General features: G+C 38.0%; 1 protein-coding gene across 1 annotated transcript; it reads left to right on the forward strand.

Moving 5' to 3' along the window:
- The first annotated feature begins 840 nt into the window (after positions 1-840).
- Positions 841-117,214, forward strand: RAB2A (RAB2A, member RAS oncogene family). Its single transcript, XM_075549702.1, has 8 exons — positions 841-1,104; positions 40,597-40,668; positions 47,637-47,704; positions 51,521-51,603; positions 52,016-52,108; positions 59,808-59,919; positions 113,474-113,542; positions 115,910-117,214. Exons 1-8 carry the CDS (start codon positions 1,059-1,061, stop codon positions 116,003-116,005), a joined length of 639 nt encoding a protein of 212 aa, XP_075405817.1. The 5' UTR covers positions 841-1,058; the 3' UTR covers positions 116,006-117,214.
- The last annotated feature ends 4,854 nt before the right edge of the window (positions 117,215-122,068 follow it).

The raw sequence follows: 122,068 nt of genomic DNA on the forward strand, positions 1-122,068 counted from the left end.
TGTAAAAATGTATCAAGCTGCACACACAAATTTTCAGTGATATGTGGGTCTTTTCTTCAATCCCATCTTGTCTGGAGACTGTGCATTAATGTATTCTTTTTTTCGAGAGAAAGGGCTATCTTATTCTGTAAAGAGTTACAGTATCAGAAACGGATAGGGGCAGGTCTACCCTGCTCTATCGAGTAGCTCGCTGTACATTTGTTTTTTCAAACCTTGGAAAAAACTTTGTGCAAATATTATATCTTGCTTCCATTTGGCAAACTTCATTTTAAAACATTAAGGGCAATCCAGCATTTTATAGCGCCATGATTTAGGGCTTTCGATGGATAAATATTTCCATTTTCACTGTCAACACGTCTCCAAACACCGAGGCTACCATTTCCCGCCCCCTCATCGTGCGGCGCTCCTCATTTTCAAGCACTCTGCTCCAGTCCAGGAAGGGCCTTGCCCGAACGCGCCCTCTACCTCCCCACCGCGAGCCGGGCGCCCCCTCGGTTCGGTGCCAGGACGCAGCGCCCACGCGCGTGGAATCCACGGACCCGGAGGCCTCTCGGCTCCCCCAGCGTCTCCTGGCTGTCTGGGTCACCCGGTCAAACGTGCTGGGACGACCGCCCACAGGCCCAGGCTGGCTAGGGGAAGGGCAGGGCGCACGCTGCGCGGCGGCGGCGGCGGCGGCGGCGGGGCCCGGCGGCCCAGGGGTGGGGCCGGACGCCGGGCAAGGGCGCTGGACGTTTCCGTGGGGCCGGCGTGCCGGGCGTGCGCGGCTGGCGTGCGGAGCTCCGCCCCTTTCCGTCGGCGTCACCGGTGCTCGCAGCACTTCCGGGTCGGCGCGGAGGCGGGGCAGTGGTGCCGCGGCGGCTGTTATTGTTCGGCTGGGTTCGGCCGGGCGCTGTCTGTCTTCGACCCGTCTGGTGTCAGTTTGTTCTGCTTCCTTTCGGCTCCTTACAGTCGGCGGCTGACGGCGGCGGCGGGCGGGGCCTGGCGTTTCGAGGGTCAGCGGCGCGGCGTGAGGGGTGCGGAGGAGGAGCCGTGTGCCCTGGCACCGAGCGGCCGCGGCCATGGCGTACGCCTATCTCTTCAAGTACATCATCATCGGCGACACAGGTGAGAGCCCACGGCGCGGGCCGGCCGCTGTCAGCGGCCGCCGGTTTCGGGCTGAGGGGGAAGCCGGGTCTGGCGGCGGGCCGCCGCCCGGCGCCGCCCTTCTCCCTCTGCCTTGGGAGCAGCGCCGCTCCATTTCCGCAGTGCTGGAGCTGGTGACGTGGGCACTGCGAGCCGCCGCGGCCTGCCCGGACCGGGTTCGCTGGCCCCGGCCGCAGCCGCAACCTCAGGTGCGGCGCCGCCCGTAGCCCCGCAGTTGGGAGATGAGGCAGCCGTTTGTGAATCTCGATCAGGGCAGGTTATGACAGGTAGGGCACAGACCCGGGCCATCGAGGCCCAACCCAGATGGCTGTGCCCCTACAGCAGGACACTTCTCCTTGGGGTCTCAGCGCTGTCCCCGAGAAAGAGGATGGCAGTAGAAAGTGGGGACAGATTTAGTATTTCTTCCCCACGTCCACCTTCACTGACCTACGAGAATCACCCAAGATCTGGGCAGGGCACACCAAGCAGTGTGCACAGCCAGCTGAAAAGGAAACCTTTTTATTTATGTTTTAACACCCCCAACTCCCTCAAAATTGAGCAGGTCACACTTTACTACTTAATGAGTTGGAGAATCCGTTTTGGGTTCATTAAAATATAAAAGAGTTCTGTCGACTTTTGCCACGTGTAAACTGAAATGATTTAATAATGCAAGGCCTTTCAGTAATCTCTGTTTTGTTTTTTATGTTGTTGTGGGGTTTTTTTGGTGTGTGGGTGTGTTTTTGTTTTTTAAAGTTCTGACCAGCTTATTGTTTTCTGGGGCTACTGTGGGTTTGGGGCTTTGTTTGTTTTACATAAGTAGAGTCCAGGATCGCAACTACTCTAATTTTCAGATAATTAAAAACAGTAAGAAAATCAGTTCTTCTCACTTACATTAATATTCTAGGCTGTATTTCACAGACAAGGGATGGAAGGCGTCCTTCTGTGCTTCTCAGACCCTCTACTAACACTGTAAGCAGCATTTTGTTGTTGTTAGGAAGGGTTTTGATTTTTGTCAGAGATGTAAATGAAAAGATTAATTTTCAGAGGTTCTTAATTGGGGTAGGTACTCCAGAGGGGAAACTTGCTATTTAAGGTTGGTGTAGTCACCCTGTCCAATTGACTTGGGCCTGGAAGGAAAGGGACGATGTGTCTGGGTCTCTGTGTCAGAATCCCTACAGAGCAGTTAATTCTACTCTCTCCTGTCCGGTTAAGCTATGAGTTAGAATGCACTTCACAGCAGTGGAATGGGAGGGATTTTACATCTTTACTGCTCAGGAGACAGTGACGTGTGCTAGGAATTTTTGAAATATTAACATATTCCAAGAGTTCATTTTTGAAGTTAATGAGGTTGTGCAAAGAAGCAAAATGTTCATAACATGAACATACTTTTTAATAAGTTATAATTTTAACAGTTTCTTCCTGTGCCTTTTGCCATATTTATCCCCACTCTGCTTTGGCATAGAACTTGCTGACAACAGTATAGTTTGAATTAATTGGAAAATACATATTCTGATCCAAATGCAAACATTCGTTTATTTAAGAGATTTTGGAGCATTGACTTAGACCACTGACAAATGCGGATCTGACAGAATTGTATTCCTGTAATGAAGTAGATATTGTTCTCTGACCTACAAGAATCGTCCAAGACCTGAGCAAAGGGCACCCTCTCCTTGTCAGCTAGCAAGCTGAGAAGGAAATCCTTTTGAGTATGGACATGATGGTGGGGAGCACTTATGTTTATGAGACCATATAGCGGGAAAAGTAATTAGCAATGGAAATTAGTAATGAAGAATCAAAGAGGAAAAGAGAACTAGGACAGTGTTATGGAATCCAGCAGAAGCAGATTCCAGAGAGGGAATGACCAATATCATATGGCAGCACAAGTCAGGAGGTAGTTAAAATGGTATTAATACTTGTGTTGGATTGAGAGGTGTGTGAGAAAGTTATTTACACAGTACTGTGTTGTGTACAGTTTCATTTCTATAAAAAAGGCAAAACAAAACAACAATGCATAGATCTTTGTGTGAACTATGTAAATGCATAAAGGAGAAGTCTAGAGAGAAGATTAAAATTGTGTGTTTGTGTACAGAATGGGTGCTGGTGAAGTAGGGTTTTTTTTTATGTTGTAGGGTTTCCTCCATTTCTTTTTAACTTATTACAAGATCTCCTAATGTTGGTACTTTAAAAAAGGATCTGGTTGGTGCATTGATATGCATGTCTTAAAATGAGAGAACTTGACATTGAAATGTTGGACTTGTGTAAGGAAGAGGAGGATAAAAATTCCAGAGGACTTGGGGAAGAATGGGATCTAGACCATTAGAACTTTTAGAACTTTTAAGAGGAGGAAGACCTCTTCCTGTGATAGACTAAAACTTGAGTTTCTATAGACTAATAACTTGAGTAGAGTGTTTTAAATAAAGTTTCAGTGATCCAAACTCCAGAAATTTTGATTCACTTAATCTCAAGTAGAGTTCCTTGTTGCACAACCAATGGCCAGAAACACTAAACTCTTTATTATATAAGCAAGTTAATTTCAGACTATTTTCAGGAAACAAATAGGGAAGTTCAGATATAGAAAAATCAATGGAAATTTTCTATGAAGTTGATGGGGTACCCAAAAAAACCTGGAATTGTGTTGGGCAGAGAGGAGCTTTCGTAGTATGCATTTTTCCCCACTAGGTGAGCATTGAACAACTCGCTCTGAGTTAGCGCACCAGTGATGTCGCTGGGAAAGGTTCTCTCTGGCTCAAACCTCGTTTTTTGTGATGATTGATTTAAGAGTACAGTGTGTGGCTGTGAAATATTATTCCTTTTTGTGGAAAAATGCCCCAGAAACTGTTGTGATTTTGCACACACCGTAAAAGGATGGTGCTGTGGGAAAAACTCAAGTGTATGAGTGGTTTTCTCGTTTCAAAAAAGGCGAAATGTCAATTGATGACAAACCTTGTTATGGACGTCTGTCAACTTCCTGAACTGGCTGAAAATGTTGACTAGTACCATTCCACCAGGTCAGACTGTTAATCAAACTATTTAGAAGTTCTGAAAAGATAGCTTAACGGTGTGCAACAAAAAAGGTCTGATTTGTGGCAGACGGGGGACTGGTTTTGTCACCAAGACAATGCACCTGCTCACGCAGCCATCTCAGTGCACCAATTTTTGGCAGAAAACAGCTTGCCTCTCTTGCCCCACTCATCTTACTCACCTGACCTCATTCCATGTGACTTCTTTTTGTTTTTGCAAATGAAGAGGGCCATGAAATGATAGCGATTTGATGACATAGAAGAGGTGAAGAAAAAACAAGAGGTGCTGTCAGCCTTCCAAACAGATGAGTTTGAAAATGTTTCCAAGAATGAAACTGCAGATTTGACAAATGAATTAAGTGTAATGGAGAGTACTTTTTATGTTAGAAGGTTGTTTTGTAAAAAAAAAATTAAATACATAGTTTTGAAAAAGAACTCTGTATTTTTGGATACCCCCTCATATCTCACCTGTAAAGTCATCTATGTACTTGTATGTATATAATATTTCTGTGTAAGGTAGTAGTTTTACAGAATAAGTTAGACACTTACACCAAAGAAATAAACATCTGTATTACATCTCTCTCGCTTGCTTAGACGTTTTCTCCTAATTGCAATTTATGTAAATTCTTTCCATGCTTTTCTTCATAGTTTTATCACTCTGTATTCCCAAATTATGCTTACTTTGTCTTTAAGATGTCCTTAGTTTTTTCATTGATAAACTGAGTGAGTTAAAACCTTTCTGAAATATCACTTAAACCATCTAGAATTTATGATACGGTCCCGTTACGCTTATGTTTTTGCTTTATCCATGTTTTTTACATATTGAGTTATTCAAAATTCTGACTGCTCCTTTTCTATGTATCTTTTAGTTCTTTTTCTTGTATCTTTAATGCTAACCCAGTTTCTTCCATCCCCCATATTTCTATTTGTCCCGAGGTTTTACACTGAATCATAGAGAGGTTGTTAGCCACCTGTGCTCATTTTTGCCTTTCGTCATCAGATGGTGAACCTACCTTCTTCTCTCAGGTGTTGCTCCTGTTCCCTTCTGAGTGCTCTTTTCCTTTTGTGTGTGCTCTAATCCTGTCCTTACTCCAATAGGAAAATCATCTTGTCTCTCTCCTCCAGTCCTGCCACCCTTATTTTAGCTCAGATTCCCCCTCCTGCAGTTTGGAATGCTGTTTTCGCTGAACAGACCCTAATTTTGCCAACTCAGCATTTCCCCCACTTTCCTTAACCAGTTAAACTCACTTCATTTTATTTCTCTCTGTTAATTCTCCATCTGTAAGGTTGTCCTTTTCTACAAACACTGAAACCTGTGAAAGTTCCATAACTTGGTTGGACTGCCATGTTTTCGTGGGTCTCACAAGTTTTTGTCTTTTTATAAAAATAAAACACATTTTATTGAGGGCTCTTACCGCTCTTGTAACAATCCGTACATCAATCCATGTATCAAGCATATTTGTACATATGTTGCCATCATTATTTTCTAGACGTTTACTTTCTATTTGAGCCGTTGGTGTCAGCTCCTCTTAAGTTTTTGGCCTTTGACAGGACACAGTCTTATTACTTTTCTGTTGCTCGTTTTAATGGAAAATATTTGAGTTTTCCTTCTCTGACAGATTTCTGCTTTACACAGGTCTTAAATGTGTACAGGTACCTCTGCCTCCCCCCCCCTTTAACAAAGTGTCTATTACATAAAACTGTCATTTTATTTCTTTACCCTCATTAATTTATAATTTTTAAATTAGTCCATGTTTTAGCTAACAATTTTTCTTATAAATAAAGGGTGCATGACAAAAAGATAACAGTTCTCTGCTATCATATATAGTAACATCTTTTTAAAACACTGCTATCTTTCATAACTCAAACTGCTTATTCATGGAGATTGTTTTTAGTAGTTATACTGTGGGTCCTGGACTTCAGTATTTTAAAAAGTTATTATTTTCATGATAATGCTTTAATATTCTTCTGCCCTTTCGCCTGCTATTTTTCTAGAATTTTTTTCCTCATTGTCAACTTTTTTTCTTTCTGGCATTTTATCGAGTACTTTCTAAGATGTTACTACATCAGAGTGAATTTATGTGGAGTCATTGTAGTAACTTTTACTACTGTTTCTACTTAGTAGATTCTCTTGCACAGTTTTTTAGCTTGTATACAGTATCAAATATTTTTAATCTTTTACTTTTTTCCCCCAACAAGTATACAAAGCTACCATTTTATAGATGAAGAGATGAGCTAAGCCATTTATGGTTAGTTATTTTCATATGTGTAGAACTAAGATCCAGGGTCAGCCATTTTCCCTTTTGACTTATGTTTCTTTTTCATGGCTATGAGGTAGCTTATTAGGTTTCTTCCAGTTCTCTCTTCAAAATGTTCCCATTTTCAGCTATAGCTGAGAGTTAACGTGTTTCTGGCCAAATCTGGGTGAAAGGAAGATTGCAAATACTGATCTATGCAAGCAGCTACAACACACTCTTTGGAGACAGCTTGTGCCAAGTTTGTGCTTCAGTGAAGGAGGACTGTGTCTTAGGCTACAAGCTGGTTAGGTTACGTGGATTAACCTATTTCTTAAAAACTGACCTTTTGAAAAAGATTGAAGGAAACAGATAAAAGCTTTTAGGATTTTTTAAAAAGTGAATGAAAAAAGGAGAGTGTGTTTCTTTTCTAATGCTGTCATGGTATTACAAAACTTAAAGGCTTTAACAACACAAATTTATTATCTAGCAGTCTATATAGTCCAGAACTCTGACATGGTCTCACCGGGGAAAATCAAGGTTTCAGCAGGGCTGCGTTCCTTTTTGGCTGCTTCCCAGTTGTAAGGCTAGGGCTCCATTTTCGTTTCTAGAGCCCATGCATAGACCTTCAACATCACTCAGCTTCTATGAGTCAGGGCCATACTGAAACCTTGGCTTCTGGTCCCACTCTTCTGTTTCAGAGCCAGCAATGAGTTGAGTCCTTCTCATGTTGTAAATCGGTGGCTGGTCATTTTGTTTCTCAGACTTTAAGCTGGGAAAGCTGCTTTGAAAGACTTCTGTAATTATATTGGATTCACTTGGACCCTCAAGATCAGCTATAATCTTAATCACTTCTATAAGGGCCTCTTTTGCATGTAACACTAGAGATTGAGGCTTAGATATCTTTGGGGGCACTATTTTACCTACCTCAGAGGAGAGGGGAAACGATAGAACAAGTAAGACGAGAAGCAACATTAATATTCCAAGTATATGGTAGATGTTGTGTGTACCTCTTTTAAGTCGGCATAGTATGTAGCACTAAGCAGTGCAAAGGGAAAAAAATGCTAATTTCCATGAGCTAAAATCTGTTGCTGGTGAGTTAATTCCCACTTATTGTACAACCATATGTTAAAGTAATGCTGCTTCATGGGGTTTTTACTTGGCTATAATCTTTACAGAAGCGGATCACTAAGCCTTTCTTTTAACTTACCATCAGTGGGTTTCCACGGCAGACCTTTAGATTGAATCCAAGGTCAGCCTTTGGCACATCCATCATTTTAATATCAAACTCATGCTTCATTTTACAGATGTAGAAAGGGGGAGACTAAATTTCCTGTTCTAGAGCTAGTAACTTCCATCGCTGAAATTGGCACCTTGGTCTTTATCCAAAGGCCTTGTTATCTCTCCTGTGTCATACACATTTCTGGAGTCTCTCAATCCATACCAAACCTCTTCTGTTGGCTGATTAACTGTTTGATTCAATGAGTTACTGTGTGTGCACCTAATTCCTTCACTTGAAGGATCCCTGGTAGCATAGTGGATTTTGCTTTGGAGTGAGTTGACCAGCTGCATGTACTGCAGAAGAAAGATTAGATTGTCTGCTCTGATCAAGATTCAGGGTCAGAAACCCAAATGGTCACTATAATCAGAATTGACTTGATGGCAGTTTATCCTAATTAAAATTTGGATAAGGTATTTTCTTTCCTACATAGCAACTGTGAAAGAGCCCTTGTGGTGTGGTAGATTATGTGTTGGACTACTAACTTCAAAGTCAGTAGTTCAAACCTACCAACTGTTCTGCATGAGAAAGATGAGACTTTCTGTCCTGTAAAAATTGACAGTCTTGGAAACCCCAAGCGGCAATTCTGTGTCCTATTGGATCAGAATTGATTAGATGACAGTTAAGTTTACCCACTTTTTGACTGTGGACACATTCTTTAATAACCTTGAGTCTTTGTGTCTTCTAAATAGAATGTGAATTATCCATTCATGAGATAATTATGTGAAATAATAATATGTGAAACAGTCACTTTAAAGGAAATGCTTAATATTACATCTTTATTTTTTTCTCCCTCTGGATGTTTTATAAATTTCCTTTATGTATTTGAAAATTAATTAACCCAAACTACACTAGTGTTTTTTTTTACACTAGTGTTTTATATTTGTGTAATGCTGATGGTAGCAAAAATAAATTCTTTTTTCTTTTGTGTGTTCTAATATGCTGACCTCCCACCTCATATTCGTGCTTAAAACTTGCTCATTTGTGGCCAGCAGATAGATACTTTGAGGAATATGCTGAACTTGACTCTTAATTGTTTCTTTTGCAGCCTGTGATGGCATTTTAGTGCTTTTTTTTCGTATGTGACGTGAGGGAGCATCAAATAGTTCCTGGAAAAGTGGAATGCAAGATATGGAGCCCTCCCTAGTGGCGTGGCTCTTTACACATTGCACTGCCAACCGTTAAGTCAACAGTGGAGCCCACTGGTTGCACATGGCAATGCACCCGCTCGATCTTTGAGGTTTGCAAGGACTGTCCTATGAAAATTTTATTAGGAAACCTTACCTCATCTACCCTACAGCCCTGATCTTAGTTCTTCAGACTTCTCCCTGCCCACCCCCCACACCCCCGCCCAACTCAAAGAACATTTAAAAGGAACAAGATTTGAGCCTCTCAAGAGGCTCCAAAATTCTCTTTTAGAAATGGTGTAAATTGAATTGTGCATAATTCTTCAGGAAATGGGCAGAGATAGAAATTCTGCTCTCAGAAGAGGGATAGTGCCAGATGGATGTAGTGCTAGAAACAATAGCCTACATTTTGATATTTTTGTTTAATGGACATTTTCTATGATTTTGTAAAAATACTTTTATATACTTACCGTGTACACTCATTTGTGACATCCTATACACTCAAGTTCTGAATTTTGAGCCTTCTTCGAAAGGTGCAGTTTATAGGTCTATAGAAGTCTTTACTATAAATGGCCCTGTTGATCAAAGGTTATCTTTTATCTCTTGGTATCAAGTACTGTTAGTACAATATTAATTATTTCAAAGGGCAAAGTAAAAATGCATATATGACCCAAATCACTATCTTCAAAACTCCGTTTAACTTGATTCTGTAGTTAGTACATAGGAAAATGAATTTACCAAGTGCACATTAAATCCATAAGTGATGTATACTTGGCATGTGAGTAGGCATACTAATTCATTAAGTAAAAGTATCTGTTATACTTTTTCAAGATAACTGGTTTGTCATAACTGAGATTGTCATGGTTAAATAGATTTTTAACTGATTAAGTAACTATATGCTTAAAAGACTTCACGCTGGAAGAACAAGCTGATACAGTTTTGTATTATTTATATTTAATGTTAGCAACAATTTGGATAAGGTCTAGTGAGATTAAAAGGACTAGTGTGTAGGTTATTAAAGATAGTATTTATAATCAATGTAATAAAATGATTAACAAAAATTAAATTTAGTAAAGGTAAAGCCCTATATTTGCTTTAGAAAGAATTATACCCAAATAAAAGATAGTTAACTAAACTTAAAGTTAGTTAAATAATAGCATATATCTAAAAACTTAGTTATATCTATCTTTTTGGTTAACCCCAACAATCCATTGCAATTGGATTCCGACCCATAGCACCTTGTAGGTCAGATTACAACTACTACGTGCAGTTTCCAAGGCTGTATCTTCATGCTCTATCTTTTTCTCCTGTAGGGGCTGGTGAGCTATAACTTCTGACCTGTCAGTTAGCAGCTGAGTGCTTAACCACTGTGTGACCAGGGCTCCTATTGGAGTGTAGGTATCATTGAGTTACTTCTGAACATAATGAACCAATGTACAACAGAGCGAAACACCACCCGATGCAATCCTCGCAGTGCTTCTTAAGTTGAGCTCATTGTTGCAATTGCTATGTCAATCCATCTTGTTTAGGGTCCTTTTCTTTTTTTGCATCAACTCTTTTACCAACCATGATGCCCTTCTCTAGGACTGGTCTCTCCTGGCAAAAATGTCTAAAGTCGGTGAGACAAGTAGCTCCATCTTTACGTTGAAGGAGCGCACTGACCTTACTTCTTCCAAGACATACTTTTTTGTTCTTTTAGTAGTACACAATACTTTCAACATTCTTCATCAGCGCCATAATACAAACTAATCGATTCTTCTTCACTCTTCCTTATTCAATGTCCAATTTTCACTTGCACACGAAGCAATGGAAAATACCACAGCTTGGGTGAGCCATACCTTATTCCTCAACATTTTAAGCACCTTTTAAATTCTTTTCTCCATTTATCATGATGTTACCCACTGATCCAGTTTTGAGGATTTTGGTCTTCTTTACATTGAGTTGTAAATCACAACGAAAAGGGCAATCGATCTTCATCAGGAAGTACTTCAAGTCCTTTTTACTTACAGCAAGCAAGGTTGTGTCATCTGCATGTCACAGGTTGGTCATAAGCCTTCCACCAATCCTGATGCCACATTTTTCATATAATCCAGCTTCTTTAATGATTTGCTCAGCATACAGGTAAGGATACAACCCTGATAAACACCTTTCCTAATTTAATTATTTCATTTTGGGGGACTTTTACAAATCTTATGTCAGTACATCATTCATTTGTATTAAGCACGCTTGTACATATGTTGCCATCAACATTTCCAAAACATTTTCTTTCTACATGAGCCCTGGTATCAGCTCTCTTCCCCCACCCCCCCTTCCTCCCTTACTCTCCCATCCTCATGAATCCATATTGTTGTTATTCTGTGTGTTGGTCTGGGTACATTAGATAAATCCACAGAAAATCATATGTATAAGAGAGAGTTTAGCTGATGCCAGGGGCTTAGGTGGAGAGCAAATGCTTTGAGAATGATGAGGACAATGAAAGTACAAAGGTGCTTTAAACAATTGATGTATGTGTGGATTGTGATAAGAGTTGTATGAGCCCCTAATAAAATGATTAAAAGGGGGTGGGGGAGAGAGAGTTTTACATAAAGTGTAAGTGCACATCAATAAAACATCCCAACCCAGTGCTGCCCAAGCCCACAAGTCCAACATCAGCCCATATGTCCGACACCCATCCACAAAGTCCTCCTCCATCTCACAGAACACACAATGACACTGACTGCAGGAGAAAAGCAGAATCAGTGAATGTGTAAGTTTCTCAGCGCTGGCAGGGGTCTCCACATGGCTTCTCCAGCACCCAGGGCTGCATTGGGGTAAGTCCATGTGGCTTCTCAGGGATGTCTTGCAGGAAGTGAGCTTTGCAAGCTGAAACAGGGAACTGGCTAAGGCAGCTGGCACCCTGGCCATCACAAAGCCAGAGACCCAAGAACTAGAAAGGTGAGGCTCACACAGCCATTTATCTATCCACCCTTCAATTAACTCCACATGTGTTTATTGGCCAGGTTGGCACAATAAACTTTAACTATCTCATTCCGTGTCTTAACACTTTCTGTTTTCTTCCTTCACCCACATTTCTGTTACTTATCTCCCTGGGGGATGGGTTGTATGTCCAACCTTGTGATGGGTTCCCCCTTTCTCCCTCTTATTCCCCCCTTCCAACCTCCCCCCGGTCCCACCTGCCCTCATGATATTGCTACTCCCACTACTCTTCATAAGGGTTTTATATGTTCTGAAGTCCATGCATCAAGAATTCTTATTTGTACCAATGTGTGTACTCCAGTCTAGTCAGATTTGTAAGGTAGAACTGGGTCATGGTAGTGGGATGAGGAAACATTCAGCAACTAGAAGAATGATGTGTGTTTCATTGGTGCTCTACTGCACCTTGGTTGAATTGTTCCTTCGTTGTAACCCTCTGTAAGGTTGAAGACAAACCCATTTGTCTTCAGATGGGCTTTGGGTCTCCACTCCAATCCCTCTCATTCACACTGATATAATTGTTTGTTTTGGATCTTTTGATACCTGATCTGTTGACACACCTCATGACCTCACAGGCTGGTGTGCTTCTTCCATGTGGGCTTATTTGCTTTCCTGCTAGATATCTGCTTGTTTAACTTCAAGCCTGTAAGACCCCAGATGATGTATCTTTTGATAGCTGGGCACCATCAGCTTTCTTCATCACATTTGCTTATGCACCCATTTTGTTTTCAGTGATCGTGTTGGGAATGTGAGTATCAAAGAGTGCCAGGTTGTTAGAACAAAGTGTTATTGTGTTTAGGGGTCCTAAGTAGAGGCCCAAAGTCCATCTGTTATCTTAATACTTAATATATTTATATGTACATTGACCTCTATCCCTTTCATTATACATGAATATATTTACATATATACATGCCTACAGCTATACCTCTATAAATAGCTTTTGCTTCATACTTCTTTCCTCTATTTCCTTTCACCTTCTCCTTTCCCACTATCATGCTTACCCTCCACTTGCGGCTATCAGTAATTCCTCTTGGATACATTGCACTTGATCAAATCCCTACAAGGTCTCCTTGCCATCCATTTTAGATCTCTTGTTGCTCCATCATCCCTGACTTTATTGGCTCCCCGCTACCCCCTCCACTCCCCTCACTGTCTTCTCCCATGTTCACCAGTCCTCCTGGTCCCGTTGCTTTCTCCTTGGGATTGTTTGTCCTGCCTATCTTATATAGATAGATACAGGGTGAAAGAAAACAAAAAGCCCAAAAAGCCAACCCCAAAACCAAAAACACCCCAAACGGATAGATACTTCCAGGTCTTTCTGCTGACCCTTGTGAGTGTTTTCCAGTCCCTTCTGATGAGGTGTCACCTGTCCCCCAGGTCAGAAGTCTATTTTCGGGATTCCTCAGGGACTTGATTACTTTGTTCCCTTCCACCCCCTTTGTGTTTCATCCACTGTGCATGGGGCAGACCAGGCACACTTTCTGCACAGTGTCTCCAGTGTTGTCCCTTATAATGGTATGGGTTAGTGAGGGAATGTTTCTTGTGGTGGGGCAGGCCCTACGGTCTGCTCTGTACATTGGCTGCTCCAAGCAAAGATGTTGCCCCTGGGGCATGGCAGGCTATAATGAGGTTTGTTCTGTCTCTCTCTCTCCTCTTCCCCCTCCCCTCTTCTTCTCCCCTTTTCTCCCTCTCCCTTTCTTCCTCTCACCCTTTTAGTTTTCAGTCCTGTGGTCTGGACAGACCCACCACTTTCTCCGGACTATATCTTCAGTGTTGTCCTCTGTATTACATTCTTCTGGGGAAGGGGTCAACATAGCTCAGCTTGGGCCCAGCCCTGATCCGTTCCTAATTTTAAACCATACAGTATTCCCTTGTTCTATTCACACCACTGTCTTCTTATTCAACTTCCCTAGGAGTACAATGAAGGGTTCTGGAATTCTCATTTTTCTCAAGGTTATCAGTAGTTATGATCCATACAGTTGAATGCCTTGGCATAGTCCATAAACTACAAGTAATCATCTTTCTGGTATTCTCGGCTGCTTTCAGCTAAGATCTGTCTGACATCAGCAATGATATCCCTTGTTTTCCCCTTCCTCTTCTGATCCAGCCTGAACTTCTGGGAATTTCTGGCAATATACTCCTGCAACTGTTGTTAGATGATCTTCATCAGAGTTTTACTGGCATGTGATAGCAATGATATTGTTCAATAGTTTGAACATTCTGTTGGGTCACCTCTCTTTGGAATGGAGACAAATGTGGATCTCTTCCAGTCAGTTGGCCAAGTATCTGTCTTACAAATTTCTTGGCATAGAAAAATGAGTGCTTCATCAGCCTGTTGAAACATTTCAATTGATACCTTATTCCTCAATTCCTAGAGCCTTGCTTTGGGCTAATGCTTTCAATGCAGCTTAGATTTTTCCTTCAGTACCGTTGTTTCTTGCTCATATTCTGTTTCCTGAAATAGTGGAAATTCAACTAGTTGTTTTTGGTACAATGACTTTGTGTATTTCCATCTTATTTTGATGCTTCCTGCATCATTCAGTGTTTTGCCCATAGAATGTTTGTGTATTGCAATTCGAGGCTTGAATTTTTCCTTGATTTCTTTCTGTTGAAGTAATAAGCTGGGTGTGCTTTCCTTCTGGCTTTCTAACTCTAGGTCTTTGCACATTTCCCTATATTATTTGATTTCATTATTTCTCCCATTAGGAGCCAATTTAGAGTGTCTTCTGACATCCACTTTGCTCTTTTCTTCCTCTTTGTCTTTTTAATGATCTTTGCTTCCTTCTTGATGTCCTCCCATAACTCATCAGGTCATCTGTCCTCAATGTTTAATGCATCAAATCTGATCTTGAGATGTTCTCAAAATTCTGGTGGGATGTGCTGCAGGTCATATTTTGACTCTCGTGGTGTTGCTTTAATTTTCTTCAACTTTAATCTGAATTTATTTACGAGTACTTGATGGCCAGCCCCTGTTTTGGTTTTAGCTGCTGATAGTTTTCTCTATGGTCTCATCCTCCAGATGTAGCCAAATGATTTCTGTATTCTACCTGGAAAAGTTCACTCAATATCGTCATTTGTATTGCTGAAATAAGGTATTTGAGATGAAGAAATTGTTGGTCTTGCAAAAATTCTATCATGAGATCTCCAGCTTCCTTTGTATCACCAATACCAGATTTTCCAACTACTTTTTCTCCATCTTTGTTTCCAACTTTTGTATTTCATTCACCAGTAATTATCAATGTATCTTTATTGCATATTTGTTTAATTCCAACTAAAGCCATTGGTAAATGTCTTAGGCAGGCTTCTCGAGAGAAACAAAATCAGAACACACACACATACATGTATATTTACACAGTGAGACGGAAAATAACAGCTAATTGGTCCACATAGCAGTACCAGGAGTTCAGTTCAACTCACTTTCTTGGAACATTTAATATTACCAGAAGTCCTTCAACTCACATCAGCTGCCAGCTCCAAGATAAAGGAAGCAGACAGCAGAGTCTTCTCTCAGGCAAGGCAGGCAGAGTCTGCCTGCAGGCAACAGACAGATAGCAGGGTAGAGGTCAACCAAAGTCAGTAGCTCAGGAGCTTGGTGAAGCAGGCCTGCCTGGGATCTCAAACTTAAGCACAGCGAAAGGATTCAGCAGCCTCAAGCTTAAGCAATTTATGCACCAACAGCGCGGTGAAACGTCTAGAAGGAGCCTTAAGCTCTAGTGACACACAATCCATGGTTGACTTGACCCACAGGTAGTGTAGCACACAAGTTAAGGCAGAGAACTAGCTAAAGCAGCAGCACACTGATTCCGATCACCAGGGAGCAAGAGAGATAGGATGCTAGCTGTCTTTATTTATTTTGGTTATCACCCAATCAAGCTTTGACTTGAATAAACTCCGCCCACATGTTTCTATTGGCTTGTTGGCACAAAAAACCTATTAGGGTAGAATTCTTCAATTTCTGCATCACTCCTTTTAGTGATTGGTACATAAATTTGAATAGTAATTGTATTGCTTGGATTTTTTGTATATAGGCATTATTCTATCACAGACAACATTATACTTCTGTATAGTTCTGAAATGTCTTTTTTGACAACAAATGTAGTCATTCCTCTTGATTAACTCATTCCCAGCATAATAAGCCATATGATTTTCTGAATCAAAATGGCTAATACTATACCAGCTCATTTCATCTCACCAATGCTTAGAATATCAATCTTCTTGTGTTCTATTTAATTTTTTTAAATTTAATTTTAATTCCCTAGATTCACTTCAAGTTCCAATTGTGTTATGTTCTTTTTTAATACTTTTATTGGGGTGCTTTTACATCTCTTACCACAATCCATACCTTCCTCCAGTGTGTCAAGCACATTTGCACATATGCTGCCATTATCATTTTCAAAGCATCCTCTTCCCACTTGAGCCCCTGATACCAGCTCTGCTTTTCTTCCCCCTCTCTTCCCCACTGCCCTCCCTCATAAACCCTTGATAAGTTATAGGCTATTTTTTCCAAGTTCCAGTTGTTAGTTGACCTTTCCAACTCTTTCTTCTCATGTGATGGTCCTGTAGATTCTGCTCCAGTCTCATCATTATGGTCCACTCTTCTTTGAGAAGACAGCTCTTCCTCTGATATTCTGAGTGCCTTCTGATTTGAAGGGCTTACCTTTTGGTGCTTTCCCTGCTTCTGCTTATTAGAATAGTTACTGACAGTATTCTAATGCTATCCACAGAGTTTTCAGTGGCAAAACCTCCAAATGGACAGCCTAATGCTTCCTTACAGTTTGTTCTTAGCCTGGAAGCTCTGCTGAAACCTGTTCATTTTGGGTGACCTTGCTGGTGTTTGGTTATATAATCAAATTGGCATAAATATATGCATGCTTTTGACAGTTGGCAAGATGAGTATTATTGCTCTTCACCATATGAGCAGTTCTATTTCTTATAGGTTTGCTGAGAATTTCTACATCACTGTTTTAATTAAGGTAGATAGTATGTTTCTAAAACTGTATTCATTTCTTCTAGGTTAAAAATTTTTTTAATATCAGCTTTATAATTCTGTGTGAATATTTTTCTTTTTCAAAAATCTCATTTGGGTCTCTTGTAACGTCATCCATTTTATTTACTTGTAAAATTTACTTTTTCCTCATTCTTTTCCTTTGTTGGGTTTGTCAGTGTTTTTTCAGTTTTGTTAATCTTTTCTTTTTTAAACAATTTATTAGGGGCTCATACAACTCTTATCACAGTCCACACATATACATACATCAGTTGTATAAAGCACATCTGTACATTCCTTGCCCTAATCATTTTCTTTATTTTCTCCTCTTTTCATTTTTTACATTTTATTAGGGACTCATACAACTCTTATCACAATCCATGCATATACATACATCAATTGTATAAAGCACATCTGCACATTCCCTGCCCCAATCATTCTCAAAGCATTTGCCACTTAAGCCCTTTGCATCAGGTCTTTGTTAATCTTTTCGATGAACCAACTTCTTGTTGATTTTTTTCTATAGTTAAAATTTTTTTTCTGATCTGTTTATATCTGCCCTAACCTTTATTTCTACTCCCACAAAGAGTTACAGTCTAGGAAAACCACCCTGCCATATAGGGTCCCATTAGTTGGAATCAACTTGATGGCAGTGAGTGAGTTTGGATCCGTATTATTTCTTATAGTGTCAAAGTGTTTGTTTTGCTGGTCATTTTCCAGTTTTTGTAGTTGATATAATAAGAATTATTTTAACTTTTTTTGCCTTTTTGATGCGTGCAGTTATTGCTACAAACTTTTGTCTTCCCAGTACTTTTGTCTTCCCAGAGATTTTGTCTTCCCAGAGATTTTGATATGTTGTATTTTTGTGTTTATTTGTTTCAAGGAAATTAAAAAAAAATTACATTTCTTTATTTTTTCAATTATCCAGTGGTTTTAAAATAAAGTGTCATTCATTTTCCAAGTGTTTCACTTTTGGGGTTTGATTGTCTTATGATTGATTTCTAATTTTCTGGCATTGTATTCTTTAAAAAATAGTTTATAATATATTGATGGTTTTGAGTTTATTGATGCTTGTTTTATTGCCTAAAATGTGGTCTGTTCTGGAACAGATACATGAGCACTAGCAAAGAATATATAATGTGTTTTTTGTTGAGTGAAACGTTTTGTATGTGTCTGAGAGACCAATTTGGTTGTGTTTAGCTCTTCTGTATCTTTAAAAAATTTTTTTCTGGTTGATCAACCTTTGTTAGAAAGTGTTGTAGTGAAGTTTCTTAATATAATCATATTATGGTCTATTTATCTCTTCATTTTTGTAAAATCTGATTTATGTAATTTGAAGGTCTTATATTGTGGTGTACATATATTAATTATGGTTATGGTTTCTTGTTCAATTAAAGCTTTCACAATTATATAGTGACCTTTGTTTATTATGTCTTTATTTTGAGGTCTATTTTGTCAGATTAATACTGATACTACTTTCTTTTGACTGCTGTCAGCTTGATATATTTTTTCTATTCTTTGCTTTACCATCTTTGTGTTTATATCTAAGGTGCATTTCTTGTAAGCTGAATATTAAAAGTTCATGTTTTCTTATCCATTCGGTTAAATTCGGTTAATTATGTCTCTTAACTGGTGAATTCAATCCATTTACATTTAATATTGTTATTGATAAGTATGTTTTTAATTGGTATTTTGCTGCTTTATTTTTTATTAAGGTTTATAACCAACCTTATTGCAAAGGAAAGCATGTACAAGCTGTACATTTCTGTCAGTTTGAAGAAATAATGAATCTTCCCCCTATTAGCACTGAACAGCAATCTCAACTAAGTTCTCTTCCCTCTACAGCAAGACATCAATCTAATCTGTCATCTAGCAGTTTATACTAGTTTTAATTTTTATATTTTTTGTGTTGTACTCTTTTTTATAGATCATCTTGTAGATAGGCCTTGCTTTTTTGTTGTTTATCATTGCGTAGCATACTGATTGAATTTTTGTTTTGCTTTGCTTAGGCTGAATCTTTTCTTTGGGGGTCTTGTTTTCTTTTTAAAGTCAAAGCAGTTTGTTGTCTTTTGTGAATTGTTTGATAGCTTCACCATTAGACTTACCTATCTATTTTATTCCTTTCCATCCTTTTTTGTCTTTGTTATGGAATTTTATCTGTGATTCCTTATTTTGATTTGTATAGTTCTGTTTCACTTTGTATGTTAAGGTTTTCTCCATAATAATGTGTTTTCTGGTTTCTCTCTGTTGTTATTGATTCTTTATCCAAAGAACTCCTTTAAGGATTCTTTTGTAAATTTGTTTCTTTATCTGAAAGTGATTTTATATCTGATAATTTGCATTTTAACAAGTTCCCAGGCAATGCTGTTGCTGCTGGTCTAGGGATCAAACATATTTTAGAGTGATTGTTTTAACGAAACCAGGTAATTTATTATCTAAACTGGGCCATTAATAAATTATTAGAATAGGAGTAACTGAACTTGTTACCTTTGACAACCCAGGATTTAGAATCATCCTAATTTTTTTACGTGGAAGTCTTTTTACAAAAAGGTTTACATAGTAATTGTCTTCTGGTGGGCAGCTTATGGTACTCAAGCTGCATATGAATACCCCCCCCCAAAAAAACCCACGTTTTTTCCCCCCAAACTATGTATTTAAATATTTTTACAAAACAACCTCTCACCTTCAAAGTACTTTAGAGCCCATTACTCTTAATACATGTGTCAAATCTGCGGATACGTTCTTGGAAACATTTTTCAAACTCATCTGTTTCAATGGCTGACAGCACTTCCCTCATTTTTTCCCCCTTACCTCTTCTATGTCATCAAATTGTTGTCCTTTCATGTCCCTCTTCTTTCAAGGAAACAAAAAGAAGTCTCATGGAGTGAGGTCCAGTGAGTAAGGTGCCTGGGGCAGATTTCTCCAAAATCTGGCAAAATGAGATGGCTGTGTGAGCAGGTACATTGTCATGGTGGCAAAACCATTTCCGTCTGCCACATATCAGGCCTTTTTTGTTGCACACTGTTAAGCTATCTTTTCAGAACCTTTAAATAGAAAGCTTGATTAACAGTCTGACCTGGTGGAATGAACTCCATATGCACTATGAATCTTCTTTTTTTGTCCACTTCAGGAAGATGACAGACATCTAGAATAAGGTTTGTCACCTTTTTTGAAATGACAAAACCATGCATACACTTGAGTTTTTCCTATAGTGCTGTTCTTGTAAGCTGTATTCAACATCACAACAGTTTCTGTGGCATTTTTCCTGAGTAGGAAATAAAATTTCACAGTCGCACGCTGTTCTATTAAACCGGCCATCACAAAAACGAGGTCTGAACTTAACTGCTTTTATAAAAAAAATTCACTGTGACCAGACAGAACCTTCCCAGGCAACGCCACTGGGTGCACTAACTCAGAGTGAGTTGCTCATGGCTCGCCTAGTAGGAAAAATGCATATTGTGAAAGCTTCACCCAGTTGAGTTTTTTTCTGATATTGTTTCTTTCTTTTTTTTTTTTTGAGTACACCCTCGTATATTTATTTTAGTAAAATATTTAACAATAATTTAATCAGATTTTCCCCTTGTTCTTTATCTTTGTGTTCATTGTAAAAGAAACGAGAAGGGATTTTTGTCATTTTTTTCACACTGAATTTGTTTAATCATGTTGGTGGGTGTTAGGTACCTTTTAGTACCGCGGTTCTCAACCTGTGGGTCGTGACCCCTTTGAGGGTCGAAGGACCCTTTCACAGGGGTTGCCCAATTCATAACAGTAGCAAAATTACAGTTATGAAGTGGCAATAAGAATTATTATATGTTTGGGGGGTCACCACAACATGAGGAACTGTATTAAAGGGGTGTGGCATTAGGAAGGCTGAGAACCACTGTTCTAGTTGGTACTCTCTCACAGCTATCCCAGGCACAAGATAAGGAAAAACTATCCAGTCCTGTATTATAACTATTGTTATGTTGGAGCCTCTTGTCAAAGCTGCTGTGTTAGTACATCTTCCTCATTTTCATTGATGTTCCACTTCAACAATATCCTTTTTAGAAACTAGTCTCTAATGATTAACATGTACCAAGTATATGAGATTAAAAACTTGCCATCCTCACCTCTAAGGAACATTATGTTTTTATTTCTTTCAAGAGAGATTTATTTGTTCTTTTGGTATTGTGTGGTACTTTCAGTTTTTTTAACCACCACCATAATTCAAATTATAAATTTCTATGCAGTTGTCTTTACTGATTGTTCATTTTTCACATGCATATGAGCTGATTGAAAACACCATCTCTTGGGTCAGGTTCACTTTACATCTAAAAGTGACATTCTTGTATTTCAATATTTTAAAGAGGCCTTGTGTACTAGATTTACCCAATGGAAATGCATCATTTGATTTCTTGCTTGTTGCTTCCTGAGTGTTGAATCCAAGCAAAGTGAAATACTTAAAAACTTAAGTGTTCCTCCATTTAGCACGTGTACTGTTCTATTTGTGGGAATTTTGGTTTTCTTTATATAGAATAATCTATACTGTCGGCTACAGTCTTTGATCTTCATCAGCAAGTGCTCCAAGTCCTTCTTACATTCTACAGGCAAGGTTGTGTTATCTGTATCTCAAGTTGTTAATAAGCTGTACTCCAATCCTGATGCTGCATTCTTCTCATATAGTCCAGCTTTTCAGATTATTTGTCTGGCATAGAAAGGGAATAAATTGATCATATATAGAATTGCTATGTGTTAGAATTGGGTCAGTAACAGTAGGATTATTTTTTTGTGCGTTTGTTTTTCTGTCCTTATGAAGTTTACAATCTAGCAATGCTGGTAAAATATGGTCAAAGTCTCTAATTGAGGTATAAGGAAGATCTTGGAATTTGATAGGAGGAAAAGTACCTTCTTCCTATAGGAAAAAAAATTATCTATTGCACATATACCAAAGTGTATATATATGCCTTATACGTTCCTCAATGTACGTAGTCAAGTGTTAACTATAACATAGTATTAAAGAAATACAAGAATACAGTGTCTGCTGTGACTAGCAGTATGGGAAGCACAGTTGGAAAGATATGAGGGAGTCTTCAGAAAAGTTGTGGGAAAAGTCAGTTATCTTTAATTCCATTTTCTACAAACTTTTTGAAGCCCCCTTGTAAGTCCATTAAGCATGTTGGACCTAGTTAGGTACTAGTGTATGACAGATTGAGGTGGAGTTTGAACGTTACTCTGTAGTCATTAGAAACACTGACATTTATAAAGACAAAGTGTAGGATTAGAGTTATTAGATTAGAAATTAAGTGTATACATGTTAGTTGCAAGTAGAGTGGTTAGTTGCCATCACTTATTATAATCTAATGTACATATGAAAGGGAGTGTTATATTTGTTGAAAATATGATAGACTTTTTTCCCATGAAGTTTTTGAAGCCCCTATGTTATACTTATATTCTAATATAACAGCAGAGACCTTACTAATTATTCAGTGTAATTTTCCCTTTCATCCTTTTTTTCAGTCCATGCCAGCTGCTATAGGAAGAGTAATTTGGTAGTCATGCAGGAGAGATTAGAAAAATGAGATCAAGTTAGATGGCTGCTGCTGTGGTATAAGAATATAAGGGCCTTACCAAAGGCAGTGGTAGTTACAGGTGAGAGTTAAAGTTAATATGCTTTATTTTTTTTAACATGCTTTATTTAGTAAAGGGTGACATAATGCTATGGATTCAAATGTGATGTATTTTGTTCTTTTACATACATAGCCTGGAGGGCAGAACTAGACAATTAAATAATTTCCTTTAAACTCATCCGGAAAACACGCCTAAAGGCCAACAAACAGACCTTGAACTAACAGAATTTTTTTTTTGTGCTGTCTTTTTGTTTTGTTTTTTCTTTTTTTTAATCTTGTACATTTTGTATTTCAGTGGATTTTTTGTCTATCAGTGTGTCTATGTTGCTGCTGTCGAAGCCATGTTCTTATGTGCCACTTGGGCGCTGTCAAAGCCATCTGCATTTGTATGCACATATTACTATGTCAGCAGGTCCACCTAGATAAGATAGGCTGGACAAACAATGAGAGAAGAAAATAAAGGGACCAACGGTCCTGGAGGGACATGAGAGCGTGGGAGGTAGGGGAAGAGAGGAGGTGTTGGCCAACACAGGGACAAGGGAACAACGAATGGTTCAAAACCAGTGGAGGGAGGGGATGGGAGGACTGGTAGGGAGTGACCAAGGGCAAGGTAACTGAGAGGAATTACTGAAACCAGAATGAAGGCTGAACATGGTAGTGGGACAGGAGGAAAGCAAAAGGAAATAGAGGAAGGGAGTAGGAGGCAAAGGGCATATATAGAAGCCTAAATACAGACATGTACATATGTAAATATATTTATGATTATGGGTAAATAGACCTATGTGCATATATTTATAGGTTCAGTAGTAGGGTAGCAGGTGGACATTGGGCCTCCTCACGCACATTTCCTCAATACAATAGCACCTTGCCCAGCTAAACGGTCATTCCATGATACCCACCTGCCCGACATGATCACTGAAGACAGACGTGTGTATAAACAAAAGTGAAAAAAGCTGATGGTGCCCAGCTATGAAAAAGATATAGCATCTGGGGTCTTAAAGGCTTGAATGCAAACAAATGACTATCTAGCTCAAAAGCAACAAATCCCACAGAGAAGAAGCACACAGCCTAAGTGAATACAGGTGTTGAAGCAGACCAGGTAGCAGACACCAGGGAACAAAAACCATCATTGTGTGATCACCTTCCTCACATAAACGCTGAAGACGAATGTGTGCATAAGCAAGTGTGGTGAAGAAGGCTGATGGTGCCCAGCTATTGAGAGATATAGTATCCGGGGACTTAAAGGCTTGAAAGTAACCAAGCGACCATCTAGCCCAGAAGCAACAAAGCCCACATGGAAGCAGCACACCAACATGTGTGACCATGAAGGGCCGAGGGGACCAGGTTTCAAACAACAAAGGAAGGGGGGGAGGGAAAAATCATATCACCGTGAGTGAGGGGAGCGCGTGATGGGGACCCAATGCTCATCTGTAGACAGCTGGACATCTCTTGCAGAGGGGTAGTGGGGAGATGAGTCACTCAGGGTTTAGTGTAGCAACAATGAAACTCAAAACCTTCCTCTAGTTCTTGAACGCTTCCTTCCCCCCAATTGTCATGATCCCAATTCTGCCTTGCGGACCTGGTTAGACCAGAGGATGCACAGCGGTGCAGTAGGGATCTGGAAACACAGGGAATCTAGGACAGATGAGCCCCTCAGGACCAGCGGTGAGAGTGGTGACACCAGGAGGGAAAGGGGTGTAGAAAGGGAGAACCGATCTCGGGGAGCTACGTGTAACCTCCTCTCTGGGGGATGGGCAATGGGAAGGTGGGCGAGGGGAGATGCTGGGCAGTGTAAGATAGGATAAAATAATTTATAAACTATTAAGGGTTCATTAAGGGAGGGGTGGTGTGAGTGGGGAGCGAGGGGGAGGGAAATAAAGGAAAATGAGCTGACTCCAAGAACCCAAGTAGAAGGTGAATTTTGAGAATAATGAGGGCAACGAATGTATAAGGGTGCTTTACTCAATTGATTCATGTATGGATTGTGATAAGAGTTGTATGTGCCCCAATAAAATGATTTATTAAATTAAAAAAATAATTTCCTCTATGGTTTTACAAAGTAAAAAAAATCATATTGCAAATATTTATTAATGAAAAGCTTCTTAGACGATATGGTACTTGAGCCAAATCTTAAAACACAAGTAGTAATCTACTAAATGGAGGAAAAAAATCAGTGTATATTGGAGGAAAAAACCACTGTAAGTATATTTAATATGTATAAAGACCTAGCAGATAAGAAATGCTGTCTAATGTGATCACTGAAGACAAATGGGTGCATAAGCAAATGTGGTGAAGAAAGCTGATGGTGCCCGGCTATCAAAAGATATAGCATCTAGGGTCTTAAAGGCTTGAAGATAAACAAGTGGCCATCTAGCTGATGGACCACATGGAAGAAGCACACATGGAAGAAGCACACCAGTCTGTGTGCACACATGGAAGAAGCACACCAGCACAAAGCCCGCATGGAAGAAGCACACTAGCTTGTGTGACCATGAGGTGTCTAAGGGATCAGGTATCAGGCATCAAAGAACAAAAATCATATCATTGTAATGAGGGGGAGTGCAGAGTGGAGACCCAAAGACCTTCTGTAGGCAACTGGACACTGCCTTACTGAAGGATTGTGGGGAGGAGATGAGCCAGTCAGGGTGCAGGATAGCAACGATGAAACATATAACTTTCCTCTAGTTCTTAAATGCTTCCTCTCCCACTATCATGATCCCAATTCTACCTTACAACTCTGGCTAGACCAGAGGATGTACACTGGTACAGTTAGGAACCAGAAACACAGAGTATCCAGGACAGATGATCCCTTCAGGACCAGTGGTGAGAGTGGTGATTACTGGAGGGAGGGTGGAGAGAAGCTGGGGTAGAAAGGGGAAACAATTACAAGGATCTACATATGGCCTCCTCCCTGGGGGATGAACAACAGAAAAGTGGGTGAAGGGAGATGTCTGAAAGTGTAAGATATGATGAAATAATTATTAATTATGAAGGGTTCATGAGGGAGGGAAGAATGGGAAGGGAGGGGGAAAATGAGGAGCTGATATTAAGGGCTCAAGTAGAAAGCAAATGTTTTGAGAATGATGGTGGCAACAAGTATACAAATGAGCTTGACACAATGGATATATGTATGGATTGTGATAAGAATTGTAAGAGCCCCCAATAAAATGATTTAAAAAAAGAAATGCTGTCTATAAGAAATTATAATACATTGAGTTGGATTTCTCATTTTAAAGATTTGATCTCACCCATATCTCAGGTGCTTCCTTGTTTTTTTTCTCAGAAGCATTTTACTATTTGGGAAATTGTTTATTTTTAAATGAAAGTACAGAAATAATAGCAGATTGATTTCATCAAGAGAAAGAGGACCAATTTCCTATATATTATTTCTTTTAAATGATTCTTTAATAACGCTTTAAGCCATGTCAGCATACTTTGCTTTGATACCTTGCAGTGTCAGGGAGAAGTTATCTTATGTTCTTAAAGCCATATCCTCTTGGGAATGTTCTTTTAAATTCTTTGTTTTTAATACTAATACCATTCCTGGAATTCAGTAGTGCCTTATTCAGTAAATATTTGTAAAATGACTTTTTCCTTCTATCATTGCCATCTTGAATAAGTATTCTGTGTTTTCTTTTCGCTCAGCACTCTTGCTTACTTGTGTTTTTGTTCCTGTCACATTGATTATAGTAGGAATTTTTATAGATTCAAGGAGATTGGTAGATTAACCAATATAAGAAGCAGCAATGAAAGATAACCTTGATTACAGTATTAGTATTCCTAGAGCTACCGTAACAAAATACTACAAATTGGGTGGCGGAAAACAAGAGAAATTATTCTCTACTGTTCTGGGGGTCAAAAGTCCAACATGCGATGTCAGCAGGACTTCAGCTCCTTCTGAAGTCTCTAGGGGAAAATCCTTTCATGCCCGTTTCAGCTTCTAGAGCAGTGGTTCTCAGCCTTCCTAATGCCACGCCTCTTTCATACAGTTCCTCGTGTTGTGGTAACCCCAACCATAAAATTATTTTCGTTGCTACTTCATAACTGTAATTTTGCTACTGTTATGAATTGTCATGTAAATATCTAATATGCAGGATGTATTTTCATTGTTACAAATTGAACATAATTAAAGGACAGTGGTTCATCACAGAACCAATATGTTGTTATATATCATGAAATATTTATTTCCAATTACAGGTAAATGAAATTTTGACTTGAAGCATGGTGTAGCATTGGTAGCAATCTTCACACCGGGTATTTGTATGTGGGCGGACCCGCCTGGAGATGGATAGAGGAGTGGTGCCTCAATTCCTAAGACCATCGTCAGAAATATGTGCTTTCCGGTGGTCTAGGTGACCCTGTAAAAGGATCTTTCAACCCACAGGTTAAGAACCGCTGTTGTAGGGGTTCCAGGCAACCTTGGCTAATGTTAGTTAGCCTAACTTCAATTTCTGTTGCTGGTCTCTGTCTTCATATGGCCTTCTTTTTGTGTGTATCTCTCTATTTCTCTTTGCCTTTCTCTGACAAGGACACTTGTCATTGGATTTAAGGTCCACCCTAAGTCTAGGCTAATCTTAATTTAAAACTCTTTTTGCAAATTTCCAGTTTCTGGGGTTAGGTGTAAGATATATTTTGGAGGATACCTGTTCACCTCTCAAGGAAGAAAGATGAACCTGTCTGATTTCATAAAGATTACATAAGGTCGCTATGAATCTCAGTTGACTTGATGATAGTTGGTTTTGTTTTATTTTTATTTTCTTTAGTACAGTAAACAAGAGCATTGGTATATTTAAGTAATTGAGAGTATTGTCTTGGACTTGAAGGGAATAATGTGTGAATAGCCAATAACTTAAAAATAACTTAGATAATTTTTAAAAAGGAAGTTGTAAAGAGTACATATTTCAGTTAATTTTTTAAAATATGTAGTTAAGCTTTTACATTTAAGGCCACATGGACTTGTTGAGCGATTTTCCTCATTCCACTACCTTCATCTTGAAGAATCCTTAATGTAACATTTACTTTTAAGTTTTAGAGCCCCCACCACCACCAAGCTTTCCCATTCTCTCATTTGAGCCTAATGTGTCATTCCTATGAAGTAGGTATGCTGTGTATTATTTTCCTCATTTACAGATGCAGAAACAGAGCTCAGTTTCTACTAATTTTCCCACAGCTACTTTATGAAATTATGCATATGGATTGGATTCCTGGTGTTACAGCTGTAAAACTTGTATTATTTCTAATGTACCATGTTAAATGTATCAATTTCCTATTAAGGAGCCCTGGCTTAGTGAATTAAACATCAGAATTCTAATCTCAAGGCCAGCCGCTACACAGGGGAAGGATGAGGTTGTCTGCTCCCATAAAGATTACAGCCTTGGAAGCCCTAAGGAGAAGTTTGTTTTTCTGTGCATTTTTTATGCAAAAATGATTGGACTACTAGAGCAGACTGTTCTATTCACTAGAAGACCAGATTATGGAATTTAAATATCACTTGATGTGAAAATGGATTAGAATGTTGCAGCGTTTGTGTAATCCCTTATCCATATAATGTAACCTTACATGAGTGGGCTTTAATTAGAAACCATTGTCAGGTCATTAGATGTCTAGCAGCTAAAAAAATCAGATTTTCAATAAACATAGGGATGGTTTGAAGGCATATCTTATCTCTGACATGATGAAACAATTGATGGATGGGCTGTGCGAACTTAAGACAACCCCCCAAGAGCCTGGATTAAAAGTATTTCCCATAGCCTAAGTTCTGGTCTGGCTGTATTACTTACTGTCATTATTTTTGTTTTGACAGTCAGAAGGCTTCTGATGTACAAAAAGTGACCATGTCACCTCTGTGGTCCTTTTGAATTTAAAATATAAAACAAAAGGGGAAATGTGGGAAACAACCAGGAAGATAGTGTATGTCAACAATTTGTCTACGCTCATATTTAAGGAATTTAGGAGGCCGAGACTCTGGTGGATGGAGGCCTTCACGATTGTGAGTATGAGTTGGAGATGAATCCCAGTCATATTCTCCTAAGTAAAAGTTATTCTCCACTATGTCCCCGTAGTAATGCCAATGTTAAGCTGCCTCTTGCAATTACGTAGTTGCTTACTGTAAGCTTGAAGGTTATCTGCTTGCAGATTGTGTTCTAGAGCAATCAAATGCTGTTGTCTAGCCCTCCCTAAGTACAGCCCACTCCCTTCTGATACTGATCATAGAGTGTTCACCTGGAGGAGCTCAGGGATAACCAAGGTTAAACTGCCATATTAACTCCAGGACCTGCCCATGCTGTTACGGATGTGTATGATGTGGCTTGCATTCCCCAAGATTATATTAGCCTGTTGGAGAATTCATTAGCTCTCTCTCTGGTTTCATACTCCATGTAAGATGTGAGCCCTTACATGCCTTTCTATTGTCCTTTATTATTATACAACGGCTCCTTAGAACTCTGTTGGTTGTGGAGGCTGGCCCCCAGAGTTTCCCAGACTGGTATCCTCATTTATTTACTTATCAGTGAGAGGACATCTTGATTCCAGTACCCTAACTTTACCTGTGAGGTAGTTAGTTTATTGTGCCAACCTGGCCAACACACGTGGGGTTAATTGAAGGGCGGAGGGATAAATGGCTCAGTGAACCTAACCTTTCTAGTTCTCGGGTCTCTTGCTTTGTGATGGTTGCACCAGGGTGCTGCTGCCTTAGCTAGTTCCTTGCTTTAGCTGGCAAGGCTCACTTCCTTCAAGACATCCCTGAGGAGAAGCCACATGGACCTACCCTCATGCAGCCCTGGGTGCTGGAGCAGCTGTGTGGAGACCCCTGCCAGTGCTGAGATGCTTACATATTCACTGACTCGGCTTTCCTCCTGCAGTCGGCATCATAGTGTGTGTTTTGTGAGATGGAGGAGGACTTTGTGGATTGGTGTTGGACATATGGGTTAATGGGTTAATGTTGGACTTGTGGGCTTGGGCAGCACTGGGTTGGGATGTTTTCTTGATGCACACTTAACCTTTATATAAAACTCTTATACATGAGTTTCTGTGGATTTGTTTCTCCAAAGTACCCAGACCAAAACACCCTGCTCCACTTTTTTCTTTACTATAGCACTTAGCACCCCATAAGAATGACATGGGGGCTGCATCTCATCTTCTCTACCTTCACAAGGGGGATAGGAGAATCAAACTTAACACCAGTTTAAAACTGATTCCTCTGATAGGAGGTCACCTTCATTACCAATTCTGACAGCAACCATCACTCCCAAGGTACTATCTACTTCTCTGCTACAGTTGAAAAAGCCATTGCAGTGGACACATAGAACTCACAGATCATGCTAATAGTTATGGACTTTATTAAAGAAGTTAACAGGTTACATTTTAGGATAAGAAATTCCCAGGATGTAAGCTTTTGGGCTGGAGCACTTCTCAATCATGCCCACAGGCAGGCCTCTCTGGTCCTTGTACTCTGCTGTGCTTGAGCAGTATTACAGAAGCTTTTGCAGTGTTGCTGATAAATGCCAAAAAGGCACTCAGCCCTAACTCTGTAAGCCAGCAAACCTAGTTCTCCCTGGTTAAGTGTCTAGAGGCACTGCACTCTACAAGTGACTCTCTTGCCCAAAGACACTCAGTTTTTCTCTCTGTTGGTGGAGAACTCACACTCTTATGTCATGTGCTGGCTATTAATTCTGCTGCCACTCCTCTGCCATTCCTCAGCGCAGCATTCTGTCTCCTGGGGGTGCAGTGCATAAATATCTCAGGGCCCAAAGAACATACTTTGTTACCGGTTCCTTTTTCTTTTCTTTTTATTAATTGGGATTAATACATATATCAAATCATTCTATAGTTCAGTTACGTCCAGTAGTACTGTACACTTGCTACCACTATCAGTTTCCAAACGATCTTTTTCTATATGGATCCCTTGACATCATCACCCCTTTACCCTGTCACCACCTCCACAAGTCCCCCTCCTGCCCAAACCCTTATTCTACTTGATGATTATAGGTTTACCAGTTCTGGTTTTCATACCCTCCAAAACTAAAAAAACATGTACCACAACTTCAAAAGGGTGACACTGAATGACATCACACCCCTGAGATATCCCCTAATATATACAGTCAAAAACCAAACAAAACAATATATCCCCCTAAATACAAGATTTGGGAAGCCAGATCAGGTCCAGCATGTATCTTGTGGGGAATCTGCTGACAAGTTGTCACTGTTCAAGTGAAGCCTTTGACCTTCTATACTCACTAACAATGCACTCCATTTGGTGACTACTTTTCTCCTATCCCTTAATTGTGGATAGAGGGAGTTCACTGGAAGTTTATTTCATGTATAGTTCCACCAATGAGTCTTGGGATACTACTGTCCTCCATAGCCTTCTGCAAACCAGATGATCAGACTTTAGCTTCTCATACTAATCCGTCCCTTCAATTTAGAATTATCAGTTTCCTAAACTGATAATGATGGATGATGGTATGCTTCTTCCATGTGGACTTAGTTTACATTTCATTTAGATGGCTGCTTGTTTGAAGACCAGTCTTTAAGACTCCATATGCTATTTTATCTGATAGTTGGGCTATGATGTAAGAACTAATTGTTTCATAAGTTGGAACTGGGATTTAGTGTGAGCCCCCAAACCATTCCTGGATCTTGGTTTGCTTATTCATTTGTTCATTTTTTTTCAATTTGTTTTTACTTGGGAATTAACTCAAATACCATGTCATCACATCGTTCAAATTTATCAAGCGGAATTATATCACTACTTCTGTAATCAGTCCCCAAACATCCTATTTCTTTCTGGGTACCTTGATACCATCTCCCTTTGATTGTCTCTCCTCCCCCACACTCCTTCCCTGACCCCCTTGTTCTACTTGCTATCCCTATAGGTTCATCAGTCCTAGGTTTCATTTACTAAAAAACAGAAAAAACATTTCACAAATTCAAGAGGGTAGTCCCCCACTTGATAGCACTTCTGATATGAACAAACAAATATATTAGAATGATGGTCACATGTTTGCCAGAATAATTCATATCTTAATACAATAGGGCATTGATGTGGCATGACCTTATTTGTGGATTTCGTGGAGCACTGGGACACTGAATCCTGGATCTTCAAAGTGCACAGCATGCTCCAGAGGCTGCATCAATGAGATCCCTTGCAGGAATTCTTCTTGGTGAATTGGACTCTGCCTCAGACACACCTAAAATTTAAACCAAAAAATACAAGGTGTCTGAGGAAACAGAAGACAGCTGTACCAATTTTGGTTCCTTTTTTGATGATCATGAGATACCCTCAGTTCCTGCATTGGCTCCTTTTTGCTCTTTTTTGGGGGGGGGGGGACATTTGGTTCAGCTCTTTCTTTTTTTTTTACACTGTATTAGGGGCTCATAAAACTCTTATCACAATCCATACATATACATACATCAATTGTATAAAGCACATCCGTACATTTTTTGCCCTAATCATTTTCAAAGCATTTGCTCTCCACTTAAGCCCTTTGCATCAGCATTGGCTCCTTTTAAAACCAGCAAGTTAGCAAAATTGACAGGTTCCCACAGTTCAGTTCCATACATCAAATCTGCATGGTCTCACCCAGTCCTTTGGTGGAAGTTACAAAGATAGGTGAGAAATAAATAAAGCAAATCATTGTACCACAAAGAAGTCTTTCAAAAAGCTTATGAAAACATGGAATGAAAAGATTTAAACAAAAACACCATAAACTTTATTTCTCAACACATATTTCACCCCATGCACAGAAACAAATGCAAGAAGAAGTCAAGGCCTAAATGTAAACTCCAGAGCTATCAGGATCATCAATGAGAAAATTGGGACAAACTTAAGACCCCTGTTGCTGGGGACACACAGACTACCAAATATAATAAAGGAAGCACACAATGGAATACAAAACAGATGACGGATCTATTAAAAATAAAACACTTATGTACATCAAAAGAGTAAACCAAGAATCTATTGATTGGGAAACATCTTTAGCAATGATGTAATAGACCAAGGACTAATTACTAAAATCTGTAGAATTCTGCATAGTTCAATAAGAAAAAAATCCAATTAAAAAGTAGACAGAGGATATGAATAGAACATTATTCACAAAGAACAATACTCCAATGACTAACACATAGGAGGAAATGTCCATGATCACTAGCCACCACTAGTAAATCAAAACAACCATGTGATAGCATCTTTTACCTAGCACAATAGCCCAATTCAAAAAACAGAGCAACAAATGCTGAAGAGGGGTTGGATAGATTGAAACCCTTATATCCTGCTGATGGGCTTGTAATTATGTACAACCATTGTAGAAAGTGATAGTTCTATTTCCAACAACTCGGGAAAATAAAACACTTTATCTGAGCATATACCCCAAAGAAGTAAGAGACTAACAGACGTATGCTCTCACATGTTCGTTGCAGCACAGTTCACAATAGCAGTAAGCTGGAAACAGCCCAAGTACTCACCATTAGAGGAGTGCATAAAGATACTGGTACACACACAATGGAATACTATGCATACCTAAGAAAAACATAATGAAACCATGAAACATTTCATGACATGAGTAGACCTGGAAATCATTATGGTGAGTGACGTTAGTGAATCACAAAAGGACAAATTTTGTGTGAGTCCACTAACTAGTATAAGGATAAACAGCAAGATGGAGGCAGATGTCTGCTCCTAAGCTATGTAATCTAATCTCCAAACCAATGAGGTAGAAAGCCTGCCTAGTGCCCATGAACCATATGTCACCTCCTCTATATGTATATCTTTAAAACCACTTAAAGAAAGGAGACCTCTCAGATGGGGTCAGTTTTTCAAAATTCAGGGAGGAGAAAACCAGTTGCTGCCTTACAACATTGTGCTAAAAAACCCACAAACCCTTCGTTGCCACTCACTCGATGACAACTCATAGCAACCCTACTGTAGGACAGGGTAGAACAGCCCCTATGAGTTTCTGAGACTATAGCTTTTTATGAAAATAGCCTCATCTTTCTCCAAAGGAGAGGCTGATGGTTTCAGATTGTGGACCATTTAGATCACAGCCCAGTGGGTAACCACTATGTCACCAGGGTTCATAATATTGTCCCCGGGTCACCAAATCAACAGACACTCTTAGCAGAGTGATAAATGAACCTTACTGGAAATTCAAGTCAAGATGGAAGAGGGGTGGCATGCATATCTCAGAGAAGGTGATTGCATTTTTGTTGGTGGGTAAACCAGAAGGAGCAACCTCCCATTGTTGAAAAATGGTTAACAATACTTGCATAGAGCCCATTGGGAGAGTACATCTACTATTATGTTCCTAATTGAACTTTTGACCTAGTTTCTATCCAGCCCTTCTATCCAGACCCAGGCAGTGTGGTATAGACTACGAGAACTTTAGATTCTTTCTAGGTGTACAACAACCTTCTTAGGCTACACCAGAAGGACTTGAGCTAACTGAACTGGGCTTTACCTCATACTCACCTATAGCCCTTGAACTTAACACTGAAACTCCGTAGTGTGAGAAGAGCAAGTGACTGCTATTCCAAGGTTATAAAACTGACGACTCTTGGACCTTAGATTGAATCGCCTGCCTTGAGGATGCTCAGTGAATTAATTGTGTCCCAGGACTAACATACACTTCATGTTTTAAAACCCTCGTTGCTTTCTTATGAAATGTACTAATATGGTAGGCATAGTTCTCTGCCTTTGTGAATGAGTGCTATTAAAAGTTGTACCCTATCACCAACCACCATTGTTTGTGTAAATAGTGTCTAGTGACCTAAGAGTTTAATATGCCAGCAATTCATGTATTTCTGTTCATACCCCACCTATACTTGTATTATTTCCTACCTAAATTAATGATACTATCAATAATGACTCTCACTGCTATCTAATCGATGCCAACTCATAGCAACCCTCAGGACAGGGTAGAACTGCTTATGGGTTATGAGGCTGTAACGCTTTACAGAAGTAGAAACCTTTAGCTTTCTCCCCTTCTCCGGAGCTGCTGGTGGTTTCAAATTTGGGTTTTTTTTCGGATTGGAACCCAATGAGTAACCACTACGTCCCCAGGGCTCTTCCACACTACCAGAATTATTTTATGCTCCAGGGGGAAGACTGACAATGTTCTCTAACATAAAATGATAGTAGTGTCTCTAAAGTGAACCAGAGACATATATAAACCATAGATATGAATTTATTTTTGGCTTGCACTTAATTTCAGCCCCCATCTAAAACAAGTAATTCTTGCTTGATGCTTGCCCTCCTGAGATCATTGAATATGGGTACTATAGCAAGATGTGGTGAAGAAACTAAATGGGTGCCAACAATCTGAAAGAATATTGTCTAGGGTCTTCAAAAAAGCAGCCATCTAGGTGAGGCAGCAACATGCATGGAAGAAGCACACCAACTTGTGTGATCCAAGGATTGTAAATAATAAAATCAAAATCCAAAGGAGAGATCAGTATCAGAGCTTAAATTGTGACCACCTGGTGTGCAGAAGACGATGACAGTGGAAGGCCAAAGTCCAGTTGCAGGGTTCACACTAGATTAAACCTCTAGTGAGTCCTGTCTGACCATAGTTGAGGGATGTGAATAACCATGTTATCAGATAGAGAGCACTGTAAAGTTGGTTATGTCAGATTTAGTTAGGTTGAAATGTAGTGTCTTATCTTGTGATCTCCCTTTTGACCCATTTTAAAGTTGGGGTGGGGCAGAAAGTGAAGGGAAAATACACATGGATTAAACTATGAGTGGATCTCATACCATAGGTTAACGATGTCAGTAGCCACAGAATACATTGGAAAGTGAATCATTGATGATGCAGCTTAAAATGTATCACTTTATCATTTGATCTCCCTTTTCACCCATTTTAAATTTGTTCTAGTTTTGAGTATTTTCTGCTTTCTTGTCTCATGGGTTTTTTACTTTCTCTGTTTTATTTTGTTGGTAGTTTTTATATTGTTTTTGTTTGTTTTAGAAATGTTTTCCTGTATATGAAATCCAGGATAGGTAAATATATACAGACAGTAATGGGATTAATGGTTCCTTCAGGGTTGTGTACGGCAGGTTGGAGGGAAATAAGGAGATAAAAACAATGAGTACAAGAATGAAGAATATATTCTAAATTGATTGTGGTGATGATTGTGCAACTATTGGATTTCATGATATGTGATTTCTATGCCAAAAATGGACCCATTTTATGCCTTCAATATGCAGCTTCCAATATTGATTATAGCCTTTCTTATGGATTATAGCTTAGTGTAGTCCTTACAACTGAAGCAATAGGTTATATGATAAACAGAGAAAGAGATCGAAGATGTGAAATTTTCACTTGCTTGAATCCACAATCAATACTTAGTCATGAGATGAAATGACACATTGCATTGCATTCTGTAAGTCTTTAAATGTCACCTTGAGGACTATGGTAAGTTGTATCTGAACCATGTTGTTTCATATGCATGTGAATGCTCACGATTTAAATAAGGAAGACAAGAATTAATGCATGTGAATTATGGTGCTGGTAAAGAATATTGAAAATACCATGGACTGCTAAAAGAACAAACAAATCTGTTTTGGAAAAAATACAGGTTTTGTCTCATGTACTTTTGTATTTTGTATGTCTCATGAGAAACCAGTTCCTGGAGAAAGATATCAAGCTTGGTCAAGTTGAAGGTCAGTGCAAGATAGGAAGACCCTCAAAGAATGGATTGACATAGTGGCTGCAATGATGAGTGAGAACATACAAATTATGGCTGAATAATGGGCAGTGTTTTGTTCAGTTGTACATAGTTGCTATGAGTTGGAACCAACTCAGCTACACCTAACAGCAGCAGCAGCAGCAGATCTCTTGGAAGTTGACTGTATTGATTGGAACTTACCTTGCTGGAACATAATTGGTATATCTAAGAGTCATCCACAACTTGATTTACTTCATAATATATTTAATTTTGATCTTGTTTTTAAAAGAGATAATGATCATTTTTCTGAGTTAGCTGGTCTACACACTCTGCTTTTACACCATTGAACAAATAACTTGCTGAGATCAACATGTTCACTTAAAATGGAAAATTTACATGAAGGGGGAGGGAGGGAAAAAAGAGGAGTTGATACCAAGGGCTGAAATAGAAAGTAAATATTTAGAAAATAATGATTGCAACATATGTACAAATATGCTTATAAGAGCTGTAAGAGCCCCCAATAAAATGATCTTTAAAAAAAGGGGGGGGGAAATTCCAACTGGATGAGATCCCAACTTTAGTAGCTGTTGCAGCCGCAATCATTTTACTTACCTTTTCCCCTTCTGTTTCTGCACTTTAGCCACGGTTTTTTCATTTGATATTGATGGTCTTCCCCTCCATCTCTTGCCTTACCTTTGAGGTCTTTCTGACTTTTCTTAGAATGCTAGATTCATTTATAACCTAATTTTATGTAAGGCAGCAGTCCTATCAAGTTGCTACAAAGCTTCAGTGATGTGGAAACAATTCTCATTTGAGTTTTGTTAAAATTTTGGTATTTTCCTGTCAAGGGAATGGCACTTGAGTTTTGTAGATTCTAGAAAGTCCAATTCTCCTTACACCAAAATCAGACTGTTGACTCATAAAGTAATAGAAGCTGTTGAATCAGCCCAAGTAATAGTGTGCTGGGTCAAATTCCAAGAAACAAAGTCACACGGAGGCAAGGCAGATTCACTATCCAGAGCAAAAAAGTGAGCTTTGCCAAAGATGCTCAGTGTAATTATAGAGAGGCAAACCCTCCTAAAGTGAGGTTCTTGCTTGCTTAGCCAAAGGGTTGCACCAAGATGGCTCTGTGAGTCCTGGGGACAATCCCTTACTCACACTTGAGGCTTTGATAAAGGTATAACTTTTGCCTTCTTATACCAAAAGGTTAGTTAAGTAGAGCAACAGTTCTCAACCTGTGGGTTGTGACCCCTTTGGGGTTCAAACGACTCTTTCACAAGGGTCTCCCGATTCATAACAGTAGCAAAATTACAGTTATGAAGTAGCAACAAAAATAATTTTATGGTTGGGGGGGGTCACCACAACATGAACTGTATTAAAGGGTCGCGGCATTGGAAGGTTGAGAGCCACTAAGAGCATACGCTGTTCGTTTCTGTGTATGTTCAAAAGGTCAGATCCGGTTTCAGCCAGTTCTGTGACCCCAGGTTTCTTTTTCAATTAAGCTGGAATTCTGCTAGTGGTTTGCCTATTAAGGGGAGAGTTTAGATCTTGTTCAAACTCAAATATCACAGGTGATAGTGTCTGCAGACCACATTCCTAAGGAAACTAAAGGTAATAATTTGAACCTTACTGTCCCATAAGGCAGGGGCTCAAGATATAGCCTACCTTGATCCTGCCTCATTAGCATATAACAGATAACTCACTCCAAAATGGGATTATAATCATAAATGTAGAAGCTAGGATTTGTAATACATAACAAAATAGAGGACTGTGGGTCATTTAAAATAATTAACAGCAACTTTTAAAAAATTATTTCATTGGGGCTCATACAACTCTTATCACAACCATACATACATCAATTATGTAAAGCACACTTATACATTCGTTGCCCTCATCATTCTCAAAGTTCGCTTTCTGCTTGGGTACCTGGAATCAGCTCCTCATTTTCCTTTTCCCCTCCCCGCCCTCCCCGCTCCTCCCTCCCTCCCTCCCTCATGAACCCTTGATAACTTATAAATTATTATTTTATCTTATACTGCCCAGCGTCTCCCTTCACCTACCTTTCTGTTGCCCATCCCCCAGAGAGGAAGTTATATGTAGATCCTTGTGATCAGTTCCCCCTTTCTACCCCCCTTTCCCTCCCAGTATCACCACTCTCAACTGCTGGGCCTGAGGGTTCACAGCAACTTTTTAAAGCCTGTTTTATTTGGAGTAAACCTATGCATGTATAAATTGGAAGCCCAGCAGTAATATTCTTTGGCTTTATTCACATTGTTTCCTTTACCCAAGGATGCACTTAAGGGTTGACATTTCTATTTCTACAAAAAGTGTCTGGAATATAATTGAAATTGTGTTCAATCTTTAGATTACTTTGGATATTTTATGGAACTTGACATGATTAATGCCATAGACACAGAATACCATTTCATTTATTTAGGTCCTTAATTTCGGGTCAGCTAATACTCAAGTATATATGGTGCATCTTCATAGAAAGGAGACATAACTTTATGAAGATGTCAGTACTATGCAATGCAATCTGTAAATATGTAATTGCAATTCAGATCCCAGCATCATTCTTTCAGTAGATGAAAAACTAATCATCAACTGTGGTAATAATTTCATTTATAAGAATTAGTATCAGACTAATACTAGACTGATAGGCACTGAAAGCACTTACTCGTCACACAGGAGCAAACAGAGGGAAGGAGAGAGAGTGGAACACATCATGGCCACCAAGCCCTGAGGATAATATTCCTGCTCAGAGCAGCCTATGCACAGAGATGACCATAGGGCCAGCCCCACCACGAGACATGACGTCCCTTACTGACCCATAGTGCTTTGAGGAACAACACTGGAGGCAGAGTGTGGAAATTACCTGCACACAAGCTGCACTGGGGCTCACAACTGAACGTGGGCAACCTCTGTGCACCCACACGTGGTGACCTGAGGCCAGAGAGACCTGTGCTGAGCAGACGCAGGAGCAGGGTAAAAGAGGAGAACCCTCTCCCACCTGTCACTCACCGGAGCGGGGGGGGGGGGGGGGGGTCAAAGAAAGTACGTGAGAAGAGAGGTTGTAGGTTGAGAATAGGCCCAGAGCTGGCCCTAAGAGGGTCCCACTCAAGCGGCGCCTGTGGCCTCCAACCTAACTGTGACCTGGAGCAGAGTAAAAAGAGGACGACTTAACCACAGCCAGGATATTTAAAGCTTCTGGCTGGGGAGACGTGGTTGATGATATTGGCTGACCCCATTGGCTGACTTAAGCCCACCTGGGCCTTACTTGGGCAGCCCAGGTGTAACGCCAATCAGGCCTTGCTGGGTCTAGGGGCAAGGGGTTGAATTGGAACATGCCCAGTTAAACTCTTTATGGGTGGTTAATGTTGGCCTAATTTTCTTTTCCCAACCTCCTATAGGGAGCCTGTGCAGGCATGGGAGGGACAGCTCCCTGCCTCTGTCGCTTAGCCAGGTAACAGTTTACAGTCTCAAACTCACAGAGGTGCTTATATCTATCCTATCCTATTGGGTGAGTTGGTATTGACTCAATCGTAGTGAGTTTGTTTGAGTGCAGTGTATTGTTATCAAGGCATGAAGTTGATTCTGATTCATAGTGACCATATAAAAGGATCTTTGAGGCTGTAAATCTTTAAGGCAGTAGAAAGCCTCATCTTTCTCTCAGACCAACTGGTGAGTTTGAATTTTTAACCTGGTGAGTAACAGTTCAACACTTGCTAGCATTCAGTAAAGGCTTTTTGAGTGAATATGTGAATGAGTGAATAATGGCTGCATTGAGATTTATGTAGAAGTGCAGTGTACTGACAATTAGGCAGACTAAGTAATGTAGTATGAACATGAGAGAATGTTCCTTAAAGGCCTTGAAAATTAGTACGACGAAAGTGTGTTGTTTAGTAGCTAGTGCTCCATTAGATATTAAAGGTAAGTAGGTTGATGGTAGAAACTTATTTAGGACCTTCCAGTGAATTTGGTAGAATTAGGGAATAATGAAACTCAGAATAGCATTAATTGTTACATTAGGTAAAAAATAGAGCAAGTAACCCATGGAAAAACAAGTAACAAATGTTTATTTACTTGTTTATTTTTCTTATTTGTATGGGGTAAGATAAAGTATAAAGAATGGTACTGTGCATTAAAATATTTTCACTATTACAGGCACAAACAACTGCAAGAGTCAAAACATGCATTAACACTTAACTATTGTAGAAACTACCAGGTGGATCTGCAGGATTTTCTTCTAGGTGTTTAGCTGCTGCATATATGCCAATATAAAATTGAGAGAATGAGAAAATATTGAAGGAATATGAAAAAGGTGTTTGGATTTGGCTTCCACCCACCTTCCATTGGAATCACCAGTCTTCTTTGTCCCATCTCTCCTTTTTTTGGCCCCCGTCTTATTTCCCAAGAAATTAAATTGCTGTGATATCACAATTAACTGTTCACTAACACCAAAGTGAAACCTTGGACTACAAATGGAAAGAAGACCTTGTTATACGCTTTCCATGTTTTTTTTGTGTGTAAAGTATTTCTCAGTTCCTGTGAGTTTTGTCCCTTAATTGTTGTTTTCCTTTAACTTTCAGGTGTTGGCAAATCGTGCTTATTGCTACAGTTTACAGACAAGAGGTTTCAGCCTGTGCATGACCTTACTATTGGTAAGTTCTATAAGAGACGAGAAGCATTAAAAAAGTACAGATAGTGGGACTAGAAGATACTCGAAGATCTATTCTAATAGTATCAATTCCAGAAATTACTTTATTACTGTACAGAATTTAATCTCCATCAGAAGAAGAAAAAAATATCCAATCTCACAAAGTATGAGCATTTTATGATTTAATAAATGTAAAGCTTTGAATGGTGCCTGGCAGCATGGTATGTGTGCTAGGATTACCTGTTACTAATACTCAAGAAAAAACTCACACTTAATCTTTTAAAATTTTCTTTTACTACAAAGAGCAAATGAAGTCATTAACTGATAATAGACTTAAACAATTTGAACTAGGTCTATCTAAAATGGGAGCCGTGGTGGTGTAGTGGTTGAGTTGGGCTGCCATCCCCACAGATGGCAGTTAGAAACCACCAGCAACTCCTAGGAAGAAGACTGGCTTTTCTGCTTTCATAAAGGTTTTCAGTCTTGGAAACCCACATGGGGCCTCGAAGAGTCAGCATTAACTTGATGACAGTGAGTTTGATTTTTCACATATTATTTTAAATAGTGGTTTTACTCATTCTTACTGTACATAAAAATGCAAAATTAAATTGCATGAAAAACTGAAAACACCTTAGATAAAAATACAATTTGGGGGTTTCCGATATGTTTTTTAAAAACTATTCTATTTCTACCTGGAAAACTAAAGAATCTAGATAGAATGTTATTTTATTACTATAACCAGCAATTAAAAATTAAAATTAATTGCATATGGAGACATAAGATAATTAGAAATCTAATTATAATTTATAATCGATAGCTTGACAAATCTTTTGGCATAACTTATTTTAAGTATTATAAACTTAGCATTGTATAGCATGTTGGTTCTTATATCCTTGTTATTTTAAAAATATATAAAAAGGACTTGAGTATATATATCAAATTATTAGATCAGTTAGCAGTCAAACAGTTCCAAGCTTGAACCTTTCCGCTCACTACTGGAACAGCAAAATTAGAAAAAAAATCTGCTTGCTGTTCATAACTTTGATCAATAATCTCTCTGAAAATTCAACTTGAAAAAACCTGTACAGGCCCAGAGTGAGTCACACTTAGTCTTGCCTTGGACACAGAGGAATGACCCTAGTCTAAGCACTGCTCTGGCTTAGGCCACATACAGTGCTTATGTTAGCGCATTAAAACATTCGTCACTGCTTTTTTTGCACTTTATTTGCATAAACTATTGTAACCATGACTCCAAAGAAAGGTCACAATAACAGCAGCAAAGAAGACAACTGCTAGAATCATGATAGAGTTAATGAGAGAAATCATTGGGAAATTTTAATCAGGTCACCACTTGTCTGATTGAGCAACTGAATCCAACATGACTAAGTCGACATTATCAACATTTTTTGTGGGGCAGGAAAGTGATCAATAATAGGAAGGTGTTAAATCATTAACCACAAAACAAAGAACCCAGACCATCGAAGAGATTGAAAAGTGACGATTTTTGGATAAATCTGAAACAACACGATGGTGACAGCATATCCTAGACAGTGATATATGAGAAAGCTAAAAGCAGCCGTAGTGATTTAAAGTCCTGGAAAAATGAATTTATAAATGTAATTTTGGGACCTCAGAACCAATTATTTCATTTTATATTATTTCTTATGGGAAAAATGTGTTCCGTTCTCGAACTTCTTGGTGTTCAAACACAAATATGGAACGAATTGATTTTGATAACCAAGACATCACTGTGTATCAGTGGGGAAACTCTCCTCTCCTTCCCACATCTCTTTAACTTGTGTTTCTAACATCTACCTGTAGTTCACCACTATTAGTAGATTGCATATATAACAATAATTGCCTCTGTTATCTTTAATTCTTGAACACCTCCCAGTGTCTTCACAGACCTCCCCATCATTTTTTTGGCCAACCTCCTTCTTACTGTATATTGCCTTCCTCTTTACCCAAGTTAAAACCCTCTAGTTGGCTCCTAGCTTTTCCTCCCCACACATGGTAATCATCAAAGAATGCTTCTTTCAGTATGAAAGCTTTTTCTTTTTATAAACCTTTTCTTTTTCTCATACAATACTTGTCCCTTTATGATTTACTAATTACACTCTGAAAAATATCGTCAGCTCACCATGTTATGAAATGTTTTGCAGATTCTTCATCATTCTTTAATATTACAATATTAAAGTATTTAATAGAGTATTTCCATTGTGTATATATACACAAAAGTTTGTCATTCTTCAGTTGTTGGGTATTTTGATGGTGGGTCGTGCTGGAATTAATTTGGATATGCATATATTTATTCCTGCCAATGGCTTTTATTTTCCTAGGATATTCCAGATAGTGGAATTGCTGGGTCATAGTATTTCTATTCCTAACTTTTTGAGGAAGTGCCATATTGACTTTCCACATGGTGCTAACAGTTTATATATGAAGGTTCCATTCTCTGCACCCTTGTCAACATTTGTTGTTACCTATTTATTAAACTTTGCTGTTATAGCTGGGGTAAGGTAATATCTCATTTTTTATTTATATCTCTTGAGTTGCTAAAGTCTGGGAACATTTCTTCATTTGTTTGTTGAACACCTGTATGTCTTTTCTGGGAAAATGACTGTTTATATCCTCTGTCCATTTTGAAAATTGGATAATTTGCCTGTGATTTTGGTTTTTTAAAGTTTGACCTTTTTGTTGTTGTTAAGGTGTCATTGTCAATTTTCCCCTCAGTTTGTGTCTTTCAACTGTTTTGGTGACATCTTTTGATTCACATAGATGTATGTTAGGAGGTCTCAGCTATCTATTTTGTGCTGTTTGTGTGTTTTTGATTATGTTGATAGTGTATATATGTCATTTATTAGGACCCCTATGTTTGTCCCTATCTTTTTCTTGATGATTCTAGTTTTAGGTTTTACATCTAGGTCTTGGTCCATCTTGCTTTTTGGCATAAGGTGTAAGATATGACTGCATCACATCCCACCACCAAAACTTGAAGCATCAGCTCCCTGGCCATCCCTAAGCTGAGAGGTCTCCTTCAACTCTTGGTCTTGCCCCTACCCCAGTTGTCTTTGTTTTTTTTTTTTTCACTGTTTTTTCCCACCCTCTCTAGTTTTGCTCATTGCATTTGCTTTCATTTTTTTACCCCTCTTCTCCTGTGTTTAAATTTCTTTCCTTTTTAGGTTTTATTTTTGCTGTTATTTACCTGCTTCCCCTGGTTGTTGCTTCTTTAATTTATTTAAAGCATTTTATTTTTGCTGCTGTTTGTTTTTTTCACTTGGCTCACTTAACAACTGTTCCCACAGAACTAGTCACAACCCCTTACCTTTTGAACCCCCACCTACTGGGTGGGGGCAGCACTACCTACTAATAGACAGCCACCAAACTCTCCCTCAACTGTATACATGAACAAAGAACAGCACATATACATTATTGCACCCACCAGGAAGCCGATTGTAAGTGCTTGTGGGTACACCAACATTCAAGCATCAGCTAGATAAAAATATAGCATTAAACATAGGATTTCAAAGAATGACATTTAAGTACTTTCAATGACTTGAGAGAAAGATCAGGAAAACTGCAGACAAAATCAAGGAAAACAAAAAAATTTAAAGGAATCCAGGAAGACATACAATAACAAACTAACAAAATTAATGAAAAAAATTTAAATTACACACAGACAGTTAATAGAAATTCAGAAGATTAAGATTTCAAACCAAACCCACAAAGTATATAATTAGTGAGCTTGAAAAGAAATCTCCCTACTTACGTGATAAACAATCATAAAAAAGAATGAAAAATCCAAGTAACAGGTCTGCAACTGAACTCAGTGTTAAATAATCAGCCATTTACAATCAAAAGGGCAGCATTTACCAAGGACAAAGTACAGAGGGTTAGGAAAGAAGGGGGGATTTTAGTAGGAAACAGAGAGGAAGTAGAATTAGTAGAGAAACAGACACAGAAGAGGTATAACATGCCAAGATTACATGCCAAATGGGTATAGCTTCTGAGCAGAAGTTCTCAATAAATAGTTTAATTTCTACATGAGTGATTGTGATCTAGACACTATTCAAATTATTTTTTTTAATATTTTGAAAAATATTCAAAAGTACTAAAAATGTCCAGTTATTTTGTTTTGGGAGATTGGATATGAATAACATACCTGAAAATTAAGCACCAGTTGCTGACAATGCCAGAATGCCAGAGAGTTGAGACCTTGCCTTTGGCTCTACAGGCTTTTTTTTCTGGCAATAACACTGGCTGTTAATTAAATGTATACATCTGGATTGACAGACACCAGGGCTTTACCCTATACAAAAAAATAAATATTAACTTGTTTGCTTGTTTGTTTCTTGTATTTGTTTTAACTTATTTCTGAGACATAGGATGGAAGTGTAAAACCACATTGTACTCATGAGAAGGTATGGAGAAGAATTATTGAGGTTGACAGTCTTTTCTCTCTTGAGTCAAGAGTTTAGTTCAATCTTATTAAAAAATTTGGTAATCATCACCACAATTAATTTTAGGATGTTTCTTTTGCCCATTTCTGTTCCCCTTTTCCCACTGTGTTAGTCTGGGTACTTTGGAGAAACAAATCCACAGAAACTCATGTATAAGAGAGAGTTTTATATATAGGTTAAGTGCATCAAGAAAACATCCCAATCCAGTGCTGCCCAAGCCCACAAATCTAACATTAGCCCATTAACCCATATGTCCGACACCTAGCCACAAAGTCGTCCTCCATCTCACAAAACAGACGCAATGATGCCGACTGCAGGAAGAAAGCCAAGTCACTGAATGTGTAAGCATCTCAGCGCTGGCAAGGGTCTCCACACGGCTGCTCCAGCACTCAGGGCTGCATTTGGGTAGGTCCGTGGCTTCTCCTTGGGAATGTCTTGCAGGAAGTCAGCTTTGCCAGCTGTAGCAGGGAACTGGCTAAGGCAGCTACACCCTGGTGCAACCATCACAAAGCAAGAGACCCGAGAACTAGAAAGGAGAGGCTCACCGAGCCATTTATCTCTCTGTCCTTCAATTAAGTCCACATGTGTTTATCGGCCAGGTTGGCACAATGAAACTACCTACCTCACCCACCATCCTTCCCTGCCATGACCTAGGAAACTGTCTCTATATATTTACCTATCCTGGGTTTCACTACAGAAATACATGGATCTCTTGAATCTGTTTATTTAGTTTTAATATTACTGGATATGAGTAAAATAGAGGCTTTCCTGACCTATTTTAAAACAATCCATTTCAAAACTAGTTTTATGAAGGGCAATATTCTTGTAAGCTAACTGCATAGCTTCAGTGATTTTGGAAGATGTTTACTTCAATTTTGTTAACAGTTTGATATTAGCCTTGATTTGCAAAATCACTTTTTTCCGTGACACACAATTAATCAATCTATTGATAACTTTTAAAGCAATTTAAAGAGACTATGAAAACGGTATTTCTGAGACAATTTGTCTTCAACCATCCACAGACCAAAGAAACATGTGTAAAAACTTAAAAAAAAAAATCCTGTGTATGAATGAATACATTTTTACTTGTCCTACTGTGTGTGTGTATATAGAAAAGGATATTATATAGACATTAAAATAATGGTATGTTTTTATGCATTAATTGACATAGAATGATGCTCATGTTTGTTTGTATTAGACAGGGTTCTCTAGAGAGATTAAACCAGATTGCTGATAATTATATATTTTATAAAGATATATAATGCAAAATATGAACTGTTAAATTATATACATATAGATATATATTACAATAAATGAACAGTTAAATTATAAAGCAGCACAAATGGCTCAGTGTGATTCACTCCCGTGGGAGAGTTGTGAGACACTAGCAGTCCTTCAAGTCTTGAGGGCCGTCAGATAGTCCTCTGTAGAGAGAGACAGCTAGGATATCGCAGCACTGGCAGCAGACAGCCAGGCAGGTTACCAACCATCAGCCAGGTCACCAACTGTCAGTCCCCAGCTCCGGAGATGTAAATTTCAATCGTGTGGTCTTAAAGGAACCTCAACTTACAGCAACACTGTCCACAGGCTAGGCGTCCCACAGGTAGTGTGTCCTTTAAATTGAGGCACAGAACAAGCAAGGTAGCTGCACACTGGTCCGATGATTAAAGAGCAAGAGACAAGAAAGGCGAGGCTCACCGAGCCATTTATCTCACTGCCCTTCAATTAATCCCACTTGTGTTTATCGGCCAGGCTGGCATAATAAACTATCTCAGTGTTATGGAGAAATGTTTTATTTCATTAATGAAAAAGCAAATTGCATATCAGCATTTATAATGTTTGTAAATATGTAAAATTATATGTACATTTTAAATGAAGTATAAATGGTATTTTTAGAATAGATATTTGAACATCTCTTCCTATTTGATAATCTGCTAGAGTTTAATGTTGAAATTCAGCTCTTCCTTTTATTTATTTTATGCCAAAGAATTTTGAGGAAATTAAACAAATGTTAACAATAAAAAAATAATAAATTTTATATTATAACAATTTTGATATATAATTTACATTTCAGTAATTCAGTCCCATTAAGAAGAGTTGGGTAATCATCACCACAATTAATGTTAGGGCATTTTTTTTTCTTTGTACTCACTGTTGCTCGCTCCCCTTTTCCTGCCATCCTCCCCTGCCATGACTTAAGGAAGCTATTTATCCAGTTACTGTCTATAGATTTACTTATCTTGGATTTCACATACAGAAATCCATTTACCTTGTGAATCTACTTAGTTAGTTGTTTCTATAGTACTGAACCTAAAAAACATGAAGACCACATGGTTTCCTGAAATTTACTATTGAGTATGTTGGTGTTTCAATTATATCCTTGGTTTATGTCTTTTTTAGCACCTCTGCCTTATGACTTTCTAAGCTAAGAGTGAGGCTTGTCCAGGCACTGTTAAATATGTAATATATTCCCACCAGTTTGTATAATAGAGGATTTTTCTCTTCTGTTCAGGTGTAGAGTTTGGTGCTCGAATGATAACGATCGATGGAAAACAAATAAAACTTCAGATATGGGATACGGTGAGTATAACAAAAGTATATTCATGCTTCTTTTATTTTATTAATATTTTATGTCTGTTATGCTTAGTTAACACCTATAGTCATGAGGTTACGGAGGATACTTTTTTAATGCAGTTTTTTCAGCAGATACTGGGTGTTGGTGACCATGTCAGCATTAATTCTCAGGCGATGTACACTAAAGGGAAATGCTCTAGAAGCTGTTTCTTGGAAAAGTTAACAGCATGTTTGTAAAGTATTATTTATCTTAATAAACTCATTACATGTAATTTTTATGATAATGAACCATTTTCCAAAACAAAAGTCAATAAGGCATTATATTATATCCTTTATTTCAAAATCTTTTGACTACTCAATAGAACTTTGCTGTATTACCCATTTAGTCTTGCAGTATTTTGTTGGATTGAGGTGGATGAAGAAAATCCAGGTTTGTACAGATATATAGTGGGAAGAGAGAGGAGGACCTTAAGGAACCTCAAAAAGACTCAGGGGCTGTTGAGATCTTGGGATGACACTCTGGAAATTACTTCCTGAGGGAGTGTGTAGCTTAATTCTTTCATGGAACCCTAATTGAGAAATGAAAAGATTTCATTAAATTAAAGAACTCTGTGTTTAAAAAGAACTATGCAGACTCTTGTCTTTCATCAATTTGTTCTTTGATTTGTTTGATTTTATTAGCTCCTTATTTTCCCCAACTTCCCCTGCCATAACCCTAAGGAATTATTAATCAGTTACTATCTATCAGATTTACCTATTCTGGATTTTATATAAATAAAAATAATAACACAAAACCATAATCACCCAGCATCAACAGAAAACACAAAAGCCTTGATCCATAAAAAGCAGAAAATAATAAAAATCTAGAATAAGAATAATGGTCAGTAAAGAAAACAAATGGTATGGTGTTCAATTTTAACCTAAATATATCTGTAGTAATCTACCTTCCCATGTACTCTGAGGACAAGACTATTCACATCCTTGGTCAGTGGAAATCAGTGGAGTCTTAATCCATGTAGGGGGCACTCTGCAAAAGGGTGTTGGGCTGGCTTTCACTGCCACCCATAGCCTTCTGCACATCCAGTTCTCAGAACTTAAGCACTAATACAGTTCTATCTTTTGATCTCGGATTTCGTTATTTACATTCTTTGGTTCACTCAAGTTGGCATGGTCCTTCAGTGTGGATTTAGTTGACATTTTCCTTAGATGACTGCTTATTTTAAGACAAGCCTTAAAACCCCCAGACTTCCTCCTCCTTCTTCTTCTCCTCCTTCTTTTTTTGGACACTATTCTTTCTAATAGCCAGGCACTCTCTAATTTCTTGAGCATACTTTGCTGTAGCATCCATAACCTCAGTGATTACTTAATGAAGGCAAGTATTGTACAAAGCCACATCCTAAGAATCAAATGTTCTTTGATTAGACCTTAAGATGAAGTGGAAGCTGAAAATCCATTCATATATCTAAGGTGTACATATGTATGCAGGGAGAAGTGTAGATACAAGAGTGTGTGTGTGTGTGTGTGTGCGCGCGCGCATGTGTTCACTTTATCAGCAGCTTTATCTGCTTTTTGAGAAATAATATAAGTAACCTCCACGGGACCTTTGATAATTCTAAGAACAATGCTATTAGTCTAGCCAATTGTATAGCATAAAATACTATTGAGGAAAGGAAAGTATACATATATAGGAAAGCTTTTTAGATTAAAATAAGATTTTTAGATTAAAATATAGGGAATGTTCACTAACACAGTTTAAAAACTTAGTGACTGATTTTAAAGAAACTAAAGAGTGTTAAAGACAAGACAAAAATGTGAATGCTCCTTAACAAAGCCAGAACTATACCTGAATGACTGAGATATATCATGAAAAGCAACATTAAAAAAAAGTATGAACATAATAGATGGTAACCTAGATTGTCAAGTGCACGGTAACCTCCAAAGCAAGATACTTGAACCATTGAACATTGGTCCATTGACTTCCAAATCCACAACCTTGGGATAGCAGTCATCTGCTTCTTCTCACACTGGGACATTTAGCCTTAAGACCAAAGAAGTTCAAGGTAAAATCCTTTTCACTTAGTGTGGTTCAAAATCAGGTCCATTTGATATGGTTTATGAGCAATGGTATATCCCTGAAAAAGACAAAATCTAAAATCCAGGTATCCCATAGCATATGGCCTGGTTCTCTAAGGGCTAATTAGAAACTCGGTTAAAAATGCATAATTAGTAACTATCATAACACAAGGTAGATTCTTCCACTGGGGTTTTATAGCCCTTTTACGTGGTGACTTTCTCACTTTCAGTTTAGTATCAGATATCATTCTAAGTACTAGAGTTGTTCCTTAGATATCCTAAGAAATTCTAATTGTTAGTTTCAATATACCAAAAATTCACTGCCATCCACTCATAATGACCTTACAGGACAGGGTAGAACTGCCCTATGGGCTTCCAGGAGCAGAAAGCCTCATCTTTCTCCCACACTGGTTTCACACTACTGACCTAGCAATTAGCAGCCCAATTCAGAACCCACTACAGCACCAGGGAGAATGTTTTTCACTGAATTATAACAAGTTAGAATTTACTGGTGCATCCTCATTTAGGTGAAATAGTGACCATTTTGTGCAGTATGACTCAGACCTTAGAATTCATTCATTCACTCAGCCCATTTCTTTTGTGTGGTTTCTGTGTGCCAGGCATAGGGGATTATAGTGGGGGGACCTGTAAGTTTTAAGAGAGCAGAAAGCCTCATCTTCCTCCCTTGGAGCTCCTGGTGATTTCAAACTGCTGACCCTGGCTGGAGTTATCAACACAACTTGTGAAGGGGCGTGATGTTTAAACTGATGCCTATTCAGAACTTGTAAATACAATTTCCCCCCCAAGAATTTGGTACAATTTTAATACAAAAATAATTTAAAAATTTTTTTCCTTTGCCTAGGTTCCCCCAAAATGTAGAAAATAATTTATCAGAATTTTTGAAGTTATTTGATATGAACCCTATCATTTTTAAGTTCAAAGACAATGGGCCTATCCCATACCAGCCTTTCTTCTTCAGTGTCATCAGTGAGAGACGGAAATCAACTGTGTTCACATAATTTCTGGGTCTATTTCATAAGTGGATGTAAAGATAACTTTCCTATTCTATTGTTTTTTTGACAAGCATTATATATCAAGTTCAGGGAAATTAATTAAGTGTAGAGGGGAAATTATGTCAATTAAATTCAGAACCATTTTCTGTTCTCATAATAAAATGATTGCTCAAAGAATTCCATCTGATGACTCTTGAGAGCTTGCTGCAATTTATGATACAAGTGATAAAATCTGCATCCTTGGCCTTCCAACAACCTTTACACCAGCAGATGGTGGGCGTAAAGATGTCATTCATCATTTATTTACAATGGGCTTTATTTATTCTAGTGTCACCAGTGCCCCAGGGAATGGATTATTGAATTCAAATGTGAGGCTCTTGGTTATTTGCTTCTTTTCAAATTGTCTTCTGATCTTAGTTGCTAGGAGTCCATTCTGTGCTGTAATAATGATTCATATATTGTGAAGCCATTCAGCAAGTTGGGTTGTTAGAGATTGCCAGAATCATTTAGAGGGCTTGCTCCTTGAGGGGAAAGGGAGGGCTCTCTGCATGTATGTCTGATTTGACTTAAGCAATAGTGGTATTACGTAACTTTTTCATAAAGCTACTAAAGTGAGGCTTTCTTCTTTTCCTATATGTACTCCTGCCCCACCTGCCCAATTTCTTCATATGAATCGTATGGAAAACAGAAGACAGTTTGTTAAACAAGCACTCACAACCTTTTTCTTTTCTAACAGGCAGGACAAGAGTCCTTTCGCTCCATCACAAGGTCATATTACAGAGGAGCAGCAGGTGCTTTACTAGTATATGATATTACAAGGTGAGAACCTGCAAGTATTTCACTTGGGTAGTTAATGTTGAGAAGGTTTCTAAATAAATATGATTACCAGTACTGCCTATAGAGGCTCTGCCATTTATGCTTGTCCTAGAAAATTTTTCTTAGTTTTCTTGAATATAATTTAAATTTACTATAGGAATCTGAAACTAAATTCTTTTTCTTATATGAATAAGCATCCCAAAGTTTATCAGTTTGTACTATTGTTTATACCTTGGCATTTTCGAGAGTGAAGTTACATTAATGAATTGTAATCAGTGAGCTCAAATTGTGCCAAAGCAGTTACTCCTGATATAAGTGGCTGTGAGTAAAATCTTTAAATGAAATAGATGATATTCCTATAAGCCTTGAGTTGAAATACTTTTAAAATATTCATAAAATTCTCATTTATGTTTAGGAGAGATACATTCAACCATTTGACCACCTGGTTAGAAGATGCCCGCCAGCATTCCAATTCCAACATGGTCATCATGCTTATTGGAAATAAAAGGTAAAAAGATGGAGATTGAGCATTTAAAATGTGCCAGTCATGAAGGCATGGACTATGGTTAACTGTTTACTCTCCTTGTTACCGTTTTTCATGTCTTCATTTGTCCAAATATAAATAACTGGTTTCTTTTAATTTTCAAATTTTGAAAATTTGATGCTCCTTTGATTTTTAAAATACTGGTATGTTTCTGAACTCAGAAAACTATTGTCTTTCACAGTTTAATGTTCATTGTATAAGTTAATGTGTCTCATAAATTAGACTGGTACATTCCTACTTTATAAGTCCTGAAACATTTTTATGTAGTCACAACAATGTTAAGCACGTAACTACAACTTTAATTTATTGTATTAATTTCAATAAAATACAAAAAGCCAAACTCACCACCGTGGAGTCCTTGCCAATTCATAGTGACCCTGTATATAGTACAGGTAGAACTGTCCCTGGGGCGTTTCTCCTTATGGAAGTAGAAAGACATGTCTTTACCCCTTGGAGCCACTAGTGGTTTCCAACTGCTGACCTTGCAGTTAGCAGCCCAATGTACAGCCACTGAGCTACCAGAACTCTTTCTAAAATTAATAAGAGAGTCATTATTATAGCATATTCAAAAGAGAACTTAAAGTCCCATGCACTTTTGTCTTCCTTCAAGCAATATTGGAATGAATTTATAAATGGCTTTAAAACTGATCGATGTACACAGAGCAGTAATAGTATACCGCTAAACACAGCTTGCTTTACTGCAGACATGAAATATTTGTATTAGTATCCATTTTCTACAAGTAACTTTCTATCTTGACAGGTCTTTCAAACTTTGTGGAATGTATTTAAGGCAGTGCTTAGAAGAAGAATATATGATAGTTTCAGATCAATAACCAAGTTTCCACTTTTATTTATTTTATTTTTTTAAAGATCATTTTGGGGGCTCTTAAAGCTCATTTTTTTTCAACCCCCCCTCTTACAGCTCTTATAATAATCCATACATCAATTGTATCTAGCATATTTTTTCATATGTTGCCATCATTAATTTAAAACATTTAGTTTTTATTTGAGCCCTTGGTATCAGCTCCTCTTTTTTCTTTCCTTCCCACCCTCATGGCCTTTGATAAATTATAAATTACTATTTTCATATCTTAACACCGACCGCTGTCTCCCTCCTCCGATGGTTTCTGTTGTTCATTGCCCGGGGTGGGGGTGGTTATGTGTCGATCATTGGGGTTAGTTTCCCCTTCCTCTGCCCCTCTCCCTACCTTAGCCCAACCCTCCAGGTATCACTGCTCCCATTTCTGTTCCTGAGGGGTTTATCTGACTTGGATCCCATGTGTCATGAGCTCTTATCTGTACCAGTGTAGCAGTTTCCACTTTTAAATTTAGAAAGACAAGAGTAAGTTGAACCCTAGGATAAGTAAAGCGATAACAAAGTACAAAAATCAATGTAGTAGAGAATAGAAAAGCAAAAGAGAAAATGAAAGTAAAAGCTAATTTTTGAGCAGATATATATTGATCAAGATTAAAGAAGTAATGCCACTGATTGTATATTTGAAAATGGGAAATGTGACTAGGGTCTTAAAAGCTCCTGAACATCCATCTGAGTTGCCAGCTATTCATCTGTCCCAGCCTGGAGGAGAGAAGAGTGCACAAAAACTTAAGATGCATAGACACAGATAGTCTAATGGACTAATGGATCATATAAACATCAGTGTATATACCCTGAGACCAGAACTAGATGGTGGCCAGCACCACTACCTGATGCTCTTAAAAGGATTACATTAGATGTTCCAGGATAAAGGGAAAGAAAAATTTAGAACAAAATTCAAAATTATAAAACTGCCACGACTTTACTCACCCCCCACAATTCTCAATTTTCAACAAAATGGTAGAGAGTTTATAAGAGAAAGAATGACACTAATGAAGTACGCACACCATAGAATAATTAACCGTTTGAGATTAAAAAAGGCAGCATATACTCAAGGACAATCCAGAGGGTTAGGAATGAAGGAAAAATGGAAGCAGGAAACACAAAGGAAGTGGGATAAGTTACAATGTGGAGATTGGAAAAAAAAATGACATGGAACAAAATGTATATGAATAACTAAATAGAAAGCTAATCTGTAAACCTTCACTCAATTAAAACATTTTTCTAACTAAATATTAAAAATGGCTGAAAATGACTAATTTTAAGTTATAAATTATACTGCAGTTTTTTTTCTTTTTAGGTTATGGAAATTAAAGGACAAGCCACAGACTGGGAGAAAAATAATTGTAAAGCATTATGTCTTATAGAAGATTTGTTCTAGATCGTATGAAGAATTACTTAAATGCATTAATAAGAGAACAGTCTGGTTTTAAAAGTAGTTCAAAATTTTGGCAATGTAACAGGCTGTAAGATCAACATAGAAAAAACAGTTGGATTCTTACATATTGAAGACAACTACGAAAAAGAATTTAAAAGAATAATGCTATTTATGATAATGACTTAAAAGATAAAATATGTAGGACTAAATCTAACTAAAGAAACAAAAGACTTACACAAAGAAAACTGTAAGACATTTCTAAAAGAAGCCAAGAGAACCTTACGAAAATAGAATATCTCATACTTGTGGATAGGAAGACAATATAGTGAAAATATCAATATTACTGAAAACAGGCTATAAATTTAATAAAATTCCATTCCAAGCTCCAGCACAAATTTTGAGAGATATGGAGAAACTAATCACCTACTTTATATGGAAAGGAAAGAAATCCAGGATAAATAAGATACAATTTAAAAACACAAAGTAAGGAAGCCTTTCACCCCTAGATTTCAGGCACAGTAATCAAACAACTTGGTATTGGTACATGGATAGATACCATGTAGAGACCAATGTATTAGAAGAAAGAACCCAGAAATGCAACCACTCACCTACGTGCACCTGATTTTTTAAAGAACAAAAGCAGTTTACGTGGGGAAGAGGTACCCTTTTCAACAACTAGTGCTAGGAAAGTTGAACCTCCATCTGCAAAAGAATGAAACAGGACCCATACTTCCCACCAGGTACAAAAACATACCTAAAGTGTCCAACAGTCATATGTAAGAAATGCTCTCATTCATTACCTAAAGGCGAAATACAAATTAAAATAACAATGAGATACTACCTCACACTGACACTCTTAGTAAAACTTAAAAAGCAGAAAATGATAAATACTGGAGAGGATAGAGAGACGGGAACACTCATATTGTTGGATTCGATTGCAGAATTGTACAACCACTATGGAAATGTGAATTCATAAATATCTTATCCTGCAGTCTCTCTACTTGGTATATACCCCAAAAGAAGTGAAGAACAAGACACAAACAGATATGTGCACATCCATGTTTATCCCATAATTTTCTAATAGCAAAAAGAAGTAAACAATCAAAAACCCTGGCTGTGGGGCAATCGGTAAACTCCATACATCCTTATAAAACAATGATGAGTCTGTAAAACACCCCACGAGGTCATTGTGCTCATCCAAGTTAGTCTCAGAGAGATAAATATTTCATGACATAATTATAAAGGGAGGAAAAATTGCTTTAACATCAAAAGAAATGACTTGGAAAACTATGGTGAAGTGGGGTGGCATTCACGACGGGGAAGGGAAAGAGGAAGGGTGGCTGGGAAAAGGAAACAAGAAGGAAGAACCACATAAGGGGAGGTGGGTGTTACTGGGACACCATCACTGTTCTGGCGGATGGGCTGTGCACCTATGTATAGTATATTTTTCTTTGTATGTGTTCCACAAAGGGGGTTTCTATTTTCTAAATAGGCAAAAGTTCTAAACTAGTTCTTCCTTAAAGAAGATAGAAAGGTGGCAGATAAGCACATGAAATATTTTTTAAATGCAGCATTGATTTTGAGGAAAATGCACATTAAAACCGCAACGGTATACCATTATACTCTGAATAAAATGATACAAATTAAAAAGATTAGTTATAATCAAGTGTTGGCAAAGATGTGGAATATCTGAAACTCCTGATACTGCTGCTGAGTCAAATATAAAAATATTTACTTTTTGAAACAATTTTTTAGTTTCACTAATATTGTTATACGACCTACTGTTGTTATTCATGTAATATTACCAAAGACAAATTTCTTTTATATAGTCACACAAAAAATTATACATGGAAGTTTGACGCAGTATTGTTTGTAATAACCAACTCTGGAAGCAACTCAAATGTTCATTAGCAGGTGAATGGATAATTTATAGTGTAATTCTATTACAGTGAAATGCTACTCAGTCACAGAGAAGATAATTATTGATAACATGAAAAAAAGTGGATAAATCTCAAAACTAATCATGCTGAGTGGAAAAGCGGGTTGGTGAGACCTATACGGTTTCATTTATATAAAGTAATAAAAAATGAAACATAATCTATACTGAAAGATTAGTGATTGTCTAATATTGATTATAGTGCAGTATGAAAAAACTTAATGGGGAAATAAAACTTATGGGATGATGATCTTACAGGTATACATACACAGAAACTCATCAAATTTTATACTTAGGAGTTATATTTGCAGTGTTTTGTATGTCAGCTATACCTCAGTAAAGCTGTACATAACTATAAACTTCAAAGTAACATATAGATTGGGTTTTTGAGAGGGGAGGGGGATTTTTTGAGTTACATTTCTGAAGTAAAAAGCCAACTATACTTCTCTGTAAGTAGGTCTATTACTTAAGGCCTTTCTTAAGTGATTCTTTCGTCTTGCAACTGTAAAGTATTCTTGTATAACTGAATGGTAACGTCCGAGCCAAGAAAATGAGATTTGGGAAATAAAAATAATTTTGAGTTCTTTTGTATTACCAGATTTTCTGTGTCTGAAAATGGTGGGTGGCAACTATAAACCCTCAAAAGTCATTAACGCCTAACACATTGTATTAGACGTTTTGTATTTGGGAGAGCTAATCATGGTCTTGTAACTATTTCTAGTGCTTTTGTACTGAGTTTCTCATAACTTAAAATTTGTTTGCTGACCATGAAGAGCTTATCGTTCATTCATGAAAAGGAAGACTAATTATAGAGTACATACTTAAAAGATGATTCCTGTGATGGTAGATAGGTGGCTCTTAAAGTTACTGTATAAAGAGGTTTTAAACTAAGAAAAGGGGAACGAGAAGAGTATGTGATATGCAAAGGATGAGTGGGAGTTCTGACCTGGGATATAATCATAGCTCCTGAATAGAATGGGGAGATGGGAAGACCAGACTTACCAATAACAACTATAATTCTTGTAGCTTTGAAGTTCATTTACTTTATACTACTTGTCATATTGTCATCTTACTGCTAGTGTTTCCACAAGACTACCTCAGAAATTACCAACCCTTTCTTTTGCCTTTGTGTAGTATTTTATATTAAATTTTCTTTACATCATTTCATATTTAGTATCGCCAGTAAAAGCCTACGTGGCATTTTTATAAAGTGTAAAATTTAAAGAGTTTGTGGAAAAATGGAATTAAAATATAACAGAATTTTCCCATGAACATTTTGAAGCCCCTTCATATTTTAAAGTGGTGATGATTATAAAATCGTCATCAGAATCACTCACAGAAGTTCCAAATTTATAGAAGCTTCACTGACTGAAAATGTCTCATAATATATGAGGGGGTACCCCCCAAAAAATAAACCTGGAAAAAGCTTAGCATTTTAGTAAGTATGCATTACTTAAATAGTATGCATGACTTTAATACTATGGATTTTTCCCAGTAGGCTATTATCGAGAAACTTGCTTAGCAACTGAGTTAGTGTACCCAGTGGCATGCCTGGGAAGGTTCTCTCTGAAATTTTTTGTAAATGCACTTTTGTTCAAACCTCATGTTTTTTGTGATGTACAATTTAAGAGAATAGTATGCTGCTGTGAAATTTTGTTTCCTGCTTAGGAAAAATGCCACAGAAACTCATACTGTTAAGGACAGCACTAAGGGAAAAACCCAAGGGTACAGTGGTTTTCTTGTTTCAAAAAAGGTGAAAAGTCGACTGATGACAAACCTCGATTTGGACATCCATTAACTTCCTGAGTGGATGAAAATGTGGACAGAATTCATGCACTTGTGCTTGAAGACTGACAGTAGACCATTGAGAGATTGGCAAGTTATCGGGACTATCTTGTAGCTCGGTTCAGCAAATTTTAATGGGAGATTTGGGGATGAGAAGAGTCGCTGCAAAATTTGTGCCTCGGGTTCTCACTGACCAGGAAAAAGAACATTGAGTGGAAAACATGCCGTGCTTTGAAAGAACAGCTCTAAAGCAACCCAGACTTTTCCCCCAAGGTCATTCATTACTGGTGACAAGACAGAGTGCTATTTTTACGACCCCTAAAGCAAACATCAGTCAGGCCAGTGGAAGATGCCAACATCATCTCGCCCACAAAAAGTTCAAGCAAAATAAAAAATCAAGATAATGCTCTTTTTTTTTTTTGCTTCTGATGTGAGGGGGATAATGCATTTGGAGTTTGTTCCACCAGGTCAGACTGTTATTCAAGCTTTCTATTTAGAGGTTCTGAAAAGATTGTGTAACAGTGTGTGACAAAAAAGGCCTGATTTGTGGGAAATGGGGGACTGGTTTTGCCACCATGACAATGCACCTGCTCACGCAACCATCTCTGTGCCAGTTTTTGGCAAAAACATCATGCCTCTTTTGTCCCACACACCTTACTCATCTGACCTCACTCTGAGCGACTTCTTTTTGTTTCCACAAATGAAGAGGGACATAAAAGGACAGCAATTTGACAGTGTGGGTCTGAAGAATAAAACAACGGAGGTGCTGTCAGCCATCCAAACAGATGAGTTTGAAAAATGTTTCTAAGAATAGAATTTCAGGTTTGACAGATATAGTAAGCGTAATGGAGAGTACCTTGAAGGTCAGAAGGCTGTTTTGTAAAAAAATTTAAATACATAGCTTTGAAAAAAATTCCAATTTTTATAACCCCTTGTAATACAATGTATTGTATATTATAACACATTCTGCTTCTGTCTAGTAGAGATACCCCTTCTCCCACCACCGTGGCCATGTTTTGTCTGAGCTTGCTCCCATGGGCTCCTGGTCGTGCTTGCTGGGTTAGGGAAAGCTCCTGTTCCCACTGTTTTTAGAACCAGAGTCCCAGCTTGCACTTCTGTGAGCTTATTTTTTAATTATACTTTTTGATTTATTCTTTAATAACATTCATAGAAACTTATTCTAGCAGAAAGATGAAGAGCCAAGTCTTGCTTTCTTTTATTTAAATTATTATTTTAAATGGTTCACTTCACTAGGAATCTAGTATATTCAAAGGCAACAAGGGATGTTGTACTGAATCCACCCTTCAAGATTCTCTTCTAATGTAGGACTAGAGTAAAGAATCCTTTTTCTGCTGGGTGGTTAATTCTTTTAAAGTTGTTTATGTGCTATAAGTACTGTATGCCTCCGTATTCAGAATCATGCAATTAGTTATATGTTAAAAAGTAATTGAAAGTTTGGAAATAGATAGTGCTGATTATTATATAACACGATGAACAGAAATAATGTCACTGAATCATATATATAAAAATAGTTGAAATGGCCAATATTTTTCTTTTATATGTTTCACCGTGATAATTTTTCAAGAATTGATTGGTCAGTACAACCTTAAATCTAATGGTGCTCATTTTCACAGGTACCTCTAATTGTATCATATTGGTTAATACAATGACTTTTTCCCTCATTATTTAGTGATTTAGAATCTAGAAGAGAAGTAAAAAAAGAGGAAGGTGAAGCATTTGCACGAGAACATGGGCTTATCTTCATGGAAACTTCTGCTAAGACTGCTTCCAATGTGGAAGAGGTAAGTAAGAGAGGCCCTTTTAAATGTTTATTACATTTTTACTTTGTAAGGATTTTTTATATATCTTCACTTTTATGTATTACAATTTCATCCATAAATTCACATTTTTGAATAAATAGAAGGTAGCCTGCATTTATTTCCTTTGAAAAGTCTTATTCCAGTCATTTTATATCAGACTCAAAACGTGTATTCTCGTCTCTAATTGCTTGGACACATCATTATGTATATTTTCCCCAAATTAGGTTTTGTTTTTTTGCAGGGGGGAAGAAAACCCAACACTGATGAAATTTAGAAATAGTTCAAGACAAGAAACATTTGTAGCTATTTTATCTACTAAAGTTTAAATGGAAAAAGTCGATAATTTTGCTATGTAAGGCTTTACAAAGCACGGAAGTTCTGACTTTTTAAATGAATATTTTAATAAATATCTCCATTATTTTCATTGATTGACCGGAACTATTAGAATTTTTCTGTACAAACTGCTATCTGTGTTTGGGTTTGCTGGTATGTACTATGCATAGATGATAAGACTTAATTCTCTGTATATCACTAAGGAAAATTTATCACTATACATTATAAAAAGGAAATTAGACTATGAAATTAGTGATTTGCCAAAGTAATGTATGGTCTCCATTTTCTGGGTAAAAAAGAGCAACTGCAAAAGGGAGTTTTAATAACTGATTTAAGAATACCATTGTGCGTATGGCAAAGGATAGAGTTTAGGCAGCAGCTAGCACTGTGCCTTATAAATAAGGAAACAGTTACTAATTCTTAAGAGTGATACTTCCACCCCTTGTAAATACTCCTTGAATTTAGTTGATTACAATAACTCAACAGCATTGGTATTTACTGAGTAATTCATGGATCAGTTGTCATACACATCTATATTGGATGAAGTCCCTGGTTGACACATTTGGCTGAGATCTACCCTGAAGCACCTCAGAAGAAAGGCCTGGTGATCTGCTTACAAAAATCCAACCATTCAAAACCCGAGCGAGCACACAGGTCTGCTCTGACACACATGGGATCAAAATTCCAGACAACTAGGCGCGGTTAGACTTGATTAGGTGATCCATAATTTTTCTTTATACATTTTATTCAGGGGCCTGCTAATTTTTTTATGTGTTGTAGCCAATAATTAAAGCTTGGTAAAATATTAGAGTAACAGTTCACTTTACACAGCAAACTGAAAAAAGAAATCTGTCACTTTGCTGAACTTTGTATTATATCAGAAACAGTCATTGCTAATATTTTGTTGGGGAGGCCTTCCACACATCTGAAACATAACCTTATTGACTGTATTTTTTGGTGGCTTTTGACACTGTATATTTTAAAACCAAAAACACATTTTAATGAAGGATAACACTATGAAATCAGAAGACAAGGATTAACTACTTTAAAACAATTTTCTATTTCTAGTTTTGATGCCACAAGTATACCTGCTAATGCTTTGATGTTAGTTCTTCTTAACAAGTACCAAACAAAAACCAAACCCATTTCCACCAAGTGGATCTCAGCTCGTAGCGCTCCTCTGTAGAGTGAAATCCTTATAGGAGCACATAGTTCATCTTTCTCCAGAGGAGCAGCCAGCACTGCTCGAGCATAAATAGCAAATGACTGTGTCTTTTGGCTGAACACCGAAATAAAATTCCAGACTTCCATGAATGCTTTGGTAGCATATATTAGAAGAGATCTGTATCTGTAATTAATGGAATTAACATAAAATTTGATCATGCAGGAATTTCCCATATTTGTATGAGAACATTTTACTAAGCAGTGTAATTTCTTCCTAGAAACAAAGTATTTTAAGAAATATTTTGGCATGGTTTTATTTTAACGTATTCACCGACTGGCATTACATAATATGATACCCTACTAGATATACCTAAAAGCTAAACTTATTTAGTGATAAAGTATTTTAAGACTGTGGAGAAGGAGGCTGAAATGAATCCTGGCTCTCTTAACATGGCTTTGGAATTGAATGAATATTAAATGAGTATTAAAATAATGATAATAACCAAGGGACTAGGTATAATTTTCTCTATTCATCCCACTAAATACAACTAAACACAGAACATTACATATAAAACAAACACAAGACTCTTAACATATAGAGAGGAGACTAGTAACCTGGGAACCTGAGATATGGCACAGCAGTGAGTACCCTGGATTTCCTTTAGAACCTGGCACATGTGTCAAAAGCATTAAAAAAAAAAAAGTCTTCTGACTCAAACCAAAGAACCAGAAAGGGGCAACTTCACAAGACAAAAAGCTGTTAGACAATATGTACTGTATGATAACCAAACATTGCAGAAAAAACTGTGACACACTACCATCTACCCCTGCAAAAGCTAAGAAGGCACATACTTCCACGATTGGCAGTCAATAACTAACAAGGTTTTCCTACCCCTACTAAGTAGTAATGAGGGTCCCACATGTCAGCTGTCAACAGATGCCAAATGAGGAACCTAATCTTGTACCCCCACCTTGTAGTAATGAAATACCTCATCTTCCCCCTCAACATATTGTGTTAGACTGGGTTGTCTAGAGAAACAAATCCAGTGGACTCATATGTATAAGAAAGCACTCTGTTTTGTTTTTTTTACATTTTTTACATTTTATTAGGGACTCATACAACTCATCACAATCCATACATATACATATATCAATTGTATAAAGCACATCCATACATTCCCTGCCCCAATCATTCTCAAGGCATTTGCTCTCCACTTAAGCCCCTTGCATCAGGTCCTCTTTTTTTTTTCCCCTCCCTCCCCACTCCCCCCTCCCTCATGTGCCCTTGGTAATTTATACCTCGTTATTTTGTCATATCTTGCCCTATGCGGAGTCTCCCTTCCCCCCTTCTCTGCTGTCCCTCTCCCAGGGAAGAGGTCACATGTGGATCCTTGTAATCAGTTCCCCCTTTCCAACCCACTCACCCTCCACTCTCCCAGCATCGTCCCTCACACCCTTGGTCCTGAAGGTATCATCCACCCTGGATTCCCTGTACCTCCAGCCCTCATATGTACCAGTGTACAGCCTCTGTCCTATCCAGCCCTGCAAGGTAGAATTCGGATCATGGTAGTTGGGGGGAGGAAGCATCCAGGATCTGGGGGAAAGCTGTGTTCTTCATCGGTACTACCTTGCACCCTAATTAACCCATCTCCTCTCCTAAACCCCTCTATGAGGGGATCTCCATTGGCTGACACTTGGGCCTTGGGTCTCTACTCTGCACTTCCCCCTTCATTTAATATGGTATATACATACATATATACATATACATATATACATATACACACATATACACATACATACACACACTTATATCTTTTTTTTTTTTTTTGCATGATGCCTTATACCTGGTCCCTTGGCACCTCGTGATCGCACTGGCCGGTGTGCTTCTTCCATGTGGGCTTTTTTGCTTCTGAGCTAGATGGCCGCTTGTTCACCTTCAAGCCTTTAAGACCCCAGACACTATCTCTTTTGATAGCTGGGCACCATCAGCTTTCTTCACCACATTTGCTTATGCACCCATTTGTCTTCAGCGATCCTGTCATGGAGGTGTGCAGTCAATGATATGATTTTTTGTTCTTTGATGCCTGGTAACTGATCCCTTCGGGACCACTCGATCACACAGGCTGGTGTGTTCTTCCATGTGGACTTTGTTGCTTCTGATCTAGATGGCCGCTTGTTTATCTTCAAGCCTTTAAGACCCCAGTCACTATCTCTTTTGATAGCCGGGCACCATCAGCTTTCTTCACCACATTTACTTGTTCACCCACTTTGGTTCCAGCCGTTGTGTCGGGAGAGTGAGCATCATAGAGTTCCAATTTAATAAAAGAAGGTATTCATGCATTGAGGGAGTGTTTGAGTAGAGGCCCAAGGTCCTTCCGCCACCTTAATACTTGACCTATAAATATAGACACATAGATCTATTTCCCCATCCTCCCATATATATTTGCATGTACATGTCTTTGTCTAGACCTCCATGAATGCCCTTTGACTCCTAGCTCTTTCCTCCATCTCCCTTGACTTTCCTTCTGCCCTACTACCATGCTTCGTCACCACCTGGGCTAGAGTATACCTCTTCTCTAAGCAACCTTACCCTTGATCATTTCCCACCAGGCCTGCCACTCCCCCTTCTCTACCATTTGGGGTCCCATGTTTTTCCCTTGTCCCTGGGTTTGTTAACACCACTTCCTTACCCCCCCCTACCCCCCCACCCCAAGTCCCCCCGGAACTGTCGGTCCCGTTGTTTTTCCTCCAGATAGTTCATCCAGCCTGTCCTATTCAGACAGACCTGTGGAGACAATAACATGAAGGAAAACAAGACAGGAAAACAAAGCAACAGTGTACAACCAGACAACAAAAACAAACCACTGACAAAGAACAGAACAAAACAGTTCACAAGAGAAAAGCTTGTAGTTAGTTCAGGGATCGTTTGCTGGCCCTTAGGAGCATTTTCCAGTCCAGTCTGTTGGGGCACCACGCCCTGGCCCCAAAGTCCACTTTCAGCATTCCCTGGGGACCTTGCCACTCCATTCCCTTGCTGTTCCGCTGCACTCCCCCAGTGCTTTGCCTCGGTGTGGTGGGATCAGGTCAGGTGCAATTCCCACACTGTGTCTCCGGTAGAGTAGCCAGTCCACAGAGAGAACAACATGGCTGGCCCCACTATGAGAAATGATGCCAATCAGTGACTAAGAGCGATACAGAGCACTCTGTTTTATATGAAGAATCTTATATCAAGAAGGCATCCCAACCATTAGGTCAATACAAGCCAGGGTCCTCTTCAGGCTCATAGCTGCAAGGAACGTTATAGGCCCAGTGGGTACAGTCATGTGAATCCAAATTTGGTGGAATATGGCAGGGCTGCGACAGCACTCTAGGTTGGCAGCCCATATGGAGTTAGGCAGAGTCCCCAGAAACAGGGCAGCAGAAGAGCAGAGAGAAAGCAGGACGTTCTCAGTGTCTCCCATTCTTACACAAAAAGGTTCTCACTCTTACACAGTTGAAGCTACAACCCAATTGATAGGTTGGACCTCACCCCTACCTTGCCCAGGAATGTTGAGTTCACATAATACCTAACCATCACAGGTACCATAGGAAGCTGAATAAAGCAGAGGTTTAAAGATGTCCAGAGTCTTATGCTGTCTAAGATAGCCAGAAGTCTAAAGAAAATAACCAGAAAATATTAAGTTTCATAAACTTAATGAAAAGGAGATAATCAATAGGTATCAAAAGTATAATGACCGAGATGTTAAATTATCTGACAGATTTTAAAGTAACTATCAGAAAAGAAATTTAATGCAGAGTTATGGAGAAGAACGAAACAAATTAAAAGACTTTTTAGCACTCAGAAAAAAGATCTTGAATTTCAAATTTGAAATTAAAAAAGAAAAAAAGCAACTCCATGAGTGAGCTTATCAACAAAATGGAGACAACAGAGGAAAGAATTAGTAAGCTAGATAATAGGAACAATAGAAACTTTCGGTTGGCAGAGGAGGGATGAGGTGAACAGCACCTCCGGAGCCTTTGGAGCTGTAACAAAAAATGTATCCTTTGTGTCATCAGAATTTTAAAAGGAAAGGAGAAATAGGTGGTATTAAAATAGTATTTGAAGAAACAGTAACTGAAAGAATATCAAGTTTGCCCCCCCAAAAAATTAGAAAAGCCAAATTAACCCAAAAAACATAATCCCAAAGAACTCCACACCATGATGAATCATAATCAAACCTATGAGATTTAGTTATAAGGAAAAGATTGTGAAAGAAACAAACAATAGACCTTATGTGTAGTGGGAAGATCCTTTGAATAGTAGCATATAGTAGAAACTGTAGAAGCCAGAAAGAATGTTTATAAGATTTTTTCACAAGCTAAAAGAATCATGTATTAGCAAAGGTATTTCTTTTTAGAAATAAAAGCAAAACCAAGAAATATCAGATGAAAGAAAAGAATATTTGTGAATAACGAACTTATTGTGAAAGAATTATTAAAGAACGTTATTTAGCAGAAAATAAATAATAAAAGAAGGAATATTAGAATGTCATAACAGAGTGCAAATTATGGGATTAAAAAAAATAAGTTTTAAGTAAAATTAAAATGGAAATTTGTGTTAACACTGGGTTCTCTAGAGAAGGTAAACCAGTTTCCACTTGTATGTACAAGGGGTTACCCACCTCCCCCAAAGCTATGTATTTAATTTATTTATTATATTTTTTCACAAAACAACCTTAGCACCTTCAAAGTACTCTCCATTACACTTAATACATTTGTCAAATTGCGATTCTATTCTTGCTCATCTAGCGAAAAAAATGCATACTATGAAAGCTCTGCCAAGCAGAGCTCCTTTCCTTTTTTTTTTTTTTGGTAACCCCTTGAATATGAGGATAGATGCTTATATGAAGAAAAATGGCTCACATGGGTGTAGAAGCAGTTAGGTTTAGTTTGGTCGTTGGATATTATGCTGAAGATTTTTCCGATTCATGTGCCTGATGGAGCCATGAAATTGAAAGATCAGAGATCAGTGCAAGCAAAGGTGGGCCAGCAGGTCATATGTTACTGCATTCTGATGATAGCTCCTGGCAGATGCTATCATGGACCACCACCAAAAGTCCCAAGAGACCAGGTGCAATATTCATGCCAATAGGAAGGGAAAAGGATGGGCCACTTCTCTGCATCAACTCTTTTATAGAGATCAAAGAGAATACACCCCTAAGGAGTTATTATCAGGCTGTGACCTGCACCTTCAGGGTGGAGGTTTGGGGTGGGGTAGGCACTCACCATCAAGCCAAGGAGATAGATTCCCAGCCAGGCTAGGTTGACACAAAACCCGACTACCACATTCCACCCCTCATCATCTTGACACCTGTACGCCTCTTTAAACTCACACAATATACATAATGTAATATACATCACGTGTATAAATGAAAACACAAACACCATTTACAGCATACATTTTGTATAAGAACAAGACAAAAATATTTAATGCAAAAATACAAAGAAGAGATACTAATAACAATTACAGTCCTTGTGTCTGTAACTGATTACATGGTATAGCTGATATTTAGAATTACCTTTTCTACCACTCATTCTTTATTCCCTTGTCCTCAACTGGTCATACATAGTTTGTTGCCTGATGTGGTGACTCAGATCATTAGTAGTCATTCCCGAATTAGGTGGCTATAGCTTATCATTTACTTTAATCAGAGGGCATAGTAGGACTAAAAGATGACCAAAGAAATATGATGGATTTCAGACATACTCCACTTTACCTCCTAATCCAATTTTCTCTTGCTCATCAGGATTAATTATACCACTCAGTACAGTAAAACCCTTCATTGCCTGTTAATCCAGAGTCAGTAGTCCAAAATGTTCAGAAAGCATTCTTAATTGCCAGTTTAGTGGAATCATTGCTGTCTCTCCAGGTGGGAAAATTCCTCCATTTCGAACTATGACTTCCACACCTGAAGAGTATAAAATGACAGAAACAGGAAGTAAAAACTGTCTACAAGCAGGTTACTTTGTTGCCACTCCTATCTGCATTGCTTGGTTTCAGGACCCAGGCATCCTGGCTGTTGGAGAAACAGCTTCATGTATTGGACATAGGTTTAAAGCATATACACCCCCTGGAGAACATTGCCTCAATGCTGCAAGGAATTGCCAGCCTAGCTAATGCTGTAATTGTGTGTTTAGATTTGACAAATGTTGCTTTTGGCAGAACCATTGAATGAAGGGAAGGCTAATTCAATCCAGAGTGTCTATTCCAATAAGAACAAAATGCTGCCCTTTTCCATGATAGAAATGGTCTTGTGTAATCAGCCTTCCACCATCAAGTTGCTAGTTGATTTCTCCAAGGACTGGCCTAATATTTCAAACTCAGTGTTTATTACAGCTGCTGGCAGATTAGGTACTCATCAGGGACAGTAGCCAATGTGGCCTTGGTGAGTGAAAGATATTGCTGAACCCGTATATAACCTCCATTTCTGTCCTTTTCTGCCATCATAGTCACTTTGTCTATGGGTCTACTGGCCAGTGACAGGAGTGGCTGGGAAAAGTGAATTCTGGTTTCCACACATTGTGTCTTTCAATCCATTTGATTGTTAAAGTCCTCTTCTGCAGTGATAACCTTTTGGTGAGCATTCATATGAGATGTCTAACCAAATACCTCGTCCCCACATCTCCTTATTAGCAGTTTTCCATTCATGTTCCTTCCAAGCCCTTGACCATTCAGCGAAACCATTGGCCACAGCCCATGAATCAGTACATTTGTCAGTTTCTCCTTCCAAGTAAAACGTACAGCCTGAGATACTATTTAAAGTTCAGCCCCTTGGGAAGATTTATCTTTGCTACTGTCATTGAGGGACGTCCAGAAAGGAGCTCTACTGCTGGTATCCACTTTTGAGTGATTCCTGCATATTATACCATTAGTAAACCAAGCATAAGTTTTCTTGTCATAAGACTTTCTTAAGAAATTCCCTATGAGTTCATAGTATAGGTTGGGAGGACAGCACTATGACAGGAGTGGCATTTAGGCCACTTCTTTCTGCAGCTTACTTGTGCCTTCAGTTCTTGATCCAGCTCAATCTCATATATTACCATTTCCATTCAGTGAGGCAGTGCTGCTGTATTACTCTATGGAACAGGAAACACCCAGTTCATGATAGGTAGCATGGTCACTTTATGGCCCAAGGTGAGGTTTAATGTATCTACAAAGACCCAGAAACAAACTAAAAGTTGTTTCTCAAATAGAGAATGGTTGTTTGCAGAGGATGGCAGGGCTTTGCTCTAAAATCTTCAGCGTTTGTGTTGTGGTTCTCCAATAGGAATCAGCCAAAGACTCCAAACTACATCTCTAACACACCCTAATAGGGATATGTTGTCTCCAAAATCCAAAGAGGTCCATTAGCCGTTGTGCTGCCATCTTAATTATGGGAGAGGTCAGATACAATAACTCACCCTTCACTTTGTAGGAGTATCTCAACATACCCCACACCACTGGACCCCAAAAATTTCACTCAGGTGGAAGGAACCCGAATTTTTGTCACATTAACTTCCCACTCTGTCGCAGATATTTACCAATAAGTGAGAGTTGCTGATACTTCTTCGTTACTACATCGTGTCAGCATAATGTCATCAGTGTAATGGAACACTGACATTTTGTGGAAAAGAAAGGCAAGGCAATCAAGGAGAGTTGATATAATACCGAAGGTGAGTCATAAATATGTATTGTTGCCCCTGCTAGCTACAGGCATTTCAAAACCAAAACTGAGAAAAGGCTTTGGCCAGAGCTGTAGCTGCATACCAGCTGCCAAGAAAAGTACGGATTTACCGAAGTAGTGAAGCCACATCTGAATCTGCAGTTGCAGTTGAAGTCTCTACCTGGTTACATTTATGATAATTCACTGTAATCCTTATAAGGTCCATCCATTTTTTATATAGATACTGTTCTTAGGTGCTGTCCAGTGGATTCTGACTGAAAGCGACCCTGTCGACGACAACAAAACTTTGCTTGGTCCTGCACTGTCCCTCATAATTGTTTTATGTGTGAACCTAATCGATATAGCCAATGTGTCAATCCATCTTGTCTAAGTTCTGCCTAATTTCCCTGCCCCTCTAAGGCCAAATAGGTGAATTAAAAGGCATGTGGTAGTAATCAGCACCATTCTGTAAGCCTGGATGGGGGCATTAATCTCTGCAACTTCTCCAGGAATGTTGTACTACTTTTGGATTTTCTATTTTCTTAGGCAGCGGTTGTTCTAATGGTTTCAACTTAGCTTTTTGTACAATACTAGCCCTCGTTCCACATGTGTCAGTCTCAGTAGCAATTGTGAATGCTCAAATGATAATGGAACCAGGCTATCTAATGAGTCTTGTTCCAGTAGTGAGACATTTAAAATTATAAAGGGAGTTACCATCTTTCAGATGGTGAGCTTTTCTTAGATTCAGTAGACACAAATGGAAATATGGTACTGTTAAGGAAATGTATATATATAGAGAAGTTTATGTCAAGAAACAATGGCTCCCACACATGTGTAACAGCGGTTAAGTTCAGTCTGGTTGTCAGATATTGGAAGTTTTTCCTGACTTGTGTTGCTCCCTGGGGATGGGAAGCCAGGAAGTTGGAAGATGAGAGCCCAGAGGAGGCAGAGACAGAATGCCAGATCAGATTTTATATCAGGCTGCTGATAACTGGCAGGATTGGCAGGCAATGTTGCAGGCTGCCCACACATTTCCCAAAAGACCAGAAGCAGGATCCAGGATAGCAGAAAGGAGGGAGAGAAGGCATCTTTTCCATACAACTTCTCTTTTGTAGATATCAAATAGGCCCCACCCTCAAGGAAACATCATCTTGATGTGATCTATACCCTATGGAAAAGAGCTTAGTACGAAACCACAGAGAATCGAACCTACACCAACATTTTCCTCCTTTTGCAGCTTCTAAATTTTTGATTCTCATTATTTACAGTAATTATGTGAAAGTTGCCACAATACAAAACTATTGTTCCAAGAAATACTTCCTTCTGTTTTACAAAGGAATAGTACTTCAAAACTATAGTATGAGGAGCCTGCAAACAGATTGTGGAAAAATTCCACTGTCTTTTAATTCTAATTTATCTACAAACTTTTTGAAGCCCCCTCATATACTTGGAGTAGCAGTACTTTAAACAGAAAAATAACCAAGAAAAGGTCAGGGCTTCAAACCAGTTCCTTTTGGTTTTGACTACCTGCTGAGAATTTGCCTTTTCATCCAGATATACTTAATCAGAATGTGCATTTTAACATCACCCCTAAGTGATTCTTCTGTCTCCCTGAGAATATTGTTGAACTGTATATTCTGTTTCTGTATATTTGGATTACAAAGGCAAATTCTCGGCAAAAGGTAAAAACTGGAATGAACCTGTTTGAAGATCTGTCCATAAAACCACGGAAGTATGAAACATGTAACACTAAATAGACCAACAACTGTACATTTGTTTGTAATATAACAGCTGAAAACATGCTTGTTTTCTTGTTTACTTGAACCTCAGTTGAGAATGTGTGTGTCGGACAACTGGTTTACTGCTATGCTCATGTACACAAAAGTGCCACCAGCATTGTTTTGAATTTATAAATAATATCAATTAGATGGATTTACCTTGTGGAATCTACAACTGAAAAATTGAATATAAAAAGGAAAGATATGCTTTCCACCCTTCGCTTGTTAGGTAAAGTCCTATAGTAATAGGCTTTGATGAGATATTTATACTTAATTCAATACCTGAAGTAACTACTGTGAAAGCTACACAAAGAGATATACTTTAAAATGGTATACTAGGAGTACAAGAAAAATAAAATGTCCTGAAACTGATTTCGGTGATGATGGAACAACTCACTATAATATGATTGTGCTATTGAATTGTATGACCTTTGAATTATATGCCAATAAAATTTTTTTATGTTATAAATAAGTCAATATAGAATTCTAAAACATCTTTAACAGGGTGGCAGGAAAAAGACTGATAACAAGCAGAAAGTACAACAAAATGGTAGAATTAATCTTTTACAAATCAACAGTACATTAAATATTAATCATCTAAATACTCATCAAAAGACATTTTGGTAGTACATATTTCATCTCTTTCACATAGGAATGTATGTGGGGCTACAAACAAGTTGTGGAAAAATTTCATTGACTTTTAGTTCCTTTAATGTACAAGCACCTCAGGTGCCTGGGGTAGGAGCATATTACACAGCAAATAGTCTAGAAAAAAACAGGTCTGCAAAGCAGTGTGTGGTACTTACATAATCTGGTGTCAGCTTTGGATTTAAGATGATTAAGAGTGAAGAGATGGAGTCTACTCTTGTCAATTGGGCCATAGCCAATGAGTCTTCAAGCCTTAGGGACCCACAGAATTCTGGAATTTGTGGTATTTCCTCCTTGGAGATGGGAGACTCCTCTCTCCCTCTGCTCACTCCCTGGGAGATATCCCTGAGGAGAAGTCCCATGGACCTACCCTGATGCAGCCAGAACCCTGGACCTGGAGAAGCTACATAGAGACCCATGCAAACACTGAGGTGCTTAACAACACCACTGGATCTACAAGACTTCCCACCCACTGACCTGTGATCTTACTGCCTTCAGCATCATTGCATATGTTTCATGAGTCTGAAGAAGATTTTATAGATTGGTATTGGAAATGTGGGTTAATATCAGACTTATGGACCTGATCTGGACTGGACTGGCATGTTTTCTCAATATCCAGCTGTTCTTGTATATAAACCTCTTTCTTATGCAAATATGAGTTTCTATAGATTTGTTTCTCTACTCTACCCAGAATAACACACAGTCCTTCTGGTTTTGACATAGTAAAAAGAAAGTTAATGTGGCTAGATTAATATCAAATTAAGTAGATCTCAGAACAAGTAAATTCCCTGAGCCAGAAAGGGACATTATAAGATAAGAGATTCATTCATCAGTAAAACACAGAAATTGTAAGTGTGTGTGTATCTTAACAACAAAGCTACAAAATATTTGGAGCAAAACTGAAAATAGAAATAGACAAATCCATAATTATATTTGGAGTCTTCAATACTTGCACCTTCATTCACAAAATAGGCCAAAAATTCAGCAAGAATATTGAAAAATTCAATATCCTCAAACAATAGTATCTAATCAACATTTATAGAATACCCAACAACAGCTAAGTTGACATTCTTTTCAAAGTGATAGTCACTATGTTAAAAAGTTTGATAGTTCTTCAAAAAGTTAAGCATAAAGTTACCAAATGAAAACATGCTGAGTGAAATAAGTCAGTCACAAAGGATAAATAATGCATAAAGGGACTTCAAAAAAATTCATGGAAAAATATTTGGAATTTTCCCATGTCCTTACTGGAACCTTCCTTATATTATCCCATTCATATGAAATAGGCAAATTTGCCAAGATAAATACATATTAATGCTTAATAGGGATAGGACAGATGGAGAAAAGATAAATTTTTGCTTAAGAGACTTTGATTGAATTTCTGTTGTTGATGAGGAATCATTTGGGAACCAGTAGTGTTAATAGTTGTACAATATCACCTATGAAGTCGATGCCCTTGATAACTGTAAAAATTGTCGTGTACCATCATGTTGGTTCAGACTCATAGTGACCCTATGTACAACAGAAGGAAACACTTCCCAGTACTGTACCATCTTCACAATTGTTCTTAATGTTCAAGCCCATTATTGTGTCTAAGACATCTTATTGAGTGCCTTCCTGTTTCACTGCCCCTCTGCTTTACCAAGCATGTCTTTTTCTAAGGATTAGTCTCTACTAACAGCATACACAAAGTACTTGACATTCTTGCCTCTAAGCATTCTGGCTGTACTTTTTCCTAGAGTGTGTGTGTGTGTGTGTGTGTGTGTGTGTGTGTGTGTGTACACACATACTAGGGTTCTGCATGCCTACCTCCTGTGCAATTGAAAATCTGCATATAATTTATAATCATTGAACAACACAAGCTTGACCTATGTGCACTTAATTTCATATGATTTTTTTATATTGTTACTGTGGTGAACTCAAGTGTTATGAGTATCTTTTTAAGTACTGTCACATAACATTTTAAACAAATACTTAAAGCACTTGATTTCATTATAGTAGCAAAAGGGGAAAAAGATCTGTTTATAAGTGGGACTATGCAGTTCAATCCCAGGTTGTTCAACAGTTGTGTATGTGTATATTTTAACATCATATAAAACAGGCATCCTCAAACTACCGCCCGTGGGCACATGCGGCCTGCCAAGGACATTTATCCAGCCTGCCGGGTGTTTTTGTACCGTTTGTTTTTTTAATTCAAAAAAAGATATGTGCAGTGTGCATAGGAAGTTGTTCATAGTTTTATTTTAAACTATAGTCCAGCCCTCCAATAGGTCTGAGGGACAGTGAACTGGCCCCCTGTTTAAAAAAATTTGAGGACCCCTGATATAAAAGGATGTCCATCCTTCAGTCTTTACAACTTTTGTAGTCAAAGTTTGTATTAACATAATATTAAACAGTAACAGTTTATATTAACATAATAGGCAAAGTTATGTCCAGTATATTAATTAATTAAATGAATAAATAAATACAAATAAGTGACTACGCAGAAAATCACCAAATGTTTTTTGGAATCACAGAACTCAATGATTTAGTGAGTTTTCAAGAGACAAGATAAACTTACAGAAATGAATTATATGTCTGTGTTCTAGCAATGAACATAACAATAAAATAATTACCAGGCATAATCACAAAAAGAAAATATTTTGATGTATTTTTAAAAGGCATTTAAGCTATATATGCTGAAAACTACAAAATGCTGATGAAGGTGACTTACCGTATATACTTGTGTATATATATGCTGAAAAACTGGAGTTTGGCTTATACACGGGTCAGTGGTACCCCAGCGAGGTGTAATATCTCGCAGGTGATTGCCGTTCCTCCGCTGTTCATTCAAAGCCCCGCTGACACTGCAGGGCTTTGAATGTTTGTTTACTCACATCTAACCAATCAGAGCTGTCCTATGATGTGGACGGCTCCAATTTACAGAAGCACCTGTACTGATTCACTTACGCGGGCAGCTGAACTGGTAAGGATGTGTCTGTGGCTGTGCTCCGTCTCTCCCCTCTGGTCTCTGTGTTGTTTTCTTATCCTATTAGAAATAGATACTCTTGAACCAAAACAAAAACGCTGGTCATATGAGGTTGGTTTCAAAATTAAGGTTGCGTCAAGAGCAGAAGAGAGCAATAACAGTATTGCAAATATGGAATTCTTTGTTGACAAAAAGCAAGTGAGGGAGTGGCGGAAAATGAAGGCTGACTTGGAACAGATTCAAAAAGCTCGTCGTGGTTTAATGTCTTTTTATGGGGTTCTAGAGAGTGAATTGCATAAATGGGTTATGGAGTGTCGTCAAAATGGTTACTGCGTAACAAGCATGGGACTCCACATACATGCTCTACAAATGGCTAAGGATGACAACTATAAAGCACCTGGCATTGAAAAATTTGCTGCACCAGCAGGATGGTGTACCCGCTTCATGAATAGGTTTGGCCTATGTTTGAAACAAGAACAAAGATTTCCCAGAAATTGCCATAAGACCTTGAAGAAAAAATTACCATATGCCATTCCAGTCACTTATTTTTTTTTAAATGGACTTCCCAATTCCCTAAGCTAAGGTGCCTAACATGAGTGAGAGAGTCAGTGAGTCAGTCAGTGAGAGAGTGAGTGAGTGAGTGAGTGAGTGAGTGAGTGAGTGAGTGAGAGTCAGTGAGTGAGAGTGAGAGTGAGAGAGCAAGTGAGTCAGTGAGAGCAAGTGAGTGCGAGTGTGAGTGAGTAAGAGTGAGAGTGAGTGACTGAGAGAGTGTGAGTGAGTGAGTGAGTGAATGAGTGAGTGAGTGAGTGAGTGAGTGAGTGAGAGTAAGAGAGAGTGAGTGAGTCAGTGTGAGTGAGAGTGAGAGTGAGTGAGTCTCCAGTCACTTATTATAAAACAAAGAAGGATTCATAATTATGACCTGGCAGATATTGGTAATATGGATGAAACTGCCGTGACTTTTGATCATCCAAGCAACAGAACTGTGGCAAGTTTAGGAGAAAAATACATTTTTCTCAAAACCACAGGAAATGGAAAAAACAAAACAAACACTTTACAGTTGTTCTATCGGGTTTGGCTAATGCAACTAAGCTGCATCCTGTCATTATTTTTAAAAGAAAGACCTTGCCTAAAAAGATCAATTTCCCACCAAGAATTACTGTGTGTGCACATGTTAAAGGCTGGATGGATGAAGATGGAACAAAAAAATGGCTGGAAGAAATTTGGAACCAATGACCAGGAGCAGCCTTAAAGAAAAAGCCATCATTACTTGTTTGGGATATGTTCAGAGCCCACCTATTGGATGACATAAGAAAATTGGCAAAATCTAGTAAAGTTACTTTAGCTGTGATTCCAGGTGGGCTTACATCTGTACTGCAGCCTCTAGATGCATCTTTGAATAAGCCTTTTAAAAAAAGATCATGTGTGAAGGATGTGGCACGAATAGATGTCATCTGGTCAAGCCCGGCTAACAAAAGGAGGAAATCTCATGAAACCTGACATAGAGTTAATAGCAAAGTGGGTTGGAGATGCATGGGAAGACATTCCAGAAGACATGATGCGACGTGCCTTCCAAAAATGTGGTATTAGTAATGCTATGGATGGCAGTGAAGACTGCGTGCACTTTGTATGAAAATGACAGCAGTGATGGTGATGACGGCGATCTCAGTGAGGACAGCGTCTGTGATGACCTCACACCAGCTGAAGCTCTGCATTAGGATACGGATGATGATGAATCGTTTTGAAGGATTTTAACTCTTTAAATTTTAGCTTGGTTGCTGATTGAGCTCAGGGAAGAGTACTCTTAAGGTATCTTTGTCTATACCTTCTTGTTTTTGTTGAACCTCTTTTCCATTTACTGTGCTGGTTTACTAATGGTAAATGACTTGTTGTCCTTTTAATTATGTTTTTTATTTAAAATAAATATTTAAATACATTACCTCACCGATGTCTCAATTTTTAGTAATTTTATTTTCATTTGTTTTGATTATTGAAACTCCAATAGCTTCTCCATTTTCCTCCCTAGGCTTATACTCGAGTCAATCAGTTTTTCTGGTTTCTCAGGTAATAATTAGGTACCTCGGCTTATACTCAGGTCGGCTTATATTCAAGTATATACAGTAAGCATTAAATAAAAGTCCAACAGCAGGGGTCCTCAAATTTTTTAAACAAGGGGCCAGTTCACCGTCCCTCAGACCTGTTGGAGGGCCGGACTATAGTTTTTTTTTAAAAAAAATATACAAACAAATTCCTTTGCACAATGTACATATCTTATTTTGAAGTAAAAAAAAACGGGGCAAAAACACCCGGCAGGCCGGATAAATGTCCTTGGCAGGTTGCATGTGGCCCACAGGCCGCAGTTTGAGGATGTCTGCACTAGGGGATCAAGTAGGGCAAGAAACAACCTAAAACTAAACATCAGTAGCTACCTGGGTCATTGTTGTGAAGTGTATTTGAGTTAGACTCAGACTTACAGTTGGCTGGTCCTGCACCATCCTCAAAGTTGCTGCTGTGTTTAAGTCTAATCTTGCACCTATTTTGTCAATCCATCTCATCTTTTTCACTGTTGGCTACATCACTATGTCCTTCAGGGATTGGACCCTTCAGATAACATGACCAAAAGACATGAGATGGAATTTTGCCATCTCATTTCCAAGGATCATTCTGGCTGTACTTTTCACAAAAACTTTTTCTTAGTTCTTTTGTCAGTTTATGGTGTATTCAATATTTTTTCTAACATCATTATTCAAGAATATCAATTCTTCTCCGATTTTCCTTATTTGTTGTCCAATTACCCGTGCACATGAAGCAGTTGGAAACACCACAGCTCCATTCAGGCCCACCATAGTCTTAAAATGACATCTTTGCTTTTTAACACTTTAAAGAAGTTTTTGTGCAGATTTGCCCATTGTAAAGCATCATTTGTTTTCTGGACAGTTGCTTCCCTGGACAGTGATTATGGATTCAAATAATCAACTTGAATGTTTTCTGTGTATATCATGGTGTTGATTATTGGTAAAGTTGGGAGGATTTTTAATTTTCTTTATGTTGCAGTGTTGTTAGGTACCTTTGAGCTAGTTCCTACTCATAATGACCAATATACAGCAGAATGAAACACCTTGTCCTGAGCCATCCTCACAATTGTTCTTATATTTCAGCCCATTTTTGTAGTCACTCTGTCAATCCATCTTGTCGAGTGTTGTGATTGGTAGGTGTATTTGTGCCAACCTGGCCAATAGGAGTGTGTGGGATTATATAAGGTCACAGTTTGTTTGGAGGAAAAAGAGATGAAGGGCTCGGCAAGGCCTGCCCCTCTCTCTTTTGCTCACTGGTGATTGGACCAGCATGCCACTGCTTTAGTTATTTCTCTGCCTCAACTTGTGAGCTACACTACCTGTGTGACAGCCAACCCGTGGATCGTGCTGCTAGAGCTTGAGGTTCCTTTGAGACCTGTTTCAGCACGTTGCCGGTACATACATCACTTGAGCTTGAGGCTGGTGGATCCTGTCATCTTGGAGTGCTTGAGTTCAATATCCCATCTGCGCCAACTTCACTAAGTTCCTGAGCTGCTGACTGTTGGTGACCCACCCTGCTGTTTGCTGCCTCTGGCCAAACTGCCTGCATTGTGCTAGGGAAGACTCAGTGTCTGCTTACTTGACCTTGGACCCAGCAGCCCTCATGAGTTTGAAGGACTTTCAGTATATTAGCTGTTCCTTGGAAGTGAGTTGAACTGAGCCCTCTACACTGCTGTGTAGACTAATTAGCTGTTATATTTCCTTCGTGCAGTATATATCCATCCATATGTGTGTGTATATCGGTGTGGGTGTGTATTTATAAGTGTCCTAGTTTTGTTTCTTTAGAGAACTCTAACACAAGGGTCTTCCTTTTATTCACTGCCCCTCTACTTTTTCAAGCATGATGTCCTTTTCTAGGAACTGGTCTCTTTTGAGTACGTTCTTTGTACATGTTGAGGTGTAATCTTGCTGTAAGCTGTAGTGTTTGTTCTCTGTCAGTATGTGTTTCAAGTCCTTTCTACTTTGAACAAAGAAGGTTGTATGCATGTTCTTTATATAGTCCATTTTATCAAATTATTTTCTCAGCATACAGATTAAATAACTTTGGTGAGAATATACAACCCTGATACATGCCTTTTCCTGATTTTTAAAAAACTTTCAGTATACCCTTATTCTTTTCTAACAATTGCCTCTTGGTTTACATACAAGTTCCACATGAGTGCAGTGAAGTGTTCTCAAATTTCCATTCTTCTTAAGACTATCTAAAGTGTGATATGATGTGTAGTCAAATGCCTTTGCATAGTCAATGAAACATATTGAATATCTTTCTAATATTATCTGCTTTCAGCCAAGTTCCATCTGACATCAACAGTGATATTATTCATTCTGCATTCTCTTTTAAGTCTAGCTGGAATGTCTGGTAGTTTCCTGTCCATGAACTGTTATAGCCATTTTTAAATTATCTTTAGTAGAATTTTACTTAATAATATTAATGATTTTTAATGGTAATTTTCACAACTCTGTTGGGTCACCTTTCCATAGAATTGGTACAAATATGGATCTCTTCCAGTTACTTGGCCGGGTCTTTTAAATGCTGTGACATAAACAAGTGAGCCTCTCATGTGCTGTATTTTTTGTTGAAACATTTCAATTATCATGATAGTGGTGGAGAAGAAGCATTAAAGAACTAGAGGAAAGTTGTATGTTTCATCAGTACTATACTGCACCCTGACTGGCTCGTCTCTTCCTTGTGACCTTTTTGGAGGTGATGTTCAATTGTCCACAGATGGACATTTGGGTCTCCACTGTGCACTCCCCTTCATTCACATTGATAGGATTTTTTGTTCTGGGTCTTTGATGCCTGATACCTGGTTCCTTCGACACCTCATGATGAAACAGGTTGTGTGCTTCTTCCATGTAGGCTATGTTGTTTCCCAGCTAGATGGCCACTTGTTTATCTTCAAGCCTTTACGACTCCAGATGCTATATCCTTTTTTTGATAGCCAGTCACCATCAGTTTTCCTCACCACATTTGCTTATGCACCTATTTTGTCTTTAGCAATAGTGTCTGGAAGGTGAGCATCACAGAATTCAGGGTTATTAGGACAAAGTGTTAATGCATTGAGGGAGTACTTGAGTAGAGGCCTAGTGTCCATCTGCTTCATCTTTGTTATTCATTGTCCAGCTTTTGCATGCTCTCAGGTATTTTAAAATAATCATAACTTGGATCAGGCCTTTTCTTCAAAGTGACATCTTTGCTTTTTAGCACTTTAAGAAATATTTTGTAGATTTTCCCCTATATGATGGCATCATTTGACTTCGTGGCTATTGCTTGTGTGTATGTTGATTTTAGATCCAGGTAAAAGGATTATTAGAAAAATTCAAAGTACTATTTCTAGAGGCTAACAGTTTGAATCCAGAAGCATTGCCAACCCCATGTTCCCTCTGAAGTCTTTTGGGGAAGCATCCTTCCTTGTCTCTCCTAATTTCTAGTGAGTGTTGGCAAACGTTGGACTTCTTGACTTGTAGCAGAATAATTCCAGTGTCTTCTTTTACCTGCACAGTGTTATCTTTTCCTCTGGAAGTTTATATATCTGTATCTAATTTTTTTAAGCTGTGTCTAAATTTTTATACGGACAATAGTCATATTGAATGTGGTACCCTTTTTGAAAGATGTTTGTCAAAACCTCAATGAAAGCACTCTCCGTGAATATTAGAATAGATAAATTAAAAGTAGTAACACCATCAAATTTGGTGAAGAAGTAGAAAAATCGGATAGCTCATACATTGCAGGTAGGAATATGAATAATATACTCTGGAAAATAATTTTGCATACAACTACTGTAAGACCCAACAGTTACATTCTTGAATAGTGATCACAGAGAATGAAGACTTAGGTTTATTGAAAAACCTGCACACAAATGTTCATTTCAACTCTTTTATACATAGTAGCAAAAAACATGGAGCAATCTGGATATTCAGTAAGTAATGGCTAAACAAATATTTCATCATATTTGGAATACAAGTCAGCAGTAAGAAAGAACATACAACAATCTGGTGGAAACTCAAACCAAAGTGAACTCAGAGCCATTGAGTCGATTTTGACTCACAGTGAATCGATAGGACAGGATAGAACTGCCCCCAAGGGTTTCTGAGATTGTAACTCTAAGGAAGTGCAAAGTCTTGTCTTTCTCCCTAGGAGTGGCTGGTTGTTTTGAACTACCGGCCTTTCAGGTAACCACTATGGCACCAGGGCTGCTATCCTGAAGGAAGCTGTCAATAATTAAGCTGAATGAATAAAAGTCATTTACAAAGGGTTGTGTATAGTATGGGTCCTTTAATAACATTAAGTTGGGAAAAAGTGTGGAAATGAAGAATAGATTAGTGGTTTTCAGAGTTAGGGAAAGTGTGGTAGAAAATGGGATAAATGTATCATGACAACTTAAAGATCTTTGTGATCATTGAAATGTTTTATATCCTTACTGTACCAATATTGATATTTTAGTTGTGATGCAATTGTTTTCTAAGATATCACCATTTGGGGAACCAAGTAAAAGGTACACATCTCTTCTGCATTATTTCTTGTCTGCATATGAATAGTTAACTGTATTAATTTGAAATTTTTAGTTATAATAATAGCAAGTACAGAAAAGTTGTTAACTTTCACTGATTAAATTTAACCTGTTCTTTGGCACCACCAGGGTAACATTATAAAGTAAAATTAGGCATTAAAATGCTTCAGTCATATTGTACAGTATTAATGTGAGCATATGGAAGATGTTTATAAAACCTTAACGGCATTTCTTAGACTTCATGAAGATAATTCTTTAAGTTAAATTTTAATTATTCTTTAATTGTGACTATTTCATGAATCTCTTGGATATCTATCAAAATGATACAGGACAGGTCCCTCTGTGCCAAATTTTATGTGGTTAGTATTTGCATAAGATTTCCAAGTTAATGTTCAGATTTTTATAAAGCATAGGCCTAATAGTATTTCTCATAAGTAGCTGAAGATTAAATTATACTAATAATAAACAAGGCAGACAAGATGTTTGGAGTTAGAAAGGCCTGGGTAAAGATACTACTGTTTCATTTACTCAAAACTCAGGACTATTGAATCAATTCCAACTCATCTTTATCCTGCAGGTTAGAGTAGAACTGGCTAGGTCAGTTTCTTAGACCACAAATCTTTCATGGAGTTAATGCCTCATCTATCTTCCCTTGAAAAGCTAGCAGTTTCAAACTACTGATCTGTGATTCGCAGCCCAACTTGTGACCACTAATGCACCTGTGTTTTTCATTGGTTGTTGCATGCCATCCAGTTGATTCTGACTCACAGCAACCCTACGTACAACAGAATAAAACACTGCTTGGTCCTGAGCCATCCTCACAGCTGTTCGTATACTTGAACCCATTGTTGCAGCCACAGTGTTAATCCATCTCCTCAAAGGCCCCTCTACTTTACAAAATATGATGCCTTCTCCAGGGACTGGTCTCTCCTGACGACATGTCCAAAATGTGCAAGACGAATCATGTCATCTTTGTGTCTAGGGAGCATTCTGGCCGTACTTTTATTCCAAGATAGACCAATTTGTTCTTTTAACCGTCCATGATACTTTCAATATTATAATGCAGCATAGCAGTTCAAGTGCATCGATTCTTCAGTCTTCCTTATTCAGTGTCCAAAATCCACATGCATATGAAGCAATAGGAAATACCCCAGTCCTCAAAGTAATTCCCTTGCTTTTCAGTACTCTAAGAAGGTCTTGTGCAGCAGATTTACCCAATGCCATTCATCTTTTTTTTTAATGCTAAGCATGTTATTTTTCTTTTTTTAAACATTTTATTAGGGACTCATACAACTCTTATCACAATCCATACATCAATTGTGTAAAGCACTTCTGTACATTCATTGCCCTCATGATTTTCAAAACATTTGCTCTCCACTCTTTTTTCCCCTCCCTCCCCGCTCCCCACTCCCTCATGAGCCCTTGTTAATTTATACATTATTATTTTGTCATATCTTGCCCTGTCCAACATCTCCCTTCACCCACTTTTCTGTTGTCTGTCCCCCAGGGAGGAGGTCACATGTAGATCCTGGTAATAAGTTCCCTCTTTCCAACCCACTCTCCCTCTACCCTCCCAGTATCGCCCCTCACACCCCTGGTCCTGAAGGTATCATCCACCCTGGATTCCCTGTGTTTCCAGTTCCTATCTGTACCAGTGTACATCCTCTGGTCTAGCCAGACTTGCAAGGGGGAATTCGGATCATGATAGTGGGGAGTTGGGGGAGGAAGGATTTAGGAACTAGAGGAAAGTTGTATTTTTTGTCGGTGCTATATCGCACCTTGACTGACTCATCTCCTCCCCTAGACCCCTCTGCAAAGGGATCTTCAATGGCCGACAAATGGGCTTTGGGTCTCCACTCTGCACTTCATTCACTATGGTAGCATTTTTGTGTTCTGATGATGCCTGATACCTGATCCCTTCAACACTTTGTGATCACACAGGCTGGTGTGCTTCTTCCATGTGGGCTTTGTTGCTTCTGAGCTAGATGGCCGCTTGTTTACCTTCAAGCCTTTAAGACCCCAGATGTTATACCTTTTGATAGCCGGGCACTATCAGCTTCCTTCGCCACATTTGCTTATGCATCCACTTTGTCCTCAGTGATCGTATCATGGAGGTATGCACCCAATGATATATGATTTTTTTGTTCTTTGATGCCTGATAACTGATCCCTTCGGAACCTCGTGATCACACAGGTTGGTGTGCTCTTCCATGTGGGCTTTGTTGCTTCTGAGCTAGATGGCTGCTTGTTTATCTTCAAACCTTTAAGACCCCAGACACTATGTCTTTTCACAGCCGGGCACCATTAGCTTTCTTCACCACATTTGCTTATTCACCCGCTTTGTCTTCAGTGGTTGTGTCGGGAGGGTGAGCATCATAGAATGCCAATTTAGTAGAAGAAAGTATTCTTGCATTGAGAGAGTACTTGAGTGGAGGGCCAATGTCCTTCTGCTACCTTAATAAATGTAGGCACATAGATCTATTTCCTCATCCCCTTATATAAATATATTTGCATATGTACATGTCTTTATCAAGACCTCTAGAAATGCCCTTTGCCGCCCAGCTCTTTCCTCTATTTCCCTTGACTTTCCTCCTGTCCCACTGTCATGCTCCATCCACACCAGGGTTTCAGCAATACCTCTTCGTTAAATTACCCTTTATCATGCCCTATCAGGCCTTCCACACCCAACTCACCACCAATTTGGATCACTTGCTGTTCTCTTGTCCCTAGGTTTGTTAACACCACTTCCTTTCCCCCCACCTCCGCCTATCCTCTGTTCCCCTGGAACTGTCGGTCCCATTGTTTTCTCCTCCAGATTGTTCATCCAGCCTATCTTATTTAGACAGACCTGCGGAGATAATAACATGCACAAAAACAAGACAGAGCAAAACCAAGCAACAATATACAAAATAAAAACAACAGCAAACCACTGACAAAGAACAAAACAAAACACAAGAGAAAAGCTTGTAGTTAGTTCAAGGATTGTTTGTTGGCCTTTAGGAGTGTTTTCCAGTTCAGTCTGTTAGGCCACCACACCCTGGCCCCAAAGTCCACCTTCAGCATTCCCTGGGAACCTTGCTGCTCCATTCCCTTGCTGTTGCGCTGCACTCCCCCAGTGCTTTGCCTTGTTGTGGCAGGATCAGGTCGGGCTCAATTCCCACACGGTGCCTCCGATGCTGATGCTGTCCCCCGCAGGGCCATGGGTCAGTGAGGAACGTCATGTCTCATAGTGGGGCTGGCCATGTGGTACTCTCTGTGGACTGGCAGTTCTAATTGCGGTCATCGACCTCAGGGCCTGGTGGGCCAGGATGTGCTCCACTCTCTCCTACTCCCCCTTCATCTGCTCCTGTGTGCTCTGATCAGATATGTCCCTCTCCCGGAGCTGCAGATTCACTGCCACCCTTTGAAATAAATTTTTCTCGGGGGAGAAGCAGGCTTAGTATTTGGTACTGGGACCAGCCTCCCAGACCTCTTCACTGATTCCCTAGCCATTCATCTTTTGATCTCTGACTTGCTGCTTCCTTGAGCATTGATTCTGGATCCAAGCAAGATGAAGTCCTTGACAACTTCAGTCTTTTCCCATTTATCATGATGTTACCTATTGGTCCCATTGTAAGTATTTTGTTCTTCTTTTGAGTCGTAATCCATAGTGATGGCTACAATCCTTGATTTTCATCAGCAAGTGTTTGAAATCCTCCTTGCTTTCAGCATGCCAAGTTGTATCATCTGCATATTGCAGAGTGTTAATCCTTCCTCCAATCCTCATGCCTCATTCTTCATATAATCTAGCTTCCCTGATGATGTGTTCAGAATACACATTGAACACGTATGGTAAAAGGATATAGCCCTCTTGCCCACCTTTCCTGATAGTTGTGGTTGTACAACTGCCTCTTGATCCATGTACAAGTTCCTCAGGAGCATAGAGAAGTGTTCTGGAATTCTCATTCCTTTCAAGGTTAACCATAGTTTAATATGATCCATATAGTTGAATGCCTTTTCATAGTCAATGAAACACAAGGAAATACCTTTCTAGTATTCTTTGCTTTTAGCCAAGATCCATCTGGCATCAGCAATAAAGCATGAAGCTCTCTGTCAATGTACTGCTGCATTGTTGAATGGCTTGCGGCACAATTTTACTGGCATATAGTATCGGTGATAATTGTTGTCTAGTTTGAGCATTCTATTGGGCCACCTTTGTTTTTCTTGTTTTTTTAATAAATCATTTTTATTGGGGTTCATACAACTCTTACCACAATCCATACATACATCAATTAAGTAAAGCACCCTTATACATTTGTTGCCCTCATTGTTCTCAAAATTCGCCTTCCACTTGGGTTCCTAGAATCAGCTAATTTTCCTTTTTTTTCCCTCCCCCTCCCTCCATTCACCCCCCTCCCTCATGAACCTTTAATAATTTATAAATTATTATTTTATCTTATCTTACACTGTCTGGTGTCTCCCCTCACCCAACTTCCTGTTGCCCATCCCCCAGAGAGGAGGTTACATGTACATCCCAGAGATTGATTCTCCCTTTCTACAGGTGTCGCCACTCTCACCGCTGGTTCTGAGGGATTCATCAGTCCTAGATTCCCTGTGTTTTTTCCAGATCCCTACTGAACCGCTGTGCATCCTTTGGTCTAACCAGGTCCACGAGGTAGAACTGGGATCATGATAATTGGGGTGGGCGGGGGAGCACCTTTCTTTGTAATAGCTACTCATGAATTTCTTCCAGTCATTTGGCCAGGGAACTGCCTTCCAAATTTCCTGGCATAGAAGAATGAGTGCTTCCAGTGCAGCTTAAGCTTTCTGAAACATTTTATTAGATCTTCCATCAGTTTCTGGCACCTTGTTTTTGTCTTGTCCTTTCAGTGCCACGTAAACGTCTTTCAGTATCATTGGTTCTTGCTCATATGCTACCCCCTAAAATGGTGGACTGTTGACTAGTTATTATTGATACAGGGAGTCTGTATTCTTTCCACCTTCTTTTGATGCTTCCTAGATCATTCAATATTTTGCCCATAGAATCTTTCAATATTACAAGTGAAGGCTTGATTTTTTTTTAAATTTTATTTTAGTTCTTTCAATGTAAGATTTTCTGAGTGTGTTCTTCCTTTTTGGTTTTCTAATTCTAGGTCTTTTATACATTTCATTATAATATTTGGCCTTCCCTTCTCCAGCTGCCCCTTAAGATTCTCTACTCAGTTATTTGATTTCACCCTTTCTTCTATTTGCTTTAAGTACTCTACGATCAACAGCAAGTTTCAGAGTCTCTTTTGACACCCATTTTGGTCTGTTCTGTTTAATGACCTTTTGCTTTCTTCATGAATGATGTTCTTGATGTCCTCTCACAGCTCCTTAGGCTTCCTGTTATTAGTTTCTATGCATCAAATTTGTTTTTAAGATGTTCTCAAAATTCAGATTGGATAGACTCAAGGTCATGTTTTTGCTCTGGTGGCTTTTTTTAAATTTTCTTTAACATTATACTGAAGTTATATATAAGCAATTGATGGCTTGTTCCACAGTCAAACCCTGGTCTACTTTTAGCTGCTGTTAGTGAGACTCTCCATCAAGTCTTCCCACAGATGTAATCACTTTGATTTCTATGTATCCCAACTAAAGGAATCATTGTGTATTGTTGCCTTTTGTGTTGTTGAAGAAGGTATTTGCTACGGACAAATTGTTAGTTTTGCAAAATTCCATAATACAATCTCTAGTTTCTTTTCTGTCACCAAGTTCATATTTTCCAACTACTATTTACGCCTCTTGGTTTTCATCTTGATTATGCTTGATTGCATGCTTGATAAATTTTCAACAGAAGTCCTTGTAGAATTCTTCAATTTCTTCATCACTAGCTTTTGTGGTTGGTGTATAAATTTGAATAATAGTTGTATTGGTTGGATTCCCTTGAGGGCATATAGATATCCTATCACAGACAGTATTGTACATCCTGATTGATTTTGCAATGTTATTTTGGAATTTGAATGCCATGTCATTCCTTTGATTGTATTATTCCCAGCATAGTTTATCATCACATTTTCTGATTCAAAATAGCCAATACCTGTCCATTTCAGCTCACTAACACCTAGGATATAGATCTTTATGCATTTCATTTATTTTTGACCACTTCCAACCTTTCTGGATTCATATTTCTCACATTCCAAGTTCTAGTCATTAGAAGATTTTTGCAGCTATTTCTCCTGGAGTTGTGCCCCATCAGCAAATGAAGATCTGGAAGGTTCCATTCCAAAAAGCTTTATCCAACTGTAACCATTATTTGACTCCACTCTGAGAAATCATCTCCTCCTCAGTCACATTTTCAGTGCCCCCTGATCTGCGGAGCCCCACTCTCTGGCTCTATCTCCAACAACAGTTCTGTTTCCATTACAGTATATGACAGTGCTTTAAAGATATGCATAATGTTTCAGCAGCTCCTTCCTACAAAATGGGGAGTCAACTCCTCTTTCTTTGTTCACTTTGGGTGATCCTGGTGGCATTTGGAATACCAGTGACTTAGCTCCAAGAATCATAGCAACACACAAATCACCACAGTACAGCAAAATGGCAGACAAGTGGTGGGTGTTTCATTTAGAACTCCAAACATAGTATAGACATTCAGTTTTGTGTACTTTAATGTACAAACCAGTTTTTTTAAGGTGTTCATTCAAATATCTATGAATGTCAAGTATTTGAACACAGTTTACACCATTTGAAAAGCCAAATGCACTGCCATCATATGTACAGGCGGGCTCATAGATAGAAATCAGTAACTAGAGGGTATTTGTATGACAGTACATTTTTATATTTCTATATCACCTTTGTTAAAGGCATTCTGGCAAACTCACAATAAAATTGAGCCACTATTTAAACCAATTTAAGCCATTCAAAACATAAATCTATATGTAAATACTCAAGAAGTTATTATAGTCTTCATAATATTGTTTTTTTCCTTATGGTTCTTTAAATTCCAGACATTTTTCATGTATACATAGTTCAAAAGCAGACATTTTTCTTACTATAGTGAGAATATAAAACCATAGTAGTCAGTCCTTAGTAGTATGTAATATTAAAAATTAATGCCATCCTTTTATTTCTTCCAACTAATCAATGTTGGAAAGCAAGCATTTGGGGTTGTTGGGTGAGGTGGGGGAAGGCAGAAGATTACTACTCGCAGGAGTGAAAAGAAAAAGAATTGACCCAACATCTGCTGTGTTCAGGCATTCCATCCCAATTCTCAGGCAGGGGAGCTAGGACTTCAGTGACAAGCTATCTAACTGAAAAAATTCACAGTGTTCTATCTTTAGAGGTAGAACAAAGTATTCATATGAATGAAAATTTGCTGGAGATAATTAATTAGCAAGGATAAATATGTTACTTTATACAGAATTGTTAGGTTGTTGAGGTTGGTATTAGAGGTACAGTTATTAGGGAAAAAAGCAGTTCAGGAAATTTTTGTTTAAAAGCTTTACCTTTTATTTTTGTTTTTCAGCGACTCAAGTTTGCTTAATACTAACCTCTTTTCCCTTAAGAGTATAAACAAAGCTCCATGGCAGAGACAATTTAACACTGTGGGTAGAAAATCAGACTGTGGGCCCCAAACAAAAATCTACCTTTTATTTACACCCTGAACTCAGAGGGCCCTCTTCTGTGAGAGCTGCATATGGTATGACTTTAAAGAGTAAGTCATATATCCTAATGACAACTTATAGTTATACAGTGATGGTTGTTGCATGAACAATTCACAACAGGTCGTAATCCTCTTCTTGCATGTTCTACTGGGAATTACCTCTTTCAGCACTGATCCTTGGCTCTCTTATATTGGGGAGATTGGGAAACGTTGTGTAAATTACCTCTCTTAAAAGTTTTTTTTAGTAATATAAATTAGGTTTAAAAATGGAATTTATATTGATGTCAATATCCTAATTATGGGTCATCTGCATCAGGGTTCTTTTGGAAATTTAAGACTATACGATAATTCATTAAGGCTAAACCTAAATTGTGTATCAATGTAAAAAGTCATTTTTTCCCAACAATATATGTATACACTATGTCTCTGTGTCACAATTTTGTAACTTAAAATATTTCAAACTTTTCCATATGCTCTTACACTCATATTAGACACATATTAGTGTAAACATAACTTTGATATGCTTGGGGAGACCAAGAAACTTGTAGGGCTCACTTTATTGGCTTGGCCTAGAACTCAGCTCTAATATCTATGAGGTATGCTTGTAATATATTGATAGCACATACAACTTTGTATATATTTATAGAAATATATGATATATTTATGTAATATGAGTATATGTGGATAATAACAATATATACCCAAATATTTATTATACACATACACAATCATAGAATACTTTTCTCCATATTAAATCTCTCTTTATTAGCTAACTACTATGGTATGTGTGTATTACATTTAAATATATTTGATTTCAAATTATAATCTATAATTCTGAATTAGAAGTCATAAAGGAATTCATTACTCCTATGCAATACATTGTAATCTATTTTATACAACGTGAGATGGCTCCAAACATGCTCTTCTAGTTTTTTTTCCTTTTGTTATTAACTGAGGATGTACATACATAAATAGTTGGTTGAAATTGATTCTTGCTTAGAGTTCATCTCTTAAATGTCAATGAAATTGGAAGGCTAATCTCAATTAAAATATCCTTGTCTGTTTGGTAATCCCACAGTCAAAGAAGACCTGAACTTATTATTTCTAGTCACAATTCTGCATTTGCCTTTTTACATATAGTGCTGGGTGACTGTGTGTGTATACATATATATGTGCACACACATATAATATATGCACACACATATATGTGTCACCAATATATACACTTCCATTATTGATTTTTTTTCCCACATATATTACTTGTTAGAAAGACAGAGAGTGCAAACGAGCAAATGCAGTTCTATCCTGCCTTATAGGTTCTCCATGAGTCAGAAACAACTTGATCACAGTGATAGGGTTTTTGTTTTGTTTTGTTTCAAAATAGAGTTTATCACTAATGAAATTTATTCTATTTTATTAGCGTTCCATGGTCAAATAAATTTCCCCCAAACTGTAATATATCTCTTTTTTAAAAGTCTAAGGTTATAATAGCACATTAGTTTCTGAGAACTCACTGTTAAAAACTTGCTAATTTATTTAACCAAGAATTTTCTAGATGCTATTTAGTGATGGAAATTGGCATACATGGAAACGGAGGCATAATACCATTGACATACTATGGAATTCAAGGAAGAACCAATGAGTGTTTTTATTCTGCTTACTCTCATACTGCGCAGAACATAGAGGTCATGGAGGAAGAGACCAGAGACTACTTGTTCTTTAGTTCAGAATATCTCCAAAATATGGATATATTTTAAAGTCAGCAGTACTTTAGATCAGAGATTTTTTTTCAAATACATGTGCACACAGATTACATAGGTATTCTATTGAAACATGGATTCTACTTCAGTACTTCTGGATATGCCTAAGCATCTGTATTCTAGCTTGTCCCTAAGTGCTATCTAAGCTGCTGATAATGGGGTCACTCTGAGAAACTATAGCAGCTATAGAGAAGCCTAATAAATTAGTACTTAACAAACAAATTTGATTGAGCACTGCCTCCTCTCCTCCCTCCAGAGACAACATTCATTCAAACAATATCTTCATCCTCTCCTACTCTACTGAAGTGGTTCTCAGTATAAATTATATAATTGTTTCATCTTAAATGTAAAAATGTGTTCTTCCTAGCTCTCCTGGATTTGATCCCTTCCAACTTCTAGTAAAAATGATCTTCATATCTTCCTGCTTTTTCACAGCCCAGTTCACAATCTGACTTCCTGTACCATACCCTCAAAAGTCTCCATTAACCTAAGAAATGCTTTTTACTTCTTACCTTAAAGAGTCTCTCAGTGATACATGATAGTTTTCACTACTCTTCTTTAAATTTACCGTATATACTCGAATATAAGCCGATCCGAGTATAGGCCGAGGTACCTAATTATTATCTGGGAAACCAGAAAAACTGAATGACTCGAGTATAAGCCTAGGGTGGGAAATTCAGGATGTGAATTAACACAGAGACCAGAGGGGAGAGACGGAGCACAGCCACAGACACATCCTTACTAGTTCAGCTGCCAGCATAAGTGAATCATTACGGGTGCTTCTGCGAATTGGAGCCGTCCATGTCATAGGACGGCTCTGATTGGTTAGATGTGAGTAAACATTCAAAGCCCTGCAGTGTCAGCAGAGCTTTGAATGAACAGTGGAGGAACGGCATTCACCTGTGAGATGCTACACCTCGCTGGGGTACCACTGACCCGTGTATAAGCCGAACCCCAGTTTTTCGGCACATTTTTTGTGCTGAAAAACTCGGCTTATACACAAGTATATACGGTACTTCTTTCTTGCCTCCATTGCACTATTCTCCATTCTTCACATCTACCCTATCTATCCCAGACTTCTTTGTCACATCTGTTTTCCCCATTATAAGTCCAGTTAAATCCAAACCTCAGGAGCCATTCCTAATCTGAGAGTTCAGTTCACATTTGGAGCTGCTATCAGGACAACTCAGCCTCACCAGTCCTTATCCTTCAGTCCTTCCATTTTAATACTTAGCATAACTCCTACCTCTCCTACTACAATCCATAACACCCCCCCCCTTTCCTTCTAAGTGCTTGAGCTTAGTACTGCCACTCGAGCCAGGAAAAAGATTAACAAACTTCCTATAATAGCATGTGAAAGAATAAGATACCTAGGAATGAATTTAACTAGGAAGGTGAAAGACCTTTATACAAAAAACTATAAAATAGGAAGGAAAAAAAGGAAAGACATTCTATGTTAATAGATTGAAAGACTTAATATAGTTAAGATGTCAATACTACCCAAAGCAATAAACTCAGTACAGTCCTCATCAAAATCCCAACAAGAATAAATTGAGTTAGCAACACTTATGTTATATATATATAACATAAGTGTTGCTAACTCAATTTATATATATAAATATATATACACACATAGCATTTATATATACACACGTAATTGCTAATTCAGTTTATATATATATAAAATATATATATACACACACAGCAGTGATTGAAAAAGGGAGTAGGTAATTGCAAACACTACTTACATACAAACAAAATTTGGTTCCTTGGTTTGGAAGTTTGGGGCTACAGTTTCATGAGCTATCCCAGTTAATTGGTCTATATTCTTGCATCAGAGCACTGATGACTTAATGGTAACTCATTTGGGCTGCTGTGCACAAGACTAGCAGTTCTGAACCACCAACCACTCCGCAGTAGAATGACCAGGTTTTCTACTCCCTTAAAGACTCAGTCACTGAAATTCACAGGAGCAGTTGTTGGGTTGCAATGAGTAAGAATTGACTACATGGTGGTGAGGTTTGTTTAGTTTTGGCATTTTGTATGGAATGCCTGGAGTCTTAAAATAGGGCAAAAAGTCATTAAGGTACAATCATTGGTATCCTAAAGCAACATAAGAAGGAGAATCCATAATGGGAGATAAGAAATGTATGTTTGCAAGTACTCTGTCAATGCAAGCACACGTTCTATTAAACTGGCATTCCATGATGCTCGCCTTCCTGACTTGATCGCCAAATATAAAGCAGGTGCATAAGCAAATGTGGTGATGAAAGCTGATGGTGCCCCGCTATAAAAAAAAATACAACATCTGGGGTCTTCAAGGCTTGAAGATAAACAAGTGGCCATCTAGCTCAGAAGCAACAAAGTCCACATGGAAGAAGCACAGCAGCCTGTGTGATCATGAGGTGTCGATAGGATCAGGTATCAGGCATCAAAGAATAAGAAAATCATATCATTGTGAATGAGGAGAAGTGGGGAATGGAGACCCAAAGCTCATCTGTAGGCAACTGGACCCGTACAGAAGGGTCTTGGGGAGGAGACGAACCAGTCAGCGTGTAGTATAGCAACAATGAAACATACAACTTTCCTCTAGTTCTTTAATGCTTCCTCACCCACACACACTATCATGATCCCAATTCTACCTTAAAAATCCAGCCAGACAAGAGGATGTACACTGGTACAGATAAGAACTGGAAACACAGGGAGTCCAGGACAGATAAACCCCTCAAGACAAATAATGACAGCAGCGATACCAGGAGGGTCAGGGAAACGTCCAGGAGAAAGGGAGAACCGATCACAATGATTTACATGTATCCCCACTCCCTGGGGGATGGACAACAGAAAAGTGTGTAAAGGGAGACATCGGACAGTATAAGGCATGACAAAATAATAATTATAAATTATCAAGGGTTCGGGAGGGTGGGAAAAAATGAGCTGATACCAAGGGCTCAAGTAGAAAGAAAATGTCTTGAGCATGATGATGGACAACAAATGTACAATATGCTTGATACAATGGATGTATATATGGATTGTGATGAGTTGTATGAGCCCCCAATAAAATGATTTTTAAGTGACAATTTTGGGTATATGATATGTGCATTTTATATGAAAACTTTTAAGCTGAAAAAGAAATGTGTGTTTGGCTAATTGACCCCATGAACAGCTAGCTGCCTCTTTGCCAGAAGAACAAAAGAACTATGGGGTGCCAAACTACCAGTATTGAAATTTTGATCAAATATTTTATTGAACAGTACATATCAAAATGGGGGAAATACAGATTTCAAATTCTCATGCAGCCCATATTTCTGGAGCTATGAAATCTGGTGAAACTTTAAAACTATTGTGATGAAATAATCTTTAAACTTAAAGAAATATCCCCTGAATTCTTCTTAAAACCCAACAGTAGTTTAACTAGTAAATAATGTCTGCCTTGAGCACTATGCTTTTGTAAGATCCATATATATGGGGCCAAACTGTCAGCAGCTAGAAAAATTAGAAATCTCAGAAGGCAGTGGTTTGTGTAAGTGGGGAAGTGACAGCTCAAAATGAAGGGTTAATAATAGTTACATAACAACAGGAATGTAATCATTGTCACTCTTTTGTATATTTAGTTGTTTCGAAACACAGGGAATCCAGGGCGGATGATCCCCTCAGGACCAGTGGTGTGAGTGGCGATACTGGGAGGGTATAGGGAGGGTGGGTTGGAAATGGGGAACCTATTTCAAGGATCTGCATGAGACCTCCTCCTTGGGGAACATACAACAGAAGAGTGGGGCAAGGGAGACGTGGGACAGAGCAAGATATTACAAAATAACAATTTATAAATTATCAGGGGTTCATGAGGGAGGGGGGAGGAAGGGGAAAAATGAGGACCTGATGCCAGGGACTTGGGTGGAGAGCAAATGTTTTGAGAATGATGAGGGAAATGAATGTACAAATGTGCTTTACACAATTGATGTATGTATGGATTGTGATGGGAGATGGATGAGATAAAATGATTTTTTAAATTTTTTTAAGTTGTGGAATTTGTGTATGTTCTGCTATATAATTCTCAACATCAAAAATAAATTATTTAAGGACAAAAGAACTAAATATAATAATCCAGTCCGAAAAATATAACATTGAGTGCAAAAAGCAAGTTGTAGACTATGATGCTTTAAATGTACAAAGAAAAATATTACCGGTTGAGTGTAGATGCATATAGATATATGTGCATATAAAATCTACGCTGTTTAGATCATCCTGAAGTACAATACTATTAGTAATAGGCTAGTATCCATATACCTACAAATAAAATGAGTTAATACAAGTATTCAAATTTATGCACCAATTACCAATGCCAATGAGGAAGAAATTGAAGGCTTTTATGGATATATGAAGTCTGAAGTAGATAAAACAATGCATTGAGATGCATTGATAATTACTGGTGATCAGAATGTGAAAGTTGGAAACAAGAAGGATCAGTAGTTAGATAATAAAGTTTTGGTCATAAAAATGAAACCAGAAATTGAATGATATAATTTTGCAAGGCCAATGACATCTTCGTTGCAAATATCTTTTTCAACACATATATGGTGACTATACATATGGACACTTTTGCTGAAAGCAGAGAATACCAGAAACATGTTTACTTGTGTTTTACTGACTAATGCAAAGGCATTGGACTGAGAATAATATAACAGATTAAATTACACCCTACCCCCACCACCCCAATCCTGGGGAATGGACAACAGAAAAGTGGTGACGGGAGACAGTGGTCAGTATAAGACATGAAAAATAATAATAATTTATAAATTATCAAGGGATGAGGAAGGGAGGGGCAATGAGCTGATCCCCAAGGGCTCAAGTAGAAAGAAAATGTTTTGAAAATGATGATGACAACCTATGTACAAATGTGCTGACACAATGGATGGATGGATTGTGATAAGAGCTGTAAGAGCCCCCAATAAAATGATTTTAAATAAAAAAACAACAAATAACATTGAGAAGAATGGGAATTCCAGAACACTTCATTATACTCTTGTGAAAACAATACATGGACCATGAGGCAGTAATGCAAACAAATATATAATACTGTATGGTTTAAGATCAGGCAAAATGTTTATGCTAAGCAAATAATACAAAAAGCTGAACTATATGAAGAAGGGCAGGATTGGAGGAAGGTTTACTAACAAGCCGAGATATGCAGATGACATAACCTTGCTTGCTGAAAGCAAAGAGAACTTAAAGCACTTGCTGATGAAGATCAAGGACTGCAGCCTTCAGTACAGCTTAAAACTCAATGTGAAAAAAAAAATCTTTATAACTGGACCAATAGACAACATGATAAATGGACAAAAGATTGTTGTCAAGAATTTCATTTTGCTTGGATCCAGGATCAACACATGGGAATAGCTGTCAAGAAATTAGAGAACGTGTTGTACCTGGCAGATCTGTTGAGAGCTTGAAGAGCAAGGATGTCACTTTGAAAACTAAGGTGCATCTGACCCAAACCATAGTATTATTTCAAACAATTTATTGGCACATGATCTGTATATCATACAACTCAATAAATAGATCATTCATATGAAGAAGAGCTTGTAAAATTATTACAATTAATTTTAGAACATTTTCTTCTTATACTCGGTGTTACTAGCTTCCTACTTCCCACAGCCTCTCTTGCCATACCCCCAAGAAACCATTAATCCAGTTACTGTCTCTAGGGATTTAGCTATCTTCATATAGAAAAAATATACAAAAATAAAATTAAAAACACCCAACAACAATAACAAAGTCTAGCAGAGAAAAACCTGAACCACAAAGAAAGCAGAAAATAGTAAAAATTACAACAAATTTAAAATGGTCAGAAGAAAGATCAAATCATCAGGTGTTGAATTTTAACCTAAGTATATCTAAGCAATAGCATGCGTTCCAGTGCACTCTGCATGATAGCAAGGCTAATCACACCCCTGGTCAATGAACAGAGGGATTCACAAGAGGCTTCATCCACATGCATTTTCCCTTCACCTTACTTTGTTTATAATTGAACCAATGTTTAAATGGGTTGAAAGGGAGATCAAATAAGGTATTACATTTTAACCCAACTATATCTACCATAATCGACTTTACAATGCTCTCTGTCTGATACAAGGCTATTCTCTCAACTATGGTCACAAGGGGATTCACTAGAGGCTTGATATATGTGTGGACCCTGAATTTTGAGCTTCCAACATCATCCATGGCTTTCTGCAAACCAGCTGTTCACAAGTTAAGCTCTGAAACCGTTTGATCCTTTGGACTTGGATTATATTATTTACAGGCTAGCATGCTTGTTCCATGTGGACTCGATACCTCACTTAGATGGCTGCTTAAGACAATCCTTTAAGACTTCAGATGCTATTCTTGAAAGCCTGGCACCATCTCCTTTCTTGATCAAACTTAGCTATAGTACCCAGATTTTCAGTGAATTCATCATGAAGACAAGCATCAAGCAAGATCATGTTATAAAAAATAATTGTTTTTAGATTGAGGCTAGAATTAAGTGTGAACCCAAAATCCATTTATTTATATATGGTTCGTGTTAGACAGCTCTTGGTATTTTTAATCACCTTGTGTGAAGGGGAAAGCTGGACAATGAATAAGGAAGATCACAGAAGAATTGGTGCATTCAAATTATGGTATTGGTAAAGAATATTGCCTGGTAAAATAGATGACCAGTGAAAAGAAGATAGTCAAGGAGATGGATTGATGTAGTGGCAGTAACAGGGAGCTCCACCATAACAATCCTGATGGCACAGGACCATTCTGTTGGTACCATTCTGTTGTACATAGGGTCACAATGAATCGGAACCAAATTGACATTACCTAACAATATCATTTGTGTGTGGACCTCACCAGATGGACTACATCTGTGGAGTTATGAAGAAGCTATCATCAGCCAAAACAAAACCATGGCCAACTGTTGAACAGGCCATCAATTACTCTTACATAAACCCATGTTGAAGCTGAAGAATATTAAGCCCACAAGAACCAAAGTACAATCTTGAACATATCCTCCCTATGAATTCAGAAACTATCTAAAATACAGATTTGATCCATTGGACACTAAAGAACAAAGAACTGAGGACTTGTGGAATGACATCAAGAATATCATTCACGAAGAAACAAAAGATCATTAAAATAATAAGAAAGAAAGGCCAAAGTAGATGTTAGTATGGATGCAAACTTTCTCTTAAGCTTAGAGTAGCTAAAGTGAATAAGAAAAATGCTGAAGAAAAAAAGCATTGAACACATATGAAGGACAACTTAAGAAGAAAAAAGTGAATTATTATGGTGCATTGTGTAAAGACATGGAGTTAGAAAACCAAAAAGGAAGAGCCTATTCAGCATACCTCAAATACCAATTGAAATACTTCAACAAGCTAATGAAGCACTGTCAGCACTCATTATTTCTGTGGCAAGAAATTTAGAATTGTGTATAAGCTCCAAATGGAATTTTCTTGATGTTCTTCTCTGTTTCTTCTGTTATCAGTGGGTGTGTTCAGGTTTTCTACATTTGTCTGCGTTAATTTGAGTAGGTGGTGTACCAAGGGCTACCTCCCACCTCACCCCCCAAAAACCCCACTTGTGTTTGACTGTTGTTTATTTGTCATCATGGTAATTAGTGGTGTGTGGTTGTATAGAGGTAGTTAGCTCTATCTAATGATGTGGGGGAGGTTAATAGGAACTAGAAAACATACAAAGGTGAAATGGAGAAAAGTGGAGGGGGGGGTAGGTGAGGAAAGTCGTGGAGAAGAGAGAATAAAATAATAATAGAATAAGCAGTTGTCTGTATAGGCCAGCAGATTTGTAAAAATAACGGCAAGATATATTTTAATGGGATATTAGAATTAGTACATTTTATGGGAATATATTTCATGAGAATAAAAAGAGAAGAAAGAGATAATGGGTGCAGGGGAACGGAGAGAGAAAAGAACCCAAAGGCTGAAGTTTTGCTGCTGTGGCAGCATGAATTATGGAAGTGTCTGCAATCAGAGGGGAAAATGAGGGGATGCAGAGAAAGCCCTTCTTTGGGTGGATATGCCTAATCTACAGACTTGCTTGTTTTTGCCTGAAGAAATGTGTATTCTCTGGAGGGTGGGCTCTTGCTGAAAGAGAACACTGGAAGAGGAAATAGGATAGAACTAGGAAAAAAAGGTAACAAAAGTAATATAATAGAACAAAAGTACAAAAACCAAAGAAAATAATGTAAAAAATAAAACCACTATGTGTGTGGAATACCTGTTCTTTTGGTGCTGGTATTATGGTACAGGTGTGTTGTGTGCCTGAGGTTGGGCACATGTAGGAGGGAATGCACCAGAGAATAAAGCAGGAAAGGAGGATGGGATGGGGAGAATGGTGAAAAGTGATGCACGAGTATTGCTTATATCTGCACCAAGCTGCCCATGTAATCTGCTATCCACCAGGGGCTTGACTGACTGGGTTGCCTCAGGGGCCTGGAAAAATAATCTGAACCAGAGAAAGCAAACCTCACAGAAGCAACACACACTGCTGGTCAGTGATAGTGAGTTATCTGTCCGCAAGTGTTGCTGCTTTCCTACTTTAAAAAACTTGGGTCTATTTAGTTTTTAAGTTGAATATTTGACTGCCACGAAGTACAAGATATACCTCCTAGCAGACCCTCTCCATAGTTGCTGAGGAGATTTTCCCGTGCTTGTCACCTGGCAACCATATTCCCCTTTCGCCAATGACATGGTATCTTACACAATTGTTTAAGTACTTAGTAAATATTGCCTATTTTAGTTTATGCAAATGGACACTGGTAATTACACAGCATGGGTTAGCTATTGAGAAATATGATTTAAAATATTCTAGTTAAACTTTTGTAGGATCCCTGGTAGCATAGTGGTTACTCATTGAGCTGATAACTACAAGATCGGCAATTTTAAACCACCAGCCACTTCTCAGGAGAAAGATGAGGCTTTCTGCTCCTGTAAATAATTAGTCTTAGAAACCCACAGAGCAGTTCTACCCTGACTCAGAAACAACTCAATGGCAATGAGTTTGGGTTTCAATTCCTTCTTGTTTACTAGTTCGAAAAGAAAAAAATACTAAGTCGCTTGTTTTATAATGTTTTGTTCACCCACATATTTTTATAATGTTGCGTTAAAACTGTCCAAATTTGTTTAATTTTGAAGTTTACTAACAAATTCTATCATTTTTCTTTGCCACCAGGTGGCAGCACATTACATAAGGAAGTGTTTTAAAAGGTTAGTCTATTGAAAGCCATACTAGAATTTGTTTTTAGTATTGTGGCTTTAAATCTGTTAAACCATAATAAAAGTAAACATTCTCCCATCTCTTGTATTCTTTCTCATAATCTTTGAAGGACTTTTAAATACAGTGGCCATGACGTTCTTATATATTTGAATATTCTGAATTTATTCTTTTGAATATATTCTGTTAATAAGTGCCAAAAGTTTATTTTTCCTGCACCTTTAAATGGGATTTAAGTCACTGTTCTTATGTCTTCCAACTAAATTGTTTTAGTTAAATAGATAGGAACTATGTGCTCTTCTTCCTTGTATTGAAAGAGGTGCTGAATGTTTTTCTTGTTATGGTATTGGGTGCTCTCACGTCAATTCTGACACATTCGTACAACAGAATGAAACTGCCCACTCTTACGCCATCCTCAACCATCAATTCTGTGTCTCAATCCACTGTTAACCACTGTGTCAGTCTGTATCTCGTAGAGGGATTTCCTCTTTTTCACTGGCCTTTCTGATAACATGCCTAAAATATGTGAGATAAAGGCTTGCTATTCTCGCACCTAGGGACCATTCTGAGTGTGCTTCTTCCATCTGTTTAACATTCTTCAATATTTTAATTCAAAGGCATTAGTAATTCTTTGGTCTTCATAAATTATTATCTAGTGTTTGCAGGCAATTGAAAATATCTTGACATGAGGCAGGTGCACCTTAATCTTCACAGTGTTCTCTTTGCCTTGTAACACTCTGAAGAGGTCTTTTGCTGCAGATTTGTCAAGTGCAGTAAGTTACTTGATTTCTTAGAAACTGTTTTTGTGAGCCCTGATTGTGGATCCAAGTAAAATTAAATCCTTGACAACTTCATGATATTGCTTATTTGTCCAGTTGTGAGGATTTTTGTATTTTTAATATGTTGCAGCATAGCCCATACCAACGCTGTGGTCTTGGTTCTTTATCTGTAAGTACTACAAGTTTTTGCCAGTTTCAATAAGGTTGTGTCCTCTGTATTTCTCAGCTTAATAGTGGGTCTCCCCCCCTCCTAATGTGACATTCTTTTCAGTTTATTGCTTAACATACAAGTTGAGTAAATATGATGAAAAGATAAACCCTGTGACACACCATTCCTAATTTGAAACCGCACAGTATCCACATGATGTGTTTGAGTAAATGTCAGTGTATAGGTTCCACTGGAGCTTAATTAAGAGTATTGGAATTCTCACTTTTCCCAATGTTAACCATAATTTGTATGCAGTGACCCTTTAATAGGTGTTCTTGGGTAAATGTCAAATGATATGTAAGAAACATATCAGCATATTGATATTTTCTCTGTCTTGCTAGCCTTTATACATATATAAGTTATATATAAAGTTTATTTTCAGTCATGCTGTTATTATTGATTGCAACTCTTAGCAACTCGATATAACAGAGTAGAACTGTCCCATAAGAAATCTTTAGGGAAGCAGATTGCCAGGACATTTCTCAAGTGAAAGCTGCTGGTAGATTGGAGCTGCAGATCTTCCTGTTATTAGCCGAAATCTTAAATCTTTGTGAAGCCAAGGCATCTTATTTTGTGTTTTCCCAATCTTCAACTTGCTTAAGTTTTAACTGTCAGTGCCATTTAGATAACTGCTGCCTGGCTTTGAAAGATTACTGTGTTATAAAAGAATAATGAGGAAAATGAACAACTGAGCATGGAAATTAATCAAGGTAAAGCCAGAGGGTAGGAAGAGGGCTAGGGATAAATGAAGATCGAATGAGATTTCCAATAAGGGATTAAGGCAGTGCAAGGGAAAGCAGGAAGCCCACACAATTAAGTTGGCTACAAAGAAGACTTCATAATCATGGGCCCTTCAAGAAACTGTTTCACAGTACTATTCGTGAAATCTTTTGATAATAGAAAGATAGCTTCATCAATTTCTCTGCAAATATGAAAGACTTGAAAAAGTTCGTGGAAAATGGGATTAAACTATAATGATTTTTTTAACAGGAATTTAAATCCTCAAATTCAAAATCCTCAAATTTGACTATTTGAAATGTGAAGTTGTAATCAGTTCAATGCTTTTATATCACAAGCACTATAATGAGCATTAAGATTTCATGTTTGAAAGATTTTTTTTTAATCTAGGTGCATATATTTTTAGGTTCAGTAGTAGGGTAGCAGGTGGACATTGGACCTCCTCGTGCATACTCCATCCATACAATAGCATCTCGCTCAGCTAAACGGTCATTCCATGATACCCACCTTCCCGACATGATCGATGAAGACAGACATGTGCGTAAGCAAACGTAGTGAAGAAAGCTGATGGTATCCGGCTATCAAAAAGATATAGCATCTGGGGTCTTAAAGGCTTAAAGGCAAACAAGTGGCCATCTAGCTCAGAAGCAACGAAGCCCACAGAAGGAGTACACAAGCCTAAGTGAACACGAAGTGTTGAAAGGATCAGGTAGCAGACACCAAAGAGCAAAAACCATCATCGTGTGATCACCTTCACTCCCATAAACACTGAAGACGAATGTGTGCATAAGTAAGTGTGGTGAAGAAGGCTGATGGTGCCTGGCTATTGCGAGATATAGCGTCTGGGGACTTAAAAGTAAACAAGCGGCCATCTAGCCCAGAAGCAACAAAGCCCACATGGAAGCAGCACAACCAACATGTGTGATCATGAAGGGCCAAGGGGACCAGGTTTCAAGCAACAAAGGTGGAGGGGGGGGGGCGCGGGACCATATCATCGTGAATGAGGGGAGTGCATGATGGGGACCGAATGCTCATCTGTAGGCAACTGGACATCTCTTGCAGAGGGGTAGTGGTAAGAAAATGAGTCAGGGTTCAGTGTAGCAATAATGAAAACTCACAACCTTCCTCTAGTTCTTAAACGGTTCCTCCCCTCCAACTATCATGATCTCAATTCTACCTTGCAAATCTGGTTAGGCCAGAGGATGCACAGCGGTATAGTTGGGATCTGGAAACACAGGGAATCTAGGACAGATGAACCCCTCAGGACCAACAGTGAGAGTGGCAATACCAGGAGAGAAAGGGGTGTAGAAAGGGGGAACCGATCTCGGGGATCTACATATAACCTCCTCTCTGGGGGATGGACAACAGGAAAGTGGGTGAAGGGAGAACGCCAGGCAGTGTAAGATAAGATAAAATAATTTATAAATTATTAAGGGTTCATGGGGGAGAAGGGAGGGGGAGGGGAAAAGGAAAATGAGCTGATTACAAGGAAGGTGAATTTTGAGAATGATGAGGGCAACGAATGTATAAGGATGCTTTACTCAATTGATGTATGTATGGATTGTGTTAAGAGCGTATGAGCCCCAATAAAATGATTTATTTAAAAAATCATTTTATTGGTGACTCACAGCTCTTATCACAATCCATACATACATTCTTTGTGTCGAGCATATTTGTACATATGTTGCCATCATTTTCAAAATAGTTTCTAATTGAACCCTTGGTATCAACTAATTTCCCCCTCCCACACCCTCCCTCCCTCACTATCCCTTGATAATTTTTTTTTTCATGTGTCACACTGACCTATGTCTCCCTTCACCCACTTTTCTGTTGTCCATCCCCCTGGGAGGGGTTATATGTAGATCATTGTGATCGGTTCCCCCTTCCTCCCCCCACCTTACCCTTACCCTCCGGGTATCACTACTCTCATTATTGGTCCTGAGGGATTGATCTGTCCTGGATTCCTTGTGTTTCCAGTTCTTATCTGTACCAGTGTACATGCTCTGGTCTAGATCGATTTATAAGGTAGAATTGGGTCATGATAGTTGGGGTGGGGGGGAGCATTAAAGAACTAGAGGAAAGTTGTATGTTTCAACAGTGCTATCCTGCACCATGACTGGCTCATCTCCTTCTGTAAAGAGATGTCCAGTTGTCTACAGATGGGCTTTGGGTCTCTACTCTGCACTCCCCCTCATTCACAATGTTATGATTTTTTGTTCTTTTATGCCTGATACCTGATCCCATCAACCCCTCATGATCACATAGACTGGTGTGCTCCATCCATGTTGACTTTGTTGCTTCTCAGCTAGATGGCTGCTTGTTTACCTTCAACCCTTTAAGACACCAGATGCTATATCTTTTGATAGTGGGGCACCATCAACTTTCTTCACATTTGCTTTTGCACCCATTTTGTCTAAAGCGATCATGTCAGAAAGGTGAGCATCACAGAACGCTGGGTTATTAGAACGAAGTGTTCTTGGGTTGAGAGAATACTTGAGTAGAGGCCCAATGTCCATCTGCTACCTTAATATTTAACATATAAATATATGTTCATAAGTCGATTTCCCTCTTGTTTTACATGAATATTTTGTATATGTACATGTCTATATTTAGATCTCTATAAATGTCCTTTGCCTTCTAGATCTTCTATTTCCTTTGACTTTCCTCTTGTCCCACTATCATGTTCTGCCTTCATTCAGGTTTCAGTAATTCCTCTGGGCTACATTACCTATTAACCAGTAAGGAACCATGCTGGTTGGAAGGTTATATCGTACTGCTATCCTTAATGTCAGTGGCTCAAGCCCATCAGGTACTCCTGGGAGAAAGATGAAGCTTTCTGCTTCCAAAGGGGACGATTCGACTCTCTTACGGGGTCTCCTATGAATCAGAATCAATGTGATGTCAGTGAAGTTTTTTTTAGTTTGATATTAACGAATACTAAAATTTTACTTGAGATATATCATGAACTTAGTTCACTTATCTGGTATTAAGAATTTAAGTATCTTAAATGGATGGATTTCCCAGGTTACGAAATCTTACCCCATTCAATAGCAACACATATAAAAATTTTAGATGAAAGCTGTTCAGAAGTGTATTCTGTATTTTTTTTTTTATGTCAAACATCAAATTTTGAGCCATCATCACTACCTTTATACTCTGCCACTAGGAGCCCAAATCTTCTGTTCCCACTGCTACAGTCCTTGGTCTTGAGTCCATGAGACTCCCACTATCGGGTCCTCATACCGTGATCTCATCGCTCCTTGCCACACACACAAAGACACTTTTTTTTTGCCCTTCCCCTCCCTCTCATAGTTTGCTCCTGTAACCTGGAAAATAGACAAAGTAACACTGGTTAAGCTTTTCTTTGTTTCATTGTGTTTGTATTGGTCTTGATTTTATATGGTTTTCTGTATATCAAACTCAGATTAGGTAAACTTTTACAGCTCAATCATTAGATTCAAAGGGACATGATGACAGGCTAGAGGGAAAAGGAGCGCTAGCAACAACTAGTACAAAGAATAAAAAATGTCCTAGAATTGATTGTAGTGATGTACAACTCTTAAGAATGTGATTGAAAAATAGGTGTTTTTGTATGTCTATGGAAATGTTAAAAATGTATATTTTGTAGGAATTTTGAGTTAACATTTCTAGCAAAGCATATTTTTTCATCTGTTTTATTGACATATACAGTTCAGTGGCTTGAATATGGTTGAATTGTACAGTCATTACCTCTAAAAAACATACTATTCTTTCTTTTACTCATTGTTATTAGTTCCCCATTTCCTCCCTGTGTCCCTTGATAACACACTAAGAAACTGTTAATCTAATGACTGTCTTTATTGATATGCTTATCCTGGATTTCACATAAAGAAAATCACACAAAGAAAAGCCCAACAACTATAACTGATGCACAGAATAACCTAGTCCAGAAGAAGGGAGAAAAATAATATAAACTAGAACAAACAGTAAGTCAAAAGGGAAAGCAAGTGATAAGTTATTACGTTTTAAATATATATGCAATAATTTACTTTCCAATGCATTTCTATTTTAGGGCAAACTCTTCATGTCCCAATGGTCTGAGGATGTTCCTGGGGACTTAATCCCCACAAGGACTCTGCAAATGGATTTGTACTCTCACTGTCCTCCTTGACCTTCTGCAAACTGGATGCTCAGAATTTAATAACTAATACATTTCCCTCCGCTGGTCTTTGTATTTCATTATTTTCAATCCTTGGTGTGCTTCTTCCATGTGTATTTCTGTGTGGGCTTAGCTCACACAGCACTTGTTAACTGCTCGTTTTAAGACAAGGTTTTAAGACTCGAGACACTTCATTTTATGAGCCAGGTACACTTAACTGTAGCACCTATATCTTCAATGATCCCTTCAGGTGGGAAAATAGTGAGCAAGTCTGCATCATGAGAACTGATTGTTCTTAGATTAGGGCAGATGGACAAGTGCAAGCTCAAGATCCATTCATATAGCCAAGACTTATGTATACATGTCCACTTTCGTGGCAGTATTTGCCGCTTTTTGAGAGAGAGTGTAAGTAACCTCCGTGGGGCTGGATAACTAGTAATAGTGTCATTTGACTAGCCAATGATACAGAATTTTAAATACTCTTGAGCTAAAGGGTATTTACATATATAGGAAAGGTTTTTAGACTACATGTAATGGATTCACATATACATGATTTAAAAACTTAAATTACTGAATACTGTTTAAGAAAACAATGAGAGCACTGAGCACAAAATACAATAACACTCATACAGTACAGCAGAACTAAAACCTGTTACAAAAAGCTAAGAAAATATCAGACTGGCAGATGTGTAATAGTCTTAACTTGCTTCTTCTTCTTTTTTTAAAAAATCATTTTATTAGGGACTCATACACCACCCATCTCGATCCATACATACATCAATTGTGTAAAGCACATTTGTACATTCGTTGCCCTCATCATTCTCAAAACTTTTGCTCTCCACCCACTTGCTTCTTATAAAACTTCAGAAGCAAGAAGTTTGAATGGAAGTGTAATGACTTTTTTTTTTCTAATGACTTCTAAATCCCTGACCTTGGGTTCACGGTCCTCTTCTTTTACTGGGGAGCCACGGCTTTATGTCCAAAAGAGTATATCAGTTTCTTTAATCAGTAATGTGTTTAAGGTAAAATCCAGTTACCTTAATTGTAAAATCCATTTGCTCTTGGCTTGCTAATCTTGTGTCCTGCCACATTATCAAATCACTCAATGAGTTTTCCAAATTGGTCCTTTTGATGTCACCTATGTAATATATTGTACACCTTGAGAATACAAAACGTAAATTCCAAGTAACTTATAGTGTGGGGCCTGGGTCACCAAGGACAATACCAATATAGACATGCCTGCCCAATTAGGGTGACCACAAGGCCAGGTATTTGGTATTACCACACGGCATGGAGTAGTCAGCCCTCTTCCACTCCTGACCAAATTAGAAACTGACCCTCCTTGAGATGAGGCTTCCCTTGAAGGAAGGGATCTTTATGTTACACAAATAAGGGAATGAGAAATGAGTTATAAGCCTCTAACAGTCAGACCACACCATTGCCTCGGAGGTCAATTGAGTTGACCTGAGAGTCACTGCCTGTTTTGTCTTTAAAGCAGTGATCTCATCTAGACTTTTTTTGTGTGTGAATGACTAACTTTACTCAACATAACATTCTCCACTTAAGGTCATGTAGTGAGTTTGCATAGTTTCATCATTGTTTTTCAGCTATGCGTAGTATTCCATCGTGTCTATATACCATAGTTTCTTAACCCAGTCTACAGAAGGGCTTTTAGGTTGTTTCCAACTTTTTAATATCATAAACAATCAGTGATGAACATTGGAGTACCTGCATCTATTATGTCATAATAGGTTTCCATACCCAGGTAATTGTGTGAGCATAACAAGAGAATGGTTTAAAATCAGGAAAGGTGTGCATCAGGCTTATATCCTCTCACCACTCTTAGTCATCTATTTGCTGAGCAAATAATCAGAGATGTTGGATTATATGAAAATGATTGCAGCATCAGAATTGGAGGAAGGTTATTAACCTGCGATGTGCAGATGAAAAAAACTGCTGAAATGAAAAGGACTTGAAGCACTTGATGTTGAAGATCAAGGTTTGCATCATTCAAAATGGATTACAACTCACTGTAAAGAAAGTCAAAATCCTCACAACCGGACATCATGATAAACAGAAAACATTGAAGTTTTCAAGAATTCCATCCTTCTTGGACCCACAATCAAAATTTACGTGGAAACAGAAGTCAAGAGATTAAATTATGCATTGCATAGGGTAAATCTGCTGCACAGGATCTCTTTACAGTGTTGAAAAGCGAGGATGTTTCTTTGAGGACCAAGTTGCACCTGACCCAAGCCAAGATATTTTCTATCATCTCATATGCATGTGACAGTTGGACAATGAATAAAGAAAACCAAAGGAAAATAGTTGTACTTGTGGTGTTGGGGAAGAATATTGACAATACCATAAACTTTTTTTTTTTTAAACCTGTCTTGGGAGAATTATAGCCACAGTACTCTTAGAAACGAGGACCATGGCTGGTAAAGGAGGGCTCGAGCATAAGAAAATCTTGAGGATAACACAGGGCCAGGCAGTGGTACTTGTGTTATACATAGTACCCAACAACATTGTAAATGATACTATTTTTTATGTCTTTTTCAGAACTGTCTTCTGATGTACAGAAATCCATTTGCTCTTGGCTTGTTAATCTTGTGTCATGCCACATTACCAAATCATTCAGTTATTTCCAACAGTCTTTTTTGTTGAATCTTTGAGATTGTCTACATATAAAATCATATCGTCTGTAAACAGAATTTCACTTCTTCTTTACCCAGTTGTATTTTCTTTTTGTTGTTGTTGTTTAATGGTTCTGGCTAAGACATCCAGCATGATGTCAAATACAGGTGGTAATAAGGGGCATCTTTGTCTGGTTCCACTTCACAGGGAAATATTTAGTGAGATGTTGGATAAGATCTTTATTGTGTTGAGAAATTTCTCTTTTATCCCTATTTTTGTTTTTCCTTTTAGGATCTTTATTATTTTTAATTTATTATTAATTGGGAGTTAATACATATATAATTCCATAATTCACGCACATCAAGCCAGTATTGTACAATTACTACCACAATCCGTTTCCAAACACTTTTTCCTTCCTGGACTCCTTGACATCATCTCCCTTTTAGCCACTACTACCAGTGTATACCCCCCACCTCTCACCCCTCAAACTCTAATTCTTCTTGCTGTCCCCATAGATTCATCACTCCTGGACTTCATATACCAAAAAAACATGTTTGTGTCAGGAATGGGCATTGTATATTGCAGAATGCCTTTTATGTGTGTGTGTGTGAATTTTAGTATAAAGTATTTATCTAGTTCATCCAGTGTTGTCAGTTTGTAATTTTTTTCCTGTGATATTTATCACAGAGTTGATACTTGATGATATTTATATTGAATTTTTTACTGTCATATAAATGTTTAAAATAAAAATCTAATCATGTTTATTTAAATAATCAACTTGGTTTAAATTATGTCCCCAGGGGCATGTCCAGAATATTTGAGACAAAGTCTCACCATTTTCATTTCCCAGTTCCATCTGGCTATACGTTTTCCAGAATAGATCTGTCCATTCTTCTGGTAGTGCACAGTACATTGAATATTCTTTGCCATAGTTTTCTGTTGTCCGTCTTTTCATTGTCCAGTGTTCACATGTGTATTAAAGTCATTGAAATCTCTGTACCTTGTGGCAGTCACACTTTACTCCTGAGAGTGGCGCCTTTATTTTTGAACACTTTAAAAAGATCTTGTGCAGCAGATTTGCCCACTGTGTCTTTTGGTGTTATGACTGCTACTTCCATGGATATTCAATGTTGCTCTAAGTAAAATGAAATCCTTGACAGCTTCAGTATTTTATGCATGTATTGCAATACAGCCTAATAATCCGATTGTGAGGATATGTGCTTCCTTTTAAGATGTAACCCATACCAAATGTTACATAGTCTTCATCAGTAAATGCTTTAAGTCTTCACTTTCAGTAAGCAAAGTGCATTATCTGCATACTACAAGTTGTTAATGAGTCTTCCTTCAATCCTGATGTGTGTTCTTCATGTAGGCCAGCTTCTCGGAGTATTTGCTAAGGGTGACTGATTGTTTATAAAGATTTTTTTCAGTACCAACTTTACACCTATTCACAAATAAGTAATGAATGAGAAAGTATTTTTAAAAGAACAGATTAGACATTCAAATTAAACACATTCTGGGAACAATATATTACTGCATTGAAATTATTTACCAAGTCGTGTTTAGAATGTGTTTTTATATTTTATATGTGTGTACATGTACATAATGTGTGTTTTTCATGTAGGCCATGGATTAAGAAGCATATCTATCTTGATAAATATGTGTGTGCATTAGTTTCTGCTGAATAGCAGGAAGTGGACAATTGTTATAATAGATATATATCTCATGTTTTAGAGTTCTTGAAAATCTTGCTGACATAACTGGTTAGGTAGTGTCCATAATATCCATAGATTTTAGGAGTTTCTTTAAAACTCTAATAAGCCCTAACAATATTAACATCCTTACATTTGGGAGCTCAACACAAGTCACCTTTTCAAACAGGTATATTTATGTCTTGATTTACCATATTGAGTTTTAAACTTAAGACTGCATTTAATTATCATATATTTATGTAGTTTTATATATGCAAATTTTGTCATGAAGCATACACTACATTTCATTTTTATAGTAGAAAATATCTTAATGGCTTTCATGTGCACTCAGGTTGAATTACAAGTAAGTCTAGCGCTGTCCAACAACAATTTTATTTTGACTATTGGAATTACGAAAGGACATATGTTTAATTTCTTTAACTTGTAACTAAATTATTACATGTCTTTCAAATATAAACCATAAGTCCAAGTGGCATAGAGGTTATTCATTGGACTTTGAACCACACGGTGAACAATTCAAAACCAGCAACAGCCCCTCGGGAGGAAGATGAGGCTTTATACTTGTGTAAAGATTTACAGTCTAGGAAACCCACAGATTGAGTTCTAACCAGTCCCATAAGGTCGGTATGAGTCAGCATGGACTCCATGGCAGTGGGTTTTTAATTTAAATATAAAGTACATCGTAAATTTGTCATTTACAAGCATGCTCAAAGATGCTTAATACAGTGTTAAATACCATTTATGTAATAAAATTAGTAGTAACTTAGGAAATTTTACGTACCCATTTTCTTTAGCCAGATTTTTAAAATTATTTTCAGCAGATTTGAAAGAGCAATATGTGTGTGTGTGTGTGTGTGTGTGTGTGTGTGCGCGCGCGCATGTGTGTGTAGGTTAAAAAATAAAACTTCGGTAATACAAGTAGTTGTTTATATTACTGTAACGTTTTAGTAAGCAATGTGCACATGAATGTGCCCCAATAAGGAATTCTCACCCCATGAATTGGTCAGTTTATTGTTAACCTTGTTTCTAAGGACATCAGAATAATAACTTTTCCCCCTGTTTATCGGGATACTTCAATTTTGAGGAGCATGAAGCCATTCATAATTGGCTGAAAGCCAATTTCGGCTTTACTCTAACTCCAGCACACATGAAAAGCACATTTGGTTCCTAAGTGCCTGGTGAATCTGCAATGATTCATTCTTCTCATTATTTAGCTGTAAAGTCTCATGACCCTCTCTGATGATTCGTTTAGCCACTTGGAGTTTATGCATATTCATATCTTTGTGTTCCTGCTGCAGTCTCCTTCACTGACTGGTGTGTGCTTAGTACAGTAATTGAGCTGCAGTAGATTGATCACTATGGGAGGTGGAAAGGCCTTTGAAGGTGAAAATATATCAATCCTGTTAATTAGGAAACAAAAGCTCCTGTGGCAAGTTTAGAAGTCAAATGATTTCTAGGGTAGATAACGACTATAGGTATGATTTGTTCCTCTCCATGAACTTCTTTTACTTAAATTTAAACTTTGAATTTGTCTGTACCATTGGTACTATACAACTGCAAAGATTAGCATTCTTTTGTGAATTTTCATGGAATGCTGTTTATCATAAACATCCTTTGATTGTTTCCATGCATAACTATATTAAGTAATATAATGGCCCAAATTATACTATGTGGACAAGTGTCCTACAAAATTTAGCTTCCACATGGAAGACTATGCAGCTTATCTAGTTGACATGTGTTTCTTTTGTGCTGTTCCATGTTTTACTATTCTCTCTCCCTCCACTCACCCCTACCATCTATATTTCTTTTAAGCTATAATTCCATGAATTTTACTAATTTAAAGTGTACAAGTTATTGTTCTTTAGTGTAGTCACAAAGCTATGCAACCAGTATTTAATGCCAGAAAATTAACATCACTATAAAGTGATACCCAGTTTTTTCTCACTGTACATCCTCCTTGAAGCCCTTAACAACATCTAACATTTTTATCTCTATTATGGACTTGCCTATTCTGAATATTTCATATCCCATATATACTCGAGTATAAACCGACCCGAATATCAGCCAAGGCACCTAATTTTACTACAAAAACTGTATTAAAAATGTGCTGAAAAACTCACCTTATACACGAGTATATACGGTAAGTAGAATTATAATATTTCCCTTTTTGTGTCTGGCTTCTTTCACTTAGCATAATATTTAAAAGTTTCATCCACGTTGTAGCATGAATTGCTACGTCCTTTTTCTGGCTAATACTCTGATGTGTGTGTATACATGCACATATGTGTTGTGTGCTTACATACGACATTTTGTTTTAATTCAACAGATGATGGATATTTATGTTGTTTCTACTTCTTAGTTGTGACTAATGATGCTAACAGTTCTATAAACATTCTTATACATTCTTGCCTTGTTCCTGATCTATTTGAATGTTAGATATTTTACAATGTGACAGTTTTCCCTTTTATATGGCCTTTCTGGCCTTGGGTTATGTTTTTGCCTAGATGATTTTCTAGGCCACAGTTGTGTAAAGGATTGTGGACAGTCCAACTGTCTCGCTGGATAAATTTCTATGTAAATGAGGTATATTAAAACCCTTGAAGATATTGAACAGTTCACTACGCAAATAGGTGACTATGACCTCCTAAAGGGATTGAATTTGTGGTCTTGGTTGGAGGAGGAGGCGTATAAAAGTGTTAATCCCATAGAATATGAGGATGACCCCACTGCCATCAAGAAGAGTGAACAGTAGGGCTCATCCTTTATACCTGAAATTCCTGCCTAGATCCAGAAGTCAGAGTTGTGATACAAGAAATGGTGCCAGACAGGGTGGCAGTAAACCAGGAGACTGCCACAAGGTGGCTGCAGTGGGACACCTGATCCACTCAACAAAAGAGCTCAGCCAACAGATTGGGGTAGAACTGACTACTTGACAGTAGAACTAAAGACCTATAGTACTTGTTTGAAAACATTATTGGTTGAAAGGTGGCTAGCATAGCCAAGAACAGGGTCTACTAGTCCAGTCAGGAATAAAGCCTGGCAGCAGAGACTAGGCAACAACCAAGAAAGACCAAGTGATAGAGGCCAGGCTGAGAGCAAGGCCTTTCTTAAGTCAATGGTTGAGAGAAAGATGCGAATCATATCCTGCTTGGAATTGTCCTGATTGATAACTGTATCCTGTCTCTTGAGTTGTTACTGTTACTGCCCTAATAAACCACCCAATCATGAGTATGGCGTGTTAGCTGTGTGTGACTATTGCAATGAATTATTGAGCCTAGCAGAGTACAGTAGCATAGAAGGAATGAGGACAGCTGGTGTTGAAATTGGTTTAAAAAAAAAGACTTGAAGGTAGATATGTCAGACCTCCATCTCATTGGAATCAGCTTAGTGATAATAGTGTGGTTTTTTTCCTCATGAATTTAGATGGCTGACAACACTAGATTACGAAGTCTATAGAATTTTTATATAATGTTCTTTTACTGTTATGACTTTAAAGGATCTGAACCAATTTTTTTTCCTTTATGTTTCAGGCATTTATTAATACAGCAAAAGAAATTTATGAAAAAATTCAAGAAGGAGTGTTTGACATTAATAATGAGGTATATGTAACATATTATTGACTAATATTAATTTACATTTAGATTTTTACTATTGGATTCATAATTTTCTTTTTAGTTCTAATATGGATCTACATTAGTTAATACACCTTATTCTACAATCACTGAACTGAAAGCCTAGTATAGGTATATAATTGTTAAATATATATGTTATAATAGAGTTACTTTTATATGAAAGTGAATTAAAGTAAGTGACCCTGACCATTTATTTCAAACAATTCAAAATAACATAAATTCCCCAGAAAGAGTAAAAATCTACTTTCAGCCACACATACATATGGTGTCATCTGTTTGGAGGACTAATTTTCTAGTGTGTGAATGAATGTGTGTACCCTCATACCAATTCAAGATGTTCTCTGTTGTCTGCTGTGAAAGCAGGAAATACCCAATTTGGAAATTATGCCTAATATAGCATAGCAGTTTCCAGAAGGCTGTTAGTGAATTTTATTTTAATTGGACTTTTGTAAAGTTAATTTGCTCTGGTTTTGTTCATCATGATTAGGATAAAATGTAAAGCTTTAGTGCATATAATTTAGTGTGCTTACCAAAGGTCATTGTTTTTACCTAAATTCTCATTATGCATTTGTTTTTACTTCATAACGTTTAAATAAATGGATAGTGGCTACGAGTTGGGCTTTTAACCAAAAGGATAGCAGTTCAAAACTGGAGAGAGACCAGGCTTTTTTTCTACTCTGCAAAGAGTTAGTCTCAGAAAACTACAGTGACAATTTTACCATGCCCTATAGCAGCGGTTCTCAACCTGTGGGTCGTGACTCCTTTGGGGGTCGAACGACCCTTTCACACGGGTCGCTTGATTCATAATAGTAGCAAAATTGCAGTTATGAAGTGGCAATGAAAACAATTTTATGGTTGGGGGTCACCACAACATGAACTGTATTAAGAAGGTTGAGAACCACTGCCCTATATAGGGTTTCTATGTATCAGATTCTATGAATCAGAATCGACTCAACAATAGTAAGTTTGGTTTGTTTTTGGAGGTGGAGGGTGTCATATTGTTGCGCTTTACATAAATATTTTCACCCTTCTGTATTATGACTTTGCTTTCAAGAAAGAAAACCCTGGCTTCAGTTGCAGTTAGGGAAAGAAAAATAACTTGTTTGGAAGCTTTTACTTGTCATCCCTTTTAGGTTCTATACAAACTTTGTTCTCTCCCATTCACTTTAATATTCTGTGCTAAAACAAACAATAATTTGTCTAAGATTTCCAAATAGTACAATTTCTATATCCCTTCACATTGGTTTAAATGTTTATAGGTCAGGAGCTGACTTAACTGTGATGCCATTCAGGAACTAATGCCATATAAATTGAATTGTAATTGGGCCGCTGTATGAAAAGGAACCTCCGTTGTTTCTGTCTGCTTTCACATAGTAGCTGACTGCTTTACTGTGCCTTATAGAGGGAGCAATGATGGCAATTTACTGTCAAGAGCCAACCGTCCATGCTATTTATTTGGCTTGATGCCAAGTCGAACTCCTTGATTCCTCAAACAGTTGCTACTGGCCCAAAGGGGCAAAACCAATGAGCCATAGGGTATGCCTTTCATTAAAGAGGAGGCAAAGGAGTAAGAAGAAACCACATCAGCTGCTGTCAATACTGAGCTACTGCCAGAAACCCCAAGGCTACTACTGTGGCAGAACAACTGCCAAGCACTATAAATCTGAGCTTTACTGTGACATAAGGTTTCCTTAAGAGCTTAATTTCTGAAGCTACTGCATTATGTTTCTCAAAGTGTTGTATTTTTAGTTAAAATCCACTTGAGAGAGTGAGGGTTAAGACAGAAGTGTGAGTTTGATGAATGAAAGAACTACTCTGTGTGTGGGTTCTTGGCAAACTGCCATGTCTTTGTGGATCATAGACATTATTGATGACACAGAACATTCATATGCCCTTAGCCCTTCCAGCTGATGCAACAGAGAACAGAAATGCTGTTTAGAGAAAAGATTTTCCAGCAGTGCAGTTTACGCTTTGAGTGTTTTCATCCTTTAAAGAATACTTAAATAATTGTTTTGAACAATTTCAGACAACACTTTCTATTTGCAATGCAACTTATTTTATTTTACCCACTACACTTTTTGAGAGCAGTTTTATGTTTACAAGAAAAAGATTATTTTCAAAAACATCTTTGTTGGTTGGTTTTGTTTCATTTTTATGAAGGAACCATCCCCAGTGAATTGTTATTTTGGACTATTGCCAAAATATGTTTAATAGGATACATTTTCTTGAGCTGTTTGGCAAAGATATGTCATATTCATATAGATATTGTTAACTGAAACTATACTGTCTAATTGGATCTAGTTACACTTACTGTTCCTTTCTCTTTTATTCCAGGCAAATGGCATTAAGATTGGCCCTCAGCATGCTGCTACTAATGCAACACATGCAGGCAGTCAGGGAGGACAGCAGGCAGGAGGAGGCTGCTGCTGAGTCTGACTTCACTGTGCTAACTGCCCGCATGGGGGCCTCCTCACTTGTTCTTTCACCCTTTATGCTCCTGCTCAGCTGAGACATGAAACTATTGGAAATGGCTTTGTGTCACAGAAGACTTTAATCTTTCAAATTCTTGTATAACTTTGAATAAATGGTTAATGTTCACTAAAAGAGACAAATTTTGGAGATTGCATTCATATCTATTTACATTTGATTTCTAGGTCAACTGATGTGATTATTTTTGTTAAATGTTGTCTCGTGCCCTTGACTACAAACTGAGTTGTATTAAACACTACAAAGTCATCGTGAGTATTTGAAATCAGTTTGTGTAGTTAGGTTTCCCAGAACCTGTGGTTACCTAATGTTTAATATTACAGAACTGTCCTCAAAATTTTGTCAATTTTCAAGGCTATAAGGAAAAGCAGAAGGACTCTTAATTCTGTATTTATCATTTACTTTCTGTATATATAGTTTAATAACCTGCTTGGGTATAATTTGCCAAGCTTCAATTCTTTAATGCATTTGCATAAATTCTATACTGTTTAGAGCTTAAAGCTACAGAAGCATTGTTAGGAATTGCTTGGATGCTGAATTTTAAACATTCTGACATTGTTAATGAGCATGTTCATCTTTTATTGTCACTAGTCCAAGAAAAATATGCTTCATGTATATTACTAAAGGGTATGTATGTGTTAACCTGTTTTAATGCCAAAAGTTTGCTATTTGTCCACAATTTCCTTAAGACCACTTGGAAAAGGATTTGTTTGCCTTAATGAAAATTGTTGAATAAAAAGGGCAGAGGCAAGGAATTCCTACACGTAAGCAACTCCAAGAAGAATGAATATCCACTTTCAGATGGCACATTATGAGTCTTTTCTTAAACACAATAATGTTTTCTTTTTCTTTCATTCATCTGATTTCTAAATGTTTTTTTTTTTAATACAGGACAGTTTTTCAACCCTAATGTACAGTGACTGTGTAAAATTTTTCTTTCGGTGACAGCCTGTAATCTTTAAAATATAATAAGCATCTTGTCTTTTTTGAAGGATACATGACAATGTGTCTGCCTGAGGGGAATCCTGTTAAAAAGTAGAAAAACTAGTAATTTACTCATTGTGGTGGTTTTATCCTTTGGGGTTTTTTTTCCCTCCTGTGACCTATAATGGAATTGTTATAGCCGTGCAAAATAAAATCCTATATATAAAAGTGTTCTTTTTTATTATGACCTTATTAGTACATTTTTAGTCTGTTCTCAACTTTTACAGATACGTAAACAAGCTTAAAAAGGGTCATACTAACCCTTTAAAAAATCTTATTAAAGAGTGATAAAACTCTATATTGACTTTATTAATTTATTTTTGTAGATGATGACATAAGCAAGTATTTTTTAGTCCTAAGCCAGGCGATGTTGTGCTTGTTAGGTTCCATTAAGCTGATTCTCACCGATAGGGATCCTGTGGACAACAGAATTTCGCAACACTGCCCAGCCCTGTGCCATCACTCTCACTGTTAGGTTTGAGTCCATTGTTGCAGCCACTGTGTCCGTCTAGCTCCTTGAGAATCTTCCTCTTTTTCAATAACCTATACTTTACCTAGCATGATGTAATTTTCCAGGTACTGGTGTCTCCTGGTGGTGTAGTGTTTACACTTTGGGTTGCTAATTGCAAGGTCACCAAGTCAAAACCGCCAGACACTCTTTGGGAGAAAGACGGGGTTTCTACTTCCGTAAAGAGTCTCAGAAACTCCCGGGCAGATTTACCCTGCCTTGTAGGGTCACTGTGAGTCAGCATTGACTCAATGGCAGGGAGTTTGATTTATTTTGGTGTCTCCAAGTAACATGTCCAAAGTAATTGAGACAAAGCTGTCATTGCCTGTAGGAGAATTCTGGTTGTACTTATTCCAAAATAAATTTGTTCTTTGTCAACATATTTCAAAAGCCATTAATATAAATGCATAAATTTATCTGTGGCCTTCCTTATTCTTTGTCCAACTTTAACGTCAATTCCAACTCATAGCAACCGTACAGGAGAGGATAAAAGTACCCCCGTGCTTTCTGAGACTGTAACTCTACTGAAGTAGAAAGCCTTGGTTTCCTCGTGCGGAGCTTGGTAGTTTAGAACTGGTAACCTTAGCATCCCAATGCATAACCCACTACACCAGATACCATTAAGTGATTAAAAATGCCATGGTTTGGGTCAGGAGCCATCTTAGTCCTCAAAGTTACATTCTTGTCTTCAGCATTTCAACAAGATCCTGTGCAGCAGATTTGCCTGATGCAATGGTCATCCATTGTCTAGACCGCGGATTCCATGAATATTGACTGCATCCAAGCAAAATTAAATCCTCAACTTCTTCAATCTTTTCTCTGTCGTGATGTTGTCTCTTGTTCCAGTTGTGAAGATTTTGGTTTTCTTTACATTGAGTATCAGTCCATACTAAAGACTGCAGTTCTTGATCAACAAGTACTTCAAGTCTTCATTTCCAGCATGCAAGGTTGTGTTAACAGCATGTCTCAAGTTACTTAGCCTTCCTCCAATCTTAATGCTGCATTCTTCTTTCTATGGTCCAGCTTTTCCAATTATTTGCTCACCCAATTTCAAATAAGTATGGTGAAAGGATACAACTCTGAAGTACACCTTTCCTGATTTTAAACCATTGCAATATCCCCTTGGTTTTGTTGGAATGACTGTCTCTTCATCCATATAAAGTTTCTAAATGAACACAATGAAATTCTGAAATTCCTATTCTTCTCAATAATAGGTCTCTAGTTGATTGCATAGTCATTAAAACATAATCCGATTTCTGGTATTCTTTCAGCCAAGATCCTTATGACATCATTGATAGCCATCATGCCACATCCTTTTCTGGGTTCAGCTTGATGATGTCCTACTACATTTATTATTGAATTATCTTTAGAAAAAGTTTACTTGTGTGTAATAGTAATATTTTTTAAATAATTTCTGCATTCGGGTGGGCTTTCTTTGGAATGGACACATCTATGTATCTCTTCCAGTCAGTTGGCGGTCTTAGTTCTTGGCCTAAGTAAGTACTTTTAGTGCTGCATCATCTTGTTGAAACATTTTCGTTGGTGTTCTTTCAATTCCAGGAGCCGCTTTTTTGCTACTTTGTTTAGTGCAGCTTGAATTTTCTTCCATACTTCTTGGTCATGTACTACCTCATGAAATGGTTCTTTTTGACACAATAGCTGTATTCCTTCCATCATCCTCTGATGCGTCCTGCATGGTTTGGTATTTTTCCCCACATCTTTCAGTATTGTAGCTCTGGGCCTGAATTATATACTTTTTTTCAGTTCTTTCAGCTTTACATATACTGAGAGGTTACTCCATTTTGGCTTTCAAACTCCAGGCTTTTAATCAAGGTGTATTATAATTGTATTATAATCAAGGTGGTTTTTTTGTTTTGTTTTTAGATGCCCTTTACAATTTTCTGTCTACCTCTTTTACACCATTTAGCAAGTCTTAGTGTCTCTTAAGACATTCACTTTGGTCTCGCCCTTTTTTGGTCTTCTTTGCTTTTTATACACCTTTTGCTTGTTTCATATATGATATTCTTGATAGGTTATCCCAGAGACTGTCAGATCATCAGTCATTAGTGTTTAATGTGTCCAAACAGCACAATCGATCAATTAAACTGTAAAAAGGCATAAGAAATTTTTAAGTGTAAAAGAAATTACTTTTAATTCACTCACTGACCAACCTTATAGGTTTTCCCTGAAGATGCACCAATACTTTGTCAAAGCATTGATGTTTCTCCTGTGGGAAGTGACCAAATGCTACGTGATTTTTTTTTTTAACTAGCTCTTGAAAGGCTAAGGGAAAGGTGAAAAGAACCTATAGAGTTTAATTAGAATTTCTATTATAACCTACTTTTCCTTAAAGTGCCTATATCAAATTCAAGACAAAGTTCAGCACGTGAATTTTAATACTCAAGAAAAGCTCAAACCCTAAGACTCCTCTCCCACCACAGCAACTCAATCTTCCTTTGTCGTCAGCAGTGGAGCAGTGTTTTCTGTGCAAATCCCATCTCCCTGTCATTGTCTTAGGCTAAGCTCTCCACAGAGGATGGCAAATCACAAATTTGTGCATCAGACTGGAGGCATCTCCTGAGTGGCGTAGTTGCAGGAGCTGAAGAACACACAAGCTGCAGGTCAGACAGGCTGTTGGCAAAGAATTGTAGGTCATAAGGTGAGTCATGCAGGATTGAGAAGAGAACAAGTATTACCAAACATCCATATAAGATGTAGGCCACACTCCCTTTCCATTGACTGGCTGTTTAAATCAGCACAAAAATGGAATTATTATCTACCAAATCACAAAATCATAGCCTAGCCACAATTTTTAAAGAACATGTGAATCCTTTACATTAAATGACTGCCAATAAAATGTCTGTGATTTCTACTCATTTTAACCATCAGATATGTAAGATTGACGCCTGTAGTTGAATCTCTAATAGTATGGTCAATTTTTATAGTATCTATAATGTTTAAAGAGCCCTGGTGATGTCAGTCGCAAGGCTGGCAGTTCAAACCCACCAACTGCTCCATGGAGCTGTCTGCTCCTATAAAGACTGATAGTCTTGGAAACCATAGGGAGCAATTTTATGCTATCCTATGGGGGTCACTATGAGTCACAATCAATGGCATTTGTTTTATGAACAAAGTTTAGTAGTAGAAACTTAAATGTTAAATGTTTTAAATATTTTAATATGAGATCATGCAAAATTATCTTTATAAAATGTTATTCACTCAATTACGACAAACAAATAGCACATAAGATGGGCATATAATTAACTACTCAGACACTATAAGCAACATGAATTAAATTTGTTTTTAAGGATATTTTTTTTAAAGCTTTCGCCAAGTTTGTTGCTAGTAGTGAAAAGTTTAGAAAGAATGACTAAAAGGTATGTCTCAATTGCTAAAAAAAAAAATTATTTGTGTCTAGTTTTGAAACATTCTAAGCTCATTCTCTGGTTGGTGGCTTGGGATTTGAGCTAAAATAATAAACCCATTTCAAACTGAACAAGAATTTATGACAAAACAGGAAACAAATCTTTTTCTCTTTTGAGTCTATTCTAGATGGGCTTTGGTGTTTAAAATAAAACCTAACACTATATGAGAACATCTCATATTCCGTTAGTATATACTAGATAGTATTTACTTGAGATTATGCTGAAAATGCTTGTGTATATATTCAGTCTTTGCTTTACAAAGTCTTCAGGTCAATTCTTAGAAATTGATGGACAAGTCCAAAGCCCAATAGAAAAAAAAAAGGAAGAAAATATCAAACTGCAAATTAAAACTGATATTAAGCCTCACCTATGAGATTAGCAGAATTTTTTAACATTCAATGTTCATAAGGTTATAGGGAGGCATGGTGAAATGTTCCTGGTGGAATGTAAATGGGTATTATATCTACTATGGCTTTTCCTATGTAAACATACCTATGGCACACCATATAAAAGCACAGTAAAAGATTAATGAGAATAATATAATGAACATAGATACATATATATGTTAATGTGAATGTAATCCTAGCAATCACATTATATGATTTTCTTTTTTTTTTTTAACTAAATCAAGAACTGACACCTTTTCACTAAAGGAATCTTGTCACTGGAGGGTCTTGGAATAATTAATAGAAGACTAAATTTCATTTGTTCTGTGAAGTTGTAATGGATCATTAGATTGAAGATATATGAGTACTACCAAAGGCAAAGTGTGACATGGATGCAGTTACCATACTGTCTTTAAAAATTAGAAGGAGAACATACTCTAAAAAAGAAAATACAGGCGTTTCCAGTTCAAGATGACCAACTAATCACACAGTGAGTGAATCCCTCTCCGTGGAGAAAAACATCAACAGATTCCCCATATCCCAGCAAAGAAGACCTCAACATTTCTCACATCCAGCAAGGAAGTCTCCAACCATCACCAGGCCCTGGCAAGATAGGCCTTGACTGTGCCCGTGCCCTAGGTAGAAAGATCCCCAACTGTCCACACGCTCTAGGCAAAGAAGACCCCAGCTGTCCCATGGGCGT

This window comes from Tenrec ecaudatus, chromosome 5 (assembly GCF_050624435.1).
Source record: "Tenrec ecaudatus isolate mTenEca1 chromosome 5, mTenEca1.hap1, whole genome shotgun sequence".
NCBI lineage: Eukaryota > Metazoa > Chordata > Mammalia > Afrosoricida > Tenrecidae > Tenrec > Tenrec ecaudatus.

Excerpts from the sequence above, each read along its gene's own strand:
- RAB2A (XM_075549702.1), top strand. The coding sequence starts at position 1,059 with ATGGCGTACGCCTATCTCTTCAAGTACATCATCATCGGCGACACAG. Across the intron at positions 47,705-51,520 it reads AACTTCAGATATGGGATACG|GCAGGACAAGAGTCCTTTCG; the intron begins GTGAGTATAACA and ends CTTTTCTAACAG. Across the intron at positions 52,109-59,807 it reads ATGCTTATTGGAAATAAAAG|TGATTTAGAATCTAGAAGAG; the intron begins GTAAAAAGATGG and ends CTCATTATTTAG.